General features: G+C 46.7%; 1 protein-coding gene across 1 annotated transcript; it reads right to left on the bottom strand.

Annotated features, from left to right (window-relative positions):
* Window positions 1-27,822: 27,822 nt before the first annotated feature.
* Window positions 27,823-125,112, bottom strand: LOC149369695 (uncharacterized). Its single transcript, XM_089576289.1, has 10 exons — window positions 124,753-125,112; window positions 106,587-106,877; window positions 103,140-103,145; window positions 95,247-95,294; window positions 94,434-94,817; window positions 80,118-80,365; window positions 61,698-62,038; window positions 54,904-55,115; window positions 53,740-53,934; window positions 27,823-28,185 (listed from the first exon to the last, which is right to left on the bottom strand). Exons 1-10 carry the CDS (start codon window positions 125,110-125,112, stop codon window positions 27,955-27,957), a joined length of 2,316 nt encoding a protein of 771 aa, XP_089432415.1. The 3' UTR covers window positions 27,823-27,954.
* Window positions 125,113-144,179: the final 19,067 nt, after the last annotated feature.

Here is a 144,179-nt window from a genome sequence, read left to right as displayed (position 1 = left end):
AAGTTGTAGAGCTCCACAAATATTGTCGAACCCAGGCACTTCAAATGAGATACCCCTGTCACACTAGCAAATTTAATGTCATTCAAATCGAATGACATTAGCACCTAATGTCATTAATCGACTGCTACACGGGAACATGTAATGTGATTAGGTTCGAATCACATTTGCCATCGAATGAGTTAGGGGAACTCATTCGCATTCGATCTCGAACCGAATGCGTACTCTGGACACCAGATACGCAGCAGGAACAAGCGACGCGAAAAAATAATGTGCACACTGCCAAACTTAGAAAGTGCATTTATTTAGTTCTGCTAAAAAGTTAATGTTGGTGTGAATCTGTTCACACTAGAGGCTGTCGTGGATAGCTATTACTCTCGGTCTCAGCAGCCTACAGCAGCGGCCGAGCGTGAAGCAGCGTCTCTTCCGCGACCGTCGGTCATTTTGGGATGCGTGATTCTTGCTGGCTGGCGTGCCATGTTTGTTAAGATCGAAGGTACTTAAAGACGTACTGAGCAGTTCACCTTTTGGAAGTCATTTCCAAGCTCCGCGCGTGTCCGCGCTAGACACCCTATCCGCGCGCCGCCATGTCAGCCATTTTGTTTGTTTACATTTATCGGATTTGTGGTTGACTTTGTACTTGGCTTGGCTTTTGATGGCTAAAGCGGTGCAGAATGGCCGCAAATAATATTTTAAGCTTATAATACGGCACACAAATGTTCTCATCCGCTTTTGAAACACTGCACAACAATTTGAAACATCTTTTATGCGCGCTGATGTCGTTCAGTTGGACTATTTTTTTTTCTCTGATCGTCGATGCCATCATTTTCGGATGACATAATTTTTTTCCGTGTAGCACCGAAAGAGACCGAATGACATTTGATGCATCGAATGCCATTAGGTTCGAATGACATTAAATTTGCTAGTGTGACAGGGGTATTAGTGTGGCCGTTTTTATTCGGGAAAAACGGAAGCCCGCGGCGCGGAGTGTATAAAATACCACGTGACAGCGCGCTCCGTAAGCCCGGATGCGCCGTGATTAAAGCGCTCTCATCTGTGCTTTGTAAAAAACTTCACTCGTTTCGCGCCTTTCGGGCTGCCCAAGACAGGGCTTCACGTATTGCTTGGTTCCAAGATAAGCGCCAGTGGGTTCGGGCGACAGTTGTAAGGCTCCTGTTCTTCAGCGTAATTCACACGACGTTATCAGGCTTGTTACGTGCGTCTTTGCTTGTTGGGATCTTCCTCCCAAATTCCAACTCATGAGATTGTCATCGTTCTTTCGCATGCATCCTGCTAACGTGACAGCGCAATTATCGCCGCAGAAACGGGAGCCGTGCTTTCCTTCAACTGCCGCCCGTACCCACTGACGCTTATCTTCGAGCCAAGCGCAATGCGAAGCCCTGTCTTGGGCAGCACGAAAGGCGCGAAACGAGTGATGGTTGTTACAACGCACGGATGAGAGCGCTCTAATCGCGGCGCATTCGGGTGCACGGAGCGCGCTGTCACGTGGTGTTTTTAAAGTCCGCGGGCTTTCGTTTTCCCCGAATAAAACGGGCACGCTAAGTCTATCTCGTTGGAAGTGCCTGGGTTGGACACTATTTGTGGAGCTTCATAACTTTCCTATTGACGCCTGAACGTTTCAAGCTATATTTAAAAAGTAATTTTTTTTATCTCGACTAATTAACAAAACTTCTGTTTGGGCTAGATGGTGCATAGCTTATTTTGAAACGAATTCAAGCACACAACAACACGCACACAAGAGAGGAAAGACAAAGGACAGGCGCTAACTTCATCTGATTTATTCGCAGATGAAGTTAAGTTAAGGGGCGGAGGGACACATTTGGCAGAGCATTGTGCGAACTGCAGAGCGTGCGAGCCGCGGCTGATAGAGATATAGATACTTGGCAGAGGCGGTGATAAGACGGCACGTGAACTATTAGAAGCCTTTCACATCAGGAAGAGGGGGCATGACTGTGTGAGTGACACGTCTGTTAATCTTTTGCACGCAGAGTACAGGTATCTCGAGCACGCATTTTGAACTGACGATGCGTTTCTTTACTGCGCATGTCTCCATTTATGTATATAATCTGCTCTCTTACCTGCGAATAAATCAGATGAAGTTAGCACCTGTCCTGTGTCTTTCCTCTCTTGTGTGCGTGTTGTTGTGCGCTTGAATTCGTTTCAAAATCGACTAATTATTTAAATAGGACAGCAAAACTAGAACTGTAACTTTAAATAAACCCTAACAACATCCACGCAATTACAGTTCAGAAGCTTAGTTTTTTTTTTCAAATCTTGGTCCAAGTTAGCTGGGAAACCCTGTATAACAAGCAGCTGGTAGGCGCATTTCGTGCGTGTTTTCATTTTTCTCTTCAGCCTCGCGTGACGCATTCGGGCCACTTTATTTTAAGATAAAATGAAAATTATTTCCATTATTATTCAGGGAACCACGTAACAAAATCCTTATTATTTGGCCAAAAAACCTTCATGCACCGAACTGCTCAGCCACTCAACGAAATTAAGTATTTTGCGAAGATGGCCGCGCCAAAAAAAAAAAGGCTTTTTACCTCGAATTCCACGTCTTAAATGATCTTGTCATTTACTTGCGATACACATTTCGCCGTTACGGTACCGGCTTTTCCTCCACAATCTACTTCACAGAGTGGACCTGATCCTCTAGCAGTTCTTTCTTCAAGTTTTCACAGCAAAAAAAAAATATTCACTGTCCACTGTTTCTTTGAGCCTACATCTCAGAGCATACTGCCGGGACAGAAAGAAATGCGAACAGCGCGGTGCCTACGAGCTCCGCTGCTTGAATTTATTTTCGTCGCGTTTATACTTGGCTCGCAACACAAATACGCTAGGGACATCCGTGATAGAATAATGTCTCTAGCGTCTTTGTGTTACTACCGAGGTAAAAGCGCATGGAAGATAAATTCCGACTGCGCAGTGCGTGGGCGCCGTGCTGTTCGCATTTCTCTCTATCGCCCCTGTACATTGTGCTAATCATCTGAAGCTCGTCAGCGTTCAAGCACGAGGCAGAAAGCTCGCGACTGCACAAAGAGATTTGCAGGCCGGCTAACACGTGCAAAGTACGTGTAGGACTGGCTTTTTGTTCAGGAGAAAGCGCGCTGCTCGCGCAGCTACTCAATGGGAGGGGTGACCGGTTTGCCCGGTCAAAAGTGGGGAGTCAGCCGGCGAGGGCGCTTTCACTGGCGTCCGCAGCGCCCCACTGCGAAGCTGCGGTTCCCTTTAGGGAACACTTAAAGGTGCAGTCAAGAGGAATCTGAACTCGTCTTTTTGCCGCGGGAACTTAAAGGGACACTGAGGAGAGCACTATTAATATTTTTTTATAGTAAAATCCGATAGTTCGGCATATCATGGCTTTGCTGCCACTTGGCCGGCAGCGAAAGATGCATTTATTTCTAAGAAATTTGGATTCGAAGTTGAAAAAGTTTTTCCCGCCGCTCTGATTCAAACTTGGGATTCGTCTATGACGACAGAGGACTAAGAGACGTGAAACATGACGTGCACATGACGTAACGCAGACTCCGTGATTTCTGGTTGCCAGTAGTGCGGCCTAGCAGCAGCCGAAAAGAAAGCTACCGCCGGCCGCACGTTGAAGGCATCTATCGGCTATTGCGGCCGTCGCTACAGTCGCTTCGATTACGTTTGCACTGGCGTTTTGCCAGCGTTACGATGGATCTCGTTCTCGAAGTCGTCAACGAAGTTCTCGCAAATAGACACCTTTAGCATACCGTGTACCTTGTTACCGCTAGCGGAATACCGGGAGCCCGCCTACCGCCGGAAAACAGGCGCTGATTTGTCCCGATGCTTCAGGAGCGCGCGTAGCAGCCGGGCATGTGGCGCCATCTGGCGACGTCAAGGAGATTTGCGCATGCATTGGCTGCGCCTCAGTGATGCATGGTTTCTCGGTTCCTGGTGTTGCTAGAACCATTCGTTCTAGCAACACTGTTTTGTTCTATGATCTCATCACGCTTGTACTTTCGAGTTTGGCCTGTGGCGGCGATACCTGTATTTTGGTTCTTGCTCTTTTCTACGTTACAAGAGCTTTGTTGTCAGTATGAGCGGCGTTTTTGTAATCAGGAGCTGGTATTCTGTCGATACAAGCCAACTTCAATTTCTCCTCAGTGTCCCTTTAATCTACACGTTCCGAACATTCTTAGAAACATCGACTTATTGCCCTGCGTGGCCGATTTTCCTAATTAAATCGAATTAACGTCCGGCTCCGGCCTTTTCTATTTGAACTCTCCCCGTACAGCAGGCGGAGTCGACCAACACGGGGAGTGCCTTTCACCCAGTTCTGTAGCGGCTTGCCGCCCTGCCATCGGCGGAGTAATACGTAGTAGTCCGTAGAAGCAAATAGTCCGCGCGTATTTTTATTTCTGCGGGCTTATTTTGCGGCTATATTATCTGCGAATGAAACTATTTATTCACGGAAACCTAAAAAACAAAACAAAGCGAAAGCAAAGCCTCCACGGAGCTGGCTGAAAGGCACTCCACACGTTGGTCGACTCCGCCCACCGTAAGAGGGAGAATTCGAAAAAAAAGGCGGGAGCCGGACGTTAATCCGATTTAATTAGGGAAATCGGCCACACAAGACCATAAATCGAAGTTTCTAAGAATGCTCAGAACGTGTAGATCTAGTTCCCGCGGCAAAAAGACGAGTTCAGATTCCTCTTCAGTGCACCTTTAAGGCGCGTTCACACTTGCCAAAAAAACGGCGAGCGAAGCGGATTCGCTCTTCGCAAAAACTAGGACGTGTTCACATCTCATGACGCCCGTGTGAGACGGAACCGCCGCGCCGATGCTGTTTCTCGCTTTTCCCCACCACGTCGCTCCTGGCGGCATACACAGAGTGACAAGTGAGCATAAATTCACAGTGTACATACCATAAGCGTATGCATGCTTGCGTACGTTAAACCAAAGCGCATTCCCACTTTTAGTTCAGCGTATGCCAGCACAGACGCAAAAATAAACTCAGCTTATAATAGCGCCATCTGGTTTTTAGGACCGGAACCATTACTGTCAACACCGACTCTCCTCATAAGCATAGAAGCGGCAGAATCATCACTCTTAAAAAAAATAAAGCAAATTTATCACTTATACGCTTTTTTTACAGGCGAGGTGGCACAAACCAAAACACCGGTGCCCCATTTATGATGGGCAGTGAACGCACCGAAAAAGGCAGCAATAACGAGAATTCAGTCCGAAGAAGATGGGTCCGGCTTCGAAGGGCGCCCCACTGCTTGTCGCCGCGCGGCAGAAATCGGTCTGGACCGATCGCCTTTGCCGTGCTATAGTGCCTAGAATATACTGGCTAGTGTGCTGAGCGCGGGTGGCGCGGTGGCTCCCGAGTTGATGCCTGCCGCGGCGGCCGCATGGCGGCGCTGTGGTGCGAGAGGGTGTAGGGTGAGCGCGCGCGTCGGGGCGAGCCGGTTTCTCGCACGCGTCGCGCCGCTGAGGGTTTGAAAAGGGCTAACCAAACCAAACGCTAACCAAATGTAAGCACACGCGAGCGTAAGCGGTTGATGGAATTCAAACTAAAAAAAAAACACGTTTCACAAAACACACAATTCGGTTTAATAGAATGAATGCAGCATGTTTAATCAAAAGGGAAGTGCGAGTGGGGGTAATGCTTTTTGACCAACAGAAAGTACGAAAAAGCGCGTATTCAATTGTAGTGGCAACAGATAGGCACTGTCACAGATAGCCAGCAACAGATAGACACTGTGTAGGCTTCACCTACACAAATTAACTTTGAGTGTGATAGAGTAGCACATTTTATATTTGCCACAGCGGCAGGATATCAAACTTACAGCTTTTGATTGTATTAGTACGGAAACAGATAAAACACTACGCTATTATGGATCTATTGCCGCCTATAATTTATATAAATTTTAAAAGTTCCAAGTAAAGAGAACTTGTTACGATTACGGCTGAACGTGTCCATGTTTTTGGTCTTTTCGCTTAAAACCTCAAAAACTTTCGTGTTCAGACCAAAGCCACCCTTAAATCGTTGCAGATATTTTTGCAAGCATTTTCGCCCAGGCAAAATTATAATGCTCTGCTTCCGAAGGTGCTCGTAGAGCCTTGGGCTCCACATCCTCATTAGCAAGCATTCCACAATCCAGGCATCTTCATAAGGCATGCCTCTCAGAGACTCTCGTCTTGCGGCCAGGAAAGCTCTCACAGCTAACTGCTGCTTCTTCAGGAGTGACTGTATTTTTGTCTCGAGTGCTTCTTTGCTCAGTGCATTGTTTTGCTCCTTCATTTGTGTCACATGCTGCTGAGCATTGGCCACGCATTTCTTTGTCTTTCTCAAAGCACGAGAATTTTTTTTTTGTCACTGCAAGCATCTTTCGTCTTTTTTCTTCTGTACATGTTGTCCTGCGAGAGCTTCCGTAAATATTTGCAGTGCAAGCATGACTCTCCTTTTCCATCGGTGGTCAGCAAGCATTTCTCTGTAAAGTACATATACTTCTGTATGAAGTGTGCTTGCCTGCAACAGGAATCATGCCACATCCATTACAGAGGCCACGCAGAGCCATTTCTTTGATTAATGTCTCTGCCTCATGGCGCGCTGTAAGCACGCGCTTTTCCTTTTCTCTTCCTCGGAAGTAAATTGTGGCAATTACAGAACCGTGCTCACTCAAAGGCTTTCCAAAAGTCACCATTCTTTCGATGAATAGTTTCGAGAAGTCACCAGCTTCGGTCTCGCAACAGGCATAAGTTAAAGCGCCATTTGACGCAGCAGGCAACTTCATCCATGTCATCGGAATCAGAATTCCATCGAACGGGTGCCGAACATCACTTGGGCACGGACACTGCAGTATCGCTTCGCTATCACACACCGGTCCTGTAGCAATGTCTGACTGCTCGGAATCGGAACGCTTCTGGAGTTCCTCTGATGCACCTCCACGAGCGACGCAATGAGAGTCAAACCGCGTATGATATCACCGTCGACTGCAGAGCACAACTCGGGATCCACCAGCTCGACATTTCGCTTCCGTTGTTTAGGTGCTGGTCCTTAGTCGGAAATGTTTCGTACCTTCCTTTTCACCGTCTTTTTAGGTACAAGATGAGGTGGATAATTTTCGACTACTGTAGGGACAGCATCGGGCTTCAGACGTGGCTTCATTCGGGCGAGTTCATTCACAACGCCGTTCACCGTAATCTTAAAAGATCTTTCGATGCATTCGTTCTCGAAATGTTTTTCGCATCCGACAGCCTTCGGTATCAGCCTTCTGTCTGCCCTCTTGATCTTATTCGCCCATTCAGCAAGCCGTGCTGGGTCCGCCGGTGCAGTGAACAAAGACGCCTTTTCTTCGTTAGACCGATAACCGCTTCGACACAACGGAACAAAACACGTCCTCTCTTTGCATTGCCGCTTAGCCTTTAACATTTCAGGATGTTTTTGCTCACGTTTAGCGTCTTCCAGCTTCGCAATCCAAGAGATGATGCCTGTCAAACATTGATTTCACACGAGCAATCGCGCGAGGCAGCGGTATCGGCGCGACAGCAGACGACAGGAGTCCGGCGGCTTTCGCGCACCCTCCCGACCGGCAGCGCCCCTTGCGGCCTCTCCGCGCAGGCATCGCGGCGGGGGCCTCGCCCTCCCGTACGAAACGCGCGCGCTGCGCACACTCCCACTGCACCAGCGCCACTTCTCCCCTGTCGGTCATTTTGGCGTTCCTGTCCGGGCATGTCGCGGGCGGAGCGCATTGAGCCAGCAGCCTGTCGACTGGTACGCGCGTGCTGCTCGCGCAGCTGGCACTCTCTCTTTCATTGTGAGCAGGTGCCGTCCTGCTCGCGGGCGCACAAAAGTGTTGTTGCCGCTCGCTGTGAATTCCGCGACGTTCTAAGAGTGGAGAAACTTGTTGTGTCTGGGGCTCTCACAATAGTTCTCTGAACATCGGCGGCCAAGGACTGCCCGTGGAATTCTACAGATTTCCTGGAGATGTCCTACATTCTTGGCGAAAAAAAATTTAATATTGGAAAATTGTAACGTACAGTAACGGAAATATTAAAGGTAATGGTCCACCCTCTCTATATGCAGCAAAATCTTAAATATTTTTCATCGCTCGTATCGAGTAGTTGACGATAGGAAAACGTTAATACTGAAAAAAATGCAAGCCTATCGATGGGAGATTGCTATAGTGAAATCTTCCAGTATATGAAAAAAAATGCGTTCATACACTTTTTCCTATTAAAAAATGTTTTTGTCCGGAATTGTTGGGCATGAAATGGATGAGAACGAGAAACGGCAGGTCTCGATAACTGCTATGGGCAGGGTGAAGTAAGCGTTTCCCTGTTGCTAAACACATTTGGCATGTTGCACGCGTAATATTATTTCTGAGCACTTTTTGCTGTAATTCACTAAGCATGCAGTGTTTAGTAAAGCTCGCGTTAACGAAACTCATTTCTTTTGCCATTTTTTCTTTTGGAGACTGACAACAGCTAGCGGCGTTATGCAGACGCGTGTGAGGCAAGGTCAGTGATCGCCTCAATGTTCCGACTTGTGACGCCTGGCTCAATTTTCGAAGCTGCTTTAAATGTAAAAAATTTCTAAAAACGAAAATAATCAAAATGTTTGCTTGCACATGAATGAGCGTTTGCATATGAGCGATGGCTCTGCAAATAAATTGTTTTGGGGATGCGCGTGCGCTGTAATCGGCATTAAAATAAATATACCAACCGCTTATCTCCGTTGTAGCGATTGACCAAACTAGAGCATTTTTTCTCTTTGCCGTACATAGCAAGAAGCTGGTAGGCGCATTTCGTGAGTGTTTTCGTTTTTCTCCTCAGCCTCGCGTGTCGCCTTAAGGCCACTTTATTTTAAGTTAAAATAAAAATTATTTCCATTATTATTCAGCGAAACACGTAACAAAATCCTTATTATTTGGCCAACAAACCTGCATGCACCTAACTGCTCAGCCACCCAACGAAATTAAGCATTTTGCGAAGATGCCCGCGCCAAAAAAAAAATGGTATATACATCGAATTCCACGTCTTAAATGACCGCGTCATTTGCTTGCGATACACATTTCGCCGTTACGGTACCGGCTTTTTCATCAACAATCTGCTCCACGTATAGTGGGCCTGATCCACTAGCAGTTCATTTTTCAAGTTTGCGCAGAGAAAAAAAAATTCACTGTCCACTATTTCTTTTAACCTACATCTCAGAGCGTACTGCCGCGAGAGAAAGAAATGCGAACAGCGCAGTGCCTAGGCGCTCCGCTGTGGGAATTTACTTTCGTCACGCTTATACTTGGCTCGCAACACAAATACGCTAGAGACATCCGTGATACAATAATGTACCACTCTAGCGTCTTTTTGTTACTACCGAGATAAAAACGCGTTGAAGATAAATTCCGACTGCGCAGCGCGTGGGCGCCGTGCTTGCTGTCCGCATTTTTTCCTAGCGCCCCTGTACATTTTGCTAATCCTCTGAAGCTCGTCAGCGTTCAAGCAGGAGGGAAAAAGCTCGCGACTGCAAAAAGAGATTTGCAGGCTGGTCAACACGTGCTAGTACGTGCAGAACTGGCTTTTTTTCAGGAGAAAGCGCGCTGCTCGCGTAGCTACTGAATGGGAGGGAGACCGGTTTGCCCGGACAGAAGTGCGGAGTCGGTCGGAGAGGGCGCTTTTCAGTGGCGTCCGCAGCGCCCCCCTGCGAAGCTGCGGTCCCCTATAGCCGTGCCGCTTTCCGCTTCGCTCGGCGTCAAAAGCGCCCGATTCCGCTTCGCTCGCCGGATTTTATTGCGTAACAATATTACGACCGGTTTCAGCCCTTCGCGTCGGGGCGGCCGCGAGGCACGTTTGACCCTGAAGGGCGGCGCGATGCGCTGCCCTCGCCGCGCTCTCGCCAGCTGCGGAGTGTGGAGAGGAGGCTGGAGAACGAAGGGGTATAAGATGCGTTCGCTCGCTTGCCGGCTCCATCGTTATGCCGCCTGAAAAACAGAAAGGGAGGCTACATCGGCTTGCCGAAGCCAGAAAACGACAACGGGCTTCGGAGACAGTTGGAGAACGCGAACAGCGCCTTGCTAAGCGGCGCGCTCAAGACGCTGCTAGACTGGCGCACCGCGCCTCTATCGAAACCGAATCGTCTACAACCGGTGATGATCCCGAATGGAACGCTATGGATGCTTACGTAACCTACCAGGTTTAGCCAAAGCTAAACCTTAGCAACTTTTTTGGGCAAATGTGAACGCGGCTTTAACCTGATGGCTCCGCTGAGTTAGCCTGTTGTCGTTCGTTCAGAGTGATTTCATTAGCATTTCTTCCGTATAGGCCTTATGCGAAATGCACTGCCATCTAGCGGTCGCCGCGCGCGATCCGCCATGCTGGAGGATAGCCGCCGGATTCACAGCACGTACTGGTACACGCTGATCGCGTGCACTCGAGTTTCACCGTCCTCAAGATGCCCACATACTGCCTTGCTGTACGCAGAAGGGCCACAAAGACGCCCAGGGAAAAAAGGCAAGAGCGCTTTATTTGAGCGCAGTTCTATTTTTAGACTGCGATCCACGACATCTGCGGAAAAAATGTTGCAGAACCGTCGCTACATGTCGACACATTTCGTTATCGCCATGTAGCAAATGAAATTAGAAATAAGCTTTGTAGGCACAAAGGAAGTGTCACACAAAAGCTGTTCTTCCTGCGATTGCCCGTGAAGTGCTCCGATCATCGGCCTCGCAAGAGAGTAATAGTGATCAGCTGTTCAGTGGTACGGGTCGCGCTTTGTGTGAACCGTCGCTCCTAGCGTTATCCGCCGCAGCGATTACACGCTTTAGTTCTTAGTGCGAATATTTGTTTCGACGGACTAGCAAGGGTCAAGTGCTCGTCACACAGAACGTTCGAGCTCTGTAAGTGAGTCGATCGTCTCTGTTCGACAAGGGAAAGGTGCCTATTTTGTGGAGCGACGGCTTGTATGCATGTAGCGATTTCATCTTGCAGCAACGCCTTCTAACCGGCCGGTTTCCACGAAGCTGTGTGTTGTGTAAAAAAAGAAAGTGCACCGTGAGGGAAGCCGCTCAAGCGGTACCATAGTTCCAACTAGTAGCGAGAATGTATAACGCGCATAGAATCCTCCAAAAATTTCAGTGCACAACTGCTTTGCTCGTCGTGGTAAAAACATATATAGACATTGCTGCATTCACGGGCTACCTGTTTTTAACGGCGATAGTCCAAGAATGGTAAACACTTGTGTAGTGGGGTCGTGCGGGGGGCCTAGGGGCCTATGTGCCTGGTGCGATAATGATAAAGTGTTTTCTATCTCTGTCTTTGAGATAGGTGAGCTAAATGCCACATCTAAACAATTTATTGGAGATGGCCATAGTTGCATGAAGTGAAATAAAAAGGAAAGAAACAGTTCTAGGTTTTTATTGGTGAAACTAAAGATGAACTACAACAAACACCGCACAAGTGAAGATAAGACGAATTCACTTCTAGCAAATGCGTGTTGCACAAGCATAGTTGCAAGTACCACATTCTTTTCTACCTCTTCAAAAGTGCTCTGTACATTATGCTCCATTTTTTGTTTGCATCTATATGTCTAAAAAAAAAGCCCTGAACCAGAAATAAATACCTGAAAAAATTTTTATGCAAGCTGCACTTCTTACTTTGCATTTTCTCTTTCCAGGTGTCTTTCCACTGCCTCCCACATGATCCAACAATTGCCATAAAAAGGGACCCACCATTCAATATTGAGACAACCCGTATTTGCTCACAGCACTTTGTGGAAGATGACTTCCTGAAAAACATAGTCAGTGGCCGCAACATTCTGAAAGATTCAGCAGTGCCGTCAGTCTTCTCCTTCAAAAAGGAAAAAAAAAGACTAGAAAGCCTCCGAAGAATCGGCAAAGCATTGTTCAGGTGCCACTTCGCACTGTTCCTGCTCAGGAAGTTACGTCATCACCGCCACTGCCAGAAACGGAAGGCAATCAGCAGAGTTTTTGTGATTATACATACATGCACTGAAGAGGAATGTGCGGAGAATTTTGCAGAAGCCGAGAAGGACAAGGAAATTGCTCGACTTTGCCAAGAGCTTTCCAAACAGCACGAGATAAATGCTCGACTAGAAGCGAGGGTCTCTGCATTGTTGAAGAGATGCGCCTACCTTGAAAACGCCTCGGCAGAGTTTTCACTTCAGAAATTCAGGAACAATGATGACGACATGCAGTTTTACACTGGTCTACCATGCTATGCGGATTTGAAAAAACTGCTTCATTATTTGAAGCCTGGCCCTTACTCCTCAGCATATGAGAACAGTGCAAGTTCTAGAAAAAAGCCTGGTCGGAGTCCGACTCTAAATGATGAGAACCAGCTGTTCCTGGTTCTGGTGAACTTGAGGCTCGGACTTTTTCAGCAAGACCTTGGTCACCGGTTCAACATCCATCAAAGCACAGTGAGCCGAATCTTTAACTAGAGGATAAACTTGATGTATCATCGGTTTGGAGACGTGTCACTGTGGGCTTCCCGTGAGTTGGTGGACAAGTGCATGCCTCAAGAGTTCAGAGAGAAGTACCCCAACACCAGGGTTATTATTGATGCAACTGAAATTAGGTGTGAGGTGCCTAGTTCATTTGTGCTACAGTCGGAGACGTACTCCAACTACAAATCAGCCAACACATTTAAGGGCCTCATTGGAGTGGCTCCAGATGAAACACTGACTTTTGTGTCGGTACTTTTCACCGGGTGCATCTCAGACAAGGAACTTGTGAAAGCAAAAGGATTCCTTTCCCTTCATTTCGACACAGGAGATGTAGTCATGGCGGACAAGGGCTTCACCATCAGGGACCTCTTGGAACCAATCGGTGTACATCTCAACATGCCACCATTTCTGAGGAATGGCCAGCTTTCAGAGGAGGAAATTGCTCAGACAGAAGCTATTGCAAGCCTGCGTATTGACGTGGGGCGGCGGATACAACGCATAAAATCCTTCCACATATTTGATCGCAGGATCCCAATCACAATGGTACACACTGTGAATCAAATATGGACTGTGTGCGCCATCCTAACAAACTTTCAGACCCCACAAATGAGGACATGGTAATTTGCACAGTGCTCTGGAAATTATTCTTTCTGAGAGGCAGCGACATAACGTCCCAAAGCAACTCAAAGCTATGAGGTGTGCAGGGCTCTGGAAATTTAGACCATCTGGCCAACGCGGTGGGACGCTCATGAGAAAATGGCATTACTATAATGCTGTACTGGTCAGTAGCATACTTATGTTGTTTATTTACTACAATCACTGATATAAATGTACTCGGATGAAAGTGCTTGTCAGAGGTACCTTTATAACAGTGCTAACAAGCATGTCATTCACAAGCACAAGCTGCCTACGCTGTCAAAATATATGCAGTGTGATTGCAATAAATTACCAATTTTATTTTCTTGATGATAAAGTGAAAATTTGCCGGTAATAAAATATAAGTGACACTACATCAAACTGGTGTACCGGAAATGAAATGCAAAATGATACATAATTTAAAAGGAACTGTATCACAACAAAAGGCAGAACAGATTGCAGGGTCTGAAGGACTCATGAAGATGGAAAGCAACTGAACACTAACACCATGACTAGCAAACAGGATATTTTTATTGTATATTAATGGGACAAATTAATTGACCCCAGATGTTTGACCGTTCATTTATTACAACTGAAAATTAAAAACCTCCCCTTTGCTAGTAATGGTATGAGACTGTTCATCACTTTCCTTTGATTATATCACAACAAAGACTAGCAAGCAGACATGGTTAAGCACTTTTCTGCATTTGGATGGTTGTGCTGTCCTCAAGCAATAAAGCCAACATGCCCACACTTATTCCCTTCTAAAATTAACCAGAAGCGCTCAGGTTAAAGCTTTAGCAAGTTGACATTGCACGGTTTAAGCAAAACCATTGTAGTACTTGACTGCTGAGCTGGAGTTTTTGAGTTTGAACCCGGCCTCGTAATAAAGGCGAAAAAAAGATGCGTCTCTGTGACATCAGCACATGTTAAAGATGCCCAGGTGGCCGCAATTACTCCAAAGTCCTCCACTCCAGCTCTTCTCTCTCCTTTCTTTCATTCTCCTCTCTATTTGAATTCCCCTACAGTGTAGCTAAAGACTTCTTTCAGACAGAATGACAGTTCCTGCACCTTTCCCATGCCCATAACAAAAACATGCGACATTATCCCATACAGGAAATAAACGCACAAATATCGGCACTCATGCACTCTTAACTACGCCAGTCTATGGTCTTTGTTTCATTCCTGCTGCAGTGTGTACGGAAAGCGTGCTACACAGCCACGTCCTGCGCACATTTGAGTGCAGACAGGAATGGTACAGCTTGTGTAAAATCAAAATTGTCCAGCTTTGTCCTCATGACACTCCAAGTGGACTCACAGTATTTTAACTAGCAAACAATTAACCATTTTTCAGAGTACATAACAAAGTGTGTCCACTTGAGGCCAGCACAGAACATCTGGCCCATAACTTGTGCGTAATGCTGGCTAGTCACTTTTAACTTTGGAATACCTCCAGAAACTTCAACAAAAAAGTCTGGTGAAGTCAGTGCTTCTTCCAGGGTCGCCAACTTCACGCTCCATGGGCACTTCACTTCTATTAGACCAAACGGTGGTTCTTCTGCGGCATCATATACAACACGGTCAGGTGTTGCACCCAACCATGGGCAACTGGGGCGCACCATAAGACCACAGGTGTGGACAACAACAGGCCCGCCGAGATGCTTCATCACTTGAATGTACCGTTGAACAGCTCGTGGTTCATTTGTGCTCCCATATCTGCATACATTTGAAGGGCTAGAAATGTTATCTCATGCAATCAGCGCTAGCAAGCAAACCTAGAAAAATGACCAAAATTGTGAAAATTTGTGTGTACCCGGTTAATCTAGGTATTCTTACTAAAGAGTCAACCTGCTTATTTAACAATATCAAACTGTCTCCGGCCAGTGGTCCTGATGATGTACTTACACTTGTTTAGAAATGATACATTAATATCATTTTTTTAGTTACCTTTATCAGTTTGCCTTGACTCTGCATGTCTGCCAAAAGGCTGCAAAAATTAAATATGCTGTCTCCATGCAGAAGAATGGTCCAAAAAGCTCTGCTGAAATTACCAACTGATTTCTTCAACAAATAATGCAGTAAGATTTGTTTGTAACAAATCTTTTCTTTTAGTGTCACATTTCCTAAAGGCCATCTCGATAGGACATCATTAGCTAAGCGGCATAAACATTTCAGGCTTCACATCATGTACAGGACCTATTTCGGTAAGTTAAACATAAGTCTGAGCTCATACACAGCAAGGTGTGCTGAAGCAATTAGCGGTTATTTTAGCATTGCGCAATCTTCAGTTATTTTGAGGGATGATAAAAAATTAGGGGAGTGATTCCAGGTAAATAACATTCTATATGATGATACGTTTGACAGTTCGCCTCACCTTACAATGTTGTCGGTGAAGCACTTTGGCCGCATGATGTTGCTAATGCCACGCTCTGTCCAGGCTTGTTTCCGGCATAGCACAGTGCTGAACTTCGATGATGTCAGCCGGTCAGCCCGTGCAGCATTCCATGTTGGGCTCCTTACCTGCTGACGTGTGCAGAGCTCGAGTGTGCAGGCATCTTCTGGTGACAGCCTCAGACACTGGATGAATATTTACGAAAAATTATTTCACCTGCAGCAAGTGACACTAAACATTATCACAAGTCCCTTTATTTTGTTAATCACAGCTCAAGTAAGCTTCACAGATGCATTATGGCAACAGCTGTATACCTGCAACCAGTCGCAGCTTGCCAACTCTGAGGGAGGACACCAGTTTAGTTCTTCTGGAAGAAATTTGTAGGATGGTGCGGGCTCCAGCTTCTCTCTTGCTTGCAACCGTTCATGCCAGGGAACAAGACATTCAAACCCAGATGGCAGCAGAGGCATCTGAACAGCTTTTGCTGATCCTTAATAGGAGCGCCCACACTCAGTTTCCACACAGCGTGCGGAAGCAGCTTCAGCTAAGGTGGCTGCCCAACAGCTGTTTGCTTCATTCTGGCTAGCTGAAAGCGTCATTACTGCTTCTCTTTGTTGCTCCTCAGAAATGGAAGGTGGTGCTGACTGTTTGATTGTGCACTGTAGTGGCTCCAATGGGCGCCCTTCGCCCACTTGACGCCAGTTGACATTTATGACGCCTTCTGGGGCCATTACTCGCCTGGGTCGCCTCCACTGCTGAGGCAGTTCAGTGGGCGACAACTCTTCAGGTGGCTCCTTGTAGCCAAGACGCTGCAGAGCTAAAATTCAGGAAAGTACTGCCATCAAATGATTGCAGTAGCCGGATGCACCTGCCGGACAGCTGCATCGGGCCTGTTCAACATGGCAATCCATCCTGAAGCCAAAGTGCACAGTGTATGGGTCTGCTGTCTTCTTACGGCTTCGGTAGCACAAACAGCGCACAGCAACGGCAGACTCGGTGCCACTGGAACGAAGCAAGCAGTGCGCATAGTTCAGTTCAGGATGATCTGCATGTAATTATCACAACTTCCTTTTTGCTAATATTCTCTGTGGCATGGTTAGAGTAAATTCTTGGAGGTTGCAAGCGTGGCCCCGCAATTTCTGCCACGCGTTTCGCAAGCTACTGCGGGCCAGTTTACCAGTTGCGATAAAAGATTTTTCGAAATTCGTGGAAAACTGGACGATTTGCATAGAATAAAAGCGTGTGCTTTGGTTTTCACCAAGTGGGAAAGCGAACACAGAACATGATGCAGGAGGTTGGCGAAAAACGGCAGAGGCAAACAGGTACAGTGGTGAGAAGCCTTGTCTAGAGCGCGCGAGCTGGGGAGTGCCGAACGGAACAAAACGAAATGTACACGGGACGAGGTTTTCATAGGCAATGCTCGCGCCCAAACGCGGCCGCATAGCTGCACGAATGATAAAAGCACAAGCGCAGTGCCCTCAACGAACCAGCTGCGATAAGGATTCACTTCATTTATCATGCAGTACACCACTCCGAGGCTCTTCGCAAGGCTGCTCACCACTGCGAACCGGCCGCTCGCCGCACGAAGCAACTTTAAGCACTACTAGGGCAAACAAACAAATGCTGCATGAACTTTTCAAGGAAGATGAAAATTGTCGTATGTTGAGAGGCCACTTTTGTCGGCGCTACCAACATGAGCGTGAGGTTTACTATCGTTTGCTTTCGGCGCCGACGCAACATACAGAAAACGCTACCACAACAGCCATCCAAGCGGCACGCCCGTTCGCAAAAAGTATCGAACCAAATAAAAACTCACTCAAACTAGACCGAAATGAGCACATGTTTAGCCGTAAACGAAAATTGTACTTGCCTCGTACATTGCTTGGTCTTCAGCGTCGGCAGACTGACGTAAGACTCCGTGAAAAAATTGTAGCTCTGTACCCGCTGGCGTTCGGAAAGTGTTTTTGACGCGTAATAAGTGAAAGCGAAGTCACTTGGAAACTTAGGCAGCAGAGACAGGTCGACTGACCATTCAGACATGTTTAAAGGCTCAAGTGACAGGAAATGAGACTTTCGAGCCAGCACAGCCGTAAGGAAGCTATCGCAGGTCACGCCTAAATCCTGGGAGCTTCAGTCATCCTCCAACATGGCGGCTTTTTACTGGTTCTTCTTTTCTCCGATAGATGGCAGCAATTTTGCATAAGGCCTATAGGGTGAGGGGCGGGGCGTTTCCAACGGTGCCTGTTATCTGCACCTGAACAAGTTGCGTTTTCAATGGGCGATCATTTGGCGAAGAAGCGGAAAAGATGCCTGCATGAGAGCCAAGGATTTGCATTGTCCGCGCTCGTCCTGTCTACTTCTTCCCTGTGTATCGTCCTTTGCGTGGTTTTCGTTCTTAGTTCATGGATTACCAACTAGCCCCCCATCGTACACTCCTTCATTGTCTTCATCCACGCGTCGCTACAGACGGCGGCTAGCGGACGTCAAGAATGCTGCGGCAATGAGGGACACTAAAAAGGCTTCTGCAGCATCTGGCGCTGTGTGAGGGACGCCGTAGTGAAGGATGCGGAAATTTCGACAACCTGAGGTTCTTTAACGTGCACTGACATCGCACAGCACAAGGGCTTCAAGAATTTCGCCTCCATCGAAATTCGACGGCCGCGGCTATGATGCAACCCTCGTCTTTCGGATCTGCGGCCGAGCGCCATAACGACGGTGCCATTGTGCGACTAGTTGTGATTGCCATGCGCCACATGTTGCATGGAGACGACGAAAATATTTGTAGTGCTGTCATAAGTGAAGTGCACTGAAACACGCAAGAAATGTTATGCTGGCAGCTTTCTCCGCGGTGACCGTAGTAGACCACAAACAATGCTATGCGCTGTGCGCAATAGAAGCACGAAAAAACCCGAGTAAAGTAGCGAGTTTTTATTTTTATTATGAGGTTCAGCAACAGGTCTTCACAAGAGTGCAACATGCAAGGAGTAGCTATTTGGGCACGCTTAGCCCTTTTACTTCCGATGTAAGATATGCAGGCAGGCTAAATGTGAGAATGTTAACTCTTCCCTTGTACAACTGATGTACGTCCATGGGATTGTCGACAGGTGTTGCCCGGCAACTCGCTAATGGCCCAAGACGTATCGGCATTCTGAAGCCCAGAGTAATCTGCGTAGGACTTGCGAAGGCTGCAGGCAGAAATATACTAGCTGTTTGCCCACACCCAGCCGCCTTGGTTTTGTCAGAGTGCTGCACGGGAAACCGCTATTGCGGCTGTCCGCAATTCACTGTCATGTCGCCAGCGTCTTTCAAGCACGAACTGCATGTTTCGGTTCTGCGCAGCCCATGCTTGGCCTTTTTCGACCAGATATGAAGGATACAGGTGGGGAAGATGTGGGAACGGCAAATGTGCCCATGTCCAGCTCATGTATTTTCTATGCAGGACCCATATAGGCTACAGGTGGGAATACTATTCTAGCCCCTACACAGCCTAATTGGCTTCGTAAGCGTGCTGCAAGGGCAGCCTGTATTGGGGGTGCCCGCCCTTCACCATCATGTAGCCCCATCTTTCATGCACACGAACTGCACGCAGCACATGCTTAGCGCTTTCGTACCCGATTTAGGATACAGGTGGAGAAAACGCGGGAATGGCAAATGTGCCCATGCCCAGCCCATGCGGGACCGTCGCAGGTGTTGCTCAGACAGCTCAAACTGCATGTCTGTAAATCTTCGCCACTGTGAAGCCCAAAGTTTAGCCCCTGTATTTTCTACGCGAAACCCATGCAGGCTGAAGGCGGGAATACTAGCACTTTGCCCAAACAGAAGCACTGCGGCTGCCTCAGAGTGATGTACGGGCCGCTCCTTTTGGGGTTACCTGCACATCACTATACTAGAGCCCACGTCTTTGCCTGCATTTATATACAGTGAGACAAAGGTGGGCTGGCCAGTCTGTTTAAGCCCATGCCTAGCCGACGAGGGTCCCATTGAGGCATGAAGCACGCAGCCCAAGCGTTTTGTGCCAGCACTCCACCACGGGTACCCACGTAAATTTATGCAGGCAGCCACAAGCCCTTATTTCCCATGTTGGACCCGCATGGGCCCGCCACCTTGTGCTACTGGGTGTATCATCGCCTGACAGCAAAGTGTGAAATGCAGCAGTATAGCGGCTGTTAGCATTGCTGCAAAGAAATGTGCAAAACACTATATGTACCAGGAATCTAAAGACTTGCACATATTTGTAAACCTATCAAAGAGTACACGCATCTCAATTTTGCTTCGCAGTTACAGCGCTATTAAAAAGTGAGGCACTGTAAATTTAAGAACTGTTAGATCACTGTTTGCAAATGCATTTTTTTTCATGCATTCTACTGCTGCATCCCAAGCCAGCAATGTGCTCCGGCTTGGGCAGAAAGAAACATACAGTTCATGAGATGTCTTGTACCTCGTTGAAGGATGTTTTTCAAATAAATGAGAAAAAAGGTGCCCTCAAATGCTATAATCGGACTTTGCGCCATATAATATTGTCACGTAGTTGTGACTGCAGTCAAGCGAACAGGAAAACAGCAGGAATGGCTTCTAAACAAAACTCTTTATTTGGGCTGACTTGCGCCCGCAAAGAACTCAATCACTCGGAGGCGGAATACCAACAAGCGTGCTCGGCGTTCGTCGACCAGAATGCCGGCCGCTCTCGGCCATGCTCTTTTTAAAGCTGATAGCGAACTTTCGAGATAAAGCTGGAAAGTTACTAGAACATTCCTGAACAACGTAGAATCGGCTCCGCCTGGATGCGATCAATCGAGGTAAATCTAGGCGTGTCTAGCATCACAAACAAAGCTATAAAGCGGCGTGCCGGCAGCTTTGAAGAATGAACAAACACTACAAACATTCGCAGCAATATTGTAGAAAAAGGAGGAGTCCAACTATGTGTGCGAATTTTTAATAACATACGGCTCATTGATGCATATCTCTTTTCATTTCCATAATAAAGACGAGAACACAGGGAATACAATAACAGATGTGTAATTTCATCTGAAAGAACGCAGACCATGACGTGTTACTTTCTCAGCGATGTTTGCTCGCGATTAGGCCATCAGACAATATTTTTTTAATTCCGGCACATAAATATGCAAAGCCATTTTAAGGGAAAAAGTGTTGGCGCGTCGCTATATTGCATGCACTTGCAGGAAGCATGAATCAAAGTGGTCGTTCAGCACGTGCGTGCGTAAGTCTGAAAAGCACGTGTTCCGAGTCCGGAGAGTAAATGCACAGGTCCAGAAGGCGAATGTGCAGGCCCAGCTTTCAATTTGTCCAATGACACACGCTCTAATATTAATAGTTGTTGGCTTATTTCGAACGCCGGTGATAAAACGAAAGCATGTTTCACATTGCGATTAGGCACACAATTTTTTTAGGGCTGCTTTTTATTCTGTTTTTGTTTCTTTAATACATAATGCCATGACAACATTACCCTTAAATTACTCTCTGACCACCGACCTGCAAGTACTAGAACTTGTAATTGCGCCGGAATCACTTTATTTACGATCAAGAGTGCTTGTAACTTCGAATGGCAATCCATTCCCGCGAATTGCACACTGGCAATTGCAAACTACGCCAGTCCAGGAGAATGAAAAATAAGCTGGTGCAGCTTCCGAAACTGTTGCCAAGCTTAAAATAAGGAGCATGGGCATATAGCACGCTTGCACTAAGAAAAATTTTAAGCTTACCTTGCTCAACTCCAGAAGACCATACTTTTTCGAGTTGGTTACCGGCCAACACACAGAGGCGTCCATCGTTTCAGGCACGCCGTGAGCAGTTGAAGTACCAACCAAAGGAGGGACTGTAGCAAAACGATGAACTTCGCAGATTATCGCCGGACGACTGCAACACCGAAGCGACTGAAGACTGCAGCACTGCGGCATACCGCGATGGCAAGTAATACGTCGGACGCACCCGGCGGACGGATACAAAATCATGACAAATTTTTTTAGGTCAAAATTACATGCAGAAATTTCAGTTATACGTGGGAAACACACGGATAATTATTTACTCACAATTTTCGCTTAGACACAGACAGTAGTACTAAATTTTTGTAGAAGAACTATTTCTTTCACCGGCGTACTTCGCAGGGCTCGCGTAACGCGCACGTCCGATGAAATCGAAGCAGGCGCCGGAAGAGTGCGCGCGAAAGGGGCGACGAAATAAAAATGGCGCAGTCGAGCAGGCGGGCCCGCAAAGCACACCTTTATCTTTAGCCGGGGTATGTTACGTATTTAGCGAATGGAACGTTAATGTGTGATCGTGCCAAAAAAATGTGTGATGGTGGCCAAAGAGTTCCAAGCAATATGACCAATGGCAGTCGTATTTAATTGCGTTCATCTTGGTAACCAAGCTAATGCCTATTCCTATCAAGGAAGCAGGGTGCTGGCGTAGGATAATGGGCATCGAGAGGATTCCAAGACGTGTCCAATGATAGGTAATCGGCCAGTGCTGCTTGAGACTGCAACGCGCTCACCGCGGAACTTCCAGCTCGGCAACGGCTACACCGTGGCTTGTCTCGAGTGGACATGAGTAGGCAAAACTAATTTCGTTTATGCGTCCCAGGTGGAGCGGCACAACACGCTAGCGCACTTTTTAAACTTGTATGGTAGATAGACACAATAACTCTCAGCATACGGGCGATAAAACTATTCTGCAGTGTTCTTGCGGTGTAGGTGGTTAATTTCTATTATATGTAAGCCTATCCGAATCAAACAGGACAGGACACACACAAACGAAAGGTACACCTTCGGCGCAAACTTCAGAGCCTTTATTCATGTGTGAAAGCACGTAATATACAAGCGCGGTACCGAAGCGCGCAACCACCTTCGTCATTAACACACAGTAGTCACATTTTTCTTCGGTAACAAAAAATAATCACATTGCTGAGGGAGCCCAGATTCAACAAGTGGGGAATCAAAGAGCGCTGCCCGCTTGTTTCATGTGGTCTGAAAAATAGCGTGATCAGGGCCACCACAGCTTGCCTTGCCGTCAATGCGCGACTGAATCGAGGTGATAAACTCACTGTAAGCGAGGCCTGTCTTTCTCTTTGCGTACACACAAAGAGGATTGGCCCTTCAGAACAATTCTTTCGGAGCGAGGCAGTTGGCAGCAGGTTTCACGGCATTTCCTACAAGATTTCCTTTCCTTGCTAACAGTGAACGATCCTTTCTTGATAAGAAAGCCAGAGCAAGTCTTCAAGTTTCTCGAAGAGCAAGGCCTGCACGCGGAAAAATTTTCTCAGTAGACATGAAAGACTTACACTACTCTTTGCCACACGATTTGTTGTTCGAGGCGGTAAAAGAAAGCATAGGTTTCAAACTGCCTGTGGCATTATCTGTATAAGCTTCCTTGAAGTGTTGTTCTATCCGCGCTCCACCTACATTACCTTCAATGGTGGGCTGTACATCCAAGAAGGAGTGTGCATTGCATCATGCGTTGCGCCTCTTCTTAATAATCTGCTACTTGGACGTTATGACAAAAAGCTGCAAGAAGCCCTGCAAGCCGTCTTCCGTTATGTGGACAATTTTCTGATCGTCTACAAGTCATCTAACCCCAGAGGGATGTAAAAGAGATTTTCAAGGTCCTCGAAGAGACTCTAAAAGACTTCACTTTGACAAAGGAAGGAGTTTGAAAACAACCAACTCCAGTTTCTTGACATGCGCCTCTTCATATGCCCACAGCACAACTGTTGGTACTACTCTCCACGCTCAAAGAAAGGCATCGTGCCATACCTTTCAACACACTCCAAACTAGTAAAAGAGCAGTAGCGACAAGCGCCCTGAAGAACGCCCCCAAAAGGTCATGTCATCATCGCATCGATGAAGGCTTCAAGGGCCAGCTGCAACGATTGCGCACTGCTGGGTTCCCGGATGAAGTTGTCTGTAGTGTTGGCAACAAGACCTTGAAAGACTTCGGGCAAGAGGCCACAAGGACGCAGGAGCAGGAGGGAAGGGAAAACACTGTTGTAATCACGTACGTGCAAGGCGTGAGTCATCCGTTGAAAAAAAAACCTTCGGGCGGTCCGACGTCAAGTTGGTTTTCTCTGCGCGAAACATACTAGAAAAACTTTGCAAGGTGGTCAACCCAGTTGACACGTTTCCGAAACAGTGTGGGAAGAAACATGAAAAAGCTTTCGTTTAGTGTACAAAGGAAGTCGTCTACGATATTCCATTATTGTGCGCATTATCATACATTGAACAAACTTGGCGCTGTTTGAATGACAGGCTCAGAGAGCATAATGGAGATATTAAAGACGGCACAAGCAAGAACTTACCTGAACACGTAACCACTTGCCAGTGCACTGCCACTTTTGACATGACAAAGGTTCTTAAACGCTGCAAGAACCAGCTTGAACTTGAAATATTTGAAGCGTATGCCATTCATAAACAAGGAGAGAAGTGCTTCAGCACTCCCTCTGTTAACTTGAAAATAAAAAGAGATCCGATTTCTTGATGGCTGATTGCGAAGAAACTCATTACCTAGCTTTAATGTTTTCATGTTTTCACCATATGGGCGAGGCATGGGTTTCTACATATTGGCGTTGCTCCAATAAATTTCTTTCAGTTGACGGTCAGCGTCTGTGATTGTGTCTTCTCTTTTTGGTCCCGTCTGCTGCGCTGTTTTTATGTAAAGAAAGAAGCCCCATTCAGACTTTCAGGTTTGGTTTTGCTTTCATGGGGGTTTAGCGACCCTAAGCGACTGCGGCTATGAGGGGCGCCGTAGTGGAGGGCTCTGGATAATTTGTTGTGTGGTGTTGGGTTTAATGGTGAATAAGCATATCGATAAGGCTATTATGCACCATGCTCAAGGTATAGGAAAATTCTTTTCTGAAGATTTTTGCTAATATTTAAGATAAAGTAGGGTACAGGGTCTAAAAAGTTAGTTTTTTCTACCTAGAGATGAAAGAAATTTCTATGAGAGCAAAGAAATTTTATAAAAGTCTTCTGGTAAAAGCTTTAAAGAAGGCCGAGTAACCTCATCAGCGGGCCTTGGCTGCGCAAGGAAATTGAGGTTACGAACGAACCAAATAAAGGCCTCAGTATTCTTCTCAGGGATGAGCAAATTGTGGAAGTGTATCATATAATAAAGCGAAGCAGTGGATCAGTATTTACAGTTTCTCAAGAACACCTGCTTCTATTAGAAAGTTCAAAACAGAAGACTTATTAACAATGGCATTTTCACCTAAGATGAGTTAAGGGTTTAAAGAAATGCATTCATTATAAAATTTAGTAAAGTTCTTTACAGTTTTGCCTGTTACTTATTTTGAGCTCGTCTCAACATCTTTCACAGTGTTGTGTTGCGTTGGGATTAATGGCACACAGACAGTTAAGGCCATCACGCGCTAACCACAGGGTGTAGAAAAGTTTTCAGCAGATTTTTATAGAAATGTAAAATATGGTCGGTCGTGTAGAGGGCCTAAAACATTGCGTGTATTACCTAGTAATGCCAAAGGAAAGACATTTGAAATATAGCCAGCAATGAAAGGTTAAAAAAAGTTGGGAAACCTCTGCAACCATCCTTGGCTGGGCAATGATGTCGAGGCTCCTAGCCAATCGAGAAAAAAAACCTCAGCCTTCTTCTCAGGAATGAGAGAGTGGCTGCGGAAATGTAAAAAGAGTCTGCTTGTTGTAATAAATGAAATATACTTCACATAATATATAATTTCTATAAAATAAATGTTCTGTTTAAAAACTTAAAAACCTGTGAAGTGTCTACAAGTGCATCTTCACCTGAGAGCAAAGCTAGAGGAAATGGTATGTTTTCATTATAAAAAACCGCAAAATACTTTTTCCGCAGCGTTTCAAGTTTTTTGCATGAGAATAAAACATGGTTTACTGTTAGCTCTTCTCCGCATAATTCACATTTCGGCTTGTCTTGTTTTGTCAGTGCGAATTCATGTGTGAAGTTTTTGTGTCCTATACGGAGACGGCAGATAATCGCTTCTTTGAAACGTTCCTGTTGGATGCAGGACTTCCATTCACCTGAACCTGGTTTTACAAGGTATTTTGTTATTTTCTTCATTTTTCAAGGTGGACAGCCATTTTTTCTTAGTATACAATGTACTAAATTTATGCGATCTTTAAAGGGAATATTTAATTTTTAATTTGCCTGCCACGATTCTGAGCAGCGCAGAAGCCTGCTCTCTCGTTGCCTTTAATTCAGATATGGCTCGGTACCCAGCAGAGTTTTATGTTTTGTTTATGAGTTGTGGTTATTTTTATATTGTGCACAATGTCGTCAAGTATAGAAATGGTTTCATTTCTAGAGTTTAGAGTTGTAAGTAAACTTAGGGAGTCTAACTAATAGTGTTTGTGAGGTTCTCGTTTAATATTTTTTGAATTGCTACACAGACGGCATAACATTCGGCAGTGACGATGGATGCATACTGTGGGAGTCTTACTATTTAACTCCATTTCTCTAGCAACACTGCCACATTTCACAAAGAGGTTTGTGTTGTTTCGTTAGTACGAAATTACGTGTAATGTGTGTATGTCCAAGGCGGAGACGACATCAAATTCCTTCTATAATTACCTGGTGCCTGCAGGTTTTTGCATTCACCCATGACGGGCTTTACAAAGTTCAGCTTGTTGTTAACTTCGTTGTACTATGAAGCCTGTCATTTTGCTTTCTGTTTATTCTGAACAAAGTTCATGCAGTCTTTATGCGGTATGTTTACTTGTTTTGCTTCACCGCTGCGGGGAAGTGTGGCATATGCATCAGCGCTCTCGTTACCGCTGATTCCCACTTGACTAGGAACCCAGTAGAACTTGACTGCACGTCCCTGGGTCTCAGTTTTAAAGACATTATATATTATGGTTCCTCTCATGGGCTCGACTGCATTTCTAGAGTTTATTGCTATAATTACCGCGAGGAAATCAGTGAACACAACACTGCTCCTTATGCTTTTCTTCATTCTTTGATCTATGGCTGCAGCAATGGAAAAGAATTCTGCTGTAAAAATTGAAGCCCACTGAGGCAGCCTGACTACTTTCGTCCATTTTCCTTGTATTGTCGAACTTCCTGCATACAGTGCTGTGTTTTACAGCCGTGTGTGTAGAAATCGGTGTAATTCTAGTAAATTTCACTTGCTGCAAAAAACGTGCTGTATAGTCCTGTGGGGTTTGCCTTTTGTGAATGTGTCAGTGCGAAATCGCACACATCAGGAAACGTGTACCAAGGTGCAAACGGGTCGGGTCTACGTGCAACATCGGGAAGTGCGTATAGTATGTTTATTTCTTAGAATTTTCCTTCGAAGCGCAGGAGGAGTGGTCTAACAGCCTGAGGTTTGTTGGTAAAGAGTATTCTGGATTGGCATCTAGTAACTCTGGGCTAACATTGATCTTTGGTGACAACCTAGTTTTTATTACATATTGCCACACTGCTGACACTCTGCCGGCACCACCTGTTGGCCGAACCTTGCCTCCCAGCGCGTGGCCGAGCGTCTTCTTTCAAATGAGCTTGGCTCTTTGGCGAGCCTCGCCCCAGTAAACGGCTGTGCTTCCCGCTTCCTGCTGCGTTTGTCGGTGACATTTGGTGAAGCCGTGCTGGGTATCATCCCATGTATGCTAGCTGACCCCGAATACATCTGACGTTTCTCCCCGACACTCGGACGCCACACCCGTCTACAAAGCAAGCCTTCGCCTGCGAGGCCTGCAACCAGAGTTTGAGATACTGACCAGGCCTGGGCGAGCTATGACGTCGACCACCGGCAGCCAGACAGGTCAGTACTCCGGCAGTGACCCGCCGTTCGGCTTTCTCGCACCTCGGTCGCCACCATCCTTCCACGGCGACCGGTTCGAGGATGTAGAAGATTAGAAGATTGGTTGGCCAGTTTTGACCCTGTGGACCGCATTCAACCAGTGGGACGCGGAACCTGATGATTATGTATTTCGGACTGCACGACTCGGCGAAAACGTGGTTTGAGAACCACGAGGCGTCCTTCTCCAACTGGGCAGCTTTTCGCCGTGAGTTGCTCGCCACATTCCGATACACTGCTTGCTGTTCCTCGGAAACAGGAACCAAGGTCCCTGAAGCCCCACTGCTGAGTGTCTGCAACAACCATCTGCCGGGCTTCGGCGTAACCTCTGAACCCATTGCGCTGTCATATCATGCATTTAAGGCGGAACTTAAGTGTCCCCTACAGTTTTTCATCTTTTTCTTTCGCGAATTGCCCTATCATGGGCTATTGACAGTACTTTAAGAGGGGCAAAGTGTAGTCGCGCATTGCAAATCAATTGGCTGGGAATTTATTCAGTGATCAAATTTTTTTCAAGCATGCCTCAGTGTGAGCCACTGTCAGTACATCAAAACGGTGCAGTGCCATCCTACTCTGCAGTTGATTTTGGACTCACAGAAGTTTTCTTTCGTAGATATCAGCAGTTCACCTGCGAGCCATCTTGCCCCAACCCCCTATCCGACCGCGCCGGTTTCAGCTCTTCGTCTAGCACCTGCACCTCCGGGCAGGCATTAGCCTTCTGACGGCAACGCGGGGGCTTGGCCGCGCTTCTTCTTCATCGTCCAAGACGTCGCCAACCTTCAAAAAGGAGATTATGTGGTCCAGCACGTCATAGCCCAGCCTGTCGAGCTGACACCTTTCCGCGGCGCCCTCTTCTCCGTTTTGGGTCGGGTTGCACACCAATTTCGCTTTCACGATGCCGGCCAACTTCCAGAACTGCGCCCAAGGAACAAACGGGCAGGGCTGTCAGGTACACGAAGCTGAGTGGTTTGGTTGAACGCGCTACGCAGTGAATACTCAGAACCATCATCATCATTGTAACCATGAGCCTGATTACGCCCACTGCAGAACAAATGGTCATCCTATATCTCTCATATTAACGCTGTCTTGTGACATCTGCGGCCCCTTTATCCCCGAAAACTTACACTCTCATCGCCACCTCGGTCAGTAGCTCCTCAGCTGCGGGGGGCTGAGGACCGAGGCTTAATTGGTTTATTCAGTTTCCGTGGCTTGACGTCCCAAAGCGACTCCATCTATGATGGGCGCCCTAGTATAGCGCTCGGGATAATTCCGACTACGAGGGGTTATTTAGCAGGCATTGACATTCAGTTATTTGAACATACTGTTAATCTCACTTTGGGCTGTTACAGAAGTGGATTTGACATACGAAAATGTACATTCGTACGGCCAAGTCAAGTTTGAAACCCGCCGCGGGTGCTCGGCGCTCGGCTGCTGATCCGAAAGACGCGGGTTCTCATCCCGGCCATGGCGGCCGAACTTCAGTGAAGGCGAAGTTCTAGAGGCAGGGGGACTGTGCGATGTCAGTGCACGTTAAAGAACCCCAGGTGGTCCGAATTTCCGGATCCCTTCACTACGGCGTCCCTCATAGGCATGAGTCGCTTTGGGACGTTAAACCCCAATAGACCAAACCATCGAAGTTTGGCGACACATAGTGTTAGTGAAGAAACAAGTGTACTACTGGGTATGCAATCAAACAAATCGCATTAAGAAGAGTGTACACAGTCATCATCCGCTTACCCGCAAGACATGGGCTCGTACCCTGCCACAGTGGACGTATCTCGATGCAGGCGGAAATCTAGACGACTGTGTACTGTACGATCTAAGTGTACGTTAAGGAGCTGCGCGTGATCGAAATTATCCGCAGCCCTCCGCTATGGCCTTCCTCATAGCTTAAGGCGCTTTGAGACGTTAAACCCCGTAAAAGATAAAGCAAACCATTAGGAGAAATGAATACATATTCAAGTTTAAGGCGCAAAAATTCTACCACACGATGGGACAATTTTGTGCGCTCCTTCTGACCAGACTTGTTCGACGTGTGCAGAACTAACCGGTCTTCGTGTCGTCGTTCAGTACATCAATCAGCGTAGCCCACAGCAGTGGTCTATTTTCGCCTATTTTAAAGCAGCCCTCGAAGGCATAGAAGCGCCTGTTCGGCGTGGAACCCAGGAACAACTGGTGGTGGAAATCTGAGAAGTACATCAATTTGTCAACAGTAAAGGACCCTACATTATCTACCATTGGTTACCAGGACTCAGCGGCATAGCAGGCAATAACTGCGCGGACGAGGTGGTGCGAACTGCTCACCACTACGGCATTGTGTGCCGATCCCCATTTAGAGAGCAGACTCAACGGCCTGGCTTCGCGCACTAGCGTGGGATGTCACGCTCGCCGCGTGGAATTCTGGCCCTTTTTCCAAATCACGTTTGAAACACCTGGACCCTGACCTGAAGCTCCGGCTTCAACCCGGCCTACCACGACGTGAAGCAATTCTGCTGTGTCGCCTGTGGCTTGCTGTAGCTTTCACTAACCATTACTTCTTTTTAATCGGTATAAGTAACAGCTCTGCATGTGCCATCTGCGGGTGGGACGAGACTACAGCCCACATACTTCGTGAATGCCCAGCATACAGGCAGTCTCTGCCGTGCGCTGAAGCGTCTAGATTTACGCCCACTGACAGAACATTCTCGGCCCCTCACAGACCGCGGCTATCGTCGGTGGTGCAGACCTTCCAATCAGTGCTACGCTTCTTGACAACTTCGGGCTTGCACGATAGGCTGATTATACAGCATGCCTCCTGGCTTCGCATACAATCTTCAGTTTCATAGTACTACCAGTTCCCCATCTTTATATCCGTCATCCCTCTCCCCCAGTGCAGGGTAGCAAACCGGTTTCTTCGTCCGGTTGCCCTTCCTGCGTTCCTTCTCCTCCTACTGCTATCTTTCCCGAGAAACCTCCTTTGTATGCCTGATTTCACACGTTTTAGAACCAATTCTATGCGATGGCATGGTGGCCTCGTTGGAGAAAAAACCGCAGTCCGCTGCAGGGTCGCTATTTGGTTTACGGTCTTAATGGGCTTAACTACACAAAGCGACTCAGGCTATGAAGGATGCCATAGCGGAGCGCTCCGGATAATCTCTGCCACCTGGGGTATTGCAGACGCAGCGATGGCGTAGAGGTAAAGCATCCGTCTCGCGTGCAAGAATACCGGGGTTCGGATTGCGGTGCCGCGTGATTCTCCACCGAGTTTAAAAGAGAAACCCCGCGTGTATATGGAATTGCATAACCAAGCATGGAGTGCGATCTGATCTCGGTTACCAGAACAGACAAACACACTCTCACTAGAGCAGGATTTGGCTACCCTGGTGTAGTAGTTGGCCACAAGCTTCTATGAACAAACCAGTTAATCATCGGCCCTCAATTCCCAGCGGCTGCGGAGCAAGTGACCAAGGTGGCGGTCAGACCTGTGACGCAGCGGAGTGTGCTAAGAATCTGGCAGCGTTTAACTCTAGAACCATATGCAGTGAGGCTAGCTTAGCTGTGCTGTTCAAGGAACTGTAGGGTACTAAATGGGATTCCATAGGGCTTAGTGAGGTTAGCAGGACACATGAGGCGTGTACAGTACTACAGGGCAGGCATGTATTGTTCTATCGTGGATTAGCGGGCAGACGATAACTAGATGTGGAATTTCTCATCAATTAGAATATAAATGGCACGTAGAGGAGTTCTATAGCATTAACGAGACGGTGGCAGCTGTCGTAATTAGTCTTAATAAGAGGTGCCAGCTGAAGGTAGTGCAGGTCTACGTGCCTACATCCAGCCGTCATGCACAGAATGGAAGCTTGAGCGACTTGTTGACGATTCACTTGCCACATACCGCTAAACGGACACGTAAACAGGGCTCCCGTCTTGTTTGTCGCTCTGTGTCCGTGTCTTTTTAGCGCTATGTGGCAAGTCATGACCAGATCGTTGAAATCTTTTACGAAGACGTCGAATCGGCAATGAACAAAGTAAATTAACAGTACAGAACACTAAACAGGCGATTCGATGGAAAGGTAGGTAAGCAGCAGGCCGCAGACCAGGCGGTAGGCGACTATGGCATAGGCTCCAGGAACAGCAGGGGGAGATAGCAGAGTTCACAGACAAAAATAATTTACGGATCATGAACTTCCGGAACCGAAAGAACAGAAAGTGGACGTGGAACAGCCCCACTGGTGAGACTAACAACGAAATAGACTATCCTCTGCGCTCATCCTCGCGCTCACCCTGAGTTATGGAATATTCTTCAGGTCCTCCCACTGAGGAAACCTCCCGGATACGATACGATCAGACTACGAGATCTAAGAAATAATTACAGCAAACTAAAAATTGTGCTCCTGCATATTCTTAACGGTTGCTTCTCAGCAGGGGAAATACCCCAGGGTATGAAAATATCCGTTATACGGCCCATCTATAGGTCGGGCAAAAAAACTGATAAGAGAAACTACCGACCAATCGCTATATTGCCTACCATTACTATTTTAATGAAGAAAATCGTATATCAGAGCATGTTGTCGTTTTGTGACCGATTTGATATCCTAAATGGCACACAGTATGGTTTCCGGCGCGAGACTAGCACTGTAGATCTTCTAGAAGATTGTTGTGACAAAATTAACATGCATATAGATAGAAATGAGATTGTCCTTGGATTGCTTTTAGACTTAACCAAAGCTTTCGACACAGTGGACCACGGCATTCTGTTGCAGAAATTAGAGAACATTGGATTTCGCGGACCTTACCTCGTGTTTTTCTCAAACTACCTTTCAAAACGTGTTCAGGTTGTGCGAGTCAAAGATAATTTCAGCGACTTCAAACCTGTTCTATATGGCGTGACACAAGGCTCCCTTTTAGGACCTTTCCTTTTCAATATTTATGTAAATGACTTGGCATATCTTAGACTGAATTCGGTACTTTACCAGTACGCTGATGACACAGCGCTCCTTGTTCCGAATGAGTCGTACAACAGGGCTGCAGAGCTGCTACAAACGGATGTTAAAAAAGTGTGTGATTGGTTTTCAGGTAACCAGATTTACATTAACAAGCAGAAAACGGCTCTGGTTTGTTTTAGAAATCCGCACAAAAAGGTCATATTAAAGTGATCTGTTATTGTGCACGGTACTTTCTGCCCTAGATGTCAATGTGTTTCACTGCCCTTGTCTGAAAGAGTCAAATATGTAGGCATTCATCTCGACGCCAATATGTCTTGGTCTGCTCATGTTGAGCATCTCATCAAACGACTCCGTGTTACTTCTATGCATCTTTACAGAATGCAATTCAATACTTCTGTTAGGTTGCGTCAGCTTGTGTTTAAGGCTATAGGAGAGTCTATATTAAGGTATGGTGTCAGTGTTTATGGTTCATGTGCGTTGTCTAGAAGGAACCAAATCGATAGATTACTAAACAGAATTTCCGCAAACATTTTGTATGGCACGTCTAGGGAGACCTTAGATAGTGTTGAAAGAATGATTGCAGCTGATGTGTACTTCATTCAAGATTTATTTACACATCTAGTAATTAGTAGAAACTACTTTTCTAATAACTTTAAGCTTCCCGTGAACAAACCTAAGATACTAAGAAAAGTAGAGCCCTTTAAACTTCCCAAGATATATACACACTATGGAAAAAGGTGCCGAATGTTCTACATCCCCTTCCTTTTTAACCAGCTTCCAACAAAAATACTATCATTGAAGGCTATCAAAGAGGTCAAATCACAAGTAAAATCCTGGCTAGTTACGTCTAGAACCTTAAAAACGGTACACTGACATCATGGCTCGAAACACTCTGAAGGTCTTGTTGATATGTGTTATGAAGCACGGGTGCTTTTTTTTGTTGTTGTTGTTGCATCCTCATAATCTATGTATTTAACCTACTTTTTCAGTGTGTACAAGTGTGATTGTTGTTCCTATCAATATATGTTTTTTTTCTTTTTCCTCTCTCTTTTATATTGCAAACCATGTAATTTTGTACTGAGTCTGCACTTCGTTTGATTGCCGTGGCCCGCCCACAAGCGCCCTGTCTTGCGCTTCCGCGGGCACACATCTTCCATGTGTAAATATGACAAAATAAATTTATGTATGTATGTATGTATGCATGTATGCATGCATGTATGCATGCATGCATGTATGCATGTATGCATGCATGTATGCATGTATGCATGCATGTATGCATGTATGCATGCATGTATGTATGCATGTATGTATGCATGCATGCATGTATGCATGCATGCATGTATGCATGTATGCATGTATGCATGTATGCATGTATGCATGTATGCATGTATGCATGTATGCATGTATGCATGTATGCATGTATGCATGTATGTATGTATCGTGCAGGATGTGGACGTGCTTGGAAAGATGCGGTGCAGCAACTACACAATGGTAAGGTATTGCATTAGCTTAGAGCTCAAGAGGGTACGGAAGAAATTAGTGAAGCCTAAGCCCATTAACGAGTTAGCTGGAAGAGGGAAATAAGAGGATTTCAGGATATCACTGCAGAACAGATATTCGGCTGTAGCTGAGGAAGGTGGAATTAATGTTCAAGGAATGAACCGTAATATCACAGCTGTCATTACGGAGAGCGCTGTAGAAATCGGCGATAGGATGGTTCGACAGGATATCGGCAAGCTATCTCAGTCGACAAAAAAATGTGATTCACAAAGGCCAAAGCAATCAAAGTTAATAAATGAGCCCAAGGTAGCCGACATAAGAAGCTCAATATGGAGAAAATCGAGCATGCTCTAGATAACGGGGGCTAGCATAAAAACCGTGAAGAGGAAACTAGGCAAGGTAAAAACCAGATGTATGCGCCGAGACGCAAATAGGGCAATGTCACTAGCAATATGGATAAGATAGTTAAAGTAGCCTACAGTAGTGAATGTAATCAGAACGCTAATGAGAGAGGCAGTAGCGCACAGAAATGGGACATCTCGCTAGTAATGAAAGAAGTGGTTTGGTTTGGTTTATGGGGTTTAACGTCCCAAAGCGACTAAGGCTATGAGAGACGCCGTAGTGGAGGGCTCCGGAAATTTCGACCACCTGGGGTTCTTTAACGTGCACTGACATCGCACAGTACACGGGCCGCTAGAATTTCTCCTCCAAAGAAATTCTAGCCGCCGCGGCCGGGATCGAACCCGCGTCTTTTGGGTCAGCAGCCGAGCACCATAACCGCTGAGCCACCGCGGCGGTGTAATGAAAGAAGTAAACAAAGCCTTATAAGCAATTCAAAAGGGGAAAGCAGCTGGTGAGGATCAGGTAACAGCAGGTCGCTTGAAGGAAAGAGGGGAGATTGTGCTAGAAAAACTAGCCGCCCTGTATACGCAATGCCTTGTGATCTCGAGCGCACCAGAAGCTTGGAAGAACCCTAACATTGTCTTAATTCATAACGAATGAGACGTCAAGGACTTGAAAAATTGCAACCAATCAACTTGCTGTCCGTTGCCTACAAGGTATTTACTAAGGTAGTCAAACAGAATCAGGACATCCTTAAATTTCAATCAACTGAATGATCAGACGCGTTTTCTTAAACGATACTCGACAGTAGACCATATTTACATTAGCCGTCAGGTGATAGAGAAATGCTTACAATATGACCAAACGCTATATATAGCATTCATTGATTACGAGAAAGAGTGTCAGGCAGGGAGACACAGATCTCACGAATGCAATTCACCGCCTGTTAACAGAAGGTGTTCCGAGGCCTCGATTGAGAACATATGGGGATAAGAGCAAATGGAGGATACTTAGGCAATTTGCCATTCCTTGATCACAATGTCTTGCTAAGTCAGTCAGGAGGTGTGCTGCAGAGGTTGATCAATGAGTTATACAGGCTGAGCAGAACGGTGGGCGTTTTTTTTTCGAAGTTAACATGATGAGAACCAAATTAGTGTCCAATAATCCCGCGAAGGAAAAGCAGTTCACAGTTGGCTGGGAGTGGTGGAAGTGGTAAGGGGATACCTCTATCTAGGGCGGGTAGTGGCCGCTGATTCCGATCGCGAGAGGAAAATAACTAGGAGAATAAGAATAGGGTGGAGCGCATATGGCAGGTTCTCTCCGATCATGATTGGCAGCTTGCCAATATCCCTCAAGAGAAAAATATAAAAAAGCTCTATCTTACCGGTACTCACCTATGGTGCAGAAACGTGAAGACTAAGGAAAAGGGTTCAGCTTAAGATAAGGACAATGCAGCGAGCTATGGAATGAAAAATTATAGATGTAACGATAAGAGACAGGAAGCGGGCAGAGTGGGTGAGGGAACAAACGCGATTTAATGACATCAAGAGGAATAAATGGGCTTGGGCAGGGCATGTAATGCGAAGGCAAGATAACCGCTGGTCCTTAAGGGTAACGGAGTGAATTCGAAGGGAAAGCAAGCGTAGCAGTGGGCGGCAGAAAACTAGCTGAACGGAGGAGATTAAGAAGATTGCGGGGATACGTAGGTCCCAGGTGGTAAAAGACGTGGTTAAAGTGGTCTTTGTCCTCCAGTGGACGTAATCAGGCTGATGCGTTATTTATTTACTTATTAATTTATTGCTTTGTTTATTTAAAAATACTGTCAATCTCCAGCGGGATTTTTACAGGCAGGGCAGAAACATAAAAAGTCGGACAAGATTTGAACGGTTAGAAAGAAAGAAACGGTTAGAGATTGAAATGGTTAGAAAGAAAGAAAGAGCGCCTTTTACGAGCGGCAAAATTAAACCAAAGCACCTGCGCTTGGAACAAATATTGCGCAGCCGAGGATCCCTACTATACTGCTTAACAACTACTCAAAAAATTCTGGCAAATAATAAACCCTTGAGACCCACGCTATTACCCTTACCAACACAGTCGGAGAGGAGGTCAGTGGCGCTCAATGTGCTGCAATTTTTTATGTTGTGTTTTGCTCTGTTTTTACAGAAGAAGTTGGCGCCTTACCACCTTCACTGCCTACTATCGTACTTCCCCTTCACCCTGTCTGTCCTTCTTTTATGATGGGACTTTGTCTATAATAAAAATGTGAAGCTCTCGTCATCAGCTGGCATTGACGAAATCAATTCGGAATTGTTAAAGCACACTAAGTACATCACTGTTGAAAACCTGTTATTGCTATTGACACAATCTCTTGCTACAGGAAGCCTACCGGATGACTTGAAAGTGGGGAAGGCTGTTCCATTGCACAAATTAGGTGTTAGAAACATTCTCCCCTTAATTATGACCCCCTTTCTCTAACCTGTGTCGCCTTTAAAATCATGGAACATGTTATTTACTCCCAAATTATGAACCATCTTTTCGCATTCTTTAAAGCATGGCATCCGCAAGGGATTTTCTTGCGAAACACACCTCGCACTTTTCGTTCATGATTTGCATATTTATCGTGATCGTAATCTGCAAATTGATGCCTTTTTCTTAGATTTCGCAAAAGGCTTTAAAAACGTGCCTCACGTACAGCCTTTGTCAAAAGTTTGGAGCCCAGGGGGTTTTCTTTTGAGCCACACTGTGTCATTCTTAATGGATCTCTAGCGCTCCAAATTTCCTGGTCATGAGAAGATTTCTGGTACTGCCTCCTGCAATAGGTAGGACTTCCATGAATGCTCCTGGAGTCCCAGTATAAAGCTTGGAAGTGAACCCCCTGGGCTCTAAACTTTTGACAAAGACTGTACTATCGGGGACAAAAGTGGTACACTCCACGCGACCGGAGCGGGAGCAACGGAAAACTGCGTTTCAACGCCATCCGCTGGTGGCATCTCGGACCCAGACAGCCAATCTGTGACCTTTATTATCAGCAGGCATGTTGCTTGACTCGTTTGAATGTTTCGTTCTTTTGCTCGCCAAAATGCCGAGCGGCGCATCAGCAGCTATCTGGTGGCCCTCTTTTCATTTTGTGTCTTATTTCAACGCGCGTTCGAGATATGGCCTCAGAGACGGCGCTCGCACCGTCATGATGTGATCAAATGCCTCACGCGCGTGGCTAATACCCCTGTCAAGCGGGCAAGTTAAGTGCACTTACGGGGAGTGCGCTTCGGCATCCCGAGTGACACTTTGGGCTACGCAGTGCTAAACAGGAAAGCAAAGTGCACTCGCAGTAAAAAAAAATGGCGACAGAAAATGAGCGGAATTTCTGAATAGGACGATGGAAAATAGAAAAAGACTCATAATATTTGATTGCTTAACGTGATAGCGCAAATAAAACGAGGTTCAGCGGTTTTTAACGATGAAAAAAAAATGAAAATAGAAGAAAAGCCAAGACCAGGCAAGACTATCCAGAATTTCGACAACAAACAAGATGGCGGCGGGCAGCGATGTTGCATCTGATCACGTTTACTTGTTTTGTTGCTTCGCTTGTAGCTATAACCAAAGAACTTTTTTTCTGAAAATAGTGTTATAGCACGCAAAATAAAGTTGTAAGCACTTTTTATGCACTATACATTTTGTTCCATTGGAACCGCTGGCGTCGAGGCTACGCACTCGGCCAGCAAAGTGTGGTCCGTGAACGCACTTTCAGCGGAGTGCACTCTTCCGCGAGTGACACTCCACTTGCGTCGTTTAGATGCGGCAAAGTGTACTTACAGCGAAGTACACTCTCCTTAAGTGCACTTAACTTGCCCGCTTGACAGGGGTATAACTTGTCGTGGAAGCAGCGCATTTTTGAAACATTGAAACGAGCCAAGCGGCAGGCCTGCTGATAATAAAGGTCACAGATTGGGCATCTGGGTCCGGGATGGCGCCTATAGATGGCGTTGCAATGCAGTTTTCCGTTGCTCCGGCACCCGCCGCGGGGAGTATACCACTTTTGTGCCCGATACTACAATTGCTACTAAAGCTAAAGCAGCTAAATTTAAATCCTTAGGTTCTTGCTTGGACCAAGGAATTTCTAGAAAAACCGCTCCCAGTTACTTTTTGTTAACGAAAATTCTACCTCCCTTGCAGTAACATCAGGCGTCCCACAAGGTTCTGTCCATGGTCCAGTGCTGTTTCTAATCTCTATTAACGATTTGCCCACGCGTCTAACATGTAACGTTCGCATGTTTGCCGACGATTGTGTCATCTATCGAACAATAACCAACATATCCCATCAAGCACCTCTTCAAAATGATCTTAATCACGTCCTTCGGTGGTGCGACCTATGGCTCGTGAAGCTAAATGCTAACAAACGCAAACTTGTCTCCTTCCACCGTCGCCAACAGCTCCTCGTTTTTAACTATACTGTCCTCAATTCTGCAATCGAACCCACACAATCTTATAAATGCCTCGGCCTAACGTTAAGCAGCGATCTTTCCTGGCGTACTCATATCACTAACGTCATGTGATCAGCAAACCGATTGCTTGGATTTCTGAAACGTCACCTACGTGATGCCGGTCTAAGCTGGCATCTGCATCAAATTTATCTAGATAACACCCTTGAAGCTTTGCAAAATCGTGCTGTAAGATTAATTCACTCCAATTACTCTTTCAATGCCAGCGGAACAGTTAAAACTTCAGTCTTAACTTTTTAACCCGAGCACTCGTCGTCATATAGCTAGCCTTTCGCCTGTTCAGTAAGAAGATATTTCACAGTTCGCTTAATCATCCCCCATATCTAGCACCACCTTCACGCGTATCCCATCGCACTATGCATCCATTTTATGTTGCTCGACCGCTCACTGGAGCCGCTACGTTTGCTGGCTGATTTTTCCCCGAACAGTTATCATCTGGAACGGCCTTCCCCACGTCATTGCTGCCATCACGTGCCCATCGACGTTTGCTACGAGCGTTCCTCCTGACATTCAAAAATTGTAATCTCACCCATGATATGTAACCCACCCGTTATGTAATAACCCGAAATGGGTGTTTAAGGTAATAAAACGAAACGAATAGTAATCTGTAAATGAAAGAAAGATGCAGTAAGAAATGAACGAAGAAACTCTTCAGTGTGCAATAATAACTATAATGTATAATAATAACTATAGATGAGGAAATACTGCATCAATAACGACTCAAAGAAGCTGCTGATACATATCAGTAAACGGTTACTGTGAAAAGATCTCTGATGATGATGACCTATCTATGTGATGATCTATCTACAAGATGAATGGTAACGGGGCTCTTTAACGTGATCTATGCACATTACACGAGCCTCCAGCATTTCGCCACTACCGAAACGCGGCCGCCTCGGCTGGAATCGAACCCGCGTCTTTCAGGTGAGCAGTCAGGTGAGAAGTCACGTGCCGCAAGTGTGTAGGCGAGCGTGGCGGCCGCTGGCAGCTGTGCCTGGGCGTCGCTGATTGGTGGGCGTGGAGTGCGACGCCATGCATTACCTGGCCGGGTGCAGGCTGGCGGCGGCAACTGCGCTGTTGTGTGTGCGCAACGAGGGCCTACGCTATCACATTGACGCACGTAATGAAAATAAGTGGCCGCCCAAGTTTTTTGCCGAAACCAATCTTAGAGTCCTGAGACAAATGCCCACAACTTTTGCAGGAAGTGTGAAGCTGTCCTAACCGGTGCCTTTGCCCACGTTTTTCAGTCCATAGGAACGCGACGTACTCTAAGCAGTATAACTTAATGTGAAGGGCGGGTGTGAAACAAATTAATTTGCACCGTGATTTAGGCATTTGCCTCAAATGTCTGAAATTATATGAGCGTATGGACATGCACCAACCACTAGTAACAATACCAGGCGACTCGCTAGGTAGGAAGCTCTAGAATTTTTTTCGGAATGCATTCTCTCCGCAAACTTTTGTTGGCGATAGTACATAGAGGGGAAAGCTTCATTTGAAAAGAATTTTACAAAATTGGCCAGTGATTAGTTTGGCTAGACTGCTGTTTTTAGGCTAAGCACCTCGCTTGAGAAGTTGCCTCTGATCACGTCGCCGCAATGTTTCGACATTGCCATTTGCAAACACGGGACAACGATACCGCATTCAGGGACGTTGGAGTGGTCCGACGTATTATTAAGGCCTGAAGGAATATATCCAGTTGAGATGACAATAGCTAAACGGCAGGCTCAAGTAGTTCATAGCGCCACTAGAGAGTGCTCCATCCTGTATCTTGTCGTTGTCACACCACATCTGATGCGTGAACTTTTTAAATATGAAGTTGAATGACGCCTATGCGACCATAATGCAATCTTTGTTAATTCTTTTGTTAGATGCAATCCTAACAAGCCAGCATACAAAGTTGTCACCGATTTTTCGAATGCTGACGACGATGTCGTTATTTTTACGCGCCCGGATTCTTTGATGCGTGCGGTTTCTCTTTTCTAGCAAAGTTTGTGGCATGGACGTGATGGTGTAAAATGTTTACGCAATTGTGTCTGAGTGCATATCAAAGTTTGTACCGAGGAAGCGTGTGAAACGCAATCTTAGATTTTCATGGCATAACAGGGATAATACAGCTTTTTCGTCGCATAAAGAGATTCCGTAGCCGATGCCGGTGTAAGAAAAGTAGCCAAGATTTACTGATATGCGCACTAAAGGAAGAACTCAACGCTAAGATGCATGAAGCTAGAGACTTCTATTGCAATAAAGCTGTCTTTTTTCATTAAAGAGAACCCATCTAAATTTTTGGAAGACAATAAATCCTTCTCCAACTCGTGTTCGTTCATCATTGAAAATCAACCCTGCTCTGACGCTCAAAAGATCTCGGAAGCAATCAGTAGGTATTCTAAATCTGTTTTTTTTTGCATTGATGATTGCCCTGATCCTCCCTTTGTCCCTAATTATTCATCACCACCGTTCCCAAATGTTTAAATATCCTGTTCTGGAATTCATAACCTCTTACTTAGTGTAGACACTGCCAAAAGTCCTGTTCCGGATAGCATTCACAACATGCTTTTAAAAAGGTGTTCAGAATGATGTGCACGTTATCTGACAATTATATTCCAGAAATCACTCGACTCCAGAACAGTCCCACGCATTTAGAAGGTCGCTAATATTTTTCCGATCCACAAAACAGGCAGCAAGCAAATAATTTCGAACTACAGACCGATTTCATTGATATCCATCTGCTGCAAACTACTGGAACACATTCATTCTGCACGTGTGACCTGCTCTACCAATCCTATGAACATTACACAATATTGCCATAAATTTTCTTTTTACCCGCACACAGTTGAGATGTGGAATAAACTTGGTGGTTCGTTTCGACAGCTACCACCTGAGCAGTTTTTGAAACAAGTGCCTATTTATGTATTGTGATGTTCATTTCCTTGTAACCAGGCCTGCAATATCTCGTTCCGAGACAGCAGTATCTCTAAATAAAAATAAAAAACAAACTTCAATTGGTTCGGTTTATTGGGTATAACGTCCCGAAGCAACTCAGGCTATAAGGGACGCCGTACTCAAGGGCTCTGGAGATTTCGACCACCTGGGGTTCTTTAACATGCACTGACATCGCACAGCACACGGGCCTCTATAATTTTGCCTTCATCGAAATTCGGTCGCCGCGGCCGGGATCGAACCCGCGTCTTTCGGGTCAGCAGCCGAGCGCTGTAACCACTGAGCCACCCCCGCGGGGCTAAACTGCAATTCCTCATTGTATGGCGTTACAGAAATGCATTTTAAGCAGGGGCTTTCGCTTAATTACTTAATGTTACCACGATAGGTCTGTTGAAGCCGATCACGCTAACGAAGGCCAGGTTTTACTCTCTGCTTCTAAATACTTTTTTAGTCGAATTGTCAGTTTCATTTTAAAGTACTAAGATGGTTTCAAATTGGGCTAGTTGGTAGTTAAAATGGTCACATATAAATGCGCTTTTGAAAAAAAAGACTTGTGACAACACAGGGACGACAAAAACTCTGGTGCGCATCAGAGTTTGTGTCCTCCCTGTGTTAGTTAGTTATATGGGGCTTTATGGCGCATAAGCAACTGTGGCTATCATGCGCCAAACACAAGGTTTGATGATGTTATATTAAGCGTAGAGATGTTACTTTATATTAGATTTAAAACACTGGCTTTCTTTAGAAGCTTGCAAACAAGTGAAAACTCGACAAGTGTTTGCTCGCCTAAAAGCAATGCGGGATGAAATGGAGTGTGTTCATTGTAAAATAGAGCACATTTTTTTTTAAGTTCTTCGAGATGCGAACAAAAAACTATAATGTAATTAGCTGTGAGATTCTCACCACACATTTCACATACAGGTTTGTCTTTTTTTGTTAATAAGAAGCAATGGGTGATGTGTGTGCGACCTATGCGTAAACAACATAAAATTACTTCGATAAAACGCTCTTTATGGCGGCTTGATTTCCATTATTTTAAAATGGGCTTTACACTATGCAGCTTGTTGTTTCCTCCATTTTCCCAGGAAGCTTGCCATTTGGCTCTTAGTTTACGTACTAACTTCATGTAATCCCTAGGAGGCAAATTCGCATATTTTATTTCCATGGTTCTGGCTTGTGCAGCACACATGTCGGCTCTCTCATTGTCCCTAATGCAACGTGACTGGGAACTCAGCAGAATTTTATAACTTTTTTTTGTTGTGATCTTTACTAAATTGCGTGTGATGCTTCCTATCAGTAGCTCCGTGGCATTTTTGGAGTTTAATGCTGTAAGGACGCTCAGTGAATCTGTATAAATGATGCTGTTTTTGATGTTTTCATTTGTTATTTTCTGTACCGCTACACAAATGACATAACACTCAGCGGTGAAAACTGTAGCACATGAGGGCAGTCGTACTGCATTTTCATTTTTTCCTTGTATTACTGCGCTTCCTACATGAGCATGAGTTTTTGACCCATCAGTATAAAATACAGTATAATTTCTGTATTTTTCTTGCAGTTCTATATATTCTTGTAGTATATGGTCGTGTGGCGTACAGGTTTTCCTGAGGCGTGTTAGTGTGACGTCACACACTGTGGGGAGAGTACCATGGCGGTAACGCTTCGTGTCTTCTTGGGGCAATATTTTTAATTTCATTTAGTATACTCAAAGCTTGGCATTTTCCTGCGAATTGCAAGAGCAACGGCTTAATGGCGTGAGGCTTGTTTTTGAAGAGTATTCGGAATGGGCATTTCGTGACAAGTGGGTAACAGAGATGTTTGGGCTGAAAAACGATTTTGAGGATGTATGTACAAGTTAGCGCAGTTCTCCGACCTTCTAAGGAAGGTTCATTAGTTTACACATATAGACTTGCTATTGGGGAAGTTCTGTAAGCACCGGAAGACAACCTTAAACCAAGATTGTGGACAGGATCCAGTCGTTTTATGTAGGACGGTCCTGCTGAGCCATATACTATGGACCCATAGTCTAACTTAGAGCGAACCAGAGAACGATATACCGGGTGTCCCAGCTAACTTGAACCAAGGGTTTAAAAATGAAATATTGGGGTCAGGAGAGTGAAACTACCTGCATATTGGTGACAGGCATTTGGCGCACCACAGGAAATTTTTTGTATTGCAATTACTTAACTAGTAATTAAAATAATTTTTTTTTAAATTTTAATATTGACTTTAGACACTAAGTGTGATTCGCAAAGTTGGAGAGCACTTTCAGAAACCCCCATTCCATTATTCGCCATAAAGAAAACCTTACGTGTACCTCTTTTTTCGAGCTCGAAAGAAAGCCCGCGAAATACAAAAAAAACCACGTGACGAGCGCATTCGCGCGCCGCGATCGTGCTGCTCTCAACCGTGCTTTCAGTGAACGAAATCAGCTCCGGTATTCATTCGGCGGCCCCGTTTCAGAGGCAGGCCGATATCTTGGTGGTGGTTTCTTCGGCCGTGTCAGCCAGTTCGCGCGTGACGGTGTAAATTGCAGCGAGTGCGCTGCGCTTTGCAGTCGCGATAAAGACTGCCAAGCTCGAAGTTTTCAAATGAGAGGAGTTTTATTTGCCAGTTGCAAAGAAAATAAAAGTGGCGGTTTATGGCTTGGCTGTGCGGCGATGACAGCCGTGGCATGCGGTTGTCCTGACTCCATTTCATTTCGGTTTCTTACCAATTATAAAAAGTGCTCGAATAGGTCACCTTGTGCGACGATACAGCTATGGCATCTTGTAACCAAATCAGCCGTTGCATTTCGTATGACAGCCTCAGGCATGTTTAAACAGACTTCCGTTATTTTGTCTTTAAGGTCTTGCGGTGTGGAAGTTGGTGTGCTGTACACCTTGTCCTTGATATGACCCCACAAAAAGTAGTCCAGAGGTGTCATATCAGGAGACCTGGCTGGCCAGTTCACGGGACCTAGTCGTCCTATCCATTTCTGCGGGAACGCTGCGTCGAGCCAGGTCCGAGCCTTGGCGCTGCTGTGCGCGGGGGCGCCATCGTGTTGAAACCACACATTTGTGGCCCTGGCGAGCGGTAGATCCGAAAGGAAGTCGTCAACGGGTGCTCTGAGGATATCATTGGTGTAGCGATCTGCTGTCAGCGTCTGGTCGAAAAACACAGGCCCGATCAAACTACCGTCGAAAAGTCCACACCAAACACTAAATGACCACTGGTACTGGTGCTGCGTCTGTAAAACTCAGTAGGGATTTGAATCGCTCCAGTAATGAGCATTGTGCAGGTTCACCTGTGAATTGCGCGAAAAACTAGCTTCGTCACTCCATATCACTTTGTTCAAAAAATCCGGGTCGTCCTGCATCTTTATCAGAATCCAATTAGCAAAATCGGTCCTGTTTTGGAAGTCCCGTGGCAACAGATTTTGATGAAGCTGTACGTGGTACGGATGCAGGCGGTGTTTGCGCAGTATTCGCCAAACTGATGACCTGGAGACTCCGGTATCCTCGCTCACGCTGCGCACGCTTGCTTGGGGTTCCAGAGCGAACAGCGATAAAATATGCGTCTCGAAGTCCTCGTCAAAAACAGGTGCTCTGTGTCGTGTGGACGTAAAACTGCCCATCCGTCGCAGCGTCTCGAAGGCACGCAGGATCGTTACTGAACTTGGCCGCCTGCCTGGGTGCCATTGTTTCATAAGGTCTGCAGCGCGCCTTCTGTTCCCATGACATGCACCTAGAGCCAGAACCATGTCTGCTTTCTCTTCATTTGTAAACGGCATGTCTGCAGTGCTAGTAATCACTACACCAAAGATTCAGTCTCGCATGAGAGTGGCATAAGAAGAGCACACGACAAACTGTGCTTCACCGCTGCTTCCAGCTTTCAAAATCCTCATTAGGAAACTGCAACACACAGCCGCCAACACCTCGCGGCGAAACATTATTCCCTGTATTTCTCTTTTGCTTCTGAGTGACAAAGCAGACTCGCCATCTCAGTATCTTATCAGATTGGGACTAAGTCGTCGTCGCCGGGTGCCAACTAGCTGACGCGGACGAAAAACCCCCGCCAAGATATCGGCCTGCCGCTGCAACGGGGCCGTCGAATAAAGGCCGGAGCTGATTTCGTTCACTGAAAGCACGGTTGAGAGCAGCACGATCGCGACGCGCAAATGTGCTCGTCACGTGATTTTTTTTGTATTTCGCGGGCTTTCTTTCGAGCTCGGAAAAAGAGGTACACGTAAGGTTTTCTTTATGGCGAATAATGGAATGCGGGTTTCTGAAAGTGCTCTCCAACTTTGCGAATCACATTTAGTGTCTAAAGTCAATATTAAAAAATTTAAAAAAATTATCTTAATTACTAGTTAAGTAATTGCGATACAAAAAATTTCCCGTGGTGCGCCAAATGCCTGTCACCAATATGCAGGTAGTTTCACTCTCCTGACTCCAATATTTCATTTTTAAACCCTTGGTTCAAGTTAGCTGGGACACCCGGTATATGTAATAGGCATGTCCTATCATACCCCCAGCGTTTTCTTGACAGTAGTTTCAGCACATTGAGGGCCTGGGAAGCTTTTTTCTTTAAGCTGTTTATATGTTGCAAGAAAGTGAGCTTTTTATCGAAAGTTATCCCTTGAAATTTATCCTCTTGTTTCACAGGTAATGGGGTTTGGGTTTGATATAGTGTGGGGTCGGCCTGTAGGCCTCGTCTCAAGGAGAACAGAACCGCTACTGTTTTCTGAATGGAAAGTCTAAATCTGCTTCTATCTGCCCATGTAGCCAGTTTATTTATTGTTATTTCTATCTGTTGCTCACAGGTATGTATGCTTGAAGACGTGCATGCTATTTGGAGGTCGTCTACATAAACTGAGTACATTATGGGTTTTGGGATTACTTTTCCTATGGAGTTCATTTTGATGATGAATAAGGTCGTTCTCAGGATGCAGCCCTGGGGTACGCCAGTTTCTTGAATAAAAGTGCTGGAGAAGGTTGCGCCTAGGCGGACTCTGAACGTGCGGTTGCTTAGGAAGTCGCTCAAACAGCCCAGCATCCTGCCGCGGATACCTAGGTCCGCTAGGTCTCGGAGGATGCCGAACCTCCACGTGGTATCGTAAGCCTTCTCCAGGTCGAAGAAGACCCCAATACAGTGTTGGTTCTGGATGAACGCCTCCCGGACTGTGTTCTCAAAGCGAACAAGGTGATCGGTTGTGGAACATGTCTTTTTAAACCCGCACTGGTGTATATCTAAAAGTTGCCGGGACTGAAGTATGAAGGTTAGTCTGATGTTTAGAATGCTTTCGAATGATTTTGCTATACAGCTAGTGAGTGCTATTGGCCTGTAACTGGTGGGACTAGTTGGTGGTTTGCGAGGTTTTAGGAAGAGTACTATGATTGCTTCCTTCCATGCTTGTAGGATTTCTCCACTCATCCATATTTTACTGAAAAATTTTAGGAGAGCCTCTATGGCAGTCTCAGACAGGTCAGCAAGCATGGCATAATGTATATCGTCTGGGCCTGGTGCTGTCTTTTTACCGGATGTTAGTACTGTGTTTAGTTCCTGCATTGTAATAAGCTGATTGTAGTCTTCATGTATGCATGTCCCGAAGGGAAGTTTGTTTTTCTACTATTGTTTTGAGCTTTTGAAATGTGTCTGTGTAGTTGGATGAGCTTGAAACTGTGGAAAAATGCTCAACCCATATTGCCACGTATCATTGTAGCATCCGTTCGTTCGCGCAAGGCCGCACAAAAGGGGTGTTATCATTTTTGTTCGTGACGCGAGAAGCGACCGGACTAACCTCGATTGTTCAGAGCCATGAACAGCTGCATCTACTTGTTTCTAGATTACTCTAGATGATCTCGACCTGTTATCTCGAAGTTTCCTTGCCGGCTTTAAATTGAACGATGCCACGAGCAGCGGACATTCGTAGTTCGACGATTGACGAGCACGCTTGTTGCTTACGCCGCCACCGAGTGATTCAGTTCTTTTCCGGGCGCAAGTCAGCCCAAATAAAGAGCTTCGGTTGCAAGTATTTCTGGTGTCTTCCTGACCGCTGGACTGCCGTCACTACAACGTGACAATATGTTGGCCTGCTCTTTTAATGTTGTTTTGAGTACCGGGTGTTGTTAGCATTGGAAATGCGAAAGGAGTAAAATTTCCTCTGAATTTCCGCACCTGCTCCCACATTTTCTTTGATGATATTGAGCTGTTTATGGAGCATATGTACTGCTGCATGATGCCCTTTCTGCGTTGGTCTAATGTATCGTGCTTTGGCTCTAGCCCTTTTGAAGATGAGCAAGTTTCCTGCAGTGGGATATCTGCGATGGTTGCCCCAAGCCTTGTTTTGCTGCTTTTTGGCCAATGTGCATTCATTTGACCACCAAACTTTGTGTTTTTCGTGCAATTTCAGACGTTTGTGGGATTGCTTCTATTGCTGTAGATGTTAAGCATGCCACAAATTTTTCATTTATTTCTTCTATCGTAAGGGTTTCGGCATTTTCTTTTCCTAGTGTTGCCTTCGTTCTGAAAAGTGCCCAGTCGGCGAGGTGAATTTTCCATTGCCGTGGCTTCGTAGGGAGGATAAATATAGCTGATGTTAGCTTTAAAACCGTAGGTAAGTGATCACTTCCTCGAGGGTCGTCTAATACATCCGATATAAAATCATTAAAATTAGATGGTGATGCAAGTGCTAAATCGAGGCAGGTCATTTTTCCAGAGCTGGGGCAGCAGTACGTGGCTCTTCCCATATTCATAAAACATATCCTATTCGAAACAATAAAATCCTCGATGAGCTGACCCCTGGAATCAGTATGCTCACTTCCCCAGAATGAGGAATGTGCGTTAAAATCCCCTATTATTACATATGGCTCTGGCAACTGTCCAAGAAGTAATGTGTTGTGTGGTGGTATGTACACAGAGCATATTGTTATTGTTTTATGGCTAATGATGTTTACTGCGACCGCGTCTAACTTTGTCTTTAATGATACCTCTCTTGCAGGGACATCGCTTTGCGTAATGATAGCGACGCCTCCCGAGAGTCGACTAGCTTGCACTCGGTCTTTCCGGAAAATATTATATCTTTTTAGGGCGTTTGTGTGCTGTGGCCCAAGGTTCGCTTCTTGCAGGCACACAGCTGTAGGTGCCATTGTTTTGAGCATATCGGTTATGTCTGTGTAGTTTCTGTGTAGACCTCTACAGCTCCATTGTATTAGATACGCCATTGTGATAAGCTGGGGATTGGGGAAAGTTACTTATTCTCAGGAGCAGTGATTCGTGGTTTCTCATTTTTCTCTAGGGAGTCTCGCCGCCGCTGCAGCGATGAAGAACCAGGAGTTGTATCCATCGCCACTTTCGTGGCGCCGGATTTCCGCGGAGACGCCGCGGATGCGTGTGTTTTAGATGTCGGCGGACTTTCGCTGACATCCATATCCTCCACGGTGGACATGGAGGATGCTTCTTGTTTGCGATGGCCCGTGGCCTTCGCATTGGTCTTTTTTGTTGGAACCGCTGAACCAGGCCCTGCTCCAGAGGCAGAGCCTCTTGGGCCAGCAGTTGCCTTCTTAGAGGGGTGGGGCAACAGGTCCAGTTCAGCAGAGCTGTTCTGGGTGTCTGTCGCCGAGGATGCCGCTGCTGAAAGTGGGGCCTGAGGGCCTCCGGCGAGGATTGCGTGGTCTTCTCGCGAACTTTTCAGCCCTGTGAACTGTACCACCGACTTCTGTGGTGGGGACCTAGGTGTCGACACCAGGTCCACCGGATCGACCTTTGTGCCGAGAGAAACTGAAGGCGGCGGTGGTCCCCGCGTCACCGCTTCAGAGTATGTCCCTTTCTATTGGAAAGAGACGCGTTTTTTTTTTGCCTCAAGGTAGGACAGGTTTTCTGTGGTCTTCAAAGTTATGATTTGTTTTTCTGTTTTCCAGACTGGGCACGATCTGGAGTACGCGCCATGTGCACCATTGCAGTTGATGCATTTTGGCGTACATTCGCATCTTTCTTCTGTATGTGCGTCTTCTGCGCATGTGACACAAGTGGGTTTACCACGGCAAGCCAACATGCTGTGTCCAAAGCGCTCGCACTTGAAACATCATCTCGGATTCGGTATGTATGGGCGGACTTTACAATGGAGGTATGCGGCGTGGATGGAATCAGACAGAGTTGTGCTATTGAAAGTTAGGACAATGTGTTTGGTCTTGATTTCTGCATTGTTTCTCCGGATGGTTATTCGTCAGGCTACTATAACTCCTTGTTCAGCTAGTTCTTGCATTTCCACATCGGTACTCTGCAGGAGTTCATATTCAGATATGACGCCCTTTGAGTGGTTGAGGGTGGGGTGCGGGGTTACTTGCACACTCATTTCTCCAAGATTCTGTAATGACATCAGTTTGTTGCTTTGTTCTTTTGTGTTTATTTCTACAAGGAGATCTCCGGTTCGCTGCTTTTTTTCTTTGTAGCCTTTGCCTACACAGCTTTTTAGGGTGTTGGCGATGACAAATACAGACAGGTTGGCTACCGGTTCATCAGTGTTTGAGTGAACCATAAAAAACTTCGCTAACGTTTCTGGCTTCTGTGGGTTCAATTTCTTCACATCGGTGCGACCCCTTTTTGGGGGACGATCAGATTATTTTGCAGATTTATCCATACGGCATGTACTGACGGAGGGTTCCTAATACTTTGTCGCCTCTGATTCACCCTTATACACAGAGGAAGGTCCCGGGACTCCCCGTCTGGTTGACAGACGAGGAGCCCATCGGCCGAGGATTGACCACTTCCTCGACCGCCACCGTTCGTGGTTTCTTCCCTCCACCTCTCAACCTATCGCCACGGTACGGATGACAGCTTCGGTATGGGGGCTGAGGTCCGTGGTGGCGCCCAGCACCAACACCTCGTTACACAAGGTGCCCCTGCGGGGTGTCCTCCCTGTGTTGTCCCAGGTCTTTTTCAAAAGCGCAATTATGTGTGACCATGATTTTACAGTGTTGTACATCTTTTGTGTAGGAGTGCTCGAACGCGCTAACGAAGGCCAGGTTGTACTCCCTGCGCCCTAAATACTTATTTAGTCTAAATGTCAGTTTGATTTTAGAGTGCTGTGTCTTCTGCGTAGGAGCGCTTGGCACTCATGACCCAAGGTAGATTTTCCGGAATTCAGCTGACTGTACGCTACTGGAGATTTTGACGACCTATAGGAGGACCTCAATTGGTACAACATGGCAACTCTATGGAAGATAGCTTTTAATATTGCGACCCTATGGAAGATACCTTCTGGTGACAGCGTAAGTGTAATCACAGTTTCATGATAAAGTCGCGCCTGTACGTCGGTGGTGGCAGCTCGTGTGAAACAGACTCATTTCTCAACGGTGTCGAAGATTAAATCAGGGAAGAATAAATCGCTGTCTGGCGTTTTACAAAAGCCAGCGTAGAAGAGGCACTGCGGACGGCCGACCCTCCTTTGGAGTGGATTTATAATCATTGTGTGTGTTTTGCTTTATGCAAAGGAGGCAACTAGGGTCATCAGGCGGTAAACGCAAGGTTAATGTGTTTGCATTCTGGAAATATTATTTAACATCTAAAAGTTTTTTCGGGAGGTTTGGGCCCTTTGAAAACGTAAAAACGGAGGAAACAACTTCTTTTTCTCGCACGAGTAACCATGGTGTAACCTGATGTGCTCGTCATTAAACTGCCAGAGGTATTTTTCCTTCATCTCTCCATCTTTCTGCATGAACACAAAATCTGGCTTGATTGGTTTATTGGGGTTTAACGTCCCGAAGCGACTCAGGCTTTGTGGGACGCCGTAGTGAAGTGCTCCGGAATTTTCGACCACCTGGGGTTCTTTAACGTGCACTGAAGTCGCACAGTACACGGGCCTCTATAAAATCTGACTTGACGATTCCCACATATTAGCATAGTTCACATGTGTAGGTTTGACTTGGTTTTAAAAATAAAGGTGTGTGTAAGATCTGTGTGCCAAATGAGAATACAACCAAAAATCACTTCATGCATTCTCTATGTTCCTTGTTTATTTCTTGACGTCTTTCTGCGAGCTTGTACAGCGCATAGACCCAGCAGATTTTGTGTTATAACCTCGCATTGTCATCATTGTTGTATTACGTGTACATCACGAAATAACAGTATGACCGCATTGCTGGAGTGTAGTGCTTAATATTAAGCTGGAAAAATCAGTGCAGATAATACTGTTCTCGATGAGGTCGTCTAACATTTTCTGAACACTACAAATGACAGCCCAAAAATTCGCTCTAGATATTGATGCACACTGAGCAAGTTCTTTTTTTTCCTCCACTGCTAGACTTCCAACGTTAACTGCAGCTTTCGAACCATGTATTTTAAACTCAGTGTAGCTGTCATATTTTTCTTTTAGTGCAAGATATTTTTACAAGGTGTGTTCTCTTGGTGTTTTTCTCTCGATTAATTGTGTACGATAGCCATATCATGTGGGTCGTTGGCTCTGTGCAATAGCTGATATTGTGTCCTGTATACGAGGTCTGGGCCACATCTCTTCAAATTGAAAATGTTCTGGCCTGGGTGCTTGGGCTTTATTGGCGAAATATAGTTGAGGAAGACAAGTAGTAACGATTAGATAACAGAGGTGTTTAGTTCGTGATGTTATACTGAGAATGTATGCATAGTTTAGTGCAGCTCGTCCACTTTCTATTCACTGCTCCTTTACAATAACGAAACGAAAAAAATAAAGCAATAGAATTTGAATGAAGGCATACCACCTCCCCCTCTACAATAATATCAAGCAGGATATCACCTAACATGCACGCTGTCATACGGCCTGCCACTATACAGCATCCACAAAATTTTCGCAGCATAAAATGGGCCCCGTAGTCTTATGTACTCATGGATATTTTACAAATAGAAGCGCTTTGTCTTTACATAGGCCCTTGAAGTCAAGGAAGAAAACCTTTTCGGGAATATAGGATTGCGGCCTGATAACAAATGCGCTTTCAAGATCATGCACACGTCATACTAAACCCTTTTCTCCCATTTTCATTGTCTTTCTCGCACCACGAAACTCGTGCATTGACACTTAGCTTCTTTTCAGGGCCGCTATCGTGTGACCATCCATGTAATGCACACTTAACGCATATTTTACAGCAACACTGACCCTTTGCTGCTTTTTAGTACCGTTATCGTGTGACAATTCATATAAGACAACGCACATTTTTGCAGCAACACTGACACTTTGCTGCGCCGTTAACCTGCGACCATCCACGTAACACACACCTAAGGCATATTTTTGCAGTAGCACTCCGGCAACTACGTAGTAACAAGTGCCGGAGAACTATTTACACAACGGAGCGAACTACGAGCTTCCGCGCTGCCGATCTTTCGTAGGCTAGCTGGCGACTGCGCCGTAGTGTGACGTCGGTTTTGTGTAAATATCCAATACCTCTTAAGTTAATAGGCGTTCCAGAAAGGAGTCGGCATTGCCCGTAACGTTCAGAAGCTTTTTTCATAGTCGAAAGTAAGCTGCACTCCACAGGAGCAAGATGTTTTGTTTTAGTTTGGTTTGGTGTTTTAGCGTTCAACATCCAAAAGCGATTCAGACTATGAGGCACGCGGTAGTTGAGGCGCCAGATAATTTCAACCACCTGGTGGTTCAAGATAAGGTTAGTTGGTATTGCACTGGGCTGTTGCTTGACTGGGTGGAGTAGTTACATGGACAAAACAAGTCGACTGGACGTGGAGCAACTATCAACTGAAACTTTATTCAAAAAAGGGCATATCAATGGAAATAGAAGCATTAACTGAAAATGCCTGTCGCTGGTTTTCATTAACAACTGCGTAAGCTGTTTGCCAACAACCGCCTTCTCACTCTCCTACACAAGCGCCAATCCATGCGAAGGTGTTGGAAGTACGCCTTCAGTGGCACTATCACCGAATGGGAGGGCTGTGTCAGCTGTGTTTTTTTTAAACAGCTCACACTGTTGTTAATGGGAAAAAAAGTGACACGCATGCTCAGTGATGGCTCGCATTTCCTTTCATATGCCCATTAATTTTTTTTTTCAAATAAACCTTGAGTTCACAGTTGTGCCACGTCCAGTGATTGGCATGTTTTATCCTTTGCACTACTCAGCGTAGTCAAAGAACAAAGCTCCTGAGGTTCCTTAACGTGCACTGACATAGCACACTACACAGTCCTCTAGCATTCAGTCTCCATCGAAGTGCAACTGCCGGAGCACGGTGTGTACCACACCGTATGCGACCGACGCGGCTTCTTTGCCTAGGATCCACAAGATGATCACTCTGTGCACGCTTACCTCGTCGCGGAGACGCCAGGCGGCCTTTCGGATCCTCAGCGCGGCATCTGCCTCACCCAGAGACCCCATGCTCTGGACAACCGTGGAGATCGTCGGATGCCATGATACCTGTTCGAAGGCCACCGCAGCGCGCTTCATTGAAGAGCCAAGGATAAACCCAGCCGCGCACTGGACGAGCCCGTAGTTGCGCCGAACCTGCAAGGGTAAAACGGGGAAGGTACTTTGTAGCACATACTCGCCTTGACGCATATTCGGTGCGAGCGAATGTCCGGGCGTGCCCGACGGCGGCAAACAATTGCTGGGTTATGGAACGACCTCAAAACTCATTTACATGTTAGCCAGTCGGAATTTTGTTAAACTCCGGAAGGAGGGCAAGTTTTCTAGAGTTCCTCTCGCAGGTAGTGTGTCCAAGGTAGGTCTGGCTGATGAGAGAACTGCGATGTCTGATGCCCATGTACCACGCTCTTGTCCAGCGGGCTGCTCTTCAAGATCGAGGTAGGCCTCAGCTTGGCAGGGTTTAGCGTGGGCGCTTTATGGCACGGGTAAGGAGGGGGGGGGGGAGGAATGGATGCAGATATTACCAGTAAGCAGTGGACCACGGGGTACCATCTGAATATTGAAAGTTCTGGGACCTGCTGCAGGCTGCTGCAAATCGTCAGCAGCTCATGCGATTGTTGTCCTGTGATGTCATGATTAACGAACAGTGTACAGGGGGTAACAAGTTTCAGGTACAAGGGCGATGAAAATAGGTGCGAGCCACGAGGCGCCTACGTGCTCCGCTGCTCGAATATTTTCCATCACGGTTGGTTTATTTCTGTAGTAGAAAAGAAGTGGTCCACAATACATTCTAGGATGACCGTGATGTATTTTTCTTACCACTCAGAGCACAAAAAAATGGAACAGCGGTGCGCGGGCGCCGCGTTGTTCGAATTTTTTTTCGTCGCTCTTGTGCGTTGTACTAAACCTTATAAGTGGTTTTCAAGTTATTGGACATACGCCATAAGCGAACATGCAAAAATGCACGGCATCGGCTAGCGATTCTTTAATAAGAGAGTTTGCTGCACCATCAACAGCCATACCAAAACAAAGCTGACGGCCATATCAAACTGAACATCTATCGAAGAAATTTTATAGACTCGTGTACGGCAAGCATAAGTTCCTTACCAGGTTTACGGCGCTCAGTAAAGCTACATCCCTTGGCCAGCGCCTCACGCCCATGGATGTGAGCGTGTAACTGGCCTGCAGAATTGTGGAAAGCTTTTGCAGGATCAATAGGTCTCCTTCGCCGATCAGTGCTACGTACAGCCTGTGCAGACGCCGGCTTCTTCCAACCCAGTCACAAAGCACTTGCATGTCTTCCTGGTTCACACATAACCCTGCGAGGATGGGGAAGAACCTGCACTTGGTCGATTTTTGAAGCAGCATCAATGGATTTTTAACCGTAATCAGCCAGCCAGTTCGTTCAAAGCTCAAGCTGCACTACAAGTTGACACAAATAGCCGGAAACTTCAAAAAAATTGTGCGAACGGAAGAAGAGAGAAGGACGAGAAAAAAAAATCCAGAGCACGATTTTAGTTTTCGACTGGAAACCGACGCGCTATTATTCTCACGCATTAATGCGCGATTTCCGCAGCATTAACACAGAAAAGAACTCGGATTTCCAGATATGTTCATGCTCCACGTCTTCACGACGAAGCCATCGTTTTGTAAAACTTGAGGGGACACTATTTCCGCCTTGAGTGTATTACGCTATAGCGCAAATGGATTCCTTCAGCGACCTGAGGCACGCTCTGCTTGTCGTAGATCGCGGGTAATAGTAATGCCACTAGATTCAAGTTGGTCATCGCAGCCTCCCACTGCTCACGAGTATACGTGTTGTGTTATGTTGGCTTTTATGGCGCATCAGCAGATAAGGCCCCGTCATGGGTCAAACACCACAGCAGGTGTAGGACGTCTGCATCTTTTAGGAACGAAACAAGAGAACAGGTTTTGACTAGGGCATTTTCCCTAGGAACAAGCAAGGGTGTAATGGGATGTGCTGGTCGTCGGAAATGCTTTCATCTAAGTAGATCAAGTTTTGTACAGAATATTAATATATGGTTTGTGATGGCGATTTCTCCGCAGTGTGCGCATGTTGGTTTCTATTCATTTGCAAGAATGAAGTTATCTGCCGTGTGTCAATACGAAAGGCGCCTTAAAATTATATCAATGAAACGTTCTTGATGACTTCATGTATTCCATAACTGGCTTTACTAGGTGTAACTTATTTGCTTCATTATCCCATGCACCCTGCCAATCTTCTCCCAGTTTTTGTTGTACAAATTTTTTAGTATCGTAATGCGTATTTTAACTTTCTGTAATTTAGCATACAGGCGGCTGCGACACATACATCGGACATGCCGGGACCGCAGATTTCTGCGTGACTTAGTACCCAATAGACTAATTTGTGTTTCGGCCGCTACTAGGTTGTGCGCTGTCTCCTATTAGAGGTTTTGATGCATTTTTTGGTGGTAGAGATAATTACGCTGAGGGAGTCTGTATAAACGATACTTTTTTTCGGTGTTGTTCTTCAGTATTTTTTCTGCAGCTAGGAATATGGCGTAACGTTCGTCAGTAAAATTGAACGCACACTAAGGCAGCCTTACTATTTTTTCTTGTTTTTCTTATACTACAGCCCAGCAACATTGTATTGTTTGGGAACCATCTGTATAAAATGCTGCATGATAACTATTTCTCGTTCAGTGCTAAGAACTCACGTATAATGTGTTCATGAGATGCTTGTGTTTTACGAAACGGTTTGTTAATGTGACGTCACATACTACAGGGAAATTGTACCAAGGTTGCAACAGTTCAGGTCTCTGTGCAATATCAAGCAGTGCATAAAGTATGTCGAATTCCTGGAACTGGTCTTCAAAACGGAGCATAAGTGGTCTGATGGCTTGGGGTATGGCATTAAAGGGCATTTTATAAGTATGGGGTAACAGATGTGTTTCGGTAACGGACGGATTTTAAGAATGTATGAACAAGCAAGCATGCTTCTGTCAGCTAGTGAAGGTTCATTTGATTCCACATAGAGGCTAGGCACAGGTGGTGTCCCCTATGCCCCCGTCAAAAGGCGCAAACCTCGGTTATGTGCTGAATTCATTCGTTTAAGGTATGATGGTCTTGCTGAATCATAGACCACGTACCCGCAAACAACACAGCAGCGCACTACTGCACGTTAGATATGGAGAAAACATATCCTCTCAGAGCCCAGTGTCTTCGCGAGATCACTTTAAGTATGTTTAAAGGTAGTTTAGTTTAGTTTCGTTTATTGGTGTCCCAAAGCGACTCAGGCTATGAGGGATGCCGTAGTGAAGGGCTCCGGAAATTTCGACCACCTGGGGTTCTTTAAAGTGCACTGACATCGCACAGTACACGCGCCTATAGAATTTTTCCTTCGTCGAAATTCAGCCGCCGTAGCCGGTATCTAAACCCGCGTCTTTCCGGTCAGCAGCCGAGCGCAGTAACCACTGAGCCACCGCGGCGGGCATACGCTAAAAGCTCGAGAAGCTTTGTCTATAAACTTATGTGTCGGGAGGATTGGGAGTCTTGTCGAGTGTTACACCTAAAAATATATATATCTTTTGTAGGGGGGGGGGGGGGGGCAGAATGGTTTCATTTAAGTGCAGAGTGGAATCAGGCTGCAGGCCTATCCTAAGAGAGAAAAAGGCGGCAACTGCTTTTGTGGGAAAGCCTAAATCCATTTATGTCTGCCCACTTACCAAGTTTGTTTAATGTGAGTTGTACTTGTCTTTAACGCGTTGATAAGCTGGATGAGGAGCATGTAATTTGGACGCCATCGAAAAAACTGAGCACATGATAGACTGAGATTACTTTGGGTATGGAGTTCATTTTTACGGTGAAAAGTGTTGTGTGTAAAAAGCATCCCTCAAGTACACTGTCCTACTGAGTTAAGCTTCTCAAGAGAGTTGCACTGAGGGGAAGTTGAAATGAGTGAATCGACAAGAAATTCAACATTCAAAGGAGTTAACCGTTCAGCCGCGGATGCCCAGACATGCCAGGTCGTGGAGAATTTCAAACGCGAAAGGGGTATCGTAAGCTTTTTCCATGTCAAAAGAAAACTGCCAAACGGTGTTGCCTACGTATGAATGCTTCTCGGAAAGTGCTTTCAAGCCCGACAAGATGGCCCACTGTTGAACAAGCTTTTCTGAAGCCACACTGGTGGAGGCCAAGCAGTTAGTGAGATTCAAGAATAAACATTAGCCTAATATTTACTGTGATTTCAAAGGATTTGGCAAGGCAGCTGCTTACAGCTGTTAGCCTGTAACTAGTAAGAGAGGTTGGGAGTTTTCCAGGTTTCAGGAATGGCACCATAACTGCATTTAATGAAGCCTCACGCATTTTTCCCGACCCCCAGGTTTTGTTAAAAAATGTCAAGAGTGCTTCTACCACATGTTCAGACAAATGGGCTAGCATTTCACAATGCATCTCGTACGGAAATGTAATCAAACTGTTGTGGGGTTCGTTAGTGTAACGACTAGTTCTAAGTCTGTATTTCTGTTCTTTGTTCGTGCTTTAGGCAGGAGTTAGTGTACTGTAGTGAACTAGAAACATGTGAGAAGCGCACCTCAAATATGTCGGCCTGTTTAGGAATACTTGTTTGGGCAACAGAGGGCGTCAGGAAAGTAAACGCAAAAAGGGAGAAGTTGTCATGAAGCTTGTGAACTTGCCCCACATAATTTTTGATGCAGTGGAACTGTTTTTGGAAGATACATAACCTTTCCATTAAGTTTTCTCAGCTTTACGACGGATGTATCATCTTTGGCCCTCGTCTTTATACAATTGATTGTTTTCCTGTGCAGGGGTACCGACGAAATATTTCTCCGTTTTTTGCCTCTTTTTTGCTCCTCTACATTCCCGCTCAAGGTCCCGCTGCGGTCCAAGGTTGGTCTCCTGGAGACACAGCCCTACCTGGGATAATGAATTTAAAGTACCTGTTACGCCAGAGTAGTGCGTTAAAACGACACGACACTTCTAGTGAACTAGAAATTTCACGGTTATAGACTAGTTGGGGAAAAGGGTAGAACAGCAGGTCGGTGGGTCTTTGCGTTGAAGACAGCTTTGCCGCCGCTACAGCGGGGGCGAGGGATGATTTGTGCCCATTACACCCTCGGATACGTTGGACGGCCGTGCAGAACCCACGGTTGTTTTCAAGTTGGGACTCTCCTGTGGGAGAGGTGCCTTGCGGCCCGCTGACCTGAACGTCCGCGTAGCCTGTTTATTGGCTGGTGGCACAGCGCTAGCTGCTGCCACAAGGGGCACGGGTGGCTCTGCTCCATGGTCACTGTTCGTTGCCTGGGCAGGCGCCGAAGGCTGCTGTGATGCTCTGCCTTGCTGCACCTTGCTGCACCGCAGCGAAGCAGCTTGTATTTTGCCACGAAAGTCGTTTCCGCGCTCCCATGAATGATATATCCAGTTGTACCTTAAGTGAGATCATTTTTCTATTTCTTCCAGGCTGGGCATGATTGTAAGCCGGATTACGCCAATGTGTGATTGAACTATAGAGTTCTCAACAGGATGGGCTTGGGAAGCACATTTGGCGCTGGCTTGTTGGCCTTGGCAGCTATGCGAGCCGTGGCCATACCTCCTGCTTTTGTAGCATCGACGTGGGTTTGGAATGGATGATCTGAGCTTGAGTTTTGTGTATCGTACCTTTACTGAATGTGGAAGTATGCTAAACAAGAAGGTAAGGACAATGTGCTTTGAGTTTCCGCATCATCACTTCTGAGGTTTATCCTCTACATAGTTCCTACGTTTTGTTCTTTAAGACCGTCTAGGAGTTCTTTTAGGCACTTCCGGTAATGGTCGGAAATTACTCCGCGAACAGTATTCAATGAACGGTGCTGGCGGATAGTCACTGGTATTTCTCCGAAACCTGTAACTACTCATAGATTCTCATATTCATGACTAAAGGAATTCCAACAGGAGGTCGCCATTTGCTAGTTTATTTCACTGCCTTCTTCTATAACTTTGGTTAGTCTTCATGTTACTAGGAAGGGCGACACCAGTCGTGCAGTTATGTACACGCTCTCGCTGTGGACCACGTGGAACCTTGGATAACTCTTTGCATTCTTCCTGAAAATATTTGCAGTCACTTCGGTGCGCCCTCGTTTCGGAGGGCGATCGGTTGAAAAAAAAAACGAAGTGGCCATAGAGAGTTTTCTATTCAGCAGCGGTGGTAGCCGCCCACCACGGAGCCCAAGGGGGGGCCGCAGAGGAACATGCATTCTAGTCCTGCCCTCACGGGCTGTACGCCACGACTACAGCCAAATATGGGGCTCTACACAACGTTAAGGCTCGCTGCCCGGAAAAAGGAAAGAGTCAGTAAGAGAGGAGAAGGCAGGAAAGTTGTGAAAAAGAAGATAGGGAAGTGAAAGCTTGGTGAAGGGGAGGACAGGATAAGGCGACTGCCGATTTCCCCCGGTCGGGTCACGCTGGAGGTGCCGTCTGCGTGAAGCTGGGGCCAAAGTGGTGAGTTGCATCCGCCGAGGGGCATTGAAGGCCCAAACATTCGGCATCGGTGAAACCATCAGTGTCCCCTTTCCCTCGGACACAGCGATGCCACGCACGGCTAAGCGCGGGTGCGCGGGTCCGTGATGACGCACTGCTCACCATTATTCAACTGCGTGGACGTCCCAGCGGATGCTCGGGAACCCCTCGTGTCTCAATTCACCAACATCTGCACACCGCAGATGTCCTTTCGGGGGCTCAACAGTATAGTAAAAGTTAATCAGTATAGTAAAGAGTATAGTAAAGGTTAATCAGGACAGCCCAAGTTTTGGAACATTCCCATGCTGAGTGGTATGGCGAGGGACATTTGCCGCGTAGTGGGCATTTATCCCAGTGCAGAGACTGGTGGGTTTTCTTGAGGAGGCTCATGTGAGGATAGGCATTGGTCTGCAGCTGTCTCCATGTTACCGACTGTTCCTTGGCAGTTTCGTGCTTGGTGGTGGATAGGTTCGTCTATACTGTCTTAACTGGTGAGGGTTACTCCACTATCGAGATCGTGGCCACATAGTGAAGAGTGATGGCGGTTAAACCAGTGACCCCTTCTGGCACTGTTCACTGGCGCAGAAAGCGCGACGCTGCCGAAGCTGAGAAGCCTCTGGCATCCTACGCGACCACAATGACCCGACAAAGGAAAAATGAAAGCAATCCGAGTATGAAAGGGATAAGCACCTGGCTAGAACTAGAAGTAGCACATACGAGATAGGCTCATATTTATTCAATAGAAAAACAATGAAACATTTACGTTCGTCGTAAACAGAGCCCTGTGGCAACAACAGTACCGCATCAAAACACGGTATCTATTCCTAGCGCAGAGGCACGTGCAGAGCAGGCAGGTCGACATGCACGACTGATTGCGGCTGACTTGACATACCAGCAATTCACGGTGGTACCGGAGTGCAAAAAAATAAGCTCTTGTTATGCTTATGTTGTAGAAGAGCAGATTGGTCTTAAGGGGTGAATCATCTCTACTAGCACCTCAATATGCTCTAGTTACACAAGCTTAATCGGCAGGCGAACCGGTGCAGGTCAACTGCACTCGAAGGAGGACCTAATTTAGAAATTTTCTAGCAGCCCGCAGCAAGGTAATTTTTTAAACCGTTATCTGCTGTTGAGAACTTATGCAATGTTTATGGTACCTGTTTAATTGGCTCGCCTTACATGCTTATTGTCATGCGTTCTTGTAAATGTCACTGTATCTGGTAACCTTGGCATGTGTACATATGTAAATAAAATTTTTACTAAACAAAACTTATGCAAAAGGCGCTAGTAAGCAAAGTCAAGGCCGTCATGCAGGACCAAAGTTGCGCAGGCTATACTTAGTGCAACCTCTGTGCTTTGCGCAGTGGTAGGTGATAGCCCTCCCTCTATCTTCCTATTTTACTTACAGCTCAAGTTGAGATCCTCGATGCTGTTGTTCAGAGCGATACCCTCAATTATGAAGTGTGCGCCGGAAGGTGATGCCGGGAGGCTTAAGTGGAATCGCCTCAGGCTCCGTGTCAGGGGAAGGTAGGCTCTCAGCTCCGGTACAATGCCGTCATCCACGGCTATCGTCCGGAGCACCACCTCGAGCGATGACAGATGATCCCCTCCACACTGGCAGTCAAGTCGGCACGGTGGGCGCAGCGACGTGTATAGCTGGTTGATCGATGAGCCGGGGTTGTTTTGCAGTTGATGGCGGAAGTCGCGCACCACCTCCGCCGACCACGTGCTGGTACCAACGCTCAACCTGGAACCGCAAGGCATCCTTCAGGTGGTTGGAAACATTTAGAAAGGACACTGATTAAAGAGTGTTAAGCGTAAAAAAGGAAGACTAGGTCTAGACCACGGTGTGAGAATATTTTAGGTGTTGACACTGAGCGCCCTCCGCGCCGGAGAGCACGCACAGATCGTGTTCGCCCTCCAGTAAATGCGCCGACTGCAGCGGCGCGGGGCCGCTGCTGAATAGTGGCCATTGGCTTGCGGAGCAGCGGACGCAGATGAGCGGTTTGATCGGCTTCCGGCGCCCTTTTCGGCTGTATTTGTTGGTGTTTTGCGGCAGTGCAGCACAAGATATGTACGTTCGGTTCTCGGCTTCCACGCTGTGCACGGTAGGCACCGTGCACGAACAAACCTTGCTAAAAACTAGGTTTTTGTGTCGCGGTTTGGGACCAGCCTCACTAATCGTTGTGCAAATGCGCGTGGTGGCGCGGGCCGACGCCGTGTACGCTCGCCGCGGCCTACGTACATAGGGGCTCTGATGTGTTGGTTGTGGCTTTGGCACACCTGTGGGGTTCAGCCGGGTCGAGAAGGCGACTAGACACGACTATGCTTTGTACCTAACTAATCGGGCTACTAGGGTTGTCCGGAACAAGTGTCACTTTTTAAAGCTGCATCGAAGCTAGCTCGCCTATAGAACTTCGGCGCCAGACAATCCCCAGAGCTATGGGTTGTGTTGTGTTGTGTTGGGTTTAGTGGCGCATAACCATCTAAGGCTAGCATGCGCCAAGCTCAAGGTGTATGAAAATTGATTTCTGTAGTACACCTAATTCTTCACATATTTCTTCAAAACGGAGGAGTAGTCGCCTGACTGCTTGTGGTTTGTTGTTAAACAGTTGTCTGGATTGGCATTTTGTTACTATGGGGTAGCAGAGATGCTTTGGCAGTGAACGTGTTTTTAGTACATATGCAGATGTCAGTATGGCTCTTCTATTTGTGAGGGAGGGTACATTTGTTTCGACAGAGACTGTTTTTGAGGGTGTTCTGTAAGCGCCAGTTGAGAGACGTAAACCGAGGTTATGCACGGGGTCCAGTCGTTTTAGGTATGATGGTCTCGCTGACCCATATACGATGCACCCGTAATCTAGACAGGATCGTACTAGAGCACGATAAATGAGCAAAGGGCATGTCCTGTCGGACCCCCACCGTTTACGTGAAAGCACCCTTAGAACATTCAAGGATCGGGAAGCTTTCTTTTTCAGGTTGTTAATATGTGGGAGGAAAGTGAGCTTTTTATCAAAAATTATACCTAGAAATTTGTGCTGTTCATTTACTGGTAATTCTGTTTCCCCTAGTTGGAGGGCGGGATTGTTCTTTAGGCCTCGTTTGAGAGAGAACATGACGGCCACTGTTTTTTGAGGAGAGAACTGGAATCCGTTTCTGTCTGCCCATGCCGCTAGTTTATTGTCAATTATACTTGTCTCTCGCACGTTCATGTGTTGGTTGATGTGCAAGCGATCTGGAGATCGTCAACATAAACGGAGTACATAACTGATTTTGGGATGATTTGTGCTAACGAATTCATTTTTACGACAAAGAGTGTAGTGCTTAAAATGCACCCCTGTGGTACTCCATTCTCGTGAACAAACTTCTTTGAGATGGTTGAGCCTAGGCGCACGTGAAAGGAACCGTTGGATAGGAAGTCCTTTATGCAGTTCAACATCCTTCCCCGGATGCCAAACTCTGCTAAATCGCGGAGGTTAGTTGGTTAATTATATGGGTTTTATGGCGCATAAGCAACTATAGCTATCATGCGCCAAACACAAGGTTAGATGATGTTATGTCAAGTGTACAGAGGTTACATTATACTACATTTAAAACATTGGCTTTCTTTAGAAACTTACAAACAAGTGAAAACTCGACAAGTGTTTGCTCGCCTAAAAGTAATGCGGGATGAAATGGAATGTGTTCATTGTAAAATACCGTAAAAATTTTTTTTTCTAAGTTGTTCGAGACGCGAGCGAGAAATTAAAATGTCATTTACTGTGAGCTCCTCACCACGCATTTCACACAGAGGTTTGTCTTTTTTTGTTAATAACAAGTTATGGGTGATGTGTCTGTGACCTACGCGTAAACGACATAAAATTACTTCGATAAAACGCTCTTTATGGCGGCATGATTTCCATTCTTTTAAAATGGGCTTCATGGTACGCATTTTGTTTTTCCTTCATTTTCCCAAGCAGCTTGCCACTTGGCTCTTAGTTTGCTATGTACTAACTTCATGTAGTCCCTAGGAGGCAAATTCACATGTTTTATTTCCATGGTTCTGGTTGGTGCAGCACACATGTCGACTCTCTCATTGTCCCTAATGCCAACGTGACTGGGAACCCAGCAAAATTTTATAACATGCTTTTGTGTTGTGACCTTTACAATATTGTGTATCATGCTTCCTATCAGTGGCTCCGTGGCATTTTTGGAGTTTAATGCTGTAAGGACGCTCAGTGAATCTGTATAAATGATGCTGTTTTTGATGTTTTCATTTGTTATTTTCTGTACCGCAACACAAATGGCATAACACTCAGCGGTGAAAACTGTAGCACATGAGAGCAGTCGTACTGCATTTTTATTTTTTCCTTGTATTACTGCGCCTCCTACATGACCATGAGTTTTTGACCAATCAGTATAAAATGCAGTGTAATTTCTGTATTTTTGTTGTAGTGCTAGATATTCTTGTATTATATGGTCGTGTGGCGTACAGGTTTTCCTGAGGGGTGTTAGTTTGACGTCACACACTGCGGGAAAAGAGTACCACGGTGGTAGCGCTTCGTGTCTTCGGGCAATATTTTTAATTTCATTGAGTATGTTCAGGGCTTGGCATTTTTCTTCGAAGCGCAAGAGCAACGGCTTAATCGCGTGAGGCTTGTTGTTGAAGAGTATTCGGGATGGGCACTTCGTGACAATTGGGTAACAGAGATGTTTAGGCTGAAAAAGGATTTTGAGGATGTATGTACAAGTTTGTGCAGTTCTTCGATCTTCTAACGAAGGTTCATTAGTTTCCACATACAGAATTGCTATTGCGGAAGTTCTGTAAGCACCGGAAGACAACCTTAAACCAAGATTGTAGACGGGATCCAGTCGTTTAATGTAGGATGGTCTTGCTGAGCCATATACTATGGACCCATAGTCTAACTTAGAGCGAACCAGAGAACGATATATATGTAACAGGCATGCCCTATAAGACACCCAGCGTTTTTTTTTTTTACAGTAGTTTCAGCACATTGAGGGCCTGGGAAGCTTTTTTCTTTAAGCTATTTATATGTGGCAAGAAAGTAACGATTCTTAACGATTTTTATGTTTTTAATGCCATCATTTCTGTTATTGATTGTCTATAGCTTTTAGTCCCTTTAAGGCGACCTCATCTTTCATTATCGATCATCCGTTATTTCGCGCCTTGGCCCTATACACCCTCCGCTTCTCTTTATCGTCTTTCACCGCCACCACATTCACTAACATACTGTATCTACTGACGTGACTGTCTTCTGGATTCCGGTGACCGAGCAACCTTTTATCTATGTTCCACCCCCTCATGATCGCTATATATTCTCTGTATTTCGCAATAAAAATTCAGTTGATAGTCAGCGCCTGTGTTCGTCTTTCCTTGTTTCTTGTGTCCCGTCCTTTGCGCTGCTCCACCACGATGCAACAGCACCAACTAGCCCAGCAACTTGCTCTTCTAAAAGAAAGTAAGTTATTTATCGAAAGTTATCTCTAGAAATTTTTGCTCTTATTTGATAGCTAAACGGGTTTGGTTTAGATATAGTGTGGGGTCGGCCTGCAGGCCTCATATCAAAGGGAACAGAACTGCTACTGTTTTCTGAGGAGAAAATCTAAATCCGTTTCTATCTGCCCAAGTAGGCAGTTTATTTATTGTTATTTGTATCTGCCGCTCACAGGTAGGTATACTGGAAGACGTGCATGCTATTTGGAGGTCGTCTACATAAACTGAGTACATTATGGATTTTGGGATTACTTTTCCGATGGAGTTCATTTTTATGATGAATAAGGTCGCGCTGAAGATGCACCCCTGGGGTACGCCAGTTTCTTGAATAAAATTGTTGGAGAAGGTTGCGCCTAGGCGGACTCTGAACGTGCGGTTGCTTAGGAAGTCGCTCAAACAGCCGAGCATCCTGCCGCGGATACGTAGGTCCGCTAGGTCACGGAGGATACCGAACGTCCACGTTGTATCGTAAGCCTTCTCCAGGTCGAAGAAGACCCCGATGCAGTGTTGGTTTTGGATGAACGCTTCCCTGATGGTGTTTTCCAGGCGGAAAAGGTGATCGGTTGTGGAACATGTCTTTTTAAACCCGCACTGGTGTATATCTAAAATTTGTCGGGACTGAAGTATGAAGGTTAGTCTGATGTTTAGGATGCTTTCGAATGATTTTGCTATACAGCTAGTGAGCGCTATTGGCCTGTAACTGGTGGGACTAGTTTGTGGTTTCCCTGGTTTTAGGACGGGTACTATGATTGCTTCTTTCCAGGCTTGGGGGATTTCTGCACTCATCCATATTTTATTGAAAAATTTTAGGAGAGCCTCTCTGGCACTCACAGAGAGGTGAGCAAGCATGGCATAATGTATATTGTCTGGGCCTGGTGCTGTCATTTTACCGGATCTTAGTACTGTGTTTAGTTCCTGCATTGTAATAAGCTGATTGTAGTCTTCATGTATGCATGTTCCAAAGGGCAGTTTGTTTTTCTACCATTGTTTTGTGCTTTTGAAATGTGTGTGTTTAGTTGGATGAGCTTGAAACAGTGGAAAAATGCTCACCCAATATGTTGGCCTGCTCTTCTAATGTTGTTTGAGTACCGGGTGTTGTTAACATTGGAAATGTGAATGGAGTCAAATTTCCTGTGACTTTCCGCACCTGCTCCCAGATTTTCTTTGATGATATTGAGCTGTTTATGGAGGATATGTCCTTTTGCCATGATGCCCTTTCTGCGTTGCGTCTAATGTATCGTGCTTTGGCTCTAGCCCTTTTGAAGATGAGCAAGTTTTATGCTGTGGAATATCTGTGAAGTTTTCCCCAAGCCTTATTTTGCTGCTTTTTAGCCAATGAGCATTCATTTGACCACGAAACTTGTGTTTTTCGTGCAATTTCAGACGTTTGTGATATGGCTTCTATTGCTGCAGATATTAAGCATATGACAAATTTTTCATTTATTTCTTCTATCGTAAAGTTTTCGGCATATTCTTTTTCCAGTGTGGCCTTCGTTCTGAAAAGTGCCGAGTCGGCGAGGTGAATTTTCCATCGCCGTGGCTTCGTAGGGAGGATGAATGTAGATGATGTTAGCTTTAAAACCGTAGGTAAGTGATCACTTCCCCGAGGGTCGTCCAAAACATCCCAAATAAAATCATTAAAAACCGAATGTTAAGCAAATGCTAAATCGAGACAGGTCATTTTTCCAGAGCTGGGGAGCAGTACGTGGCTTTTCCCGTATTCATTAAACATATGTTATTCGAAAGAATAAAATCCTCGATGAGCTGACCCCTGGAATCATTATGCTCACTTCCCCAGAATGAGGAGGGTGCGTTAAAATCCCCAATTATCACATATGGCTCAGGCAACTGTTCCAGAAGTTCTTCTAGGTCATGCATTGTAATTGTGTTGTGTTATGTACAAAGAGCATATTGTTATTGTTTTATGGCTAATGATGTTTACAGCGACCGCTGCTAAGTTTGTCTTTAATGATACCTCTCTTGCAGGGACATCGCTTAGCGTAATTATAGCGACGCCTCCTGAGAGTCGGCTAGCTTGCACTCGGTCTTTCCGGAAAATATTATATTTTTTAAGATGTTTGTGTGCTGTTGCCCAAGGTTCGTTTCCTGCAGGCACACAGCTGTAGGTGCCATTGTTTTCAGCATATCGGTTATGTCTGTGCAGTTTCTGTGTAGCCGTCTACAGTTCCATTGTATTAGATACGCCATTGTGATAAGCTGGGGATTGGGGAAAGTTATTTGTTCTCAGGAGCAGTGATTCGTGGTTTCCCTTTTTTCTCTAGGGAGTCTCGCCGCCGCTGCAGCGGTGGCGAACCAGGAGTTGAATCCATCGCCACTTTTGTGGCGCCGGATTTCCGCGGAGACGCCGCGGATGCGTGTGTTTTAGATGTCGGCGGACTTTCGCTGACATCCATATCGTCCACCGCGGACGTGGAGGATACTTCTTGGTTGCGATGGCCAGTGGCCTTCGCATTAGATTTTTTTTGTTGGCACCGCTGAAACAGGCCCTGCTCCAGAGGCAGAGTCTCTTGGGCCAGCAGTTGCCTTCTTAGAGGGGTGGGGCGACAGGTCCAGTTCAGCAGAGCTGTTCTGGGTGTCAGTCGCCGAGGATGCCGCTGCTGAAAGTGGGGCCTGAGGGCCTCCGGCGAGGATTGCGTGGTCTTCTCGCGATATTTTCAGCCCTGTGAACTGTACCACCGACTTCTGTGGTGGGGACTTGGTTGTCGACCTCAGGTCCACCGGATCGACCTGTGTGCCGACAGAAACTGAAGGTGGCGGCGGTCCCCGCGTCACCGCTTCAGAGTATGTCCCTTTCTGTTGGAAAGAGACGCGTTTTTTTGCCTCAAGGTAGGACAGGTTTTCTGTGGTCTTCAAAGTTATGATTTGTTTCTGTTTTCCACACTGGACACGACCTGGAGTACGCGCCATGTGCGCCATTGCAGTTGACGCATTTTGGTGTGCGTTCGCATCTTTCCTCTGTATGTGCGCCTTCTGCGTATGTGACACAAGTGGGTTTACCCCGGCAAGCCAACATGCTGTGTCCAAAGCGGTGGCACTTAAAACATCGTCTCGGATTCGGTATGTATGGGCGGACTTTACAATGGAGGTATGCGGCGTGGATAGAATGAGGCAGAGTTGTGCTATTGAAAGTTAGGACAATGTGTTTGGTCTTGATTTCAGCATTGTTTCTCCGGATGGTTATTCGTCGGGCTGCTATTACTCCTTGTTCGGCTAGTTCTTTTTCCATTTCCCCATCGGTACTCTGTAGGAGTTCATATTCAGATATGACGCCCTTTGAGTGGTTCAGAGTGCTGTGCGGGGTTACCTGTACACTCATTTCTCCAAGATTCTCCAATGACATCACTTTGGTGGTGTGCTTTTGTGTTTATTTCTACAAGGAGATCTCAGGTTCCCTGTTTTTTCGCTTTGTAGACTTTGCCTACACAACTTTTTAGGGTGTTGGCGATGACAAATGCAGACAGGTTGGCTACCGGTACATCAGTGTTTGAGTGAAGCATAAAAAACTTCGCAAACGTTTCTGGCTTCTGTGGATTCAATTTCTTGACATCTTCACATCAGTGCGACCCGTTTTCGGGGGCTGGTCAGATTTTGTTGCAGATTTTTTCATACGGCATGTACTGACTAAGGGTTCCTAATACTTTGTCGCCTCTCATTCACCCTTATACACAGAGGAAGGTCCCGGGACTCCCCGCCAGGTAGACAAACGAGGAGTATGATCATGGAAGACAGTTGGGCTAGGTGGTGTGAATTCGTTAGTGACTGCGACATTGCAACTAGCGTGGAAAGCACAAGGACAGCGACAAAAGGAACCGACGGCACAGCACGCTACACTTCCACTGACGTTTTAATGCACACATAACAGATTTTTACACTTCTATTCTGCGCATGCTCAGGAGACTGTACCCCCGCCCCCTTCTCTTTATCACGAAGCAGGTTGTCATAACAGAGTAAACATTTAAACCAAATTGACGCGCAAGTTTTTTGACAGGTAGATTATCTCTTTTTTCGTGAGGGCTACTGAGGGTGTGCTCACGCACTTGTCCCCTGCCTTATCAACGCAAAATGCTTCAAATATCTCCCTATCACCCTGCCTATGAAGCCACCTCAGCACTCTCGTGTGGCTAAAGAGTGGAACGCATTTTTCTTCATTACCGCCTGTTGTTTTTACTTTGCATTTGCGGCAATGTGCGGCCCAATGGCCCCCGCGTCATCAAAGCTGCGACTGTAGTCCGGTGTTTTCGTAGCCTCTCGTTCAGGCACTGGCCTTTTTGGCCAATATAACATTTACCACAGGTCAGTGGGATGAGATACACCACACCGATGGTGCAGTTCACAAACCGCGTGGCGTTTTTGTTGCGCAGGTTTTTGCCTGGTAAGCATTGTTGACCATTCGGCACATCCTAGACAGCTTTTGTGGGGCTGTCAAAACGACAGGGATTCCGCACTTTCCCGCGGCCTTTTTCAGGCGATGGGACAAGTTGTGCATGTAGGGCACAGGCACCGGACGTCCCCCCGGGCCGTCATTGCAGTAGCCTGCTGTCTTGCGTTCCCGTCGGAGCTCTTTAATAAGGCTCTCAGCGACAGACGCGACGTGTTTTATGCCTTTTCCGCTGACGTAGTACATCTTTTTTACTCTATGCCACAGACACAACTCTGCACAGCTGTCAGAGAGCGAATTGAAGCGCTGGGTGTGACTGTCTTCCAAAATTCATCTGGGATTTCTGTAGATAATTTTTTAGAATTGCTTAGCTTTTACCTTTCTTCTACACTTGTTGAATTTGACAATGCTTCTTACTTGCAGAAGCAAGGCATATGTATTGGTTCGCGTATTGCACCGGTTTTAAGCGACTTGTTTTTAGCGTCTATTGACAAAGAAAGTTTTTCGCGTCTGGACAAGACTTTTGTTGCCAAAATTTTTAGATATGTTGATGCTTATCTTGTTGTTTTAAAAAGTGTGACGCCTGATAGAAGAGATGACATTCTGCAGGGTGTTTTTAGTGTTTTCCAAGAATGTGGTAAAGGTCTGAGTTTTACTCATGAGGTTCCTGATGAGGGTTGCTTACGTTACCTTGACCTCAGCATTAGCTTTAGTAGTAGCTCACTATGCTGGACATACATCCCTCGTTCAAAAAAGCCTGTTCTTAGCTATAATTCGGCCCATTCGAGAACCGTAAAAAGAGGGATAGCAGTGAACTGCCTAAGAGCAGCTCTGCAGAAGTCTTGTGAACACAAAGTGAACGTGAGTGTTCAGCAACAGGTCCTCCGTCTGCGTAGCGCTTGCTTCCCTGACAGCATACTCGCGTCTGTCGCTGAGAGCCTCATTAAAGAGCTCCGACAGGGACGCAAGACAGCAGGCTGCTGCAATGCCGGCCCGGGGGGACGTCCGGTGCCTGTGCCCTACATGCACAACTTGTCCCACAGCCTGAAAAAGGCCGCGGGAAAGTGCGGCATCCCTGTCGTTTTGACAGCCCCACAAAAGCTGTCTAGGATGTGCCGAATGGTCAACAATGCTTACCAGGCAAAAACCTGCGCAACAAAACATGATTGTTGCGCCTTGATTGATGACAACAAAACACGCCACGCGGTTTGTGAACTGCACCATCGGTTTGGTGTATCTCATCCCAATGACCTGTGGTAAATGTTATATTGGCCAAACAGCCCAGTGCCTGAAAGAAAGGCTACGAAAACACCGGACTGCAGTCGCAGCTCTGATGGCGGGGGGCCATTTGGCCGCACATTGCCGCAAATGCAAAGTAAAAACAACAGGCGGTAATGAAGAAAAATGCGTTCCACTCTTTAGCCACAAGAAAGTGCTGAGGCGGCTTCATAGGCAGGGTGATAGGGAGATATTTGAAGCATTTTGCATTGATAAGGCAGGGGACAAGTGCGTGAGCACACCCTCAGTAGCCCTCACGAAAAAAGAGATAATCTATCTGCCAAAAAACTTGCGCGTCAATTTGGTTTAAATGTTTACTCTTTGTTATGACAACCTGCTTCGTGATAAAGAGAAGGGGGCGGGGGTACAGTCTCCTGAGCATGCGCCGAATAGAAATGTAAAAATCTGTTATGTGTGCATTAAAACGTCAGTTGAAGTCTAGCGTGCTGTCCCGTCGGTTCCTTTTGTCGCTGTCCTTGTACTTTCCACGCTAGTTGCAATGTCGCAGTCACTAACAAACGAGGAGCCCATCGGCCGAGGATTGACGACTTCCTCGACCGCCACCGTTCATGGTTTCTTCCCTCCACCTTTCAACCTATCGCCACGGTACGGATGACAGATTCGGTATGGGGGCTAAGGGTCCGTGGTGGCGCCAAGCACCAACACCTCGTTACACAAGGTGCCCCTGCCGGAAATCGCGGAGGATACCAAACCTCCAAGTGGTGTCGTATGCCTTTTCAAGGTCGAAGAAGACAGCGAGGCAGTGTTGTTTGTGTATGAAAGCCTCTCGGACAGTATTTTCGAGGCGAACTAAGTGGTCTCTTGTGGAGCATGCCTTTTTAAACCCGCACTGATGAATGTCAAGGAGTTCCCGATATTCAAGCACGAAGGTTAGCCGGATATTTAATATGCTTTCAAAAGACTTGGCGAGGCAGCTGGTAAGAGCGATTCGTGTATAACTGCCAGGTGATGTTGGCTGCTTACCAGGTTTCAGAAATGGCACTATAATGGCTTTTTTCCAAGCTTCCGGAATTTTTCCTAGTGTTCAAATTTTGTTAAAAAATTTCAAAAGTGCTTCTATTGAAGGCTGTGAAAGATGTGCTAGCATTTCATAGCGTATTTCATCGGAGCCTGGGGCAGTCTGTATGCCGGCAGATAAAACTCTGTTTATTTCCTAAATTGTGATTAATCTATTGAAAGGTTCAGTTGTGCAACCAGTTATTGGAAGTTATTTTTCTTAGCTGTGTTTTTTGTATCTTAAAAATGATTCTGTGTAGTATGCGGAACTGGAAACACGTGAGAAATATTCACCCAGGATGACTGCTTGCTCTTCTACACTTGTTTGTGTATCAGGGGCTGTAAGAAAAGGAATTGTAAAAGGGGAGAAGTCGCCATTTAATTCACGAACTTGCCCCCACATTTTTTTGCTTGTGATTGAACTGGTTATGGACGATATGTAATTTTTCCAAGAATCTTTCTCGGCATTACGACGTATGCGCTTGCATTGGCTCTCGCCTTTTTAAAGTTTATAAGGTTCTCGTCTGTGGGGTATATTAGAAAAATTCCCCAGGCCTTATTTTGTACCTTTTTTGCCTCTCTAAATTGGCTGCCATACCACAACTTGTGGTTGTGTCTAACCACCCCAGAGGACTGAGGGATAGCCAGTCGTGCCATAGAAATTATGCAGGATGTGATCATTTCATTTAGTTCATCTACATTTAGGTGATCCGCAAATATTTTTTCTTGAGAGGCTTTTTCCCAGTCCCAACAGCTCCCAGTCCGCTATGTGAAGATTCCAGCGACGTGGTTCGCTTGGGATGACTGATGGTGATGACGACAAGCTGATTACTACTGGAAGATGATCGCTTCCCTAGGGGTTGTCAAGGACATCCCATCCAGAATACATAAAAATAGACGGTGAACTAAATTACAAGTCTATACAGCTCAATTTTCCTGAGCTTGGAGAACAGTATGTGTTTTTGCCTGTATTGAGCAGGCAGACATTATTTGACAGAATAAAATCTTCTAAACTACGACCCCTAGTATCTCTGTGTACTTCGCCAAAAGCGGAGTGAGCATTAAAATCACCGACTACCAGATGGCTCTGGTAGCTGTTCTAAAAGTGTTGCTAGTCGTGCAGTGTTACTGATAGATATGGCTGTAGATATACCTAGCATATGGTAATTGTTTTAAAATGGAGGATGGTGACTGCAACAGCTTCATATTTGGCTTTAATCTTGATTTCGCGCGTTGCAACTCCACTCTGCACAATAATAGCAACACCTCCTGAGAGCCTGTTAGCGTGCTCTCGGTCGTATCGAAATACTTTATACTTCCTTAGGATATTCTGGTGTTTGGGACTTAAGTTTGTCTCCTGTAGGCATAAATCCACATGAGAAAGTGTGTTTAGAAGTTCTTTTATGTCCGAATAATTATTTAATACTCCACGGCAGTTGCAGTGTATAAGGAAAGCCATGTTGGACAATTTTGGGGAGTGTAGTTAAGAAGTTACGATACTGGTTTTGGGGGTGCCATTACCGGGCTCTTATCTTTTCTTTTTCTTTCAAGAGAGCTGCGCCGCCGCTGCAGCGGAGGCGAGCTCTCCGTTGTGTCCATCGCCTCGCTAGGGGCTCTGGAGGCCCGCGGAGATCCCACGGGTGTGCTGTTTGCAAACCTCTCCCGACTGGGGGAAGCCTTGCGGACAGCCGACTGAGGGGCCGGCAAGCCCTTTTTGAGGGGTGGCAGGGTAGCCTTGGCTGCGCCTGCCGGGGACGGGGAAGGCCCTGCCTCAGGCTTTGCCTGGGCATTGGCCGGAGATCGGTGTGGTGTGCCGCCCCTGCGCACCACATCAGAAAAATTTGTTTCTGCAGTGAAAGAGAATGTGTTGATGTTGTGTGACAGTTGATTACGAGCTTCTTTGAATGAAATGTTTTCTTTTGTTTTTAGAGTGATTATTTCTTTTTCAGTTTTCCATCTTGGGCAGGATCTTGAGTAGGCGCGGCATCTCCTTCCCAGTTTGCTCGGCACAGGGCTGCGGCTACTCAGTTCTCAGAAACATGCTCGTGTGAGGCGCATTTTGCGCAGGTTTGTCAACTACGGCAACTCAGCGACCCATGGCCATATCGCTGACAGTTGAAACATCCTCGGGGGTTTCGGATGTAATGTCAGATTTGATCTTCAAGTAACCTACTTCGATATATTCAGGGAGGGTGCTGGAGTCGAAAGTGAGGACGAGATGTTTGGTTGCTATTTCTTTGTTTTCTTTTCTGATTTTGATGCAAAGTACATTTGTGACATTTTGGTCTTTGAGACCCGCAAGCATTTCCTCTTCGGTCAGGTCGAGAAAGTCAAACTCTGATATCACACCACGAACGGTGTTCAAGGATCGGTGTGCAGTAGTTGTGACAGGAATGTCCCCTATTCAAACTGTGCTGGACACTTTGGAGTGCTGTTTGCTGTCTTTAATTTCCAGAAGCAGGTCACCGCTAGGCATTTTTGACAACTTGTAGCCCGTGCCCAAGGCATCGGTCAGACATTTGGAAACCATGAATGGGGACGATTTTATGGCATTTTTTTCAGTTTCACTGTGGACAATGTGGTACTTTGGAAATGTTTGTTTCGTTTTTTGAAAGCACTGGGCTCTAAGGTCTTCGGTCCGCACTCTTTTCGGGGTGCGATCATTGTTTGCTGTAAGAGAAGCCATAAAAAATTATGTTCTTCGGCCATGGTGGCAGTCACCCACCATTGAGCCCAACCAGGGGACGGGACAGGAACTTGAAAACCAAGCCCTGCCCACGCCAGCTGTACACCACTGCTATAACCAAATATGACGCAACTCAGGGTAGTTGGTCACACAAGGTTAACCCTAGCCGCCTATGAAAAGTGAAAACACCGAGAAAAGAGGAGGAGACAGGAGAGTTGTAAGAAAGGAGATAGGAAAGTGAAAGATGGAGGGGAGGATAGGAAAAGACGACTGCCGATTTCCCCCGGTCGGGTCAGGCCGGAGGTGCCGTCTACAGGAAGCTGGGGCCAAAGTGGTGTGTTGCCTCCGCCGAGGGGCCTTAGGGGTCCAAACTCTCGGCATTGGCTCAACCACCAGGATCCCCTTTTCCCCGGACACGGCGATGCCACGCACGGCTAAGCGTGGGTGCTCGGGTCCGTGGTGGCGCACTGCTCACCATCATCCCCCTGCGGTGATGTTCCTGCGGATGCTCAGGTACCCGTGGTGTCGCAACTCACCAACGTCTGCATGAATCAGACGCCGTTGTGGGGCCCAGAGCTATGAGGATATCGCAACCGAGCGAGAGCGTCTACGCGAAGTACGTTCCCGAGCATACGATATAAAACCATACTATGCCGTGTTCAATGGCAAGGCACTTTTAAACGCACCCAAGAAACCGGTGCGGTTGGCGAATGTTGGGTCCGGTATTTTTCCCGGATATCCGAAATATCTTACAAAAAGGCAAGTTCAATAAAGCCTCCAAGAAAGCGACAGTCTGTACCCATGTGTGCCAAGCAGGCAAGCAAGCGGTCCGCAATAGCCGCTGCCGCAGCGCCCTCGGGGACGCCTCGTGGGAAACAAAAAGACGCCGATCCGTCATGGAGCCCTAAAAAAACAAAACAAAAAAACTCCGAACAGGTGGATGGAGTACATGATGCGTGTCAGCTGATCAAGGAGCATGCCCTTCTTCCACGATCAAACTTTTAGGCGGCTCCTCACTTAAGTCTTCATCGGCATTTATAGCGCTAAAGTTTGTTCCGTGCACTGGTTCAGGTACTTAATATTCTAGTTGTTCAGCAATCCCTATGCATGCAACGGCGGCGGAGCAATGAATTTCGGCTGGTGATCTCGTGGCTAGTTTCCACCCGCTGTACATTTTGGTGCCGCAAAACATGGTACGACATGCCGGTAAGATTTATAACAAATATGCAGCTGCATAATTTGCCGGAACCTTGAACGATCCATGGATAATTTCGTGCCTTAACATTATTGAGGTAAACAAGTCGCTTTACCATGCCAATAGCAATTATTCTCAACTTACATCCGCCAATTCAAATTTAGAATCGCCTTATTAACCTCTTCGCCTGCACGCCAGTCTTTCCTTGGGGGAGACAACAGCTCAGCATCGTTGGTGTCGGTATAAAAGTTCAACTTAGCAGGAGGATCGCCAGGAGAATTTTCCCTAACCATTTTCGCATCGCGTAGCTAAAAGTGCACTAAATTAGCTATTAAAACGTCCTTAATGTACAACTGGTTTCCTTTCAGTCTATGTGCCCGTTCGTATATCTGTGGAGGCGTTCGGCAACGCAGCACAAGAGCGCGGGTTCTATTCTCGGCTGCAGAGGCAATATTTCTGATGCAGGCGAAATGTGGAAACGCCCTTAAGGTTTTTTTGCCCATTAAAGAACCCCAGTTGGCTGAAGTTAACCATGTTCTCTACATGGCGGGCATCATCTCACAGCGTCGGCGTATTGGACTGCTCAAGCAATGTCTGAATGTATGCGGACGTTCTTTGGCCCAAATGTGAAAGAATGCGCGTTGCGGCCGACCTTTTATATTTAAGAGTCGGTATACTCAACTATGCTCTCAGCATTCGTGCGGATGAATGGAAAAAACTTTGCAGTGAACCCATTTCGATAACGAGCTGGTAAGGATCGCAGGGCAGCGACCTCGCTGCTCTTGCACCCATTCCATGCAGTCCCAGAAAATAAAACATGAAGTCGCCCAAAATTATTCAGTGGCGACAGCAGTTTCAATCATTTTGTGCCTTGCCGCACATGAAGCGCACGTACGCGCCGCGGCACCGAACGAACGCGCAACACCTGCATTACGGCCGCCGCAGCTTGGAGACTAGACGGGCCCCCATCGTAAGGTGGGATCTGTCCGCGTTCGAGAGAAGCCCAAGGAGCAGCGAACAAGATCTGGTCGCAGGACGCAGGGTCAGCACCTAACATATCCTAGGAGTGCCTATTTCTTAAACAGCCATATGGGTTGTCAGCGACCAAAGAAACGCGAAGAAAACTATTCCAACGGCATCAACAAAATTTAGATGACACTTGCCCTCTTTCTTAACGTAATGACGCAATAGCATTAATGGAAGCCTTCAGCCGCCTGGAGTCATCATTCTTACCAGCTCGTGGACACAGATACTAGTCTTTTGACCATCACATAATGCACAACCTAACCTTAACTTTACACTTAAATAACTTTACACTTAGATAGAATTGGAGATCCCTCCCGCGCAGTTACTCCTCTGTCGCCTATATTGTGCCTACAGGCCCATATATGTTGAATTCTTCATTCTCTACTTCACACTCATAGGTTGCGGCAGTCGTCATATCACTTCTGGCGAAACAGTTAGGCGATGCGCCATTGCCCGGCGCATCAACCACAGCCAGCGCTGGTGCTTGTGAGACCCAGATTGATCTTGCCGTGCAACCATTCGCGACCATTCATTAACTTAAATGTCACCTGCTAGCGTGAGAAGTTTGCTGACAAGTCGGTGGACAGGTTGGGATGACGTGACAAGGTCATGTGACTTAGGTGGCAGGTGGATGACTTTGCTTCTTTCACGCCGGTGCCGCCGATGACGACAACGCCGATTTTTCTGGTGAACGGGGTCTTTAACTGTATGATCGTCTTAAAACTAAACTGAACACAACCGAAACTGAATTTTAACTGTATGGCGCCAAGACGACTGCGTAGAAGCGTTAATAAACTGCATCTGCGTTTAGTCTTCAGCAGGTACTTCTTTGTTCTCGTTTTCGGGGCTATTACAGGGTTGAGATTTCATTCCAGTCTTCTAGGTTAACAATAAGAAGCGAGCTAATGGCTTCAGCACCCGCCTCGCGAGCACGAGCCGCACGGTTCAATCCCCGGTGTAGCGAGGTACACACCGGTGATGCAGTCGGTACAAGCTTTCCCCGTGCCTGCTGCTTAGCTTCTGCAGAATGAAATTCATGAAAAATGGGGCTTCGACCACCCCTAAGAGGGCCTGCGCTTGCATTTTCTTCAATGTTTTGGACGAACCAAGAAATTCAACTGCGCAACGAGAGATCTCGCATAAAATAGTTGTGAAACAGCTCTGCAGTTATTCTGAATAAGTGAGCGGTGAAAAGAGCCGTTTACGCTGGATAAAGCCTAGCTTCATAAGCCGGTAGATGCCTTGGTTGCGGACAAAACAACCAGGAAATAACGCGTTCACAAGAAAACAGTCCAGCGTCGTCCTGTCCATCCCTTCTCGTGAACGCGTCCTTTTCTGCTAGTTTTTACCGAAACCGTGGATAAAGACAAAAATGTAAGCGGACAAGAAGACGGGGACAAGTGAGATAGAGACAGGGCAAATGGCAGGATTACGTCAAAATCATTAGCAGTCAACTAGCCCAAGATACAGCTTTGTGGATAAAGGTTGTAACAAAAAGTCACAACTCGGTTACGAGGGTGAACACGAAAGTTTGTTTCCTCAGGTGTGGCAGCAAAGAATTTTTCACGGATATGATCTGGTTTTTTTCTTGCAAAGGCAGACAGCCAAAGCTGAATCCGGATTTTTCCCAGTACTACAGTGATAATATGCACAGGGTTTCGGTGGGATTTGGACCAAACAACTCCTGTAGCACAGGCGGACGCCCAAGCCTCTAGGCCACTGGTCGCCTCCCAAGCTCTCTCCCGCTTTCATTCTTATAGGGGGATTTTGGGTCTCTCCGCTTTCAATCTATTAACCTAGACACGTCGCAGGTGGCACTGTGAAGGCCAAAGATGACAGTGTCAAATAAGGAGCGAGCTAATTCGAACTAACGCTCTACGATTCCTAATGAGCATCACAACTGATTCACTTGTGGCACGGTTTTATGAAGCTTTCGTTAAAGGATAATCCCGGTATACTACAATCCGATTAGTCGAATAATAACCCAAACAGCTGTCGATTACGCAAACGAAACGGTCTAAAAAAAAGTCGGAGGAGACAGTTTAGCCTGCTTAAGTGTGAGAAGGCGTAATTCCGCTGGTTCACTTCGTGAACGCAGTCGTCGCGCGCTGCATCGTGATGTAAAGGGATGCCATGAACCTTGCAATTCTACTTCTGCATGGCTATATGTAGCCGGCACCGCGACACCGACGCTACGCCGCCGCACCCCTTTTGACCTGCGCGTTAACTTTGAAAGCAGACGCCGCCGTACTAGGGCCCGCACCCGCCTCCCTCACCAGCTACCGCATGTCGCGGCATTCGGATGCGCCGAGCGTCTGCATGGGGTTATTCTTAACTTTACATCCATATATTTTTGGGAGTCCTCATACGCTTCTTGCCTCTTTGCGCAGTGGTGCAGCGGTTAAGAGGTGCGCCACTGCCTTGCAATTGCAGGTGCTGCCACTAGGGGCTTTTATGCGATCCAGGTTGTGCTTCAGGAGCAACCTTGTGTGACAAGTCATTCATATAACCGCCACCTGCAGGGTTGCATAAGGACGCCATCCCTGAGGACGACCACCGAGTGTTAACACGCGATGGGTTCCGCTGAATGGGGCAAATAAGGCGTATGCCGTAGTAGTACAGAGGACGCAAATAATGCGTGTGTGCGTTCCGAATGTACTTCTACGCTTTCCTCTTGAGCCAATTCTGAAAGCCACGTATGGAAAGCCTACCTAACAGGCCGGTCACTCACTTGCCAACGGTCACCTTGTCCCTGCTGTCCGCAAGCCGTACCGCGTCACTCATGGTATACGTTGCCATGGTCCGAAGGCGCGGAATGTGCAGCTCCTCGAGTGATGCGCAGTCGCGAGCTGCGAGCAAGAGACAGTGCATCTCGCGGGTGGAGAAGGCGAACTTGACGGTGAGGCGCCGCAACGACCTCGTCGCCGCGAGACCACGCAGCAAGTGTTTGACGTGCCAGCTCAACCGATCCACCCGCACCTGCGAGTCAATGAAACGTAATGCTACATTGTTCCATAAATCGTAGCCCTGAGCAAACTTTTAAAATTTCACATCACATCAGTGACTTTTACGCAGCAGGAATGCACGTTTCCACAGAACACTTGTAACACGGACGTGGAAATGCAGCAGTCGTATGATAATGGCATTGTTTCATTGTTGGGCGGTAACAATGCTTTGGCGTTTGGCGGCAAGTGTTCAGCATATTGAGGCACAGACGTAAAATCTTAGAGGATATCAATATGTTTTTAACTGTGACAGTCCGAATGCATAAAAAACAGGTTATAAGTCACCAAGCACGACCACACATATAATGTAAGTGGAGAGGAGGATTTGACTCTCCATTACGCCACCTGACAACAACGGCAGGTCGCAGCTGGCTCTTACGTGTGCTAACTTAATCTTGGGACAAGGTTCTTCCCACTGTAGCAACCTTCCTGCCTCTCCTCTAGAAGGGGAGGAGGTGGATTTATCTCTCCATTTTCTCACCTGCCCACCGCGGCAAGTCGTATCTGGCTCTTTCTTGTACTAACCTTGGAAGGTTTGGCTTGGTTTTATGGGGCTCAACGTCCCAAAGTGACTCACGTTATGAGGGTCGCCGTAGTGGAGGACTCCCGATAAATTCGACCACTTGGGGTTCATTAACACGCACTTACACTGCACAGCACACGGGCCTCTAGCATTTCGCCTCCATCGAAACACGACCGCCGCGACCGGGGTAGAACCCGCGTCTCTCGGATCAGCAACCAAGCACCATAACCACTGAACCACCGTGGTGGCAGCAACCTTCTACAGTGGCAGGGCTCTCCCTCCGGCAGCTACTTTCAGTCTCACTCTCTGTCCTACAAGAGGAGGGGATTACCTCCACTTTGTCTCCAATTAACCGTGACAGTTGCAGCTGGCTCTTTCAAGTACCAACCTTGGCAGGGGGCTGCTGCCAACTTGCGGGTGGCGAAGTGACAGCATAATAGCGACAGCGTAACAACACAATCGGATAACAATTTCGAGGGGGCGCATTGGTGGCGCAAGCCTATCCCGCAACGCTATTCCTTGGTGATGGCTACAGCCATCACCTTCAGCACTTAAAACCAACAAGGGAAGTTATCACACATAGTGACGGACTCCCAACAAGCCTGAAGAAACTACCTTGCTGGAAAACTTCACGGAAGGGGGAGAACACTATTATTACATTCTCAGGCTCACAGAGAATAACAAGGACACCTGGCAACGAAGGCCTAGCCGGAAACAAGGTAGCGAATGATCTAGCCGGAGTTCTTACAAATCCGGCGGAGCCCAATCCCTACCCCATCCCCTTTTTGTGACCATACGGTGACAGGCTAGAGTTGTGTTGTGTTGGGTTTAATGGCACATAGGCAGCTAAGGCCATCATGCGCCAAACACAAGGTATAATGATTTCTGTGCGATTGAATAAAAATGGGAAAAGGTGATCAGTGGTGTAAAGGGCCTAAAAATGGCTAAAAATGGCTAATGGCTAAAGGTAAAAGCTTTAAAAAGGTCAGGTAGCCTCAGCGGCCATCCTTGGCTGGGCAAGGATGTCGAGGACCCCGACCAATCAAATAAAAGCCTCAGCCCTTTCTTCACGAGTGAGGAAGTGGCTGAGGGACATCATGCGAAGCTATGGGTCATGATTTATATTTTGTTGAGCAAACCTGCTTCAATTAAAAACTTAAGAACACAAGATACGTCCACAATTGCATTAACGCCTATGAGTAGCGCTGGGTGGAAAGGAGTGGTTTGCTTGTAAAACAGAGAAAATCACATTTTCCTTAGTTTTTCTAGTTTCAAACATGAAAATAAAATGTGGTTAACTGTAAGTTCACCTCGACATGTACAAACTGGTTTATCTTGTTTCGTGAGCAGAAAGTTGTGCGTAAGGTGCGTGTGACCCTTTACGGAGACGGCAGATAATGACTTCTTTAAAACGTTCTTGGTGTACACATGACTTTCATTCTCCTAAAACAGGTTTTACCAAATGTAGTTTGTTTATTTCACTATTCCAAGCAGATTGCCATTTTTGCCTTGCTTTAAGATTTACTAAGTTTATGCAGTCTCGATGCGGCACATTTACATTTTTTATTTGCTTGTCACGTGCTTGGGCAGCGCATAAATCTGCTCTCTCGTTGCCTTTTATTCCCACATGACTTGGGACCCAACATAGTTTTATGTTTTGTCCTTTAGCTGTGGATGTTACTATGTTGTGTGTGATCTCACCGAGTAGAGGAGTGATAGCATTTCGAGAGTGGAGAGCTGTAAGCACACTTAAGGAGTCTGTGTAGATAATAGTGTGTGTGAGGTTCTCGTTTACTATTTTTTCTATGGCAACACACACGGCGGCGTAACATTCGGCAGTGAAAACAGATGCACACTGTGGAAGTCTTACTGTTTCCTCCCAATTCCCCCGTACTACCGCGCTTCCCACCTAAACATCTGTTTTTGAACCATCAGTATAAAATTGTGAAAAGCTACTGTATTTTTCTTTCAGTGCAAGAAATTCTTGTATGACATGTTGTTGTGGAGTTTTCTTTTTACGGAACTGTGTAAGAGTGAAATCGCAGATTACAGAAAAATTGTACCATGGAGGTGGTGGGTCTCGTCTTCGGACAATGTCAGGTAGTGTGTCCTGCATATCGAGATTTTGGCACATCTCTTCAAAACGCAAGAGCAGTGGCCTGGTAGCTTGAGGTTTGTTTGCAAATATTATTCTAGAAGGACATTTTGTTACAACCGGATAGCAGATGTGTTTTGGTAGTGACCGTACTTTAAGGACATATGCACACGTTAGAGCAGTTCTAATTTCCAGTGAGGGTTCATTTGTTTCTACATAGAGGCTTACTATGGGGGATGTCCTGTATGCACCGCATGAGAGGCGCAAGCCTGAGTTGTGTACTGAATCTAATTTTTTTAGGTATGATGGCCTTGCTGAGCCGTACACAATGAACCCATAATCTAAGGAGGAACGTACCAACTAGCGATATATGTGCAGAAAACATGTTCTATCAGACCCCCAATGTTTCCTTGAGAGCACTTTGAGTATGTTTAAAGATTGCGAGGCTTTCTTTTTTAGTGTGTTCATGCGCGGTAGGAATGTAAGTCTTTTGTCGAATGTTATGCCTAAAAATTTATGTTTTCCTTTTACTGGCAGTATAGTTCTGTTCAAATGTAGGGTAGGGTCGATCTGCAAGCCTCTTTTTAGTGAGAAAAGAATCGCTACTGTTTTCTGTGGGGAAAACTTAAAACCATTTCTATCTGCCCATATCGCTAGTCTGTTTAATGTTAGTTGTATTTGTCTCTCACAGGTTGATAAGCTGGAGGATGTACATGCAATCTGAAGGTCATCGACATAGACTGAATACATAATGGACTTTGGAATTAGGTTTGCTAGCGAATTCATTTTTATGATAAAGAGTGTAGTGCTTAGAATGCATCCCTGCGGTACTCCATTTTCTTGAATGAAGTTCCTCGAAAGTGTTGAACCCAGGCGTACCTGAAATGAACGGTCGGATAGAAAATCTTTCAAGCAGTTCAGCATCCTTCCACGGATACCTAGATATGCTAGGTCGCGGAGAATGCCAAACCTCCAGGTAGTGTCGTAAGCCTTTTCGATATCAAAGAAGACTGCCAGACAGTGTTTATGAATGAAAGCTTTTCGTACTGTGTTCTCAAGGCGGACAAGATGGTCAGTTGTTGAGCGTGCTTTTTAAATCCACATTGGTGGACGTCCAAAAGTTCACGGGATTCGAGGATGAACATTAATCTAGTATTCAATACGCTTTCAAAACATTTTGCAAGACAACTTGTGGTGAGTGCTACAGGCCTGCAACTATCAGGGGAAGTTGACGGTTTTCCATGTTTCAGGAGAGGGACAATTATTGCTTTTTTCCAGGTGTCCGGTATTTTTCCTGATACCCATATTTTATTAAAAAATCTTAAAAGTGCCTCTATGGCAGGCTCTGAGAGATGGGCTAGCATTTCATAATGTATTTCGTTTGGGCCAGGTGCAGTCTGTTTACCGGCTGACAGAACTTTATGGATTTCCTGAAGAGTAATTGGGTTATTGTAAGGCTCGTTGGTACTGCTGTTTGTTGGGAGCCTTTGTTTTTCGGCTGTGTTCTTATACTTTAAGAATGACTGTGTACAATGCGAGGAACTGGAAGTTGTAGAGAAATGTTCTCCCAGTATGTCTGCCTGTTCACCGATGCTTGTTTGGGTACCAGGGGGTGTCAGAAAAGTAATTATGAATGGGGAGAAGCTGCCATTTAGTTTACGAACTTGCTCCCACATTTTTTTGGAAGTGATTGTACTATTTATGGATGATATATAATTCTGCCAGGAAGTTTAATCAGCACCGCGACGTACGTGACGTGATTTTGCTCTCGACTTTTTAAAACTGATAAGGTTTTCTTGTGTTGGGTATCGTCGAAAAATTCCCCAGGCTTTATTTTGTTTCTTTTTAGCTTCTTTACATTGTTGTGTATACCAGAACTTCTGGTTTTGTCTTACCACTCCCGAGGACTGAGGAATCGCTGGGCGCGCAGCAGCTATGATACAGGTTGTGAAGATTTCATTCAGTTCGTCAACGCTAAGGCTATCGGAATATATATTATCCAGGCTGGCCTTTTATCGAAAGAGTGACCAGTCGGCTAAGTGTAGTTTCCAACGGCGAGGTTTACTTTGGATGATTAAAGGTGACGATGGTATGCTGATAATTACCGGCAAATGGTCACTTCCATAAGGGTTGTCCAGGACATCCCATTTAAAATCTGTAAAAACGGATGGTGAACTAAAAGATAAATATAAGGGGCTAGTTTTTCCAGTACTTGGGGAGCAATAGACGTGCTTTCCTGTATTGAGTAGGCACACGTTGTTGCACAGTATAAAATCTTCTAAAATGCGACCTCTAGTATCAGTTTGATCACTTCCCCAGAAGGAGGAGTGGGCATTAAAATCTCCGACTAAAAGATATGGCTCTGGTAGTTGTTTTAAACGTTCTTCCATGTCCTCAAGTGTTACTGTTATATGTGGTTCAAGATAGATGGAACATATTGTGATCATTTTAAAATGAAGAACGGTGACTGCAACAGCTTCATATTTAGTCTGAAGTTTGACTTCGCGAGCTGCAACACCACTCTGAACAACGATAGCAGCGCCTCCAGAGAGCCGAGATGCTTGCTGTCGGTCGCAACAAAACACTTGATATTTTTTCAGAATGTTTTTGTGTTGCGGGCCTAAATTAGTCTCTTGTGAACAAAAAATGACTGGGGAAAGTGAATTTAAAAGATCTGTTACATCACTGTAGTTTTTTATAAGTCCTCTACAGTTCCATTGAATTAAAAATGTCATTTTTGTTGTTTTTGTTGTTTTTTTTAAGATTGAGTTGAAAACTAAGTTTCTGGCTTTTCGGGTCCCGTTATTCTAGCCCATCCTTTGCGACGCTCGAGTGAGCTGTGCCGCCCGAGCGGGACGGACGTGCCAGGGGTGACATCCATCACCTCGGAGGAGGTGCTGGAAGCCCGCGAGGAAACCGTGCGTGTGCGGGTGTCAGGCCTCCCATGGCGGGGAGTGGCCTGGTTGTCCGCCGACTCAAGGGACGGCTGGACCTTTTTGGGAGACGACAGGGCAGCTTTCGCTGTCCTGCCTGGGGCGTTGATGGCGCTGCCTGTGTCCCAGTAAACGAGACTTGGGCAGGCGCCGGATTGCGGTGGGATGCACCGCCCCTGCGCACCACATCCGCGAAGTTTGTCCTGGCTGTGAAGGCGAATGGATTAGACTGTGAAAATCGATTACGTGCTTCTTTGAATGAAATGTTTTCTTTTGTTTTCAATGTTATAATTTCCTTTTCCATCTTCCATGATGGGCAAGACCTAGAATACGCTGGGTGTTCGCCTTCGCAGTTTGTGCAGTGTGGTGATGCTTGACAATTCTCGGATTTATGTTCTCTTGATAAACATTTTGCACATGTTTGATGGCCACGGCAACTTTGGGAGCCATGACCAAACCTCTGGCAATTAAAACACCGACGGGGGTTTGGAATGTAGGCGCGAACTCGGATTTTTTCATAGCCAACTTGAATAGATTCAGGGAGTGTGCTACAGGCAAAAGTGAGTACTAAGTGTTTGGTTGCTATTTCCTTGCCATCTTTTCTGACTTTTATTCGGTGCACATTTACAACATCTTTGTCACTAAGTCCTTCCAACATTTCTTTTTCGGTGAGCAAAAGAGGATCATTTTCAGAAATTACACCTCTGACAGCGTTCAGGGATCGGTGTGCAGTGACAGAGAATGCAATCTCCCCAAAAGACACAATGTTTGGAAGTTTTTCATGTTGCGTGTTATCTTTGATTTCGAGCAATAGGTCACCACTTGCTGGTTTTGTTACCCTGTAGCCGAGGCCCAAGGCATCTGACAGACTTTTAGTAACTATGAATGGGGATATCTTTCTGGCTGGTTGCTCTGTTTTTTCGCTATGAATGACATGATGCCTTAGGAACGTTTCTTTTCTTGTGAGGAACTGAGCTGTTGCATCGGTCCGCCCTCTTTTGAAAGGGCGATCTGGTTTGGAAAGGGGGGGAGCCATAAAAAAATTCAGTTCTTCGGTCATGGTGCCAGCCACCCACCATGGAGTCCAACAAGGGGACGCGACAGGAACTTCAAAGAAAGTCTTGCCCACGCCGGCTGTACACCTTAACTATAACCTAATATGACTCAACTCAGTGTAGGTGGTCACACACGGTTAACCCTCGCCGCCAGGAAAAATGGAAAAAATCGAAGAAGAGAGGAGGATACAGGAAAGTTAGAAAAGAAATAGGAAAGTGAAAGACAGAGGGGCGGACAGGAAAAGGCGACTGCCGATTTCCTCCGGTTGGGTCAGGCCGGAGGTGCCGTTTACAGGAAGCTGGGGCCAAAGTGGTGTGTTGCCTCCGCCGAGGGGCCTTAAGGGTCCAAACGCTCGGCATCGGCTCAACCACCAGGATCCCCTTTTCCCCGGACACGGCGATGCCACGCACGGCTAAGCGCGGATGCTCGGGTCCGTGGTGACGCATGCTCACCATCATCCCCCTGCGGGGATGTCCCTGCGGATGCTCGGGATACCCCGTGGTGTCGCCACTCACCAACGTCTGCATGCTGCGGACGCCCCCCTGCGGGGAGGTGACAGGCTAGAATATGTTAGGCTAGAAAGAAGACATTTCTCACCGACACACAAACAACAAACAAACAAATTCCCAAGTCTTCACATTTTACACAAGGTCAGACCCACACAATACCCAAGTTACTGTATTCGGTGTGGATCAAGGCCCACGCTCTACCATACATTTCGGGAATGCCAGTACAAACTAGACAAAACATTAATAGTGCTACACCCGACACACGAGCAGTAGAAGGAGGCCGTGACCAGCGACAACTTGGGCCAGCAAGCCTGGATCATCCAGCTAGTCCGCAGGTCAGCTGCCGCCCGCGGAGCCCTCGACTAGGGGCCGCGACCACCCGGCTCCTGCGAATTAATCTATGCTAATTAAAAGTTCTCTCTCTCTAGCTAAATGAAAAAAGAAGTTGTGGTGGTAATTAGCTGGCAGCCTGGTACCACCTACCCAAGCAGCATGCCAATAATAAAACCACTGATGGCATAACACAGGCGAAAATTGGCGCCAAAATCAACCCTTGATTAGCATTTGGGCCCATTACTACATTTTACAAGCAAGGTCACCATTAACGCCAAAAATTGGCGGAAATTCAGCCACTCGCACTGCCAACAATGGCCGTATGGTCACTACCTGTGCATGGCCCAATAAACGCGCATAGTGGCTTCTCAGTTATTGGCATAGCGTGGGTGCCTACAGGCATTTGCAATATTGCATACCATTAGAGTTTCCAAAAACACCGGTGAATTATAAACCAGGTGGAGAGGAGGATCACTAGTGCAGGCAGTAGGGTATCATGTAACAGCAGCCGCAGCATGCGCATGAGGCTTGCGAACGTCGCAGTGAGTCAGCTGTGGATTTCAATGCCGCGTTGACGGGATGCGAAGAACAGGAGACCACGCCGGATGTTCGCGAAAATTGTGCGCCGTGGAATGCTCGTAGACCCGCCATGCCGATGGACGTGGACATTCTGTTGACATCCGAGTTAAAAGTGCAAGCCCGCATCGCTAGCGGTGGTGCTGGTTCATAAAGCGGCGAAGCCCTGTAGAAGGGTTGAAATGCGGGCCAGTTGGTACATTGTAAACGAAAAAAACCAGTCACACAAGACGACGGACAAGACGTTGTGGTGTGTACACTCTTGTTGTCCGTCGTCTTGTGTGACTGGTTTTTTTTTCGTTTACGAAGCCCTGTAGCCACATGAGTTCGAAATAGGTACCAAAACGTGGTCAAACACGCTTAAGCCAACTACCTTAACATGCTCCAAACGAGAGGCGATGTCAAGTAGCTAAATGAGCGGGAATTAGAAAAAATGCCAGTGGCTTAGCTCGGCGATGCCAGGATATACGTAGCGAAAGCTAAGTCGCCGTCCATAATGCCGCCTCAAATACCGTTGCGGCGCACGCGAGCTCTCCTTCTCAATCCTTCGACTAGTTTTCTTGACCCTTACGGGTCACTGGGCGCCGTGGTCGATCCTTGGTCCAGGATGCCGCACATGACTGCTGCCATCCTGGCTCGGGGTACGAGAAATCGTTGCGCTTCCTCGTCCTCGCTGGCCAGCACGTGCTCCTACTGTATCAAACTCGGGTGGTCTATTCTAGGCTCTAAGTCTGCCTTAGGGCAGGTCCAACGACGAGGTAAGCGGTGTGGCGTCATACCAAACGGCGGCGGCGGCTCCGCGGCGAGGCGCTCGGTGTGAGGTCCAGATGGCGCGGCGAGTACACGGCGTCCGCCGGCTGCGGCGGTTGCTAGGCAACGGATCAAGGTCGGTCTCTGTGCCTCCTCCGAGCACTGCCACAGCGAAATCGCAAGTTCGTGGCCAATCTAGCTTTCGCTACAAAAGCAAAGCCAAGAAGCTATATGTGACAGGTGGCCTCGTTGCGTGCATAAAATCTGTTTAATATGATTGTGCCTGCGCTACCGCCCTCGTATGTATGCGTCACACCGACCTTACCTGCCGCAGCCGATAAGCTTCGCTCTAGTAATTTGTCCCCTCGGTCGCAGCCGTCGCCGTCGTAGCGATTAGCAGGCGGCCGGTTAATCGATGGCCACCGCGAAACCGTCCCGGACGAAACCAGCACACAAGAACGCACCCTTCGCTTGACAAACTCCATTCTACTCCTCCCCCCCCCCAACCCTTATCCCTTACGTCCTTTGGCTCTCGGGGTATATTATTTAAGCCTTAGCTTAGCTTTGCCTTTTTTATTGAAGACCTTTCACTCTTCACTATTTAACTTTTGTCACATATATTACACAGAATCACACATGTTGGTTCCAGGTCTTAGACACCTGCAGTTTTTGTCTTGTCAACAGCACCAAGCAAACCCCACTCCTATACTGCTGCACTCGATGCTAGTCTTCATATTGTCACGGACGCCGGCAGAACGTTCTATCCCTAGCCGAACAGTACCTGGCGAGCACACTGGGCAGAGCGCAGCCGGCAGGCCCTAGCACCGAGCAGAAGAGGACGAAGTCCAGCGCGCGACAAAGGTCGAAGACAGACCGCACGGGGGCGCCGGTAGAGTGATGTCTAAAAGAACACCTCCCTCCGAGAGCTCATCAGGAGCATCGTTCGCGAAGAGCTGCAGAAGCTCCGCTCTGTGGAGCAGCCTCCTAGTGTCACCGCCATCTCGGATGCTGTCCGTGACGAAATACGCCGCACGGTGCAGCCCATTGCCCCTCCCCAACCTCCAGCGCCCTATGTGATGACATACAGCGAGGCATTGCGAAGACCTGCGCCACCACCGCCGGCGTTCTACTCTCCTGCCCCTACCACGCCGTCCCACCGATTCCCGTATACGACAGCGCTCCCAGACGACCGCCCACCCGTCACGAAGGCAAACATGTGGCGAACGCCGAACAACAGGCCCCTGTGCTTCCACTGCGGCGAAGCAGGCCACATCCGTCGTCACTGCCCGTACCGCCGGATTGGCCTGCGTGGCTTTTCGCCTGACGTACCCCTGCCACGCTATGGTGAACGACCCCGCGAGATCGGTCAGTACCTAGCGGCCAACGTCCCACCTGCACCCACTGCCCAACGTCAGTCCAGGTCACCGTCGCCTTGACGGTTTTCTTCACCAGCCCGCCAGTCCTACGTCCGGCAGTCCTCCAGCCCGCACCGGGAAAACTGAGGACGGCGACCCCCGGAGGTAGGGCCACCGTCAGCGGACATAACGACGAACATCCTCCGCTCACCGACGTTATCATGCGATCCGACCTCCGACCCCACGCCACGACGACCTTTCGACGCCCAGAGACGCCTTCGCTTGACGCTTCAATTGGACAATCTGAACGACCCTTAAGTCCGACGACTTTTCGACGAACAGAGACGCCTCCGCTTGACGCCCCAACCCGACCGCGAGAACGATCCCCTAGTCCGGCCTCCCCCACACAGCGTTTTTCTGAAGGTGACAAGCTTCGGCTGAAATCTCGGTTATCATTGACGGCCGCTGCGTGACTGCTCTCGTAGATACCGGCGCCGATTTCTCCGTCATGAGTCGTGGTCTGGCGCTTGTCCTGTGGAAATGACTGACACCTTGGCCTGGTACGCACATCCGGACAGCTGGAGGACATCTGGTGACACCGCTTGGCGTCTGCACCGCTAGAATGGAGATTCGTGGTGTCACCTTCACTGCCTGCTTCGCTGTGTTGGCTCATTGTTCGAAGGACCTCATCCTCGGGTTTGATTTTCTTCGGGAACACGGTGCGATAATCAACCTCCGCGAACATGTCGTGACGTTCTCACCTCAGTGTGCCATAGCCGACAGCAGCGAGCCCGACAGGCCTGTTTTTCGCGTGTGTGATGACAATGTCATGCTACCACCACGCTCCAGTTTGTTTATTACGGTGGAATGCTCCAACCCACGCACGCCTCACGGGGTTGCGGAAGGTAACCTGTCGTTACTGCTCCGTCAACAAGTCTGCGTTGCGCGGGGTGTTACTTCCCTCCGCGGACTGCGAACGCAGCTTTTTGTTACCAACTTTAGCGCCGAATACCGCCACTTGCCGCAAGCAACCGCCATAGCCTATTTCGATGAAATTAGTGACTCAGTCTCCCACTGCGCCTTGTCCCTCAACGATACCCATGCGTCGACGTCTGACGCCCCCGTTATGACTGACGTGAACCCCGACCTAACCGCCGATCAGAAACACCGCCTCCACATGATCCTCGACTCTTTTCGTGACTGCTTTGCGACCACTTCTAAAGGTCGGCAAACATCGGTTGCTAAACACCGCATTGTAGTGGATGAAGGCGAGAGGCCTATACAACACCACCCCTATCGTGTGTCTGCGAAAGAACGGGAGGTGATTCGGAGGCAGGTTGAGGAAATGCTCCGCGACGAGGTAATCCAGCCGTTAACAAGCCCGTGGGCTTCGCCCGTTGTGCTGGTCGCCAAGAAGGACGGCACTCTCCGATTCCGCGTCGACTATCGTCGCCTCAACAAGATTACTAAAAAGGACGTTTATCCATTGCCCCGAATTGATGACTCGTTCGATCGCCTGCGTCATGCCCGCTACTTTTCCTCTCTTTATCTACGCAGTGGGTACTGGCAGATCGAAGTCGATGAACGTGACCGTGAAAAGACCGCGTTCATAACCCCCGACGGTTTGTACGAGTTCAAGGTGCTCCCCTTTGGCCTGTGTACCGCCCCAAAAGGAGAAGTCGAAAGGAGAAGTCAAAGTCCTGATTTATTGAGCGAAACCTCAACTGCTCTCGATTTAAGGTCATATCGCGATGCAAAACGACCTTGGGGGGCAGCGGAGTGCAAAATAGAAATAATAAAACACGCCTCCCGTTCTGCAAGGTCATGTCGGTAGGCGAAACGCCATTGGGCTAGAGTGGAGAGCTAAATAAAATTATTAAAGTTGAAAAAATAAATAAATAAATTGAAAAATAAACAGAAATACAACAAAATATAAAAATAAGTAAAAGGGGAAAATTGCAACAGATCTGCAAAAAAAAACAGTTTTCGCTCTGCATTAAGGTCCGGCAAATTTGCGACGAACGTGGAAAACTTTTCACTTCACGCCCCTTCAGCCTTTCAGCGCAAACGGCACTGAAAAACTGTATGACGCATTGGTTTGCCGCATTAGCAAAAAAATTGGCTGTGGTTTAGCCCTGGTTAAACCTGGAGGAGTAGCAAGAGTCTTGGCAGTGGTTTAGCTCTGGTTAAACCTGGAGGATTGCGAAAGCAACGAGGAGAGAGAGAGAGGTGATGGAGAGCGCGCGGCAGCGGCGGCGGCCCCGGCACGCTGGCTATGCGCCGCTACTGCGCATGCGCAACTGGCGAGCGCGGCGACGGCACCTCTGGTCTTTCAGAGACGCAGAACTCGATTCACCGTCATTTGTCGCCGTGGATGCACTGTCGCCGGCTATGCGGGCCCGTGTAGCCGCTTCGTCCTTAGAGACGCTTAACGCACTCTTCCTCGGTCTCCTCGGCTCACCGCCTCATCTTGCCTTCGTTCACACGAGGAGCCATAGCTTCCTCCGAGCTGTCCATTTCTGCCACAGGTTGGTTGGTTGCTTGCGACTGAGAGAAGGATGAAAAGGAAAGTGCACGGGCCTGCCACTGGCTCAAGCCGAGCCACCACCGCTGCCACGTGCAGATAGGAGAGAGTTAAAAGATAAGAGGACAGAGTAAAAGAGAGAGTAAAGACGCGCGTCGCAACAACCGCGTCCGCCGGGACGGACGCTAGCTGAAAAAACAGATACACGACCACAGCCCGAAGGCTGCGGCCGAATGCCACTCTCTCCGTATCCTTGTGATAATATACCCACCGCACCTCTGACGGCACTCTGCGCATGCGCACAACTTACGAGGCAGGCGGCTAGAATTTCGATGCAGGCTAAATTCCAGAGGTTCATCTTTCACCCGCCGCGGTGGCGCAGTAGTTAAGCCGCTCGGCCACTGAGCCGGAGTACCCGGGATCGAACCCGACCGCGGCGGCTGCGCTTTGATGGAGGCGAAACGCAAAAGGCGCCCGTGTGCTGTGCGATGTCAGTGCACGTTGAAGATCCCCAGGTGGCCGAAATTATTCCGGAGGCCTCCACTACGACACCTCTTCCTCTCTTTCTTCTTTCACTCCCACCTTCCTCCCTTCCCTTACGGCGAGGTTCAGATGTCCACCTAGATATGTGAGACAGACACTGCGCCATTTCCTTTCCTCAAAAACCAATTGTAATAATTAAACAAGAAAGGTCAAATTAATAATAACAAAGAAAAACAAATATAATTTAAATAACAGAAACATCTGGCGGCGAAATGCATAAAACGATGTTGAAACAACTACCGTAGAATCAGATGCGCAGATCCCTGCGTTTAATAGGGTGCATAGCGCTCTAATATTTGATAGCACCGTGCTACCGTCCAAACAACGGTTTCAGAACGGCCTGTGGAAAACCGCAGGGATGAAATCCGTGAAAGTACCCATATGGGCAGAAATTTCATGCCATTTGCAGCTTGTATAGCCGCTACATATTCTCAAAGCGCTGTCCGAGAATTTGTTGGACCATCGTGGATTAAAGCATTTTTCAAAGGTGATTCACGAAAAGCTCAGCTATTGAATTTTACTTCGAACAAAAACACAGCTGGGTTGGCCAGTGCCCCGTCAAGTTAGGAACCGGATGTTTAAGTTCGAAATTTCACGGAAACCGAACTGATCAACCGTTTTCTTTTATCTACAAGCGCACAGGCATTGGAAAATAATGTCCCCTCTGCCCTCTCGGGGAATCTTCAATGTCGCCGTTGGAGAGGTGGCGAGCGTATTCCCTGGAAACTTCTAGAGCAACGGTCAGGCCAACCAAAATTAAATTTAACTGCGCACTAGAAGCCTTAGTTGTTCTCAATAATGTAGCAAAATGACGCTTGCAGTCTAAGGCAACAATTTCCACTTACTGGAAGTTCATTCCAACGCTGCATCGTCCACGTGACCTCCAACAGGCTGACATCTTCGATGGTGGTGTTATGGCCTAGGAGCCTGGAGAATGACTTCGCATCCGAGACATCTATGTTGAAGCCCTTAACGTTGAGAGTTGCCACCTTTGTATTTGCCATCAGGGCCCCGAACACCAAGTTGGCCTTGCAGCGATGAGACTGATCGAGACACATCACGGTTACCTCGGCGGGAGCACATGGATTGGCTAGCATCCGCTTGAAGCTTGTGCCGTGTTTGTGAACAGAAAAAGAGGCGTCTACAACGAGCCGAGCGAGAGTGGTGTTGCTGGTCAGGGCAGTCATAATAACTCCCGGGAAATCGACAGCGTTCACTGCAAGATATTTCTGCGAAAGCAAGGACGGTTAGCGGCACCGGTTCATGGCAGTTCTAGTTAGCGCTCGGAAAAGGCAGCAATGTTGGACATTAACGGGGATTTGCCTCTTCACGTAGTTAAAGGACGCTCTGCAGAGCAAAATACATTCATATTTTGACATTTTCCTTTTAATTAAATGTGAAACAGTACTTCGAGATATGCATAATCTAGCAATAAATCCTCCAAATTCTACGTCTACGTCTCCATCGACGCGCCACACTATGCTCACGGTTGCATGGCGATCAACCCAAGCCTACAATGAAACAGCGCAAGCGCATTCGCACATAATTTAGGCTCTTGACGACACTGAAGTTTCAGCAATCTAGCAGGCAAAACACAACGCACTCGTTCATCAAAGAGGGACGATTGCAAAAGGTGTCCAAGTTTAGTGGCTACTCACATGATTGCGTAGACGACCGCGCGCCGCGCTCTTCGGGATTTCACTGTCCTGCACAGACGCACATAGGAAAACAGTCAAAATATCACTTCAGCCCAGTTTTTCATGGACGAGCATTAAAAAGATCAAATCAAGCGGAAATGTCGATCGCCGTCCGTCGGTAGCTATTGGCCAGTGGGAATCTTCCCACCGGGCTGCGTTTTTAAGGCGGAAGCCTTTAATGCCTCATCGTTGTATGCAGGGGTTGTCGACAGAAATGTCACGCTTTTCAATTGGTCGAAACAGTCATAACGTCACAGTGCGCGAATTGCGCAATTGCAGAGTGCGCAATTGTACTTTGGCTTGTAACCATGCAACCAATTACAGGGATCGTATAGTGATGCTCCAAGTGGGACTGAGTTCAGTTAATTGCTCAATTACCCAATTAGCCTAATTAACCCTTCTAGTCAGGCCAGATAAGTAAATAAAACCGAGTAGGAAATTCGTCGAATTCGGGAATCGAACCCCGGTCTCCGGAGTGCGAGACGAGCATGCTAACCACTCCGCCAAGCCAGCTCGATGGTTTGGAAGGAACACAGGGACGTCTTAGTTTAGTTATCTGGGGTTTTATGGCGCATAAGCAACTATGGCTATCATGCGCCAAACACAAGGTTAGATTATGTTATGTCAAGTGTATAAAGGTTACATTATAACAGGTTTAAAACATTGGCTTTCTTTAGAAACTTACAAACAAGTGAAAACTCGACAAGTGTCTGCTCGCCTAAAAGCAATGCGGGATGAAATGGAATCTGTTGATTGTAAAATACAGTAAAACACTTTCTCCTAAGTTCTTCGAGATGGGAACAAGAAATTAAAATGTGATTAACTGTTAGCTCCTCACCACACATTTCACACACAGGTTTGTCCTTTTTTGTTAATAAGAAGTTATGGGTGATGTGTGTGTGACCTATGCGTAAACGACATAAAATTACTTCGATAAAACGCTCTTTATGGCGGCATGATTTCCATTCTTTTAAAATGGGCTTTATGGTATGCAGCTTGTTGTGTCCTTCATTTTCCCAAGAAGCTTGCCACTTGGCTCTTAGTCTGCTATGCACTATCTTTATGTAATTCCTAGGAGGCAAATTCACATTTTTTATTTCCATGGTTCTGGCATGAACAGCACACATGTCGGCTCCCTCATTGTCCCTAATACCAACGTGACTGGGAACCCAGCAGAATTTTATAACATGTTTCTGTGCTGTGACTTTTACTATATTGTGTATGATGCTCCCTATCAGTGGCTCCATGGCATTTTTGGAGTTTAATGCTGTAAGGACGCTCAGTGAATCTCTATAAATGATGCTGTTTTTGATGTTTTCATTTGTTATTTTCTGTACCGCAACACTAATGGCATAACACTCAGCGGTGAACACTGTAGCACATGAGGGCAGTCGCACTGCATTTTCATTTTTTCCTTGTATTACTGCGCTTCCTACATGAGCATGAGTTTTTGACCCATCAGTATAAAAGGCAGTATAATTTCTGTATTTTTGTTGTAGTGCTAGATATTCTTGTATTATATGGTCGTGTGGTGTACAGGTTTTGCTGAGGCGTGCTAGAGTGACGTCACACACTGTGGGGAGAGTGTACCACGGTGGTAGCGCTTCGTGTCTTGGGGCAATATTTTTGATTTCGTTTAGTATGTTCAGAGTTTGACATTTTTCTTCGAAGCGCAAGAGCAACGGCTTAATCGCATGGGGCTTGTTGTTGAAGAGTATTCGGGATGGGCATTTCGTCACAATTGGGTAACAGAGATGTTTGGGCTGAGAAAGGATTTTGAGGATGTATGTACAAGTTAGTGCAGTTCTTCGATCTTCTAAGGAAGGTTCATTAGTTTCCACATACAGACTTGCTATTGGTGAAGTTCTGTACGCACCGGAAGACAACCTTAAACCAAGATTGTGGACAGGATCCAGTCGTTTTAAGTAGGACGGTCTTGCTGAGCCATATACTATGGACCCATAGTCTAACTTAGAGCGAACCAGAGAACGATATATATGCAACAGGGAAGCTCTATCAGACCCCCAGCGTTTTCTTGATAGTATTTTCAGCACATTAAGGGCCTGGGAAGCTTTTTTCTTTAAGCTGTTTATATGTGGCAAGAATGTGAGCTTTTTATCGAAAGTTATCCCTAGAAATTTATGCTCTTGTTTGCAAGGTAGTGGGGTTTGGTTTAAATGTAGTGTGGGGTCGGCCTGTAGGCCTCGTCTCAAAGAGAACAGAACCGCTACTGTTTTCTGAGGGGAAAATCTAAATCCGTTTCTATCTGCCCAGGTAGCCAGTTTATTTATTGTTATTTGTATTTGCCGCTCACAGGTAGCTATGCTGGAAGACGTGCATGCTATTTGGAGGTCGTCTACATAAACTGAGTACATTATGGATTTTGGGATTACTTTTCCTATGGAGTTCATTTTGATGTCAAATAAGGTCGTGCTGAGGATGCACCCTTGGGGCACACCAGTTTCTTGGATAAAAGTCTTGGAGAAGGTTGCGCCTAGGCGGACTCTGAACGTTCGATTGGTCAGGAAGTCGCTCAGACAGCTCAGCATCCTGCCGCGGATACCTAGGTCCGCTAGGTCACGGAGGATACCGAACCTCCACGTGGTATCGTAAGCCTTCTCCAGGTCGAAGAAGACCCCGATACAGTGTTGGTTGTGGATGAACGCTTCCCGGACTGTGTTCTCAAAGCGTACAAGGTGATCGGTTGTGGAACATGTCTTTTTAAAACCGCACTGGTGTATACCTAAAAGTTGCTGGGACTGAAGTATGAAGGTTAGTCTGATGTTTAGAATGCTTTCGAATGATTTTGCAACGCAGCTAGTGAGTGCTATTGGCCTGTAGCTGGTGGGACTAGTTGTTGGTTTGCCAGGTTTTAGGAAGAGTACTATGATTGCTTCTTTCCATACTTGGGGGATTTCTCCACTCATCCATATTTTATTGAAAAATTTTAGGAGAGCCTCTATGGCAGTCTCAGAGAGGTGAGCAAGCATGGCATAATGTATATTGTCTGGGTCTGGTGCTGTCTTTTTACCGGATGTTAGTACTGCGTTTAGTTCCTGCATGGTAATAAGGTGATTGTAGTCTTCATGTACGCATGTTCTGAAGGGAAGTTCTTGCTTTTCTACTATTGTTTTGTGCTTTTGAAAGGAGTGTGTCTAGTTGGATGAGCTTGAAACTGTAGAAAAATGTTTACCTAATATGTTGGCCTGCTCTTCTAATGTTGTTTGAGTACCGGGTGTTGTTAGCACTGGGAATGTGAAAGGAGTAAAATTTCCAGTGAATTTCCGCACCTGCTCCCACATTTTTTTGGATGTTATTGAGCTGTTTATCGAGGATATGTACTGTTGCCATGATGCCCTTTCTGCGTTGCGTCTAATGTATCGTGTTTTGGCTCTAGCCCTTTTGAAGGTGAGCAAGTTCCCTGCAGTGGGATATCTGCGAAGGCTGCCCCAAGCCTTGTTTTGCTGCTTTTTAGCTAATGTGCATTCATTTGACCACCAAACTTTATGTGTTTTTCGTGCAATTTCAGATGTTTGTGGGATTGCTTCTATTGCTGCAGATGTTAAGCATGTCAAAAATTTTTCATTTATTTCTTCTATCGTAAGGGTTTCGGCATATTCTTTTTCTAGTGTGGCCCTCGTTCTGAAAAGTGCCCAATCGGCGAGGTGAATTTTCCATCGCCGTGGCTTAGTAGGGAGGATGGAGGAAGCTGATGTTAGCTTTAAAACCGTAGGTAAGTGATCACTTCCCCGAGGGTCGTCTAAAACATCCCAAATAAAATCATTAAAAACCGATGGTGATGCAAACGCTAAATCTAGGCATGTCATTTTTCCAGAGCTGGCGCAGCAGTACGTTGCTTTTCCTGTGTTCATTAAACATATGCTATGTGAAAGAATAAAATCCTCGATGAGCTGACCCCTGGAATCAGTATGCTCACTTCCCCAGAATGAGGAGTGTGCGTTAAAATCCCCAATTATGACATACGGCTCAGGCAACTGTCCCAGAAGTTCTTCTAGGTCATGCATGGTAATTGTGTTGTGTGGTGGTATGTACACAGAACATAATGTTATTGTTTTATGGCTAATGATGTTTACTGCGACCGCTTCTAAGTTCGTCTTTAATGATACCTCTCTTGCAGGGACATCGCTTTGCGTAATGATAGCGACGCCTCCTGAGAGTCGGCTAGCTTGTACTCGGTCTTTCCGGAAAATATTATATTTTTTAAAGATGTTTGTGTGCTGTTGCCCAAGGTTCGTTTCTTGCAGGCACACAGCTGTAGGTGCCATTGTTTTGAGCATATCGGTTATGTCTGTGTAGTTTCTCTGTAGACCTCTACAGTTCCATTGTATTAGATACGCCATTGTGATAAGTTGGGGATTGGGGAAAGTTACTTATTCTCAGGAGCAGTGATCCGTGGTTTCCCTTTCTTCTCTAGGGAGTCTCGCCGCCGCTGCAGCGGTGGCGAACCATGAGTTGTATCCATCGCCACTTTCGTGGCGCCGGATTTCCGCGGAGACGCAGCGGATGTGTGTGTTTTAGATGTCGGCGGACTTTCGCCGACATCCATATCCTCCACGGTGGACGTGGGGGATGCTTCTTGGTTGCGCTGGCCCGTGGCCTTCGCATTCGTCTTTTTTTGTTGGCACCGCTGAACCAGGCCCTGCTCCAGCGGCAGAGTCTTTTGGGCCAGCAGGTGCCTTCTTAGAGGGGTGGGGCGACAGGTCCAGTTCAGCTGAGCTGTTCTGAGTGTCTGTCGCCGAGGATTCCGCTGCTGAAAGTGGGGCCTGAGGGTCTCCAGCGAGGATCGCGTGGTCTTCTCGCGAAAGTTTCAGCCCTGTGGACTGTACCACCGACTTCTGTGGTGGGGACTTGGGTGTCGACACCAGGTCCACCGGATAGACCTGTGTGCCGACAGAAACTGAAGGTGGCGGCCGTCCCCGCGTCACCGCTTCAGAGTATGTCCCTTTCTGTTGGAAAGAGACGCGTTTTTTTGCCTCAAGGTAGGACAGGTTTTCTGTAGTCTTCAGAGTTATAATTTGTTTTTCTGTTTTCCAGACTGGGCACGACCTGGAGTACGCGCCATGTGCGCCATTGCAGTTGACGCATTTTGCTGTGCGTTCGCATCTTTCTTCTGTATGTGCGTCTTCTGCGCATGTGACACAAGTGGGTTTACCGCGGCAAGCCAACATGCTGTGTCCAAATCGCTGGCACTTAAAACATCGTCTCGGATTTGGTATGTATGGGCGGACTTTGCAATGGAGGTATGCGGCGTGGTGGAGTCAGGCAGAGTTGTGCCATTGAAAGTTAGGACAATGTGTTTTGTCTTGATTTCTGCATTGTTTCTCCGGATGGTTATTCTTCGGGCTGCTATTACTCCTTGTTGAGCTAGTTCTTCTTCCATTTCCGCATCGGTACTCTGTAGGAGTTCATATTCAGACATGCCGCCCTTTGAGTGGTTCAGGGTGCGGTGCGGGGTTACCTGTACGCTCATTTCTCCAAGATTCTGTAGTGACATTAGTTTGGTGCTCTGTTTTTTTGTGTTTACTTCTACAAGGAGGTCTCCGGTTCGTTGCTTTTTTGCTTTGTAGTCTTTGCCTACACAGCTTTTTAGGGTGTTGGCGATGACAAATACAGACAGGTTGGCTACCGGTTCATCAGTGTTTGAGTGAACCATAAAAAACTTCGCTAACGTTTCTGGCTTCTGTGGGTTCAATTTCTTCACATCGGTGCGACCCCTTTTTGGGGGACGATCAGATTTTTTTTCAGATTTTTCCATACGGCATGTACTGACTAAGGGTTCCCAATACTTTGTCGCCTCTGATTCACCCTTATACACAGAGGAAGGTCCCGGGACTCCCCGCCTGGTAGACAGACGAAGAGCCCATCGGCCAAGGATTGACCACTTCCTCGACCGCCACCGTTCAAGGTTTCTTCCCTCCACCTTTCAACCTATCGCCACGGTACGGATGACAGCTTCGGTATGGGGGCTAAGGGTCCGTGGTGGCGCCAAGCAGCAACACCTCGTTACACAAGGTGCCCTTGCGGGACAGGGACGTCTAGTGAGAACGGTGTCTTCGTTCACTCCAATCTTCCTCTCTTCCCATAATGGTGAGGTTTAGGTGTCCACCCAGATATGCGAGACACATACGTTTCTTTTCCACAAAAACCAATTTACCGATGAGCAAGGCGTACAACCGAACGGGCGATGAGTTCTATGGACTCCCTGGCAGCGTTGGAAGACGCTCTCCCGTTTCACTTTTAGAGAAGAAGCTTAACACCTTAATAACGCATCAGTGACGCAAGCAGCAACACGGCGCTTAAGGCTTTCGCCTCACCGCACTTTAGGTCAACAAAGTGCCCCTTGAATTTTTAGTATTCTACTCATACGAACTCAGTGCACAACCTCGGATACAGCGAACCTCAGGATGCCGCCTTGCATATAACGAACTTTATTGTGTTAAGCTTAGTTGTAACGCAGCGGAGGGTACTTTTCCAAACAAATACAAGCGCAGCAGGGTTGGTAGTGCTAGCGCCAGACGAAGGAGGCGTGTTTGCTACTGGTAAAATTTAAGGGTATACCTACGTATGGACGCATTGTCCACGGTCCCCGAAGAGCTAGCGCACATTCGAAGCCCTATATGAAGACAAAAAAAAAAGCGAAAGTGCTCTAAAAACAGACAATGGAAGTTTCTGCCCTGCAAAAAAAGCTACCGTCTACCGCTTTCCAGGGTCCTGCAAGGGCTGTTATGTCGGGCGGTCGGGATTCTCTCTAAACGACAGACACCGAGAGCACTTTGCAGCGGTTTATTCGATAGCATGTGTTATATTTCTAGACAAACATTGTTAGCCTTTTGGCTGCGAGCCAATAATATATTCTATGTGTGCGACTGTCAGGGAAGGCACGCAGTTACATGGTGAAATCTGTGAGGCCTGCCACATTATTAGCGAAGATTATAATCGTTTCGACACGCGAGAAATCTGCCACATGTGGAAAAGTGGAGGATGCTGTTTTGTTTTTCTGTTTGGTTCAATGCGTGGTGTGCACTTTTCAACGAACTCTATGTCCCTTTCGCAGTAATAAAAAATTCAGCTGATGCTTAACGCGTACGCAGTCTTTACATTGGTACCAGTCCGAAGCGCCAGCCTCGGACTGGTCATCCGAGGCTAGCGCTCAACTAGTCCAGCTTTCCTCCATGATTGCTGCTGCTGCGCCATCATCAGCCGGACTACGCTCAATGCAGGGCAAAGGCCTCTCCCATGCCTCTCCAACTAACCCTATCCTTTGCCAGCTGCAGCCACCGCATCCCCGCAAACTTCGTTATCTCTTCCGCCAAGCTAACTTTCTGCCGCCACCTACTACGCTTGCCTTCTCTTGGAATCCACTCCGTTACCCTTAATGACCAGCAGTTATCTTGCATTACATGCCCTGCCAAAGCCCATTTCTTCCTCTTGATTTCGACTAGGATGTCATTAACCCGCGTTTGTTCCCTCACTCACTCCGCCCACTTGCGGTCTCCTAACGCTACACCTATCATTGTTCTTTCCATAGTTCGCTGCGTTGTCCTTAACTTGAGCTGAACCCTTATCGTTCGCATCCACGTTTCTGCCCCGTAGGTGAGTACAAGATACAGATGTTATGTACTTTTCTCTGGAGGGATATGGGTAAACTGCCAGTTATGATCTCAGAGAGCCTGCCATCGCGCTCCACCCCATTTTTATTATTCTAGTTATTTCCCTCTCATGAACCGGATCAGCAGCCACTACCTGCCCTAAGTACACGTATTCCCTTACCACTTCCAACCCCTCGCCACCAATGGTGAACTGCTGCTTTCTTGCGACACTGTTGAACATTACTTTGGTCTTCTGCATGTTAACCTTTGGACCCACCTACTCTGCTCTGCCTGTCTAACTCACTGATCATGCTTTGCAGCTCATCTCCTGAGTGACTTAGCAAGGCAACGTCTTCAGTGAATCGCAAATTACTTGGGTATTTGCCATTAACTCTTAATCCCAACAGTCCTCAGTCAAGATCTCGGAACACCTCCTGTAAAAAGGCGATGAACAGTATTGGCAAGATGGTTTTTCCCTGTCTGACCCCTTCCGTAATGCAATTTTATTCAGTACTATAGTACCTGCGCAGTCGTTGTAGATACATTCCGGCATTTTCACTTAAGACTCTTCTACACACTGATTCCACATTGCCTGCATGACAGCTGAATTTTCCACTTAGTCAAATGCTTTCTCGTAATCAATGAAGGCTATATATAGGGGTTGGTTATAACCCGAGCATTTCTCGGTCACATGATTGACGAAAGCCTGCCTGATAATTTGTTTGTTCAAGTCTAAGGCTGTCCTGACAATTAGCAGTTGTCTTAGTAAATACCTTATAGGCAACGGACAGTAAACTACTAGCTCTGTAATTTTTGAAGTCTGTGAGGTCTCCTTCCTTAAAAAATAAAATAATGTTAGCGCTATTCCAAGCTCCTTGTAGGCTCGAGGTCACAAGGCAGTGCGTATACAGGGTGTGTAGTTTTTCTACCACAGTCTCTCTTCCGTCCTTCAACAGATCTGCTGTAACCTGATACTCATCAGATGGTGTCCCCATTTGCATTGCTCCTAAAGCTTTCTTTACTTCCTCTTTCGTTACTGGCGGCATGTGCCATTGCTGCGCCCTACTGCCTCTCTAACGTTCTGATTACATTTGCTACTATATATATTAGTCCAGAACTCTTCGGCTACTTCCACTATCTCGCCCATATTTCCAGCGACATTACCTTCTTTGTCTGTTAATGTATGCATCTCGTTTTTTCCTATGCCTAGTTTCCTCTCCACCGCTTTTAGGCTACCTCCGTTCTTTAGAGCATGTTGAATTCTCTCCGTATTAAACTTTCTTATGTCGGCTACCTTGCGCTTAATTACTAACTTCGATAGCTCTGACAGTTCTATTCTGTCTGTAGAGTTAGACGCCTTTATGCTTTGCCGTTTCTTAATCAAATCTTTAGCCTCATGAGATAGCTGGCGGATATCCTGTCCAACTATCCCACCGCGTACTTCTGCGCACTGCGTAATGAGAGCTGTGAGACTATTGTTCATTTTTAAAAATTAAGATTGTCTTACTCACTTAAAGTCAAATATTTGTGCTGCGGCGATATCCTGAATACCTCTTCTTCCACTCTTACAGCTTAGCTCATTAAAGGGCTTCCGCTCAACTTGTTTCCTTTTTTCCCTCTTAAAGTCTAAGGTAATACGCGACCTTGTCATTCTGTGGTCGCTACAAGGCACCTTTTCGAGGACCTCTACTTCCTACGCGATGCCTGGGTGAGCGCTTAGTGCGAAGTCTATTTTATTTTTAATTTCACAACTGCGGGTCTTCCACGTCCACTTGCTGTTCTTTCGTTTCCGGAAGAAGGTGTTCTTGACCCGTAAATTATTCTTATCTGCAAACTCTGCTAATAACTCACCCCTGCCATTCCTGGAGCCTACGCCATAGTCGCCTACCGCATGGTCGCCAGCCCTCTTCTTGCCTACCTTCACACTGAAGTCGCTTATTAAGGCGGAAGCCTTTAATACCTCATCGTTGTAAGCAGGAGTTGTCGACAGAAATGTGACGCTTTTCAATTGGTCAAAATGCTCGTGACGTCACAATGCGCGAATTTCAAATGGGGCCAATTGTACTTTGGCAAGTAACCATGCAACCAATTAAAGGGATCGTATAGTGATGCTCCAACTAAGTGGGATTGAGTTTAGTTAATTGCTTAATTAATAAATTAGCCTAATTAAAGTAGAGGAGAATCAAAAGGAAAAGAAAAGAAAGACGCGCGTCGCAGCAACAACCGCGTCCGCGCAAGCAGACGCTGCTGAAAAAGACAGATAAGCGGCCGAAGCCGTGTTCCCTCCACCACCACCCACTTCCCCAGCCAGTTCAACATTGCCCGTTTCGACGTTCCTCGTTTCGTATACATTGTGTCGAACATCCTAGACAGTTCCAACATTTGACAGGTGAATGACAGAACACGATGGATAGAATTTCAGTAATGTAAATATCAAATAGCCTAATTAACCATTCTAGTCAGACCACATAAATAAATAAAACCGATTACGAAAATGGTCGAGTTGGAGAACCGAACCGGGGTCTCCGGAGTGCGACACGAGCACGCTAGCCACTGCGCCATGCCAGCTGAATGGTTTGGAATGAACAAAGGCGCGTCTAAATAATACGGCGTCTTCGTTCACTCCCTTCCCTTACGGCGAAGTTCAGGTGTCCACCCAGATATGCGAGAGAAATACATTTCCTTTCCTCGAAAATAAATTTACCGTCCAGCAAGGCGTAGAGCCAAATGGGCGATGGCGTTCTGTGGACTCCCTGGCAGCGTTGCAAGACGCTGTCGCGTTCCACTCTTACAGGCGAAGCTTAACATCTTAACCGCACATCAGTGACACAAGCAGACAGCCAATGGACGCGTCACTTGCTGGCAGCACTTGAATCATCATTCACAACCCCATTCGTGGCAGAATGCTGTACTCAGGCTTTCGCCTTGCACCACTTTAGTCGCCAAAGTGTCTCCTAACTTTTAATACAGTCTACTGTGATTTTAATTTATTCATTGGCGATTCCAGGCCTTCGTCGTAGGTTTCAACGATTTGGTCATCGGCGGCTGATGTAGGCCTGCACCACCTCCAGCTTGTTCTTATTAAGCTTAATTACGATAGCTGCCACCCTCTCGTTATTATAGAACTCGTCTAGTTTGCCAGCTATATCCTGATTGAAGAGGAATCGCACACCTAGTTCTCATCTGTCCTCCTACGCTCAAGAAGCCCTATGATATCATATTTAATGCCAGAGCAGGCAGCGATGGCCTACAGGTAGAGCATCCACCTCGCGTGAAAGTGGACCGGGGTTCGAATCCCAGTGATGCGCAATTCTCCACTTGGTTAAAAAAATTCCGCGTGTCGATTGAATTGCATAACCAGGCCTGGGTGCAGCCTAATCTCGGGTTTCAGAACCGACAACGCACTGCCTCACCAGAGCAGAATTTGGCCACTCTGGTGTAGTACTTGGCCGCAACCTTCTATGAAAAAACCAGTTAACCATCGGCACTCAGTCCCCAGCGGCTGTGGAGAAACGGACCAAGGCTGCGGTCAGACCTGTGACGCAGCGGAGTGCTAAGAATCTCTGTCTCCGGACAGGCTGCCATTTCAAAGTGAACCTGGCAACGCTTAACGCTAGAAGCTTATTCAGTGAGGCTAGCCAGCAGGGCTATTTGAGGAATTAGCGGGTATTAAATGGGATCGAAAGAGTACCTGGACGTCGACTTGTACAATTCTCAGCCGCTTGAGAGTCTTCGTTTTCGACAGGCCCTCTGTCAAGGCATCCAGCGACGCCCGCGATGTCGCGACGACAACGACTTTGTCCAGTGCCAGTTCCACGAGATTCAGCATCAGCATGCTCTTGATGGCAGCGAAGACATTCGACGTGGCCTCGGCGCCGAGCTGGCATCCGCAAAGGCGCAGGCAGGTCAGGGACGTGGCCGACTTCAGGGCATCGGACAGAAGTAGGATGAAGCGTCGGTTTTCACGCGAAGAAAAGACCAACTGCGAATGAAAAAAACGTTAATTCACGGAGGAACTTTCACACATCGCAGACAAACTGCAGAAAGGGGATAAGAAAATGATACACTCAATGCTTCAGGACTTAGGTGCAAAAATGAGCAGGGACAAGTACACAAAAGTCGGCGATCTTAATTTGGACTGCTATTAAACCAGATTTAACGAAGCTACTTCAGACTATTGATGTAATATGTTCACTACAATGTACTTTGAATTTCAAGCGCGCAGGCAAGCGGGGTGATTTCTTTGCAATATCGATCATTTTCATCGTGTGTCAACTTGTTCAGCACTGTACGGGCTCATTCCCACTGAAGCACTTCAAGCAAGTCTGCGGGATTCAGTTGCCTCATGGCGTACGATAAATGAGTATATTAATTTCCGCTCCTTACGTCCGCGGTGTCGGCGTGACGCTATCGCGTGTATTTTCAAAATACGACGGCGTATGGGGCACGAGCTCTGCGAGCACCTAAGAACAAAGCTGGCGAGCCCAACGGACCCGCTAAAAGAAAATTTCTCAGGAAAGCACCATACAATATTGCTGCAAAGATGGCAGTTACGTCAATGTAAGGGAAACAAGAAAATTATCTAGACGATTGAAAAAGCGCTAAACGTGCCATCAAAAAGTGCCACAACGAATGGCACACTCTACCTCGCCATGATCAATGGCACAATCAGAGCATCGCTTCTGACGCCGGCGCTGATGTGGCTAAGGAGTAAAACTTGCCACTCGCTGCTTACCGAAAAAAATTCCTAACTATCATCACAAATAAAAGCACGCCAGCCATCAACCCACGCTCACTACTTATTATCTTAAGCATGTGAATTTGTGAACAGCCCTGTCCATTTTATATCAAACATGGAAACTATGTGGGTTCCAAACGTGTTTTATCGTATTTTGTGTTGTCTTGTGTTTAATGGCACATAGGCAACTCAGGCCCTCATGCGCCAAACTCAAGGTATAGGAACTGTTTTCTGCGCCTTGTGGTATGCGTAAACTGATCGGTGGTGTAGATGGCCTATCAAGTTTAAACTATATGGTAATGATAAAATGTCGACAGAAGGTCGGGTACCCTCAGCAGGCATCCTTGGCTGAGCAAGGATGTTGAGCCTCTCAAACAGCGAAACAGAACCTCAGCCTTCTTCCCAAGAATGAAAAGGTGGCTGAGGCGTACCAAAAATGATTCGAATCAGTGGGTTAAATGTAGAGTTTGTTAAGGAAACCTGTCTCTCCTAGAAGACTAAGCACACACGATTTGTCGACAATTGTATCTTCACCCAAGAGTAACAATGGGTGAAAAGGAATGTGTTCATTATAAACTAAGTAAAATAATTTTCCTTACTTTTTCGACTTTCGTGCATGATAATAAAATATGGTTTGGTTTTATCGGGTTTAACGTCCCAAAGCGACTAAGGCTATGAGAGACGCCGTAGTGGAGGGCTCCGGAAATTTCGACCACCTGGGGTTCTTTAACGTGCACTGACATCGCACAGTACACGGGCCTCGAATTTCCCCTCCAAAGAAATTCAGCCGCCGCGGCCGGGATCGAACCCGCGTCTTTCGGGACAGCAGCCGAGCACCGTAGCCACTGAGCCACCGCGGCGGCGGTAATAAAATATGATTAACTGTTAGTTCAACTACACATTTTTCACAAACAGGTTTGTCTTCATTTGTCAACAGAAAGTTGTGTGTAAGGTGTGTGTGTGGATTGTACGGATACGATATAAAATGACTTCAATGAAACGCTCCTGGTGCAAACATGACTTCCATTCACCTAAAACTGGGTTTACTAGCTATAATTTGTTGTTTGTGCCGTTGTTCCAAGCCAACCGCCATTTTTTTTTTCTTAATTTACGGTTTACGACGTTCATGCGATCCTTAAAGGGCCCCTGCCCACCCCATGGTTGCAAACACTCTCTACCTCACTTTGAGCGAGCCTCCTCTACTTCCATTCCCTCCTCGAAATTTTTCTCTCCCGCTCCTCGTCGAGTAGGCTCGGCAAGGCAAAATCACCCCTTCTTTCTCCGATGTAAGCCGCAGGCGTGGTGTCTGCGGAGTGCGTCACAGGGCTACGTCATGTCATGGCCCCGCCTTCAATAGAAATCTTTTCTTGGTTTTTGCTGCTGGGTCTGTTCGAGGGGAGGGGGGGGGGCGCTGCGGGCGCGCACACTGAACGATCGAGAGGCGCGATCGGCTCGACCACCTAGACTTGTTAGCGAGTGCATCCTTTCATGCATATGTTTGTCATTCCCAGTTAGCGAGCCACCTTTTCATTTTTTAGGCCTCCCCACCGCTTCACGAGCGGAGGGGCGGAAGTCGGTTCTGTTCGAAACACACGGCGAAGTGGGGGCCCGGCAACCGCCCGGTTGCTTTTCTTCATGTGTGTTTGTGTTCTGTTTGTTTGTGTCTTTTCTCCGCTCCGAAGCCCATGTCGTTCATTGGAGTCAAGGCGTACGCAAGATGCATGAAGGATAAGCGGTGTCTGTGCGGAGCGGTTAAGTGGGCGAGCGAGGGAAAGGCTCTGCTGCACTACTAATTAAAACCTTGTTTTGGGGGGCTTGCATAGAAGAAAAAAACTGAGAAGGGAGCGCGCACGCAGAGCGTCTCGTGACGTGATCACGGCGGGGGGGGGGGGGGGGGGGGAACCAACTCCCTCAGTTTTTCTACTTTTTTACTTTTTATGGCTAGGGTTCAAGGCTGTCGCCGCACGCTCCCTCCGCAGTTGTTTTTTTTCCTTCATGCGGGTTTGTAGGCATGAGCCAGAACAGAAGGCGCTGCGGAAAGCGTTGTGCAGACGACGCGACGCCAAGGCTACGCCCAACCTTCTCCCGTCAGTCAGAACGATGCACCAATGGAGTGCCTTTAGCGAAAGTAACCCCCCATGACGTCAACGGGGTTCAGAGTAGCGGGGCGGGCCGTTCTTGTTGAAGGAAAGAACGAGCGGGCTTTGATTTGAATTTTCGCAGCTTTTCGGGGCGCGCATGGCTCTAGTATTATGCAGACGTTATCTTCGATGCCTCATCTATGCAGTGGGCTTGTTTTTCAAAAATGTCCAGACCCTGGGCAGTGGCCCTTTAAAAGGTACTTTTGCTTTCCTTATCGACTTGTCACCAGCTTGAATTGCGCACAAGTCTGCTCTCTCGTTGCCTTCAATTCAGACATGACTTGGAGTCACAAAATTCAGGGCAACTTTGAAAAAAACAACAACAAAAGCCTCGCCGCGCGGACGCATCTCACCACCGCGGGTCGTAAAACAAGGGAGAAGGAAACCCCGGACACCTACTAGCCTTTTGTGTGTGGCTGCCCAATCCACCACCGCTCGCCAACACGGCGCGCGGGGAGGGAATGAGTCAGCCACGACGTCGATTTTTCTAGAATGCCGGAGTCGTTTCTACGCGATGTTGACGGAGAGGGCGTAGCCTTGCGTGCGCTAAAACATGTCCCCATCCTCTTCACTCGCACGTCCGCGGCGGCGTCACGCCAGAAATTACGAGATGCTACTCGAAGCCACTCCCGGCTTTTCACTAATGAGGACGCGCGGCCGGCGCGAGGAGGAAAAGGCAACAGCACGGCCGATACTGTGTTTATGTGCACGCCTACTTAGGCGGGTAGAGCAAGCAGACGCCGACCAAGTCTATATAAGAAGGGCGTTGACCGCTGTCAGTTAAGCTCGGGGGGAAATCTGACTGTGCAGCCTGCTCGTGCCCCCCCCCCCCGCCACCGAATACGGGCCGGTGTGGTTTCGGCTACTAGGCTTTGTTTCGGTGCAATGCCAGCAGTGGGGATGGGATGGCCGGGACCCATCCTCTGGGGATGCAAACCCCCAATGGGAGTGGCAGCGACTCCCAGACGACTGTGAGGGCCAGTCGTGCACGTGAGGTCCGATGCCTGAGCGGAGGCTGGCCTGGGTTTATACTCAGGTTGGACCCACGAAATCCGGCCCGGAAGGCATGTCAAAACGCCAAAAGGTTTTCAAATACATGCTACCTTCCTTCCTCTGCGCGCGGGGCGTGCAAGGCTGGCTACCGGCGCGTCGGTTTCTGGTTACGGAGAAACCAGGTCCGCGCGGGGGTTCATAGTGGCCAGGCTCTGAGGACCGCCGCCTCGGGGAAGCGGCCTTATGGCCGGCCGCAGGCTTAACCGCCTGCGGGATGCCGGGGGATGAGGGCTTAGTACTGCCTCGTAAGAGTCTGGCGAAAACCGAAGATGTGTGGAGTACCGGTGGAGTAGGCCCGGGTCATCTCATCCTAAGCCACGTTATTGGTTAGTGGCCCGGTCGCCCAGCCTTGAACACTCTCTCCTCTGTAGGAGAAGAGTAAGCTAGGAGAGGAAATAAGTGCATGGATGGTTGGAGGAAGCACAGATGGACCCCCCGGAGCGACCAGTTCTGAGGCCGCGAGGCCGTTGACGTTCTGGACCTCCACTGGCTCGGGACTATCACACATACTTCCGGTGTCCGAAAACCGCGAAAAACCTTCGACGGCTAGTAGCCGGCAGGTGGGAAAGGCCTTCTAGTGTGCGAGAGGAGCCCCAGGTAGCTACTGACCCCGTGTTAGGTTTTCCTGTCTCCGACGGTCGGAGCCCGTTGCGTATGGTGGGTGGTCGGGCATCCCGTGAGTGGGGCCGCACCATTGGGCAATCTCGATGCTCTCCCTGTCCTGGCCAGGCGGGCCAGTAATGGAGTCGAGATAATTGAAGGATCAGAGCAAAAAAACTCGCTGTCCCCATTCCCTTCCCACGTCCCATTACCCTTTCCGCTACTTCCCAGGGGAGGTCAGGGGAGCCTCCCCGGGCCCGCTCTCTCGGCTGTGGGTCGCTAATGTAGCATTTTCCCTATTATTTTATTTTTCCACCCACGGGTGGTCAAATTACAACTTGCCTACGGGCCTCCTCTTTTATTTTTCAATTGGGTTAAGCCTGTTGTGTGTAAACGGTGCAGGCAGGGGCCTATTATTTTTATTTCCTTTTCGGTTGCCCCAACCTATTCAATGTCAATGTCAGTTAAGCTCCAGCCGCCGTTTAAGTTTCCTCGAAGCGCGCCCGCTCGACTCCCAGGACAACACCACTCGCCCCAGCTAGGGACCAACGAGGCAGCGCGCGCCAATCTGCGGGACGGCATCGTCGTGGACCTCAGGTCAGCGGACTGTCGCAGTGCCCGGTGAACAAATTGTGTTTTGTTTGTTTGCCTCTCTGTTGTGCTAGTGCACTTTAGGTGCAATATTTCCTTTGTATTGTAGTCTCTCTCCAGTGTAGCTTTTCACGAGTTGCGTTATTTTGTTGATAACTTTGTATGTGTTTGTACTAGTGATTGTGAAATCCTTTGTATCGTCTCATTGCTGTATAAACTTTGTTTTGTGAGTGAACCTTTGGCTCCGACCCATTCTCTGGAAAAACTGATATTCGAGCGAGTTGGTACAGCATGTTGGAAAATTTCCAGCGCACACAGGACAGGGACAACGAGAACACCACAAGCGCTTGTGGTGTTCTCTTCTCTGTGCCTTCCCTGTGTGCGCTGGATATTTTCCACCATACTCTGGCTTGCGACCGGCGAAAGCTGGGCACCAAATGACCAAACACCTCTTGTCATTTGGTAGCTAGTCTCCGCTTAGCTTGCCACGCTGAGTCGAGGGCATCTCCTTTGAGTCCGAGACCGCTACCCCACACGCTCTAAGGGTGTCTGGGAACTTCATGCAGAAGTGAACGAGGTTGGGTGACATATATACTAGCATCCGCGACAGGACGTTTGGTAATTGTAAGCGCAGAGAACGGAGAAAGAGTCGGAAAGAGTTACGAAGAGATCGTAAACGAGTGTTAGCAGCAGAGCGATATTCTGAGGCGCCGTGACGAAGCGGTCGGTGGGGTTCACCGTGTAGAGACATTCATTGCCTTGATGATAGAGTTCGGTATCCAAATATGAGCTTAAACGAGCTAGTAGAGCTTCGCCTCCATATGGGAATGACCAGAGCCGAACTGCGAAAACGGGTGGATAGGAAAGGGAGGGCTCCAGAAGAAAGAGAGAAAGACAGCGCGCTAGAGAAGCCGCTGAGAAAGAGAGGCACAGGAAACGTGATGAAGAAAGAGAAGAAGCGACCGAAAGGGCTTTTGCAAGAGAGATTACAATCCTTGATAGGAAGCTTGCTGAAATTCGGTGTTTGAGGAACGTCAGGGAGCCAGTGGAGCTTACCCCCGGAGAGGCCGGGTGGAAGAATGAGGAGTCTGATTTGTTGACAACCACGGAAGAGGTTGGAACTAGCTCCACTGGTGAGAGTGTGGTTGGAGAACAGCTGGTTCATACAACTGTGATCGAAGAGAGTGAAGACAACACCCGAGTGTCGCTTCCTCAGGAAAGTGAAAGAGTAACTCCTACCGAGGTAGTAAGCACTGAGGACAAGGCCATTCTGGCGCTTCAGTTAGAGTGCACCTTAAAGAAGTCGCCTGAAGACGACGAAAGAAGTTCGAGCTATAGCGACAAATCACTGAGCTGCATGCCTGAGGGTTGCACCAGAGACCGTGAGGAAGAGCGGACAAATGTCGAAGAGAACTAAAGCTCCGACGTAGTCATAGCTGAGGACAGCGCACTCATTGAAGACCCGGAGACCGCTCTGAGTGAGCCCTCTAGCAGCGAGGAGGTCGTTCCTTATGAAGGCGAGGAAATTTCTGCCTCTGAGGAAGGAGAATGTGCAGTGGAAGGGAAGGAGCAGTCTGAGCAAAGGTGTGCTTATGGCTACACTGAAAGTGACCAACTGAAGCAAGTAATTGGCAAAGGAGAATCCGTAAGTGAAGAGAATGATTCTCCAATGACTCCTGAGCAGAGCTCTGAGCATTGCACTCGAAGAGTAGTCAGAATGAAGAAAGGAAAAATGACTTGCAAGAAGAAGGCGCAGTCCACGAAGAACAAAAGAGAGCTGAACCAGAGGGTTCATCGCGAGAGAACAACTCGGATGACAGTGATCCGGGCTTGAGCCGTAGGAGAATGTGGAACGAAGTAAAAGGAAAGAGAACCGAATCAAGCACCACCGACACAGGTGAAATTGAACAGGATGGGCCTCGCAGAAAGCTGAGAAAGAAAATGGAACGAAAGAGAATTAAGCTGAAGACAGCTAAATCGAATGCAAGTCAGCTGTACGAACGTCGCAGCAAAGTGAGAAAAAGTTCAGACGAACGAGCCCAGTGTTCAGCAAGGACTCAGTCTAGAGGCGCAAACGCAAACAGAAAAGCGCACACCGAGAAGGAGAACACGAGAGGTGGAGCCGTCATGAACAAACTGGCGTTAAAGTGGTTCGCAACAGGCGCGCTAACCACAGGTAAAGAGGAAGAGCTCGAAGTATGAACAGAAACACAGAGAGCCGTACGAGTAGAAAGCTTGGCCTGATCCGCGTTCAGAAGAGAAGCCTCAGTAGAAGGCGGAAGAACAGTCGAACCCGCGACAGGATGAAAAGCGGCAGTCGGTTGCGAAAGAAAATTAAAAGCGCGACTGAAAGCTTGAAGGAAACAATGCTGTTCTGAGCCCGCTCTGTAGGCCAAACTTAGAATTATAGGCGAAGGTATGCCTTCTACTTGTGTGTTTCCCGTTTTTATTGTAGTATCAATGTACCGCCGAACTGCGGCGTGTTTTGAACTGCATTCTGTCTACTGCACTGTGTTATTTATGTGAAAACATCATTGTATTGATGTATGTATTTTGGCATTCGCCATTCAGTTTGTGGACGCATGCATGTGCGCGCGAATGTTGTGTTTTGTGAATATTGTTGCACGATATTCTTAAAGGAAGGGACAGTGTCACAAAGTTCGGCGCAGCTCTGAAAAACAGAAACAAAAGCCACCACCGCTCACCATCACGGCGCGCGGGGAGGGAATGAGTCAGCCAACACATTGATTTTTCTAGAAGGTCGGAGTCGTTTCTACGCGATGTTGACGGAGAGGGCGTAGCCTTGCGTGCGCTAAGACATGTCCCCCTCCTCTTCACTTGCACGTCCGCGGCGCCGCCACGCCACAAATTACGAGATGCTCCTCGAAGCCACTCCCGTCTTTTCACTAATGAGGACGCGCGGCCGGCGCGAGGAGGAAAAGGAAACAGCGCGGCCGATACTGTGTGTGTGCGCGCCTACTTTGGCGCGTAGAGTTAACAGACGCAGACCAAGGCTATATAAGAAGGGCGTTGACTGCTGTCAGTTTAGCTCGAGCCGCCGTTTAAGCTTCATCGAAGCGCACCCGCTCGACTCCCAGGACAACACCACTCGCCCCAACTACGGACCAACGAGGCAGCGCGCGCCAGTCTGCGGGACGGCATCGTCGTGGACCTCTGGTCGTCGGACTGTCGGAGTGCCCGGTGAACAAATTGTGTTTTGTTTGTTTGCCTCTCTCTCTTGTGTTAGTGCACTTTAGGTGCAATATTTCCTTTGTATTGTAGTCTCTCTCCAGACTAGCTTTGCACGAGTTGCGTTATTTTGTTGATGACTTGGTATGTGTTTGTAGTAGTGATTGGGAAATCCTTTGTATCGTCTCACTGCTGTATAAACTTTGTTTTGTTAGTGAACCTTTGGCTCCGACCCATTCTCTGGCTTGCGAACGGTGAAAGCTGGGCACCAAATGACCAAAACCCTCTTGTCATTTGGTAGCTGGCCACGCGGAGTCGAGGGCATCACCTTTGAGTCCGAGACCGCTACCCCCACACGCACTAAGGATGTCTGGGAACTTTACGCTTAAAAGCGCGGGAAGTTGGGTGACACTTGCTACCCAGCAGAGTTTTATGTTTTGTCCTTCAGCTATAGCGGTTGTTATGGTGTGTATGATGGTGTGTATTTTGTAATGCTCTTTAACAATTATTTTGCTTTCTTCACTGTTATATTTGAAATGTTCCTATTGTTTGTGATTTCGTTTTTTTTTTGCTCCCCCCTTTTGTGATGCCCCGCCTAGGGGTCTTGAAGGGAAAATAAACGATGACGGTGATGTCACCAAGCACCGGAGCAATTACATTTTTAGAATGAACGGCTGTAAGTGCACGTAATGAGTCTGTAAATAATGCTGTTTGGGAGGTTCTCTTTTACTACTTTTCCTATGGCTACACTGATTGCTAACATTCGGCAGTGAGACGGATGCACACTGTGGAAGCCTTACTATTTCATTCCAATTCCCTTGTACCTTTGCGTTTCCAACGTAAGCATCTGTTCTTGAACCATCTGTGTAAGAAGCTGTAAAAGTACTCTGAAAGCAATTCTTGTGTTATATTTTCTTGGGGAATTTTTGTTTTACGGAACTGTGTAAGAGAGAAATCACAGAGCGTGGGGAAATTGTCCCATGGTTGCAGTGGCTCTCGTCTTCGGGAAACGCTCGGCAATGCGTCTATTACGCTGAGGTTTCCGCGTATTTCTCCAAATCGCAAGAGCAGTGGCCGGGGAGCTTTCGGTTTATTGTTAAATAGTATTCTTGATGGGCACTTTGTGACTAAGGGGTGACTTAGGTGTTTGGGCAGCGGATTTTGAAAATGTACGAGCACGTGAGCATGGTTCTTCGGTCTGTAAGTGATGGCTCGTTGGTTCCTACATAAAGACTGTTTATGGGCGACGTTCCGTATGCCCCAGTGTAAAGACGCAAACCTAGATTATGCATTGGTTTCAGTCGTTTAAGTTTCGATGGTCTCGCTCACCCATAAACTATACATCCACTATCTAAGGTATAGCGTAGCACAGTGCGATAAATTTGTAAAAGACAGGTCCTATCGGAACCCCAGCGTTTTCTTAACAGTAGTTTTAGAATATCCAGCGATTGAGAAGCTTTCTCTTTGATTGCGTTCATGTATGGCATGAAAGTGAGCTTTTTGTGTAACGTTATTGTATTTTGTCTAAAAATACTTGTGCTCATCTTTTACTGGCAATGTGAGCTCGTTCCTAAAAAGGCTGGTGTCACTGCGCAGCCTTCTGCTAAGCGAGAATAGAACAGGTTTTGACTTTTGCCAGGAAAACTTGAAATCATTTTTATCTTGCCACGTTGTTAGTCTGTTTACTGTCAGCTGTATCTGCCGCATCTGACGTAGCTGTATCTGTATGTACAGAGCTCTAGCTCTTCCTTTTTAAAAATCTATGAGGTTTTCCTACGTCGGGTATCTTCGAAAAATACCCCAATATTTATTTTGTTCTTTTTTTTACTCCTTTGCAATCTCGCGTCTCCCAACTTTATGGTTCTGTCGTACCACTACTGAAGAATGAGGGTTAGCTAAGTGTGCGGCGGCAAGAATACAAGTTGTGAACTTTTCATTGATTTCATTGACGTTAAGATTTCCTAAAACATTTTTTCTAAAGTGGCTTCTCCAAAAAGTTGTCAATCCGCTAAATGAAGCTTCCTACGCTATGTTTGTGTCGGGGTGACTGATGGTAGGGATGACAGGCTGATTTCAACAGGCAGATGGTCGTTTTCATAGGGGTTGTCTAAAACATCCCATTTAAAATCTCTAAGAACAGATGGAGAACTAAAATACAAGAAAAAATCTCATTTTTTCCGAACTATAAGGGCAACAACCAGGCTTACTGGTGTTCAGTAAACAATTATTATTAGATAGTATAACATCTTCAACGACATGGCCTCTCGTATCGGATTTCCCACTGCCCCAAAAAGAAGAAGTCTGCATTAAAATCTCACTACCACGTATGGGTCCGGCCACTCTCTCTCTCTCTCTAAAAGGCTCTCTAATTCATGGTGGGTTTTGCGGCCGCGACTACTCTATGAGCCGTGGCCGAACCTTTTGCAATTGAAACATCTGTGTGGGTTGGGTGTGTATGGTCTTGCATTTTTTATCAGGCATCAGACTTCAGTGCTTTCAGACAGTATCCTCGTGTTGAAAGTGAGGATGAGATGTTTCGTGTCTAATTCTTTGTTTTCCTTCCTGACCTTTATTCACTGAACATCTATGACATCTTGGTCGGTAACACCCTCAAGCATTTCTTTCTCAGAGAGGAGTACAAAGTCGATTTCAGATATGACGCCTCGGACAGTGTTTAGAGATCGGTGTCCGAGTCAGATCGTTTTAATGACCTTTCAGATTATGCTTCACGAAGAGAAGAGGGAAAACGCCTGTTATACTTTTATTTTGAGAGATATTGATAAGCTGCTGGTTATGGCCTCAGAGTGCATACCAAACGCATCCCGCCAAGAAGGATGTGTGCGTTTATCACTTGCAATGCCTCAGTTGCTGCTGTAAACTGTTCCCTTCACAGACTGCGGAACATTGATCTCTCCGATATTAAATATTTTGTCCCATCATTTTGCACTGAGTGTCTAGGGCATTCAGGGCTAGAATTGATTACATCACGGAAATAGGAGTGCAGTAGCGTCAGGAAATCCAAGGTCGAGGAATCCTTATTAACTATTACCAGAAGCTGTTCCCAATCAAACACTTCGTACATTTTTCTGATGGCATTCTCGATATATAGTTCGTAGCACTTTTTCATGTTCCTTTTCTACGACGTGGTAGATAGATGCTAATGCTGATGATGAATGCAATGCTGTGAGCAGGGTGTCGAACCGGAACCGAACCTGAACCCGAAACCGGAACCGAACCCGAATTTTCACCCGGAACCAGAACCGAACCGAACCCATATTTTTTTCGCCATCTTGGAACTGAACCCGAACCGGAACGATTCAAAGGAACGGTTCCGAACCGGTTCGGGACCCGGTTCAGCACCACTTTTTTTGCAACTCGGCATGCTTTCATTTCTTTTTTTTTAGACAAAATGAGATGTACTCGCGCGTAGATTTACCCATTGAAATCTGTTCCCGTTACGCAGAGCGAAAATGACATCCAGTCTATGCGAAAACAAAGCTCAAGGAAGTCTGGTGTCCAGGAATGGATTTTTTGGCGCTTCTGCAATGCGCTTTCGGCAATTCTAAAGAATTTTACTCCAGATTGATGTGAAATCTTCGGTTTGTTACTGTCTCCCATTTTGCATCTCTGCGTATAAAATAAAATCGTTAGCACTACTCTAACTCATAAACAACCTAGTGAGAATAGCCTCCCTTTCTTTGTGTCATGTGGCATAACTATGTGAAACACAGGCGCAACGACCTAAACGTTGTGCAACATTTACTTTCGGAGGCATTCGTTATCCCCAACAGCAGATACTAAATAAGACTCCTCATGATGTCTCGGGCGACCGACTGCTAACGCCAAGGTCGCGGGTTCGATCTCGGTAGCGGAGGCCGCGTTTCGAGCGCACGTTGAAGAACCCCAGCGGGTCTATGTTGATCTTGAGTCCTCCAATGCGGTGTGCCTGATAGCCCCCATGTCGCTTCCACACGCTAAATCACAGATATTACTACTGTTATTACAAAATAAAGGAAGTATAAATTGGCGCAGATTTTTTTTTTTCAGTATGCGAACATTCTTCGTTGCACGTGATGGAAGTAAGCAATGAAAGACGGGCTTGTAGCAGCGGTAGAGGTACTTAAAAAAAATTATTACGCAAAAAGGCAATGCATATGCATGTGCGCGCTGGCATGCGATAATGTCCAGAAATATGCTATTCTAATGAAATGCAGCTATGATAAAATGATTGTGTTACACCGATGCGCTGAAAATATTCTGCTTATATTGCCACGCGCCTAACGCGCCGCGCGGGCTAGGCGCTGAGTGGAAGACGACGACGAAGCGGAGGTGGGCTCTCGAGGCGCGGTTGTTCTGTTCGGTGTCCTGGAACCTGGCGCTGTAATTAAAAGAAGGCTCCCAGTCTTGGCTTCTTCCTGACGCCTATCTCTACGGCCCCTGTGGTCGTGACACTGGTGGAGGTGCGGCCGATGCTCCCTACTCCTGAGGACGACTCGACACGCCCGCCTCTTGTGACCACCCCTGTCCATCGTGCCAGCCGGAGGATCCGAGGCTTGTCCCCCGAGGCCCTCCCTTTTGTCGGTGAGCCCTCGACTACCCCTACACTCATGGCGACGCCAATACCCGCCCTGCCTCCGACTGTCCCTGCAGCCAGCCCCACCTATCTTACTCTTCAGACCCCACGAACGCCTAAGCCCTTTCACGGTGACTTGTTTGAAGATGCCGAAGATTGGTTGGCGCACTACGAACGGGTTGCGACCTTCAACTGCTGGGACGCCGCTACACAGCTGCGTAACGTGTACTTTAGCCTTGAGGACTCTGCACGCACGTGGTTCGAAAACCATGAGGCTACTTTCTCGACGTGGCAGGACTTTCGACGTCAGCTCCTGAGTACGTACGCCAACAGCGACCGCCGGGAGAGCGCGGAGCGCACCCTGTCCTCTAGAATTCAGCTCCCCAATGAGGGTGTTGCCATGTACGTCGAGGATGTGACGCGTCTTTGTCATCGCGCCGATCCGGCAATGCCTGAAGAAAAAAAGCTGAGGCACCTCATGCGCGGCGTGAAAGACCAGCTCTTTCCGGCCTCGTGCGGAACCCGCCCAACACCGTCGCGGAGTTTCTGGCCGAGGCCGTCCACATGGAGAAATTGCTGCAGCAGAGATCCCAACAGCACGCCCGGCAACTGCGTCCGTCGTCGACACTGTCAACGTTGGACCGATTCGACCATGATCCTAGGACGAATCCGGACTCCCTTCGTTAACTCATCCGTTCAGTGGTCCGCGAGGAGCTGCAGCGCCTTCAAGGAACCTTTGCCCCTCGCGTCGATTCCGTCACCAGCGTCATCCGCGAGGAAGTCCGGCAGGCCCTCAGAGCATGCTGCAGTTGTGCCGGCGCCGCAACCGACTCCATACGATCCCGCGCCGTACCCGACTCTGGTCCAGCCAGTCACGTACGCGGACGTCGTGCGCCGCGCGGCCCCATCTCCTGGGCCTTTGCCTTACACCGCACCATCGGTCGCGGTGCACTCTGCTCAGCCTACTCCTTACTGGGCGGATCGGCGCCAGGCCTCTGGCGCTATGAGAGACTAAGGCTATGAGAGACGCCGTAGTGGAGGGCTCCGGAAATTTCGACCACCTGGGGTTCTTTAACGTGCACTGACATCGCACAGTACACGGGCGTCTAGAATTTCTCCTCCAAAGAAATTCTAGCCGCCGCGGCCGGGATCGAACCCGCGTCTTTTGGGTCAGCAGCCGAGCACCATAACCGCTGAGCCACCGCGGCGGCTCGTACTAAAGATGCGTTTGTTGCCTTTTACATCATAAGAGTTGATAACTTATACAAATATCGATTACTCCAAACATTCTTTTTTTCCTCTACTGAAGTCAAGTACTTACTCTCATCTCTGGCATTTTAACACTACGTAGCACAGATATACACACAAGTAAAGATGTCTGAGAAATCCCCCACTTCCGCACATTTTATAACATCATTCATTAAGCATCATTCATTAGCACATACCCTGCCATCAATGCTTAATATGTACCAAAACACAACTCGTCTCAATCCCAAGAAATTGCGCACGTACTTCATAACATTGTGAACCACATTTTTATACTTAGTTTTTTCTACTGTGCTTCCTTTGGTTACAATTTCGTACTGTTATTTATGTCAACTTGTACTATTTTTAACTATTTTAGCTTATTTTGGCGAATATGATGCATCACATACTGTATTATGTTGCCGCAACAAGTTTTTTTTGCGTATGGTGCACATTGCTATATATTTACATTATTTTTTTCTCAACTTCACTGTTCTGCCATCTAACGGTCTCCTGGGCCTCGTCAAGCTGCTCACCCAGCTTTTAGCCCAGGAGACCATTCCAGTTCTTTCTGGGAAAAATAAAGAATGATTGATTGATTGATGCTCGGGAACCCGTGGTGTCTCAAGTCACCATCATCTTCATGCTGCAGATGCCACTGCCGGCGCAAAGGTATCGAGAGGAGGACCTGTCTTCGTCTGAACAAGGCAATCCCTCTTGTTGAAACGTTGGCAAGCACCCTAACGCTTCCACACCACGGTTACGCAGTGCCTACAAGCCGAGCGGTGTTCAAGATGATGTGTATGACCATGAAATCCCCTGCCTCGTATGACGAAGGTGAAGCGTCTGTTCCCCAGTGCCTCCACTGGAAGCCTGTGGGTAGAGTCGTCCACACTATCTTCTACAGCTCTGGTACTGTGCGTTCTTTTGTAAAGTTATTATGGTTTACGGGAGTTTGGCGTCCCAAAGCGAATTAGGCGATCAAGGACGCCGTAGTGAAGGGCTCCGGAAATTTCGACCACCTGGGGTTCTTTTACATGCACTGAGATCGCTCAATACATGGAAGAATTTATTACAGTAGCACCGTGCGCTTTGCCCGATATAGCTTTTGAAGACATGAGAATTAATCCATAGTCAGTGGGAATGTGTATGCCCTATAAGTTCGTGTTTCGAGCTCTAGGCCACTCGCAAATGGCGACGTGTACTTCCTGGTGCGCCGTTCGGGCGCTGTAGACAGATGTATGGACGGCAGTTTCCAGCTTTCTTCCTGGTAATGGGATCGGATTATGTAGCATGATATTACCAGAAAAATTCAACTTTGACCACAGCTTGTGTACGATAAACACCTCATGCTCCAATGGGCGTGTCTGTTACGCAGCTTTGGTCTCTGTGAGCGATCACCATATGAAACGCTGCGTAAGGTACGGTTGTTCTTGATGACCAGTCCGCAATTTTTGAATCCATTAAAATGAACTTTCTTTTAACATAAGATAAGATTACCAGTTGATCCTAACTCCAATGACCTAGAGGGCATGAAGTTCTGCTGTTGTCTTGGGTTTAATGGCGCATAAGCTCAAGGTATAAAAAAATTCTTTTCTGTACATTTGTGCTAATATGTGAAAAAACGGTGGTGTAGACGGTCTAAAAAGTTAGTTTCTCCTACCTAGTAAAGAGAGAAGAAAGAAGCTTTAAAGAAGGCCGGGTAACCTTATCAGTGGTCCATGGCTGGGCAAGGAAATTGAGGTTCCCAACGAATCAAGTAAAGACCTCATCCTCCTTCTCAGTGATGAGAACAAGGCTGAAGTGTATCATATAATAAAGCGAAGCAGTGCATCAAAATTTACAGTTTCTCAACAACACCTGGGTAAAAAGCTTAAATAAAACTTGGGTTGGGCCTAGTCGGTACGTGATGTTGTGAAGGTGTAGGTTGCGCAACCACGGGACGAACCACGAAGAAAAGACACAGAGACACACACAAGCGTCTTTTCTTCGTGGTTCATCCAGTGGTTGCGCAACCTACACCTTCACAACATAAAAAGATTAAACCACAAGACCCGTTGACATTGTCATTTTCACACAAGAGCAGCGGAAGGTGTAAAGGAATACATTCTTTATAAGTCAGTAAAGCGCTGCTTTCTCAGTTTTTCGAGTTCTGAACAAGAGAATAAAATATGCTTGATGGTGAGCTCGCCTTCAACTCTTTCAAAAAGAGGTTTGTCATTTTATGCGAAGCATATTTACGTAGGTTTCGGGCCTTCGCGCGACGCCCGGCGGTGGCCACCATTGACCTTGAAGTGAGATCACGTGATGTGACGTCACGTGATGACGTCACACCGGCTGCAGATGGCGCCTCATATCGCGCCGTCGGAAGTCGCCCGGCGGAGGCCTCCACGCTTCGGTTTGCGCCGTCGCGCGCGACGCGGCGGCGGCGGCGCCACCATCGCTGCATCACGTGATATGTGACGTCACGCCAGGGATGAAGCGGCGCGCGCCCGCCGTCGCGTCAGTCTCTGTGCCCGCAACCGCGCCAGCGTCTTTGCGCCGGGCGTGTATGCGGTCAAGATGCCTCCAAACGCTATGGACGTTAATAATAGGAATGCAAAACGAATCAGTGGGGAAACAGTTTAGACTTGGTGTTGTGTAGAAATACTCAAAGACAATACAGAATAAGTGACGTGCAAACCAAGAGTCATGCATTTACGGACCATAAGAGTGTGTTTGTCGGGCTGCAAAGAATAAAGTACGATGATTAACATAAAACCACGTCTCCGTTACTTAGCCCCATCCACACTGAGGCAGCTGCTTAACATGCTTCGCATCCACTGGGCTTAACCTTGATAAGCCTCCAATATTTCTTTTTTCGTTAGTAAGAAATTGTGTGTAATGCGTGTATATCCAATGCGGAGACGACATAAAATTTCTTCTGTAAATCGTTCCTGGTGCCTGCATGTCTTCATTCACCCCGGACGGGCTTTACAAAGTGCACGTTGTTGTTAACCTCGTTGTTACATGAAGCCAGCGTCTTCCAAGACCTCTTCAGCGGAGCAAATCAGCAGTGACCGCGCCAATTTTCTTCTCAGAGGTCGTTTTTAAGGCTCCCGTAACTACTACTTTCGTTACAAACAGAATTTTCATTTCCTCGGCGCCACTACTTCTGCCATAACATGAGAACTTTGTTGGGGGCTGTAGATATCCTCATAAAATTTCCTTAGTTCTTAATCTGTTCACTTCTATTGAATTCATTTATTTATTTTCTTTTTCAGTGGAGGAGACAGGACTCCTTGTTATGTGTTATTTTCATCCCTGCCAAATTTTCTGTCCTCTTTCAGACTCATATATCCTGTTCAGTTTGAAAGTACAGATCTCACAATTAAATGGTCGCTATACTTCACCGTGCCTAACACCTCCACATTCTCCGCAATGCCGGAATGGACGCAGAAAATGGCCCATTTTACGTTTCACACCCGCATTCAGCCTTTTCTCGGAACTCATTCTTGTTGTGCGGAGGCCGTAATTCGTAACTGTTAGTACATTTCTTCTGTTAATTAATTCGACGCCATTGTTTGCTACTTCCAGCTCGGCTTCCTGCTTCTATCCTACTTTCCGCCTCGGAGTTGCTCATCAGTGCAGTGCACTGCCGTGTTTAGTATTCTTTCTCACTTCAAGATTTAAGTAAACACAGGAAGGCAAGACGCCCAGACGTACACAAGTGCGTAACGGGTCTCACCTCAGCCATTTCCACGCAGTGGTGTCGAGCAAGAATGTAGTGAAGAAATACGGCGGCATATTCCCGGCACTCTTCATGTTCCTCGGAAGTGTTGGGAAAACTTTTGTTGAGACGTTGAAGCGCCAGTTTTCCTGGTGCGAACTCGGTCAGACCGGCCGCCACAAAAAAGAGCAGGTTATTGAGCGTTGGGAGATCCTTGGCGAGGTGACAGACCCTGTCCTCAGTGCCGGTGCAGTGGGTGGGCAGCGTAAGGCCGCCCCCACGTGCTCCAGGCGGTGGCAGCGCCACCAGAGCGGGAGGTGGTGGAAGGCCTCCACCAGTGTACTTCCGTACAGCCTTCGGAACGGTGCGCCGTACCATCACGACCTGCGAGCAGTCGGAGCAAAGAAACCGCTGCATCGTTTTGCGTGTTGCTGTGAAAGAGCTGCCTTTTACACCGGCCTTAAAAATAGGGAAATATCGCGGAAGGATTAGTTAGTTATATGGGGCTTTATGGCGCATAAGCAACTATGGCTATCATGCGCCAAACACTAGGTTAGATGATGCTAAGTGTATAGAGGTTACATTATAATAGATTTAAAACATGGCTTTCTTTAGAAACTTATAAACTAGTGAAAACTCGACAAGTGTTTGCTCGCCTAAAAGCAATGTGCGATGAAATGAAATGTGTTCGTTGTAAAATACCGTAAAAAAATTTTTTCTAAGTTCTTCAAGATGCGAACAAGAAATTAAAATGTGATTTACTGTGAGCTCCTCACCACACATTTCACACACAGGATTGTCTTTTTTTGTTAAGAAGAAGCTATGGGTGATGTGTGTGTGACGTATGCGTAAACGACATAAAATTACTTCGATAAAACGCTCTCTATGGCGGCATGATTTCCATTCTTTTAAAATGGGCTTTATGGTACGCAGCTTGTTTCGATCATTTTCCCAAGAAGCTTCCCATTTGGCTCTAAGTTTGCTATGTACTAACTTCATGTAATCCCTAGGAGGCAAATTCACATGTTTTTTTTTTCCATGGTTCTGGTTTGTGCAGCACACATGTCGGCTCTCTCATTGTCCCTAATGCTAACGTGACTGAGAACCCAGCAAAATTTTATAACATGTTTTTGTGTTGTGATCTTTACTATATTGTGTATTATGCTTCCTATGAGTGGCTCCGTGGCATTTTTGGAATTTAATGCTGTAAGGACGCTCAGTGAATCTGTATAAATGATGCTGTTTTTATGTTTCATTTGTTATTTTTCTGTACCGCAACACAAATGGCATAACGCTCAGCGGTGAAAACTGTTGCACATGAGGGCAGTCGTACTGCATTTTTAATTTTTTCCTTGTATTACTGCGCTTCCTACATGAGCATGAGTTTTTGACCGATCAGTATAAAAGGCAGTATAATTTGTGTTTTTCTTGTAGTGCTACATATTCTTGTATTATATGGTCGTGTGCTGTACAGGTTTACCTGAGGCGTGTTAGTGCGACGTCACACACTGTGGGGAGAGTGTACCAGGGTGGTAGCGCTTCGTGTCTTGGGGCAATATTTTTCATTTCATTTAGTATGTTTAGAGCTTGGCATTTTTCTTGGAAGCGCAAGAGCAACGGCTTAATCGCGTGGGGCTTGTTGTTGAAGGGTATTCGGGATGGGCATTTCGTGACAATTAGGTAACAGAGATGTTTGGGCTGAGAAAGGATTTTGAGGATGTATGTACAAGTTAGTGCTGTTCTTCGATCTTCTAAGGAAGGTTCATTCGTTTCCACATACAGACTTGCTATTGGTGAAGTTCTGTAAGCCCCGGAAGACAACCTTAAACCAAGATTGTGGACAGGATCCAGTAGTTTTATGTAGGACGGTCTTGCTGAGCCATATACTATGGACCCATAGTCTAACTTAGAGCGAACCAGAGAACGATATATATGTAACAGGCATGCCCTGCCCCCAGCGTTTCCTTGAAAGTAGTTTCAGTATATTGAGGGCCTGAGAACCTTTTTTCTTTAAGGTGTTTACATGTGGCAAGAAAGTGAGCATTTTATCGAAAGTTACCCTAGAAGTTTATGCTCTTGTTTCACAGGTAATGAGGTTTGGTTTAGATATAGTGTGGGGTCGGCTTGTAGGCCTCGTCTCAGAGAACAGAACCGCTACTGTTTTCTGAGGAGAAAATCTAAATCCGTTTCTATCTGCCCAGGTAGCCAGTTTATTTATTGTTATTTGTATCTGTGGTTCACAGGTAGGTATGCTGGAAGACGTGCATGCTATTTGGAGGTCGTCTATATAAACTGAGTACATTATGGATTTTCGGATTACTTTTCCGATGGAGTTCATTTTTATGATGAATAAGGTCGTGCTGAGGATGCACCCTTGGGGTACGCCAGTTTCTTGAATAAAAGTGTTGGAGAAGGTTGCGCCTAGGCGGACTCGGAACGTGCGGTTGGTTAGGAAGTCGCTCAAACAGCCCAGCATCCTGCCGCGGATGCCTAGGTCCGCTAGGTCACGGAGGATACCGAACCTCCACGTGGTATCGTAAGCCTTCTCCAAGTCGAAGAAGACCCCGATACACTGTTGGTTGTGGATGAACGCTCCCCGAACTGTGTTCTCAAAGCGAACGAGGTGATCGGTTGTGGAACATGTCTTTTTAAAACCGCACTGATGTATATCTAAAAGTTGCTGGGACTGAAGTATGAAGGTTAGTCTGATGTTTAGTATGCTTTCGAATGATTTTGCTATACAGCTAGTGAGTGCTATTGGCCTGTAACTGGTGGGACTAGTTGGTGGTTTGCCAGGTTTTAGGAAGGGTACTGTGATTGCTTCTTTCCATGCTTGAGGGATTTCTCCACTCATCCATATTTTATTGAAAAATTTTAGGAGAGCCTCTATGGCAGTCTCAGAGAGGTGAGCAAGCATGGCATAATGTATATTGTCTGGGCCTGGTGCTGTCTTTTTACCGGATGTTAGTACTGTGTTTAGTTCCTGCATTGTAATAAGCTGATTGTAGTCTTCATGTATGCATGTCCAGAAGGGAAGTTTTTGTTTTTCTACTCTTGTTTTGTGCTTTTGAAATGTGTGTGTGTAGTTGGATGCTTTAAACTGTGGAAATATGCTCAACCAATATGTTGGCCTGCTCTTCTAATGTTGTTTGAGTACCGGGTGTTGTTAGCATTGGAAATGTGAACGGAGTAAAATTTCCAGTGAATTTCCGCACCTGGTCTCACATTTTCTTTGATGTTATTGAGCTGTTTATCGAGCATATGTACTGTTGCCATGATGCCCTCTCTGCGTTGCGTCTGATGTATCGTGCTTCTGCTCTTCCCTTTTTAAAGTTTATGAGATTCTCATGTGTTGGATATCTCCGAAAAATGCCCCAGGCTTTGTTTTCTTTCTTTTTTGCATCTTTACATTCTTTTGTGTGCCAGTATTTGTGGTTTTGTTTTACTATTCCAGAGGATTGAGGAACAGCTAAATGTGCGGCAGCTAAGATACAATTCGTGAACTTTTCATTGATCTCATTGATATCATTTTCTAAAACTATTTTCTCTAATGTGGCTTCTGCACTAAAAAGTTGCCAGTCAGCTAAATGTAGCTTCCAATACCGTGGTTTTGTGGGAACGACTGTTGGCGATGATCAGAGACTTATTACAACAGGGAGATGATCACTACCATATGGATTTTGTAAAACACTCCAGTTAAAATCGTTAAAAACAGACAGTGAACTAAAAGACAAATCTAAAACACTCATTTTCCCTGAGGTTGGGGAGCAGTATGTGGGTTTATTAATAAGACTTCAGTAAACAGACGTCTTTGCAGAAAATGAAATCCTCTATGAGATGGCCTCTAGCGTCAGTTTTCTCGCTTCCCCAAAAACATGAATGTGCATTAAAATCTCCAGCTACCAGGTATGGCTCTAGTAGTTGCTCTAAAAGATCCTCTAAGTCATGTAGTGTTAATTTAAAGCGCGGATCGATATATAGTGAGCACATTGTAATGGTTTTCTGAACAACCAGAGCGGCTGCGGCAGCTTCGAGTCTTGTTTTTAGTTTAAGCTCTCGAGCCGGGACACCGTTTTTCACTATGATGGCTACGCCTCCCGACAGCCTGCTCGCCTGTTCCCGATCGCGGCAGAAGACAGTGTAATTCTTACGAAAGTTATTTTTTTGGGGACCTAAATTTGTTTCTTGTAGACATAAGGCGACTGGAGCGTATGCTCCTAATATGTCTTTTATGTCACTGTAATTGTTTAAAAGTCCTCCACAGTTCCATTGTATTATGAAAGCCATCTTAATTTTGTGTTTCTATAGGGTGAAGAGGTAGATCAAGTTGTTGATTGCCCCGTGACTCGGGGCCTGTCTTTTTTTGATCGATCCAGGGAGCTCCGCCGACCGTCCGACGTGGACGGCGCGGGGCTGCCCGGGGTCGTGTCCATCGCCTCTGCGGAGGCGCTGGACGACCGTGCAGAATGCACGTTCGCGTTCGAGTTTGACCTCGACCTGTGGGAAGAGGTCTTGAGGCCTGCCGACCCAGGGGTCTGCGCAGCCTGACTTGGAGTTGGAGGAGTAGCGTTAGCTGCTCTGCCTTGGGGCGCGGATGAACCCGCCACACGCTCACTGCGTGTGACCCGGACGGATGCCGAAGCCTGGTGTGGTGCGCCGCGCCCACGCACCACATCGGCGAAGTTTTGTTTTGTTGTGAAGGAGAATGAGTTGGTGAGTGCAAAATGCCTTCTGGCTTCTTTAAATGAATTTTTTTCCTTTGTCTTTATGGTGATTATCTCTTTTTCTTTTTTCCAGGAAGGACACGCCCTGGAGTATGCTGCATGGTCTCCTTCACAGTTTGCGCAGTGTGGGCCTGCGTCACATTGATCTGAATGATCCTTCGAGGCGCATTTCGCGCACGTTTTCCGACCGCGGCAACCTTGTGAGCCATTACCGAACCATTGACAGTTGAAACATCGGCGAGGGTTGGGAATGTATGGTCTTACGTTAACTTTCAGATATCCTACTTCGACTGTGTCGGGCAGTATGCTGGTGTTGAACGTCAGAATCATGTGTTTTTTGTCTATTTCCTTATTATCCTTCCGGATCTTGATTCGATGAACGTCTATCACGTCTTGGTCACTCAGACCTTCGAGCATCTCTTTTTCAGTGATGTGGACAAAGTCATTTTGGGATATAACGCCTCGGACGGTGTTCAGAGATCGGTGTGATGTCACGGAGACAGGAATATCCCCAACAGATACAATGTTTACCAGTTTTGAGTGTTGGACGTTGTCACGCAGTTCGAGCAGTAAGTCACCGCTGGCCATTTTAGATACCTTGTAGCCAATGCCGAAGGCTTCTGTCAAACACTTCGACACTAGGAAGGGAGACAGGATTCTAGCTTGCTTATCTTGTACTTCACTATGGATCACATGGTACTTAGGAAAACTGACTTTTCTTTTTTGAAAAAACTCTTCTGCTTCGTTCCGCCCTCTCTTGAGAGAGCGATCCGGTTTGGAAAAAGGGGGAGCCATAAAAAATTCTAGTTTTTCGGTCATGGTGCCAGCCACCCACCATGGACCCCAACAAGGGGACGCGACAGGAACTTGCGAGTAAGTCCCGCCCACGCCAGCTGTACACCTCAACTATAACCAAATATGACAACTCAGGGTAGTTGGCCACACAAGGTTAACCCTCGCCGCCAGGAAAAAGAGGAAAAAACGAAGAGAGGAGGATACAGGAAAGTTGTAAGAAAGGAAATAGGAAAGGGAAAGATAGAGGGGCGGACAGGAAAAGGCGACTGCCGATTTCCTCCGGTTGGGTCAGGCCGGAGGTGCCGTCTACAGGAAGCTGGGGCGAAAGTGGTGTGTTGCCTCCACCGAGGGGCCTTAAGGGTCCAAACGCTCGGCATCGGCTCAACACCAGGATCCCCTTTTCCCCGGACACGGCGATGCCACGCACGGCTAAGCGCGGATGCTCGGGTCCGTGGTGACGCATTGTTCACCATCATCCCCCTGCGGGGATGTCCCTGCGGATGCTCGGGTTAACCCCGTGGTGTCGCCACTCACCAACGTCTGCATGCTGCAGACGCCCCCCTGCGGGGAGATCGCGGAAGGAGGCGAAGGGGACGTGCAAATGCTTTCAGTGTTTACAGTTTCTGAACCTTGCGAAAAAATTTGTCCGGCTGCCCGCTATTCTCGGTTGTATAAATGATGTACGCGCCGACATATAAGCTTCTTTTGCGACATGTTCGCATTTAAAATGCGAATACTTCGCGAATATTAGCTCATATCAGTGAAATAGCATACGCACCTTACTTAAATAAGAATTCTTGTAACGCATTTATTGAGAGTTTTATACTTCAAATTAATTACCCTATTTGCCGGTTGGCACATAGGCAGCTAAGGCCATCATGCGCCAAACACAAGGTATCGGAAGTTTTCTTCAGAATTTTATAAAAAGTTGTAAACTGATCGGTGGTGTAGGAGGCCTAAAACTTTATACTACATAGTGAAACAAAAGAGAAAGAAATTTTAATGATGGCCACGAGTAAATGCTGTAAAGAGGATTGGTTAACCTCATTGACCGTCCTTAGCTGGGCGTGGATCTCGAGGCTCCCGACGAACCAGACAGAAGCCTAAGCCTTCTTCTCAGGAATGAGATAGTGGCTGACGTATCCCAAAAATCAATCAGAACAGCAGGTCAGCATTCACATTTTTTGAGGAAAACCTACTTCCTTGAAAACCCTAAAAACATAAGATACGTCTGCAAATGTTTCACCACTTAAGACCAGTGCTGGGTGAAAAGGGATGCATCATTTATAAAATTCAGTAAAGTATTTTCCTTAACTTCTCGAGTTTTGAGCATGACAACAAAATATTATGAAGACGGAGAAGAGGGCAGTGGCGCGGGTCCGAGCGCTCGCGCTAGGCCCACAGCCATTAAACCATATTTCATTGGTCATCATGTCGTCCTTTTCCTATGCTTGCCACCTCGCAACAATATGTTTGACAGCGAATTTCTGTCCACATTTTCATATAGCTGTTTATCTTGCTTTGTTAGCAGAAATTTATGTGTTACGTGAGCGTGTCCAATGAGAAGGCGACATAAGATTACTCTATGAAACGTTTCTGGTGCCTGCACGATTTCCATTCTCCCAAAATGGGCTTTACGGCGTGTAGTTTGTTGTTTACGTAGGTTTCCCTAGCCGCTTACCATTTATCTTTCAACTTAGCGAGTATTAACTTCATGCAGTCTCCATGAGGCACGTTGACTTCCTTGATTTCACCGCTGTATGCTCGTGATGCGCACGTGTCTACTCTCTCATTTCCCTCTATCCCGATAAGGTTCGGCACCCAGCAGAATATTGTCCTGTGGCGTTTTGCTGTGTTTTTTCTATGTTCTGAATTATGCTTCCGACTAGGGGCTCGGCTGCGTTTCCAGAAGGGAGTTCATGGAGTCGGCTAAGTGAACCAGTGTAAATTATGCTGTTTTCTAAATTGTAATTCATTATTCTACCCACAGCTACACACATTGCATAGCGTTCAGCTGTTAATGTTGATGTACACTTAGGCAGTCTTACAATTTTTCCTATTTTCCTTGTACTGCAGCGCTCCTTACATAGTTCCCCGATTTTCAGCCATCTCTAAAATTCTGTGTAGCTTGCACATTTTTTTTAGGTGCCAAATATTCCTGTAGTATGTGTTGATGTAATATTTGTTTTTTTCCGAAGGTGTGTTAATGTGATGCCACAGATAGAGGGTAAGCTGTACGGTGCAGCTTAACCCCTATTTGTGATATCACATGGTACAGCCGGTACCATGGAAGCAGAGGAATGTCTTGGGATAACTTCAGGTACGGCATCCGGCAATCCTAAATCGTTACATTTATCTTCAAAGCCTAATAATCGAGGTGTTACTGATTGGCGCTTATTTTTGAGCAATGTCTTGCAAGGGCACTTTGTGACTATGGGATAACAGGGGTGTTTCGGTAGGGACTATTTTTAGTACGTATGCGCACAAAAACATTGTCGTCCTATCTGTGAGGGCGGTCGATCTGCTTCGGCGTAAAGGCGATCCACGGGAGATGTTCTGTATGCACCAATTGAGAGACGCAAACCTAGGTTCTGTACCAGATCTAGTCGTTTAAGGTAGAATGGTCTCGCTAACCCATACACTACACATCCAAAATCGAATGCAGAGAGCGGCATATTTGTAGAAGACGTTCTGTCGAACCCCCGTGTTTTCGCGAAAGCACTGCGTATGTTTAGACAGTGAGGCCTTTTTTACAGAATTTACGTGCGGTAGAAAAGGCAGTATTTTTGTGAAATGTAATGCCTCGAAATTTATGTTAATTGTTTACAGGCAGCTCGCTTTCGTTTAGGTGTAAGGTGGGGCCGGCTTGCAGGCCTCGTTTAGGAGAAAACAGAAGGGCCACTGTTTTCTGTTTGGAAAACTGAACAGCATTTCTGTCTGCCCACGTCATTAGTTTGTTTATTGTCAACTGTATCTGTCTCGCATGTTGCAACGTTTGAGGATGTGCAGGCTTATTTGAATATCGCCAGCGCAGACTGAGTACATAGTAGACTTCGGGATTATTTTATTTAAGGAGTGCATTTCTACAATAAAGAGTGTCGAGCTTAATATGCACCACTGAGGTACTCTGTTTTCCAGGACGAGGTTCCTTGAGTGGGTTCAGCCTAGACGTACATGAAAAGAACGGTTGTAAAGGAAGTCATTTAAGCAGTTCCATTATTGTACCGCGGATGCCTAGGTCGTCTAGGTCGCGGAGAATCTCAAACATCAAGTTGTATCATATACTTTCTCTGTATCGAAGAAGACGGACAGTTCTGTTTGTGCACAAAAGGTTCTCTGATTGGATTTTCAGGGCGACCTCGATGGACAGTTGTTGTGCATGCCTTTCTAAAACATTGAGGAACACCATTCATTGAACACCGCTAAAAGACCGTATATTATTTCTGAGGATAAAGTCTTAGATTATTTGACCCCTACAATCACAACGTTCACTTCCCCAAAAAAGGACAGAGCATTAAAATCCCTTACTATCAGATATGGCTTTCCAAGTTCATAGATCAGTTCTTGTAGACTCTGGACAGTTAATGTGAAGTGCGGAGGAAGATATACAAAACAGAGTTATTGTTTTGTACCTGACAATGCTGACCGCAATCGCCTGAAGATTTGTTTTGAATTTTATTTCAATTTCGGCGGCTCCCGAGAGTCTATTTGCGTGCTCGCGACCGCGTCGAAATGTTTTATAATGTCTTAGGATATTCGCGTTTTGTGGACTGAGGTTGTTTTCCTGAAGACAAAGCGACAGGCAACATTAACCCCAGAATAGGTTTTACGTCCCTGTAATTCTTGCGCAGTCCTCTACACTAACATTCAATTAAGAAAGTATGTTTTTTGGAGGGGATGGAAGGGTTTTTCTTTTTTTGTGGACCCGTTATTGGGGCTCTGTCTTTTCTTCGCTCAAGAGAGCTGGTCCGCCACTATAAAGCGGGTGGACTGAGCGAGTGGACTCAGTGGTGCAGCACCTCTGGCGAGGTGCTGGACGACCGCGAGGAAGCCGCGGGTGTTTGGGTTTCAGGCCTACCCGACGGGCGAAGTCCTCCGGGATGCCGACGGATGAACCGGCGCTCCCTGCTTTTATGGTGGCAGAGCACCATTCGCTGTCCCTGCCCGGAGCGTGAAGGGCCCTTCTATATGTTCAGTGGAAGTGGCCTCGACAGGTGCCGAAGTGCTATGTGGCGCACCGCCCCCCGCACCACATCAGCAAAGACTGTTTTCGGGGAAAAGTTGAAAATGTTCTTTGCGTGGAAGAGTCGTCGCGCTTCCTTAAAAGTGATGTTTGGTTTTGTCTTCATCGTAAGAATCGCTTCCTCGTTCTTCCATGAGGAGATGACCTTGATTAGGCGGGATGATCACCTTCGCAGAGTGCGCAGCGAAGTGCTGCTCCTAAACAGTTTTCAGAAGCATGTTCACATGAGGTACATTTATCCCAAGTTTCGCCCGTGACCGTATCATTGGCATTTGAAGCATCTTCTCGGATTTGGTATGTAATGTCTGACGTTTGATTTGAGAAAGCCTGTTATGGACTCAGGAAGTGTGCTCGAGTTAAATGTCAGGAGCAGATGATTTCAGAGTATATCTTTGTCTTCCGTTCCTATTTTAATAGGATGTTGAAGTCGATTTATTTGCTCAGTAATGAGAGGGAACATCGAGAGAAAAAAGCTTCATTGAGCTTGACAGGCTTTCGAGCCCCAAAAAACAAACTAGACAGCAGCACTCCAAAGACAACAAATACATCGGTGAAATAAAACGGTGATACAAAATATGTGGGAGCATAAGATTTCCTAGTTATCCTAGATTAAGTTGAACTGAAGTCACAATTTTAATGCATTGTGAAAATACAAAACGGAGTATCAAAAATCCGAAATATGAATGACTATTTGCAAAGTACATTACAAAGTAAAAAAAACGTACTCGCCAGGCTAAAGCAATTAATTCAACACTTTGAATGTCTAACATAAAGAAACAACCACACACTTATGTTCACAAATAATGACACAAATTTAAATGACTGGATGAGGATATGTTCAGACCAGCATCTGTAATATAATTGACAAGGGAGGGAAGACTGTCTTAACATTTGTATACAATAATTAGTCCTAGGTGTTGTAATGAGAAACCGCTGTGTATGACGTAAAGGGTACGTGCTTTCATGATTCGCAAGCTCAGCAATGTTGGATAGAATCATCAAGGTATTTTTATTTCACGCTTGAAACGAAGGGCAAGTCGTCAATTATACAGACGAAACGCCTTTGCAATGTCAGCAACAACTTTGAGGGTATCTATTTGTCGCCATTTCTTATTTTAATACGATGTACATTTATGACATTGTGTTCTCTGAGACGCTCAAGGATCTTTTCCGCAGTGAGGTGGATACAATCCAAATCCGAAATCACACCAATGACGGTGTTTAGAGATAGGTGTGCTGTAATTGATACAGGGATATCCCCGATGAACACTAGGGCTGAAAGCTTCGAGTATTGGGCAATGTCTTTGGGTTCAGGCTGCAGATCACCACTCGGCATTTTAGATAGCTTGTAACCTGGAGCCAAGGCATTGGTTAGACATTTCGGCTCTAAGAATGGAGTCATGGTTCCTAAGATTTTTTCTGTTCCTTCACTAAGAAGAAAATGGTACTTTGGAATTCAATTTGGTTTCTGGAAAAATTGTCCAGTTGCCTCGTTCCGCCCTCCATAGTGAGGGCGATCGTTTGTTGAGAACAGAAAAGCCATGAAAAATATGTGTTGTTCGGCTATGGTGCCAGCCACCCACCATGGAGCCCAACGAGAGGACGGGACAGGAACCCGCAAATGAGTCCTGCCCACGCCAGCAGTACGCCACGACTATAACAAAATATGGGGCAACGTAGGGTAGCTGCACCACACAAGTTAACCTAAGGTTAACCGTAGCCGCCAGGAAAGGAGGATATTCAAGAACGAAGGAGAGGACCGGTGAGTCGTGACAAAGGGATAGGAAAGTGAAAGAAAGAGGGGAGGATGGGAAAAGACAACTACCGATTTCCCCCGGTCGGGTCAGGCCGGAGGTGCCGTCTACGGGAAGCTGGAGACAAAGTGGTGTGTTTCCTCCGCCAAGGGGCCTTAAAGGCCCAAACGCTCGGCATCGGCTAAATGACCAGAATCCCCTTTTCTCCGGACACGGCTGAGCCACGCACGGCTAAGCGCGGGTGCTCCGGTTCGTGGTGGCGCACTGCTCACCATCATCCCCCTTCGGGGATGTCTCTGCGGATCCTCAGGAACCCGTGGCGTCGCCACTCACCAACATCTGCATGTAGCAGGCGCCCCTGCGAGGGTCTCCCCAGGGGTCAAGTGGCCGAGGCGGGAGCTGATTTCTTTCTAGCCGACTGCCGTAAAGCTTAGTGCTAGAGTCTTCTGCCACAAATTCCTCGAGCTTTCCAAGAGCGGAGCAAACGCCGCGCTGTCGCGGGTTACAGGCAGAACCGAGTTACTGTAAATGGCTGTGCGGAGAGCAATAGGAAGTTCTGCTGGATTCCTTCTACGAAACTTAATATTCTAGGTATTCCCAGACAATGCGGGCTATGCAAAGAGCAGTTTGTCGTAGGTTAACGTAAGGTTAACACGAATTCTTTGAGCATCTGGGATTCGGCAACATGAAAAGGTATCGCATGTATACATGTTTACTACCTCATCTTCGCCAAAATGCATCCGTCATGGTGGGGATTCATTGTGCTCCTTGTTCTCAGCATTTGAACGTGATAACCCAGAATTTCCCTGGCGGGCGATGTTTCGTTCCGGGTGTGGAATTACAGTGCTTTGAAGGATTGTTTTTTTTTTGTATTTAAAATATTGCACGCCTAGTAGTTCCCAAGCAGAAGGGCGAACAAATATTAGCAAAACGTAATCGTATAAAGTTATTTTAAAATACAAAACACCAAAAATATTTTCAACAAAAATAAAGCATAAAAAGTGCACAGCATACATAGAAATTAAAGAAAATATGCGAGCACGTGGCAGCTACAGCAAAATCCTTTCTCCGGAAAAACCGCTGGCGTTCGAATGCTCTCAAAAACCGCGGTATATTCAGCCCGTTCGAATGAAGAGCTGAAAATATTCTCGGCTCCCTGTAGGAGTGATATCGCAGGCAAACGCGCGCTCGCAAACGATATGAGGCCTTAACTCTGGGGATATTTGCACGCCCTTTTGCCTACTGAAGAGCTTCCTTTGCAGCTCTAGCTTTCATTACCAACTCCCCCTCCCCCTCCCCCAAACCCCGACTCATCCTTTCACACGCCACACTTTAAGTCTACGCGCTTCTTACCAATTTCAGTAGAAAGTTTGTGCCTCTTGTCCACTCGCCGCGTCATATCGCCTTGACCCTACGTCCTATCATCATCAGCCTGACTACGCCCGTTGCTGGGCAAAGGCTTCTCCCATATCTCTCCAATTAACCCTGTCCTGTGCCATTTGGAACTACCCTATACCCGCAAGCTCCTTAATGTCATTTGTCCACGTAAATTTCTGCCGTCCCCTCCTATGCCCGTCTTCGATTGGAATCCAGTCAGTTACACTTTACGAAAGTCGGTTACCTTACCTTCGCAGTACACGCCCTGTCCAAGCCCAAGCCCATTCCTCGCTCTTGATTTCGACTGGCAAGTCTTTAACCGTGGTTGGATCCCTGACCCAATTTGCCCTCTTCCTGTCTCTTAAAATGACACCCGACATTTTCTTTTCCATAGCTCGCTGGGTTGTCCTCAGTTAACCATTTCAGTTAACCATTTCGATACATTCCACGTTTTTGCCCCATAGCTGAGTACGGGTAAGTTACAGCTGTTGTATAGATTTCTCTTTAGGGATATTGGTAGACCGCTATTCATTATCAAAGAACTTGCCAAATACGCTCAACTCCATTCTTATTCTTTTAGGCACTTCCCTCCTGTGATCCGGATCTGCGGTCACTAACTGCCCTGATTAGACATCCCCTCACAATTTCAGCACCTCGCCTTCATCTTCACTGTCGTATCCTTGGTCTAATAGATGCTCACTAGATTTCCCGATTCAGCCGTAGCTCTGCCTCTTGCCAGCCTTCGCCCAGCGCCGTTTTACAGGAATTGCTAACCAAAGCAGCGTCTTGCCTCTCCAGTATTGTGTTTCCGCTTACCTCACCACCTCTTGCTGCCCTAGCACCGCTTTTGCTCGCGCTCAGAGTTTGGCGACGTGGTGGCACATCACGGAATCACTGCTCTTTCGCGATGTGCCTGTGACTTTTCTAAGAGTGTTATGCAGTTGTGGCGCAACTCGGTGTCTCCGTTATCTTCACTGGTACCTGCATCATTTCCGCTTGGGCCCTCGGTGAGGCGATGGCGTTTGTCAAAACGATGTGAGAACTGGCGGCTGCGCCATATTACAAAGTAGTAATTACACGAGCTCCTTCTGCATTTTGCCATCAAAGCTTGACTCCTTATTACGCGCTTAGCAAACACTACTCCGTACTGGCTACAAGGCTGACAGAGGGATCATTCGTCATCATACTTTATTTCATTCTTAAAGGCTGCTATTGAGGGATTACATAAGGAGGAAGGGCCAAAGTAAATTCAATTAAAATAGGTAGAATGAACATTAATAAATACAAAAATCTAACACAATAAAATGGAAAACGATACAATCCTAATACGACGTTGGACAATGCTGATTGAAAAAAAAGGCTGTAATAGGTGCTAACAGCAAGAAAATGAATAAGTGTAACTGATCGAAGAAGTTTGAGACAAATGTGCAATATCTTTTATTCAGTACAATGATTGATTAATGCCTGTCGAAATTTGGTAGGGTCGCGCTCGTTTACAATGTAGTCGGGTAGCTTATTTCAGTTTTCTATTGCAGTTGGAAAAAATATTTATTAAACGCTAATGTTGATCTATGTACACGTTGAATGCTGAGAGAGTTAAACAGACGCGCGCGATGGTCTGATGGGAGCTAGTAATAATGTGTCAGGAACGTCAAGAAAATCGCAATACATGTATATTATGAAAGAGTAGTGTGATTTTCCGTCCGTGCTCTAGTGGCAGAACGGTAAGTGTACATTTAATCCTGATGATACAGTCGTGCCTACTGTAATATGAGGATATGAAACGGGCTGCTCGGTTTTAAGTGTTAAGTATGGTTAGTGAGGGTTTCATAGGGCATCTACATAATCAATCTGGTACTGGTGAATGTTTCATATTCTCACGTTGTAGTGACGGCCGTCGTGCGGTCAGGAAGACAGCAACAAGACTTGCCAACTAGGCTCTTTATTTGGGCTGACTCGCGCCCGCAAAAGAACTAAACAGCACGGCAGCGGCGTAAGCAACAAACGTGCTCGGAAACTCCGAGATAACAGGTCGAAATCAACTACAGTAATCTGGAAAAACATAGCTGCAGCTCTTCATGGCTGCTATCAATCGAGATTACTCCGGTCGCTTCTCGCGTCACGAACAAAAATGATAAGACTCCTTTCCTGCGGCCTTGAGCGCTAACGAACGGACACTGTAATGGTACGTGACAATATGCTAATTTTCGAACAGAAGTTGGGGCTCGATACACGGATCTTCGGATGAGGCCCACTGATTTCGATGCACTAGATGTAGGATGTGTTCGGACCAGGTTAATTTGCTGGAGAGAATGATTCCAAGGTAGCGACATGATTAGATTTGGGTTCGCGTGTTTGACAGCAGCGAATTTGCGTAACTGAAGTGAGAACGTTTTCGAGATACTTGCATGTATTGTCACTTTGAGAGGTTAAGCTGCATAAGTCAATCGGAACACAACCATTTTATTTTGTGCAAGTCATTCGGAAGCGATAGTGGATCCCTGTTAGTAACAATGCAACGATAAAGGATGCAATCGGTTTGGTTTAGTTTGGTTTATGGGGTTTAACGTCCCAAAGCGACTAAGGCTATGAGAGACGCCGTAGTGAAGGACTCCGGAAATTTCGACCACCTGGGGTTCTTTAACGTGCACTGACATCGCACAGTACACGGGCCTCTAGAATTTCTCCTCCAAAGAAATTCTAGCCGCCGCGGCCGGGATCGAACCCGCGTCTTTTGGGTCAGCAGCCGAGCACCATAGCAGCTGAGCCACCGCGGCGGCTAAAGGATGCAATCATCCGCAAAAAGCTGATAGTGGATGAAATAACGAAAGGATTATCATTGATGAAGATTAGGAAAAGAAGCGGCCCAGAACGGAACCTTTGAGAACGCCAGAGATTACGGTAGCAGTACGTGAAGAACGACTGTCGATTACTGCGTATTGGGAACGGCCTGTTAAAAAGCAGTGTGTCCATGATAAAACGACAGGACCGATGGCCAGTCCGCAGAATTTAGACATGAGACGCAGATGGGCAACGCAATCGAAGGCTTTAGAAAAATCGATAAATATGTGAAGAGTCCAGATTTAAGAGCAGGTAAGCGGTAAATACAAAAACCTGACTTTCGAAGAGAAACATGAAAAACCATGCTGCTTAGTAAAAGGAAATTGTTCTGGTCGAAGTGTCATGCGACATGTGAATATAAGATTTGTTCTAGAAGCTTGCAGGCAGTGTATGTAAGACTAAGCGATAACTGGATGAATCTGATCTGTTACGAGCTTTAAACACTGGCACATCTTTCCGTATTTTCCCGTCTTTCGGAAGCAAACACGTTAATAATTTACTGTTCAAAACTCCCTTGAAGGGATAGGCTAGAACTTTCTTTAGTGCTCTTGAAATATTTGCCAAGTAATGCGTCCGGGCCAGCTGCGCTGCACGTTTTGCCTATCAATTATTTTCACAATACCTTCCGCTGTAAGGTGAACGGGGGTATTCGGGGAACATTTGTTGGGAAATGATGGCATGTTTTGGAGGGGTTCATGGGTGAACACTGAAAAAAATATAAATTCATGATGTCTGAACGGTTTTCTGTGGAAACAGATACACCATGTTTATCAAGCAAAGTAATGTGTCGTGAACGGTCGGAGCGTGGTGCCAGTATGGACCCAAATTTCTTACTGACCCAAGTTCCTTAGGTTTCCGACGAATAATGTTCGTGAAGTCCTGATGAAATAATTTCTTGTTTAGTGCGTCGTAATAACCCTGTATATCCGTGAGGACATGCCAGGTATTTTTGCCATTTAGAAGCAAAAGCGGGATTTTTCGCTTCATGGTAGAGGCGTTTCTTCATGCATTTTCCGAAACGTTGAGTTGAATTGGGTTTAATGGCGCTGAAGCAACTACGGCCATCATGCGCCAAGCTCACAATATGGAAAAATCTTTTAAATAGCTGTTATACTAAAGTCTAAGTGAACAGCTGTGTAAAGGGCCTAAAAAGTTAATTCGTGCGACGTAGTAAAAATATAAGACAGGATTTTAAAAGTGACTTATGGTAAAAGCTTTAAAAAGGGCTGGCAACCTCAGTAGCCATCCTTGGCTGTGCAAGGATCTCAAGGTCCCCAACCGATAGAATAGTGACCTCAGCCGTCTTCTCACGACGAGAGGGTGGCTGAGGTGTGGCTCAAGAAAAAAATTCGCAGTTTGTAAAAACTGACCATTGTTCAGAGTTTCGAGAGTACGTTGGCTTCTTTTAAAAAGTTAAAAACGCTTGACTAATCAATAAGAGCTTCTTCACCTAAAATCAATGACGGATGAAAAGGGATGTGTTGGTTGTAAAACGGGGTAAAAAACTTGTTTCTGAATGTTTCAAGTTCTATGCAAGAGATTAAAATATGAGTTACTGTGAGTTCATCTCCGCATTTTTCACAGGTAGGTTTGTCTTGTTTTGTTAGTAAAAAGTTGTGGGTAAGGTGCGTGTGTCCAATACGTAAACGACGTAAAATAACTTCAAAAAAGCGTTCCTGATGTGTGCGTGATTTCCATTCTCCTAATATTGGTTTTATTAAGTGCAGCTTGTTATTTATCTGACTATTTCATGTGCTCTGCCATTTGTTCCTCAGTCTGCTCTGAACTAGCTTCATAGAATCATTATGTGGCATGCTTATTTTCTGTATTTCCTTGTTGCGGGCTTGAGCATCGCATGCGTCCGCTCTCTCGTTACCATCAATTCCAACATGGCTTGGAACCCAACATAATTTTATGTTATGCCCTTGTGTTACGATCCTTGTTATGTTATGTAAGACCTTACCTATTGATGGCATGAGTGCATTTCTGGACTGTAGTGCTTTCAGTACACTGAGGGAGTCTGTGTATATAATACTGTTTTCGATGTTCTTGATTATTATTTTCTCCGTAGCAAGAAACACAGCATAACACTCGGCTGTAAAAACTGATGCACACTGAGGAAGCCTTACTATTTTTTCCCAGTTCTCTTCCACTACTGCACTTCCAACATAACCTGTAGTTTTCGATCCGTCTGTGTAGAACTCGGTGTAGATATCATATTTTTCCTTTAGTGTAAGGAACTCTTGTATGATGTGTTCTGTTGGAGTTTGTTTCTTGTTGAACTGTGTAAGACTTATATCACAGACCGACGGAAAACTGTACCAAGGGGCAAATGCGTCGCAACGTTCTGCGACATTTGGTGATGTTTCTGATAAGTCAATAAAATTTTTCCAGCGCTGCGACTAGGAACAAGAACAGAGAAAGCAGACAAGGACAAGCGACAAAGATGTACCAACTAGCTCAAACCACCATTGTGCTCCAGTTGATAAGTCAAGTTCTCGGCAGATCTCCTCAAACCGCATTAGCAAAGGCCTGGTTGCTTGGAGCTTATTTGTAAATATTATTCGAGACGGGGATGTTGTGACGATTGAATAACACACGTGTTTTGTTCGCGACCTAATTCTTAGAATGTATCAACATGTAAGTGCTTTTCTTCTATCTTCTAGTGATGGCTCATTTGCTTCAACATGAAGGCTCATTACCGGAGACGTTCTGTATGCACCACAGGAAAGGCGGACACCTAGATTATAAACTGGATCTAATCTTTTTAGATATGAAGGCCTTGCCGAGCCGTACACTATACTCCCATAATCTAGACATGAGCGCACTACAGAACGGTAGTTATGAAGTTGGCATGCTCGGTCCGATCCCCAGCGTTTCCTTGAGAGTACTTTAAGGATATTCATTGCTCGGGAGGCCTTTACTTTCAAGTTGTTTATGTGCGGCAGAAATGTAAGTTTTTTATCAAATGTTATTCTTAAAAATTTATGTTCTTGTTTTACCGGTAGTGTGGCTCCATTTAGGCTCCATTTTCCGAAACGTAGCACGAAAAACCAGGAGATTGAAGAAAGCAGTGACACGACACGAGTGCTTTCTCACAACTGAATTTTCATTAGAAGGATTAAGAAAATATATTCTGCGAAAAAAAATAACGTAAACTTATTAAACACAATAAAAAACGAGATGAAGTGGCGAAAGAGTGCAGGATAAAAGCCACTCTCAGGAAACTAAACACGTCAATGCTACTTAACTGATTCTAGGTACGCGACCTAATTTTTTAAGTTGATGGAAGTGTCAGAGAGACACTTCTCCCCTCCTTTCACGATATTGAATGCCTCAATATTCTTCGTCGCACGCAGATTATGCGCTCTGGCAAGTACAACAGGTTTATCGAAAAGGGGGCAGCATTTACAGTTCCTGCAGTGTTTAGACAAGTTTTCGAAAGCTGTTGGGGTTAAAGAATTTTTGTGTCCATACAGGCGGACATTCAAACAACGACCGCTCTGCCCAAATAGTATTTATCACAACACAGAGGTATCTTGTAAATAACCTGCTTTATACACTACACAAACAAGACTTGCGGTTAACGTAGCAACGGTACTTCTTTAATGCTTCTGCTTTCGTTCTAACCAAAGCACACAATCCAGATAATTTCTTGGGAGCAGACAATACTGTGCCCACCTTGTACCGACTGGCAACATTGCGCAACCC

The sequence above is a fragment of the Amblyomma mixtum genome, chromosome 1 (genome assembly GCF_055824585.1).
Source record: "Amblyomma mixtum isolate Tamu chromosome 1, ASM5582458v1, whole genome shotgun sequence".
NCBI classification, from domain to species: domain Eukaryota; kingdom Metazoa; phylum Arthropoda; class Arachnida; order Ixodida; family Ixodidae; genus Amblyomma; species Amblyomma mixtum.
The sequence above is the reverse complement of the archived record's forward strand: the minus strand, read 5'-3'. Positions and strand labels throughout refer to the sequence as shown.

Coding starts and splice junctions, on each gene's coding strand:
- LOC149369695 (XM_089576289.1), bottom strand. CDS start 125,112: ATGGTACGGCGCACCGTTCCGAAGGCTGTACGGAAGTACACTGGTGGA. Junction 80,366..94,433: donor AGCGTTGGAATGAACTTCCA/GTAAGTGGAAAT, acceptor ATTGACTCGCAG/GTGCGGGTGGATCGGTTGAG. Junction 53,935..54,903: donor TACTGAGCGCCGTAAACCTG/GTAAGGAACTTA, acceptor TTACCCTTGCAG/GTTCGGCGCAACTACGGGCT.